The sequence below is a fragment of the Diadema setosum genome, chromosome 16 (genome assembly GCF_964275005.1).
Source record: "Diadema setosum chromosome 16, eeDiaSeto1, whole genome shotgun sequence".
Classification (NCBI taxonomy): Eukaryota; Metazoa; Echinodermata; class Echinoidea; order Diadematoida; family Diadematidae; genus Diadema; species Diadema setosum.
Window position 1 is genome coordinate 13,512,725 of NC_092700.1, and position 144,179 is coordinate 13,656,903.

General features: G+C 38.1%; 1 protein-coding gene across 1 annotated transcript; it reads right to left on the bottom strand.

Annotated features, from left to right (window-relative positions):
- Positions 1-22,207: 22,207 nt before the first annotated feature.
- Positions 22,208-111,088, bottom strand: LOC140239591 (germinal-center associated nuclear protein-like). The gene is made up of 30 exons (XM_072319421.1): positions 110,480-111,088; positions 108,977-109,182; positions 106,372-106,486; positions 103,806-103,892; positions 102,207-102,284; positions 98,059-98,198; positions 97,443-97,511; positions 96,147-96,376; positions 94,277-94,483; positions 93,609-93,722; positions 92,693-92,855; positions 91,884-92,033; positions 89,154-89,268; positions 88,695-88,849; positions 82,069-82,289; positions 80,581-80,718; positions 77,259-77,462; positions 76,404-76,598; positions 68,215-68,527; positions 61,586-61,741; positions 60,240-60,464; positions 56,600-56,761; positions 51,325-51,448; positions 50,646-50,753; positions 47,256-47,340; positions 42,403-42,566; positions 41,130-41,259; positions 32,612-32,833; positions 31,967-32,078; positions 22,208-24,973 (listed from the first exon to the last, which is right to left on the bottom strand). The coding sequence occupies exons 1-30, from the start codon at positions 110,955-110,957 to the stop codon at positions 24,827-24,829; spliced, it is 5,013 nt and encodes a 1,670-aa protein (XP_072175522.1). The 5' UTR covers positions 110,958-111,088; the 3' UTR covers positions 22,208-24,826.
- Between the last annotated feature and the right edge of the window lie 33,091 nt (positions 111,089-144,179).

Below are 144,179 nucleotides of genomic sequence, written 5' to 3' on the forward strand. Positions count from 1 at the left end.
ATAACGGTCTTCTTGATCTCTAATTGCATGTCCTGTGGCTTCTTGTCTTTGCGTCATTACTACTAATGACGCAATGTAGACCTATGGTAAATTATATGTCACAATGTTTTCACACACCGCGAATTTTGTGAATCTGGTACAAAGCTCCTCCTTCTTTGTTGTAAGGAAACTTTTACAGATTTAGATCAAAGTAGACATTATCGCAAAAGATGCCAATAAGCGCGCAACGGTGACGAAGTCTACTCAGACCGTAATAACACCAACTCTTACAATTTGCCTTTGGTGAATTTCTTCTCAATATGACAGGTTTAAACGCTTTTTCCTCAGAAACTTGGAGTTTGATATAACAATGATGAAATCGAATTAGCGTTTTATGAAAGTTTCCCTGGATTTTCTTGCGGATTTATATTTGACATTAATAACGCAAAGGACAGATACATCGAGCAAGCATTTTCAATGTGTTCCTTAAGGAGAGAAAAATTCCTTTGATTCGTTCTGTCAATTTCTCCTACTTTGTTACTCGCTAGAAATCCGGAGAATGTTCGACAATATAAAGAAATCCGTTATTTGGGAAATTGTACATTACATTGAAAACGGCTTTGAAACCGTTTCCAATTTGAAAAAGTCAAATTTTAGTGCAAGATAAACGAAATTATTGGTTATCAAGAAACAGAACGCTGTGAATTCGTGAATCATAAATGACCAATTTAAGATAGATAGTCTAATTACTTGCAGTTTGCCACAAGTACAAAAGTACTTGAGAGTAATAGAACGAATGAAATGCCTTTTCTCTTCTTGATCTTTAATTGCGTGTCCTATGGTTTGTTATCTTTGCGTCATTACTACTAATGTCGCAATGTATTGTAAATGATTTGGAACCCGCCAATTTCATTTCTCATAATATAGCGGAATTCACAAGTTTAAGATAAACTTTTACAAATTTAGATCAAAGTAGACAGTTTGGGTCAAGATAATGTTTCAAAACGAAATTAGTCCATGTAATGAGTCTCTCCATTCTTTATATACGAAATTGTGCTACTTTCTCGAAACTACTTTAAATTGCCGTAACAATTAGAAATCGAACTATCCTACTTCAAGATTAAATAAATTATGATTTTGTTAGACCATTTTCCATTTGTTACGTGTTAACTTCTTGTGTTATTTTTTCATACAAGTCATTCAAAGAAACTCCTCCACTCAAAACTGATGAAAATGTGAAAATTTACATTTTATCGCAAAAAATATGCCAATAAGGGCGCAACGGTGACGAAGTCTACTCAGACGGTAATAACACCAACTCGTACAATCTGCCTTTGGTGAATTTCTTCTCAATCTGACAGGTTTAAACGCTTATTTCTCAGGAACTTGTACATTCTATACTTGCGTAATGGAGTTTGATATAACAGTGATGAAATCAAATTAGCGTTTTATGAAAGTTTCCCTGAATTTCCGGCAGATTTCATATTTGACAGTAATAACGTAAAGGACAAAAACATCGAGCAAGCATTTTCGATGTGTTCCTTAGAGAAATTTCCTCTGATTCGTTCTGTCGATTTGTTCTACTTTGTTACTCTCTGGAAATCCGGGGAAGGTTCGACAAAATAAAGAAATTCGATATTGGGGAAATCGTACATTACATTGAAAACGGGTTTGAAACCGTTTCCAACGTAATATCGTCAAATTTTCGTACAAGGTAAACGAAATAATTGGTTTTCAAGAAAGAGTATGTTATGAATTCAAGTGAATGATAAATGACCAATCTAAGATAGATAGTCTAATTACTTGCAGTTCGCCACAAGTACCAAAGTATTTGCAAGTAATAGAACGAATGAAATGCCTTTTTTCTTCTTGATCTTTAATTGCGTGTCCTATGGTTTCTTATCTTTGCGTCAATGTATTGTAAATGATTGGTTACAATCCCTCCGATTTTGTTAGTCTGATTACAAACCTATTTTGTTAAAAAACCAACAAAACATTCAATTGTGAATTTTGATTTCTTTTCACACTATGGCGGAATTCACAAGTTTAAAAGAAACTTTTACAGATTTAGATCAAAGTAGGCAGTTTGGGCTACGATAATGTTTGAAAACCAAATTAGTCTCTACATTCTTAATATACGAAATTGTGCCACTTTCTCCTAACTACTTTAAATTGCCGCAACAATTAGAAATTGATCTATTCTACTACAAGATGAAATAATTTGTTTACTTGTTAAACCAGTTTCCATTTGTTACGTGTTAACTTCTCTAGTTTTTTTTACATACAGGTGATTCAAGCGAACTCCTCCACTTAAAATTGAAAAGAATGTGAAGATTGACGTCTTATGGCAAAAAGGCAGCGCAACGGTGACGAAGTCTACTCACACCATAGTAACACCAATTCATACAATTCGCCTTTGGTGAATTTCTTTCAATGTGACAGGTTTAAACGCTTTTTTCTCAGAAACTTGTACGTTCCATACTTGCGTATGGGAAATTGATATAACGGTGATGAAATGGAATTAGCGTTTCATGAAAGTTTCTCTGAATTTCCTGCAAATTTTGTATTTGAGAGGACAGAAACTTTGTTACTCGCTTAAATACTCGACAAAAAAAAAAAGAAGAAATCCGTTATTGGGTTATTTGTTCTGTCGATTTAGTTACTCGCTAGAAATTCGTGCAAAGTTCGACAAAATGAAAGAAATCCGTTATTGGGTGAATCGTACATTGCATTGAAAACGGGTTTGAAACCGTAGTCAATGTAAAACCGTCAAATTGTCGTGCAAGGTAAACGAAATATTTGAAGTGGTCGGTGCAATATAGTGCTAACCCACACTTTTGTCAAAATTGAGTTACATACATTTGCATTATCCTTATCCTTTACTCTAACCTCCTTGAAAATATATTTGAATTCGACCAATAAGATGGTTAAAAATGCATGCATTCATGTTTTATTAATGCACAATGTATGGACATTCCAAACATTCAACAGCGATTATCTCAAAATAACTATTTTGTGGGTTAGCACTATATTGTACCGACCCGTTCAATTGGTTTTCAAGAAAGAGAACGTTATGAATTCAAGTGAATGATAAATGACCAATTTAAGATGCTTGATAGTCTAATTATTTGCAGTTTGCCACAAGTATTAAAGTATTTGAAAGTAATAGAAAGAATCAAATGCCTTATGTCTTCTTGATTTTTAATTGCGTGTAGTACGGTTTCTTTATCTTTGCGTCATTATTACCAATGACGCAATGTAGACCTATAATAAATGAAATGTCACAAAGTTTTCACACACGGCAAATTTTGTGAATCTGGTACAAAGCTCCTCCTTTGTAGAAAGGAAACAAATCATTAAATTGTGAATTTTGTTTTCATTTCAACGAAATTAGTGTGTGTAATGAGTCTGCATTATAACGGTGATGAAACCGAATTCCCAGAATTTTGAAAGTTTCACCGAATTTCCAGTAAATTGGGTATTTGGAAGTAACGACGCAAAGTTAAGAAACATCGTGCAAGTATATGGGATATGTTCTACAAGGAGAGATAATTCCTTGTATTTGTTCTGTCTATTTAGTTACTCGCTAGAAATTCGTGCAAAGTTCGACAAAATGAAAGAAATCCGTTATTGGGTGAATCGTACATTACATTGAAAACGGGCTTGAACCATGTAAAACCGTTAAATTTTAGTGCAAGATAGTTTAATTACTTGCAATTTGCCACAAGTACCAAAGAATTTGAAAGGAATCGAACGAATCAAATGTCTTTCTCTCTTTGATCGTTGATTACTTGTCCTAATGGTTTCATATCATTGCGGCATTACTACTAATGACTAAAGGCATAGAAAATTATATGTAACAATGTTTTCACACCCCTCGAATTTTGTGAATCTGGTACAAAGCTCTTCCTTGTTTGTTCAAAGGAAACAAATCATCTAATGGTTGTAACGCAATTCACAAGTTTAATAGAAACTGCGTGAATTACAAGAAAATAGTGATTCCATATCCTGATTTTACAAATTAAAAAAAAAGTAGACAATTTGGTTCACGAAAAAAGTATTATAACGGCGATGAAATCGAATTAGGCCATTATGAAAGTTTCATTTAATTTCCAGTAAATTGGGTATTTGGCAGTAACGACGCAAAGTAAAGAAACATCGGGCAAGTACTTTCGATGTGTTCTAAAGAAGAGAGAATTCCTTTGATTTGTCCTGTAAATTTCGTCGATTTGGTTACTCACTAGAAATCCGTGGAAGGTTCGACAAAATAAAACAAATCCGTTATTGGGTAAATCGTGCATTACATTGAAAACGGGTTTGAACCCGTTTCCAATGTGAAACCGTCAAATTTTCGTGCAAGGTATACGAAATAATTGGTTATCAAGAAACATAACGCTATGAGTTCAAGTGAATCATAAATGACCAATTTAAGATAGTCTATTTACTTGCAGTTCGCCACAAGCACCAACGTATTTGAAGTAATAGAACAAATAAAATGCCTTTTTTTCTTCTTGATCTTTAATTGCGTGTCCTATGGTTTCTTATCTTTTCGTCATTAGTACCAATGACGCAAAGTAGGCCTTAAGTAGATTATATGTTACAATTTGTGAAAATACACCGCGAATTTTGTGAATGAGGTACAAAGATCTTTCTTCTTTGTTGAAAGGAAAAGAAATCATTAAATTGTGAATTTTGTTTTTCATTTCTTATTATGACGCAATTCACAAGTTTTAAAGAAACTGCGTGAGTACAAGAAAATAATGATTCTATAGCATGATTTAAGATTAAATTAAGATCAAAGATTCCAATTTGGTTCACCATTACGTTTTGAAACGAAATTAGTCTGTAATTAGTCTCGCCATTATGACGGTGATGAAATCAAAATAGCCCATAATGAAAGTTTCATTGAATTCCCAGTAAATTGGGTATTTGGCAGTAACGACGCAAAGTAAAGAAACATCGGGGAAGTATATTCGATGTGAACGAAAGATATTTTTCGGAGGGGTGAAGGCTCAGGTTTGAGTTACTTCAGTTTGTCTCCCTCTACAAATAAAAATTTGTTAAGATGACAACTGCTGATCTGTAAATTAACAAACATATCGGAAAAAAGGAACCAGTGGGACCCGAATGAGTCCAGTAGATGACATTCTCGAGTCCCACTGGTTCCTTTTTTTCCGATATGTTTGTTAATTTACAGATCAGCAGTTGCGATCTTAACACATTTTCATTTGTAGAGGGAGACAAACTGAAGAAACTCAAACCTGTATATTTGATGTGTTCTACGAGGAGAGATAATTCCTTGTAATTGTTCCGTCGATTTCGTCGATTTTGTTACTCGCTAGAAATCCGGGGAATGTTCGACAAGATAAAGAAATTCGTTATTGGGGAAATCGTACATTACATTGAAAACGGGTTTCTTCTTCTTCTTCTTCTGATTAAGTCTGCCTCCTTCAATAGACTGAAGATTCTTGCAGACTGGTGCTATTTACATTATAATACAATTTATTTACAGATATTTACAAGCACATAGAAAATTTGACGAAAAAAATAGCCACTGTGATCAACCGATAGACGGTTTCGAAATGATCCCACAGATGGCGCTGAAACAATTTCTAACGACAGGGAATTCCAGTTCCTTACAGTTCTTGGGAAGAACGAATGGCGATGCGATTCAGTTCTCGAATATGGTACCTGATAGGAGTGTGGTTGCGAGGCTCTCGTTAACTGAGTAGCCTGTTTGATAATATAGTCCTGTGCTGAAAGAGGAGTGAGATTATTGTGTATTTTGTACATCATAATTAGCCTGTCATTTTCTCTGCACTGTTCCAGAGTGGTCCAATTAAGTTCTTGTAGCATTTTGGTGACACTCGAGGTGTTATGGTAGCGATTTAAAGTGAATCGCGCAGCTCTTCTCTGGACCATTTCCACTTGGTAGGTTAAGTTCTTGGTAGATAGGTCCCAAACCGTTGAAGCATACTCAACAATTGGTCGAACCAACGTTTTGTAAGCTGTGGCTTTGACATCAGAAGATTTTATGCGAAGATTGCGTTTAAGAAATGCAAGCACGTTATTGGCTTTATTGACAGTATTGTTGATGTGTTGGGTCCACTTCAAATCAGAAGTGATGGTTACACCCAAGTACTTCACGGATTCAACAGATTCAAGAGGGGCGTTATTTAGATGATACACGTGTTGCACCTTACTTCTTTTCGTGGATATTGTCAAAACCTTACACTTATCTGTGTTCAAATCCATCATCCATTTTTTTCGCCCAGTCACCAATTTTGTTTAGGTCCTCTTGAAGATTTTGCGTATAATGTTGATTGTCGATGGTCATGTAAGAAATTGCATCATCGGCAAAAAGGCGAACCTTTGACGCGAGACCATCAGGCAAGTCATTGATGTAAAGTAGAAAGAGGCAAGGCCCAAGAACCGACCCCTGAGGCACTCCAGATCCTACCGCTACTGAAGAAGATTTAATACCATCCAAAACGACCCTCTGACTTCTTCCATTGAGAAAACTTTGAATCCATTTCAAATTTTTCCCCCTGATTCGACAAAATAAAAAATTCGTTATTGGGGAAATCGTACATTACATTGAAAACGGGTTTGAAACCGTTTCCAACGTAATATCGTCAAATTTTCGTGCAAGGTAAACGAAGTAATTGGTTTTCAAGAAAGAGTATGTCATGAATTGAGGAGTACCACAGGACTTTTTCGTAGAGAAACTTTTACATATTTTGATCAAAGTAGACAGTTTGGGCCACAATAATGTTTCAAAACGAAATTAGTCCGTGTAATGAGTCTCTTCATTCTTAATATACGAAATTGTGCTACTTCCTGCAAACTACTTTAAATTGCCGTAACCATTAGAAATCGAACTATCCTACTTCAAGATTAAATGATGTAAGTTTGTTCACATTTATGAAGATTGTTTGTGAAGATTGACTTTTTATAGCAAAAAGATGCCAATAAGTGCGCAACGGTGACGAAGTCTACTCAGACCATGATAACACCAACTCGTACAATCTGCCTTTGGTGAATTTCTTCTCAATATGACAGGTTTAAACGCTTTCTATTCAGAAACTTTGAGTTTGATATAACAGTGATGAAATCGAATCAGCGTTTTATGAAAGTTTCCCTAGATTTTCCTGCAGATTTTATATTTGACAGTAATAACGCAAAGGACAGAAACATCGAGCAAGCATTTTCGATGTCTTCTTTAAGGAGAGAAAATTCCTTTGATTCGTTCTGTCAATTTCTTCTTTGTTACTCGCTGGAAATCCCGGGAAGGTTCGACAATATAAAGAAATCCGTCATTGGGGAAATCGTACATTACATTGAAAACGGGTTTGAAACCGTTTGCAACGTAAAACCATGAAATTTTTCGTGCCAGGTAAACGAAACTTTTTTTTTTTAAGAAGGAATATGTTATGAATTCAAGTAAATGATAAACGACCAATTTAAGATGTTTGATAGTCTAATTACTTGCAGTTTGCCACAAGTACAAAGGTATTTGAAAGTAATAGAACGAATGAAATGCCTTTTTTTCTTCTTGATCTTTAATTGCGTGTCCTAAGGTTTCTTATCTTTTCGTCATTAGTACCAATGACGCAAAGTAGGCATATAGTAGATTATATGTAACAATGTGTGAAAACAGACTGCGAATTTTGTGAATCAGGTACAAAACACTTTCTTCTCTGTTGAAGGGAAATAAATCATAAATTGTGAATTTTGTTTTTCATTTCTTATGACGCAATTCACGTTTTAAAGAAACTGCCTGAATACAAGAAAATAGTGATTCTATAGTATAACTTTACAAATTAAAATCAAACTGGACAATTTTGTTGACGATCACGTTTTCAAACGAAATTAGTCTGTGTAATGAGTGTCGGCCATTAAAACGGTGACGAAATCATTAGCCCATAATGAAAGTTTCATTGAATTCCCAGTAAATTAGGTATTTGGCAGTAATGACGCAAAGTAATGAAACATCGGGCAATTATATTCGATGTGTTGTACAAGGAGAGAAAATTCATTTGATTCGTTCTGCCAATTACTCGCTAGAAATCCGAGGAAGGTTCGACAAGAAAAATAAATACGTTATTGGGGAAATCGTACATTACATTTAAAGACGGGTTTTAACCCGTTTCCAATGTGGAAAACCGTTAAATTTTCGAGCAAGGTGTACTAAATAATTGGTTATCAAGGAAGAGAACGTTATGAATTCAGGTGAATGACAAATAACCAATCGTAAAATACACTGAAAACGTTTTTGAACCCGTTCCCAATGAGTAACCTGTTACATTTTCGTGGAAGGTATACGAAATAATTGATTATTAAGAAACAGAACGCTATGAATTCAAGTGAATGACAAATGACCAATTTAAGATACTTGATATTCTATTTACTTGCAGTTTGACACGAGTAAAACAGTATTTGAAAGTAATAGAACGAATGAAACGCTTTTTTTCTTCTTGATCTTTAATTGTGCGTGTCCTATGGTTTCTTATCTTTGCGTCATTACTACCAATGACGCAATGTATTCTAAATGATTTGTAACAATCCTGTCAATTTTGTCAATCTGATTACAAAGCTATTTTGTTCAAAAGAAACAAAACATTCAATTGTGAATTTTCATTTCATTTCTGATTATGGCAGAATCCACAAGTTTAAAAGAAACTTTTACAGATTTAGATCAAAGTAGACAGTACGAAATTAGTCCGTCTAATGAGTCTCTTCATTCTTAATATACGAAATTGTGCTACTTTCTCCAAACTACTTTAAATTGCCGTAACAATTAGAAATTGAACTATCCTATTTCAAGATTAAATAATTTATGATTTTGTTAGACCAGTTTCCATTTGTTACGTGTTGACTTCTTGAGTTATTTTTACATATAGGTCATTCAAGCAAACTCCTCCACTCAAAATTTATGAAAAATGTGAAGATTGACATTATTTTTGTATCGCAAAAAGATGCCAATAAGCGCGCAACGGTGACGAAGTCTACTCAGACCATAACACGAACTCGTACAATTTGCGTTTGGTGAATTTCTTGTCAATCTGACAGCTTTAAACGCTTTTTCCTCAGAAACTTGGAGTTTGATATAACAGTGATAAAATAGAATTAGCGTTTTATGAAAGTTTCCCTGGATTTTCCTGCAGATTTTATATTTGACAGTAATAACGCAAAGGACAGAAACATCGTGTAAGCATTTTCAATGTGTTCATTAAAGGAGATAAAATTCCTTTGATCCGTTCTATCAATTTCTTGTTTGTTACTCGCTAGATATCCGGGGAAGGTTCGACAATGTAAAGAAATCCGTTATTTGGGAAATCGTACATTATATTGAAAACGAGTTTGAAACCGTTTCCAGCGTAAAACCATCAAATTTTCGTACAAGGTAAACGAAATAATTGGTTTTCACGAAAGAGTATGTTATGAATTCAAGTGAATGCTTAACGACCAATTTAAGATAGATATTCTAATTACTTGCAGTTCGCCACAAGTACCAAAGTATTTGAAGTAATAGAACAAATAAAATGCCTTTTTTTCTTCTTGATCTTTAATTGCGTGTCCTATGGTTTCATATCTTTGTGTCATTAGTACCAATGACGCAAAGTAGGCCTAAAGTAGATTATGTGTAACAATGTGTAAAAAGACACCGCGAATTTTGTCATATTTCGTCATATTTTCGTGCAAGATCAACGAAATTATTGGTTTTCAAGAAACAGTATGTTATGAATTCTTGTGAGTGATAAATGACCAATTTAAGATGCTTGATAATCTATATACTTGCAGTTTAACAAAAGTAAAACAGTATTTGAAAGGAATAGAACGAATGAAATGCCTTTTTTCTTCTTGCAAAGTGATACACAAATATTGGTTTTAAATCATTCAGCAGATTTTTTTTTTTGAAACATCTTTTTTCTTACCTGCGATGATTTGCATCCATGTTTCAGTCGATACTTATGGTAAAGACATGTTTATCACTGAACAACGTATGCCAGTGATAATTTGGTAAGGAAGTGGATTTTGTATATTTTTGCGCGGTTTCACCCAGTGACTTACTGAAAATGTACAACATTGTGATTCACAGCCAGATACAAAAAACAAAAGATAAAGAAAATGCCTTACCATTTCTATTACTAGTACTCTAAATTCATCAGTCGATCAATACAAACAGCATCATTCTTATCGGCTTCAAGCTAGAGCTCATACAACACGTATAAATTCTGATGTCTCACTTTTTTTTTTCCATTTTGGTGTTGTATCTGCATCTTTATTAAAAGAAATGTTTCTCATTGCATTGAGACTTCGCAACTAATAACATTTTCATCAACACACAATTCTTTATTCGGAAATGCGAGCGAGCAGCTTGAATGCTGAATTCAATTCTTGAAAGACATCGACACAGTTTACAACAGACGTGAGACTTACCACGCTTCTTTTCGTCAGTATGAAATGAAGCCGATATCCTGTTTAATTTAATCAAATATAATTTTACACTATCAAATGTAATTTTACACTAGTCCAGAATTTGTGGTAAACACATAAAACACTTTGATTGTACGCGAGTTTAGTTGTTTTACACTTTTACCATTGATCTTTATATTGAGAGATCACATTTCATACCTTAAGCATCTGTATTATCGGAAGTCAAAAAATGACAATGATTTACTGGAAACGGAAGAAAGTTTTCTTGAAATCAGGTGACTTTGATTCATTACATTTTAAAGTTGTTGGCCAAAGGTTCAAGACAGCAAAAAAGGTCCAAGGTAATATTTCAAATAGCCATCATTTATCTTCTGGCGTCCGTTGTCAGTCATGCATACGTGACGAAGTCTACTCAGACCATAATAACACCAACTCGTACAATATGCCTTTGGTTAATTCCTTCTCAATCTGACAGCTTTAAACGCTTTTTTCTCAGAAACTTGGAGTTTGATATAACAGTGATAAAATCGAATTAGCTATTTATGAAAGTTTCCCTGGATCTTCCTGCAGACTTTATATTTGACAGTAATAACGCAAAGGACAGAAACATCGAGCAAGCATTTTCAATGTGTTCCTTAAGGACAGAAAATTCCTTTGATTCGTTCTGTCAATTTCATTACTTTGTTACTCGCTAGAAATCCGGGGAAGGTTCGACAATGTAAAGAAATCCATTATTTGCTAAATCGTACATTACATTGAAAACGGGTTTGAAACCGTTTCCAACGTAAAACCATCAAATTTTCGTGCAAGGTAAACGAAATAATTGGTTTTCAAGAAAGAGTATGTTATGAATTCAAGTGATTGATAAATGACCAATTTAAGATAGTCTAATTACTTGCAGTTCGCCACAAGTACCAAAGTATTTGAAGTAATAGAACGAATAAAATACCTTTTTTCTTCTTGATCTTCAGTTGCCTGTCCTATGGTTTCTTATCTTTTCGTCATTAGTACCAATGACGCAAAGTAGGCATATAGTAGATTATATTTAACAATGTGTGAAAACAGACTGCGAATTTTGTGAATCATGTACAAAGCTCTTTCTTCTTTCTTGAAAGTAAAAAAAAGTCATTTAATTGTGAATTTTGTTTTTCATTTCTTTATGTATTTGATATTTGTATGTTTTTATCTCCTTCACTTTCTCTTCCTTCCGCGCCTAGAGCACTCTGCAGAGTGGATTTGGCGCTATATAAATCATATCATATTATTATTAATTATTACCCAGTGGACTCTTTGTTAAGGTTACGTAATCACGCCCCTGTGTCTTTATCACACAACGTTGGACCCCATTCGACAACTTGGAATCGACCGTCAATCTCAGAGGCAAAAACGCAACCACAGAGGTAAAAGAGGGGGCAGACGACTTCGACGGAAGATACCAACGGTAATCGGACATCGGATGGCATCGACCGACTCGTCACCCCTGCGAACGGGAAGCGAACTGCCACAAAGAAATAGAACCACTCTGGATTGTGTACCGCTTGTGTCAACTCAAATAGGAAAGGGCATGCAACGGCGCACTATCTCATCGACATCCTGAACACCATCTTTCGCAATGCTGACAAACCCAAAACTGTGTCAACACTGGTAGCCGTGGATTTCAGCAAAGCGTTTGATCGCATTAACCACAACATCGCCATAACCAAGATGCTCGAGATGAATGCCCCGCCCGCAGTTGTCTGTAGCTTCCTCTCCGGCCGCGAGCAGTGTGTTAGATACATGTCCGCGTACTCTGATTGGCTGGAAGTTTCCGCGGGCGCGCCTCAAGGGATTTTGCTCGGTCCGGTCATATTTTTGTGTATGATCAACGACGCGTGTCGTGATAGCGCCCACTCCAGTTGGAAATATGTCGACGATCTGTCATTACTGGAATGCAGGAAAGTGAACGAGACGTCAACTCTTCAGAACACTGTACATGAACTAGATATTTGGTCAGCAAGTAACAATATGAAATTAAACCCCAGGAAATGTGTTGTAATGAATGTCAGTTTAGTAAGTACAGAAATTTCGCCAAAAATAGCCATTGGAAACCAAGAGGTAAATGAACAATCAGTTATAAAACTACTTGGAGTTTTGATCCAGAATGACCTCAAATGGAATTGTCATATTAATGATATTGTCAAGCGGGCAAGCATGAGGCTGCACATGCTTCGAATTCTCAAGGGATTCAATCTTCCCCTGCGTGACCTGTTGTCAGTCTATTGCTCGTATATACGGCCCGTGGTAGAGTATTGTGCACCAGTTTGGCACTCGGGTATAACAGAAAGTCAGAAGGCTCAAATTGAGCGAATCCAACGAAGGGCTTGCCGCCTCATGCTTGGGCCGCTCTATGGCCACTACAGACATGCTCTGGACACTCTGTGTCTCCCAACTCTAGATAGCAGACGTGAAAAGTTGGCTCTCAAATTGGGTAAAGGCTTGACCAAAACACAGTCACCCTTCCACCATTGGTTCCCCCCTACACGAGCCGCCATAACTTCCCGATCCTTACGTAAAGGTCACGTTTACTCAGAAGTCCGCTGTAAAACGGAACGATACAGGTAAAGTGCTCTTCCGTACATCATAAGGCTGCTCAATACTAACGGTGTGTGAAGCTATAAATCAGGCAAGGTAAAGCAGGTTGAATTACATCTTTCCCAGTTTACATTTTTGTTTTTACTGTTTCCAAGAGTACCCATATCACATGATGTTGCTTTTTTTATATGAATATTTGTAACGGTGTAATATTATTTCACAGTGATTATTTGTTGTGACAATAATTACATTCTAAGTTGAATTTATTTTTACTTCACACAAAAGACTTTTTTTTATACAGTGTACTCAAGGCAGGTTTCAACAGTAACAAGTGATTTTGTATTATTTGCAAATCGATTGTTATCCCAGGGAATTCGTATACCTTTACTGGTATAATTTTATGGCGTAGATGTCAATCTTTTGTCTCGTTATTGAGCCTACTGTCTCAGCTCTTAGGCAGCAATTTCATTCATACATAAACACAACACACACACACACACACTCACACACACACACAACGCACTCATACACACACTCACATACACATCATTGGTTAGTGTGTAAAGTTCAAGTTTTGTACAGGTTAAAGTTTGATCAAAATCAGGAACATAACACTGAAAATACTTGGATCATCCAAATCATGGATTCAATGAAACTAATATAGGCTTTCATATTCAAATTACCTCCAACTAAATTGTACACTATTCAGCTATTTATAATATCAATGACAGTTTTATCTGATATATAGTTTTTGAACTATTAAGAATCAAAAGTGGGAAATGTGTGTTTTTTTTTTTGGTAACACCTAGTACTTATATATACACCTGTATCATGTGAGATAAGAGAAACCTGTGTGTGTGTATATATATATATATATATATATATATATATATATATATATGTGTATATGTATATATGTATGTAACACTGTTATGCTTCTTAAAACATGCGCTTCCCTGGTAAGAAAGCATTATAACCCCATTTTAGATTTCATCACACACACACACACACACACACGCATTTGACACAATTACAAATACATATAGTGGGCCCTTATGTGACATGTTGATTCATACATCTGTAGGTGGAAAATAATATGCAGAGACTTCAACCACATCATCGATGGCCATGCAATCTGTCTTTGTCTTCTGTTTTTATTAGAGCGAAAGCATCTGTTGATTTATGTAAGTTGTTTAATCATGACTTTATTCAAGTTCAAGTTCAAATTAGAATAACATGTATACAAAAGAACCAGGTCCACCGTTTCATTCAAAACGAATGGCAGGTTTAGACACGTACATATGGGTACCAACCCCCCCCAAAAAAAAAACAACAACAACAACAATATTAACATTTACATTACTACAACCCAAAATATGCCTATCACATCACACATAAAATATCAAATATTACCGGTAATCAATCAATCAAATATCAATACATATACTATTTCTGCGTTACAATAACAACAGTGGTGTAATTATCTTCCACAATATACAATAATCCGCGTAAAAAAAATATAATGAAATAATAGAAACATATAATACATAAACCTTATTATCATCATCTCATCAAATCTTCACCAACATAAATCTTTATTTGGCTCTGTGCCCCATACCCCCCCCCCCGCCACGTATTATAATAATCAAAACCCATCTTTACACCTATATTATGATTTTCAACACAAAACCAGAAGTTAAAAACAAAAATTTCTGCATTTTTTTTCTCATTGCCCATTCCCCCATAATATTACAATATATAACACTTATTTATCTCGACTTTCCAAACATATCGTTTAACCTCAGATTCCTTTCCCTTCCCAACAGAAACAAAACACAAAAACCTATACGAAATCCAACCCAGCCGCAGCGACAAAATAAACTTTCACCTACTATCCCCATTTCATGCCTGTGGCTACCCTCCTCCTCCCCCCTCCCCCGGAAAAAATTAAACAATACCACATAATTATAAACTATAAACATCTGCGCTCATATATTATACAAACAATAAATATCTATATCAATTATAATATACCTCAAACAATATTCTGAAATTATATCACATACATAACACATATACAATTGACAGATGAAATGATTACGAACAGACCAGCAAACATATTCACTGTACTTCCACTTCGACTTCAAGGTGAAGCATGGTGGGTGTGAATATTGCATAACTATACATGTATAGTCAAATCCTATGGATCTAGGTGCCATACCTCCCCCCAAGCTCTCTTTTCTGGCATAAAATATTGAAAAAGAGGAGAGTATGGCGAGTTTGGAGAGTGTCTGGAAAAATTAGTTCGGACGAATCTTTGAACTTGTTGTTCTCAGAATTCGTTTTAAACGGCATTTGTTACCCCGGTCTATTTGGCCCCGCGCCCCGAATGGAATGACACTGAGCAGCCCTTATCCTGAATATCCCGCACAAGTGAATTATAATTTTCTACTTTTCTTTGATGTGAATCCTCGAGGTTCATTTCAAAGGGAACAGTTAGTTCAACAATCGTGACATCCTGTTCTTCTTCCCTTAAGATAACTAAATCTGGGCGCAAACTTATAGTGAGAATATGGGGAGGTATGGTGCCCCCGACGATTGAGTGCTCTTCTAGATCAGTGTAAATCGTCCCGTTGGACAGATTTTCAAGAAATGTTTGATAACATATACCTCAGCAGATTGTTATGACGCCACTCGTATCTATCTAGAAAAACTGGGCAGTTTGAAAGTATATGATGCAAAGTGCCTGTGGTGCCCGGGCAGAAGACACATTTATCACTGAGGCGTTTACCCCAGGTGTGCAAATTTGTGGAGGGCAGAGAATCTATACACGCATTGATGATAACACTGAGAACATTTTTGGGGAGGTTTTACATGATCGATTTTCACGTTAGATTCTCATTTTCCAGTAACAGTAATGAAGCGAGAGATTGAGACAGTAAATGTCAGATAGGCTGGGGATGTTGAGATCATGGGGTAAGTGAACAATGGCGATGTAGCACCACGAGCGGGGATACCTAACCATTTTTTCAGATATTTATCATTCATACATCGAGTTTATCTAGGTGGGTCTTTTGCAGTGTATGAACTGTAAGCAAACAAGGAAAAGTAGAATTTACGCGGTGCGTAATATATGTCCCCGCCGGAAGTAGCATTTTGTAGCAAAATGTACAATATAGGTCACAAATCAAGGTCAAAGGTCAAAGAAGTCAAAGGTCAGAATTCTGTGAAGAAGTTTTGAAGCCCTCACCTGCTGCCATCACATAAAGCAAACGGAATCGAAATCGGGTTAGAAATGGCAAAGGAGTAGCATTTTGTAGCCATTGTACAATATAGGTCAAAAATCAAGGTCAAAGATCAAAAATCAAGGTCAAAGGTCAAATAAGTCAAAGGTCAAAATTCTGTGTAGAAGTTTTGAAGCCCTCACCTGCTGCCATCACATAAAGCAAGCAGAATCGAAATCGGGGGAGAAATGGCGGAGTAGCATTTTGTAGCCATTGTACAATATAGGTCAAAAATCAAGGTCAAAGGTCAAATAAGTCAGAGGTCAAAATTCTGTATTGAAGTTTTGAAGCCCTCACCTAGTGCCATCACATAAAGCAAACGGAATCGAAATCGGGTTAGAAATGGCGAAGGAGTAGCATTTTGTAGCAAAATGTACAATACAGGTCAAAAATCAAGGTCAAAGGTCAAAGAAGTCAAAGGTCAAAATTCTGTGAAGAAGTTTTGAAGCCCTTACCTATTGCCATCACATAAAGCAAACAGAATCAAAATCGGGTTAGAAATGGTGAAGGAGTAGCATTTTGTAGCCAATGTACAATATAGGTAAAAAATCAAGGTCAAAGGTCAAAGAAGTCAAGGGTCAAAATTCTGTGTAGAAGTTTTGAAGCCCTCACCTAGTGCCATCACATAAAGCAAACGGAATCAAAATCGGGTTAGAAATGGCGAAGGAGTAGCATTTTGTAGCAAAATGTACAATACAGGTCAAAAAATCAAGGTCAAAGGTCAAAGAAGTCAAAGGTCAAAATTCTGTGTAGAAGTTTTGAAGCCCTCAACTAGTGCCATCACATAAAGCAAACGGAATCGAAATCGGGTTAGAAATGGCGAAGGAGTAGCTTTTGTAGCAAAATGTACAATATAGGTCAAAGGTCAAGGTCAAAGGTCACAACTGAAATTCTGTGTAGAAGTTTCAAAGCTCCCACATAGTGCTATCATATAAAGCAAACAGAATCAAAATTGGCTCATAAATGACAGAGAAGTAGCAAATTGAAGATTTTGATCACACACGGACGGACACACACACGGACACACACACGTACGGAGCCGGTTTCATAGTCCCCTGCTCGAACTCGTTCACCGGGGACAAAAACGGATAGAATTTAGCAGGTAACGTGAATAGATGGCAACCTTAAACTCCGGACGGACAGACGTTTCTTCAATTCTTTGCAGTTTGACCATGGTTTCGTTGTGAAAGAACTCGTATACTTCGGCTGGTTTGCCGCTAAAACAAATATGCGAACCCAGAAATTTATGAGGCTTTTCTTTGATTGAACAAATGCGTTCAGTGCCGATTGAATACACAATCTCTTTCGGGACACCACCGCAGATAGAAAGACTGCAGCATTCGGAAGGCTTTAGTTTGAGTCCCATTGATGCTGTGTATGAGTGCAACTGGTCAATTATTTTTTGATGTACATTGTACTTTGTTGTTCGTGATCAAATTGAAAATCATCTGCGTACGGAGTCATGATTCTGGTGCCATTCAGATCATACCCCAGTCTATCCTTCATCTGTCCGAATTATTCAATGAGGGGGTTGAAACATAACATAAAAATGATAGGTGAGAGGGGGTCTCCTTGAAACACACCTTTTTTAAATGTGAAAGGTTGAGACCGCCATTTGTTACCTTTTACACTACCTTGCAATCTATCGTATAGATTGTCGATATACACCGAAAGATTGGTTGGTACATGAAAAGGATGCAAGGAATGGGATATCAACTCGTGGCTAACACTCCCGAAAGCATCAGCCAGATCGAAAAACGTTAAATGCACTGTGCGTTTCTTGGCTTTACTGTGCGCAATTATTTCATGTAAGACTTGATTATGCTCAACACAACCATTTACTCCATTGATGAAAGCCTTCTGCACATTCGGATCAATGAAACAATTTATAGTCAGATAGCTTGTTAGACGGTTTGCGAGTATTTGGTGAAAAATTGTGCTTACACAAGAAGTTTAACGAAATCATTCTGAAATTTTCCGGTGCATTAAATTGTATCCCCGGCCTTGCATATGAGCGTTACTTGGCAACAGGACCAGCTCTCAGGGGGGTCATTTGTTTCAAGAAGAAGTTGAGAAAATAGAGTGGCCAAAAAATGGAGAACACAAGGAGTATTTCTCAGCAAGCCGTACATCAAGCCATCTGGCCCGGGAGAGGAAGAAGCCTTCTTGGTTTGTAATACCAATTTTACTTGTTTAGGAGTAACCAGGGTTAAATCAAATTCATGATTTAATTCTTCTACGTTTATGTATGGGAACCATTGGAGCTGATTAAAATCAATGTGCTCAGCTCGGGAGTATCTTTGTGGATAGTACTGTACTCATCTGCCGTTTCTTTCGAGAAGGGAATATTAGGGGTAGCTTTATTAAAGTCTCCGTTACATACTTGTTTTGAGAAGTTCCAGAAGTCTTTTCTGTAGAGATTTTCCTGGTAGGCTGCCGTTTTTCCAGCTTTCCTTTTGTCAGATCGCTTTTTCAGAAAAGATACTGCTTTAACTGCTGACCGAAAGTTTTTCCTGTCCTCAGCGCTTTCCTTGCTAAATGCTTTTCGACGGAGAATGTTTTTTTTTTGCGCGTCAGCTAGAGTTTTCGGTTCATGTTCGACGTATGCTTGGGAGTTGTTTTCTTGGACGAAGTCGGGCTGTGAAGCGAAGTAGCCGAAGACGGTATGGCTGAAAGAGTTGGCGGCCTCCTTGGTTGGGGGTCAAGATGCGGTGATTTAGGTCACGATGAATAGGTGCTATGAGTTCCTTCAGCTCATTGTTCCTTTGTTGCCATTCATTCCTCGCATACTGTGGGATGGCTAAGCGAGTGAAAGCCTCAGTCTGAGCTATGTAGATGATTAGCAGCAGGACGACGGAATGCATTATACCTTTGCGGCCCATTGTGCACTTGTGAAGCTTGATCAAGTGGTCAGCTAAGTGGAACCACTAAAACCTTTGATATGGTAGCAGCTGGAAAGGTAGGGGGCTAACGGCGATCGGCTAATGGGGTGGGTCAGCGGGTCGTCACCTTGAGCACCCGTTATGGTCGTTGTAATTTCCGAGTAAGAAAATACGGAATGTTCTGCCGGTATTTTCTTAAATATCAACCGATAACATATCAAGTTCAACAACGGGTTAAAATGTTGAGACACTCGCCAAAGCAGTGATAACAATAACGATGTCGCCGGGTGCGGTCAAATCCGGAATTTTGGGCAAAGTTTTGCAGCGGTGAAAAACCTTTCCGAGATTGCTGTTGCGCCCTCTAAATAAATAACCGAGGACTTCCACATTTGAGATGAAGAATGTACACAAAGGCAATTTTTTGTTTACTTAAAAAAAGTTGACATACACAGTTTCATAAGGATCTAAAATTAGGGAATTTTTAATATTGCATCACCACAAACCAGGTTGACCGTATCATTTTTTTCACCTGCAAGAGTTTTACAAGCAATGAAATACAAGTATACGGATAGAGTTTTACAAGCAATGAAATACAAGTATACGGATAGAGATGATGACTGAAAATTACAATGTAACAGTTCTTAGTAATCCTTGCCTCAATGCACCACCATTTGGACGGCATGTACTTTGAAAACTCTGCATTTCGTACCTCTAATGGTTATTTCTGCCCAATCTAATGAGAATGCATTTGGAAAAAAATAGTGACATGATTACCCATTGAGGACTGACTGACTTTGCTACAATACACATTTCCCAGACACTTGCCTGAGTATACTCAGGACTCATCCTCAACAGGTTTATGGGGCCATGTTACAACTGCCATGAAAACTGTTTCTTTTAACTGCATAGATCTGTCAACGATAACACAAGCAAAGGGTATCTTGCTGTAGAGATGTTATTTACCATCAGTGCTGTGGATCTTTTTTTAGTTAAAGGCTTCAGGCCAAAATATGGAACTCACATACATTTCAAATTGGTTTGTCTATCCGTACATTGGAGGGTGATCGCTTCCAAACACTTATTAACATACAGGTGTTTTTTTCCCCCTGAAGATGAATACATATAGAAGCTGAACAATTTGTCCTCTCCTCACTTGGCTGCATGACTCCTGATTAAAAAAAAAGTTTGTAATGCACACACATCTTATACTACCGCCCTAAACCTGGGTACCCACTGTTGCCACATTTTGAAATTTGAACAACTTTATAAGGATTGCTGATCTTCAAAAAACAAACAAACAAACAACAACAACTAACAAACAAAAAACTATTCAAGTCAAGTTTGGTGAAATTCTGATCATAAATGAAGACAAGAAGATGAAATATTAATTTGAAAAGTGGGTTCAATTAAAACCTTTTACCCCCCCCCCCATACCAATCCAGCTACAACTGCCAGTGACATGAACAACTTTTATTCTTCACCTCTATGAGTATTAACATGCTATATGACTGGGTTGTTTTACTTTTGGAGCTAAAAGAGAACTTTAAAATTCAAACACTTATGAGCATTTTGGTCCCCCTTCCAGATCAACATGAAGACCACATCAACATTTGAATTTTGCATTCCTTACCCCTGAGAAAATTCCTGCTAAGTTCTGTGAATCTCGATCTCTTCTTTGATAATTTGATACTTTTGGGTCACTCAAAGCACTTTGCATTTCCATCTCCAAGAATGATTCCTGCCAAGTATGGATGAAATCTAACCATGACTTAATAAAAAAAGAGACCCAAGGGTTTAGCACTCACATGAGTATTGCAAGTTCACCTTCCACACATTCTTGGAGATCATTACCTTAGAAGAACATAGAAAGCTTTGGGGGCCCAGGAGGGCATGTTGTCAATTTGTATATCATATATCACTGGCAAGAATTCCTGGTAAATTTTTCTACAAACTTGGCAGATATTATTGCTAGTGTGATAGCATATAAAAACGGACATTTCATAAAAAACTTGGCAACAGATTATCAAATATTTTAAGATATAAATGTGAAAACAGGTCTCTTAGTTACCAATAGTGATAATGCCTGCCATGGTTAGTGACAAATTTGACAATGTGTTTTCAAAAAGATTGATATGTCCCCACTTTCATCCCATTCCCCCCCCCCCCCACCAAAATATGCACATAGGTGGATCCATCTATCATGAACAAACTTGAAAATGCACTGACAAATGAACATACATATTTGAACTCTACAATTTCTAGTTTTATACAAGAAGAATAAAAAAAGGACATTGTAATTTTGTGGTTCTGTGACTCCTAAAGACTCAAAAGTGGGGCATGGTGCCAATGTGTATACACATACATACCATCTGCCAAATTTGCATACATACCATCTGCCAAATTTGGTGACAAATTTAACTATGTGTTTTCAAGAAGACAATGAAAATGTGAAAATGAGGTCCAATTTGGTTCTCCTACTTATACTCCTACTATTTCTTGTACTTATATCAAAAATTATATTTTTGGTGGTCATTTAAGATATGTCAAATCCTCAGGAGTGCAAGAGTTGCATCACCAAAATTTGGATGCAGCACCTTTGAAATAGGTTAAAAATATCAAATCTTTTCAATTTTCCAACATTCATTAGGAAATATAGTGAAATTCAAATTTTTGGTGGACATCTTGAATACCTCAGAATGCTGGAGGATACAAGATTGTATCATGCAGATTCAGATTCAGCACCCTCAAATGTAGATAAAACCATAATTTTCTCTTCAATTTTCACCATTTATACAGAAATACATATTGTATATAGGAAGTTCGGATTTTTGGATTCAGCACTCTCGAAATAGGGTAAAAGCAGCAAAAATACATTGGGTGGACGATCGAACAAGGTTAGGCCGAAAATCTGGCACACATTTTGGCACCCTGACTGAACTACAGTCACCAATCTACTTACTCAGAGCACAAACATAGCTGATAACTTCTGGTTCCAGTGAAGAAAATTTGTGAAGATTTCTTAATTTGAAGGCTACCCCCCCCCCCCCCCAAATCACCCCTTGGGAACATTGTGTCCCTCAGAGACCAACAAGTGTGGAATGTTACCCATTTGGTCAACTTATTAGCCTGGCGATAATACCTGCCAAGTTTGGTAAAAATCTGACCAGGCATTTTCAAGAAAACATGAATGTAAAACTGGGCCCCAGTTTGTTGCCCCCTTGGGCTCCCATGGGGCATATCAGATCTGCCATGAAAAAAATTGAAACCACAGTCGTCACCAATCTACTTTACTTATAGTACTAACTGAACTCTATCATCCATATCTGTATCTATATCTATATCTCCTGGCATAATGCCCAAAGGGGACCTCCAAATGGGGCATGATGCTCATTTCCACACAATATATTTTACCACCACAGGATTAACACCTGCCCAATTTAGTGAAAATTTGAGCATGCATTTTCAAGAAAAATATGAAAGTGGAGAAGCAGGGACCACCAATTTGGCCCCGTCTCCCCTCCATCTGGATCCAACATGAATAGAATTGAAACTATAGTCACTAATCTGCTTTCTTGCAGTATGAACTCAGCTCTATAACTTTTGGTTCTAGAGAAGGTTTTGAAAGATTCCTTAATAATTTGGGGACTTGGCACCCCTCCATACGACACGGGGGAGAGGGGATGTCCATTCGTATGTGCCATTAAAGTCTAGTAAGCAATTTGACCATATGATTTCAAGAATATGAAAACGTTAAAATTTTGCTTAAATTTGGTCCTACTTCCCCTCCACAGCCCTGGGGTGGGGGATGGGTGGACCCAAAATCTGACAAAAACCAGCTTGAAACTGAAGTCCCCAATCTACTTACTCATAACATTAACTCAGCTCAATCACTTCTGTTTCTAGAGATGATTTTTGTAAAAATTCCTTAATTTCATAGCTTTGGGTCCCACTGGTGCCCATTTGAACAAATTGAGATCCCATCACCTTACAGATGCTTACTGCCAAGTTTTGTGAAAACTTTGCCATGTGTTTTCAAGAAGTTGAAAATGTAAAATTGGGTCATAATTTGGTCTCGGCCTCCATGGAGATACCCCCAAATCCATCATAAACTAAAAACTAGAAATGTCGCTATGGCCACTGGAAAGCCTCCGCCATAATGCGTGGTTCTCACAATAGGTCTATAGTACGTCTTGACAATGCGTGATGACAGTTTCACATAATTGGGAAAATATCAATATGACATGCTTGCCACAAATGTGTTCATTGTTCACTTTCCTTGAACCAGATTTATTTGGACGAATGGCTATATTGTCTAAGAGAGCAGATATTTGGGGATTTGAGAATGTTTACTTGACTTCTGACCCTTTTATAAGTTTATGAATTGAGTAATTTCTAAGGTATGGAGAAAAAAGTGTAATTTCAGTATTAAATAGTAAAATTTTAGCAGTTTAATGTGGCATTTGACCCTTTACTTTTGACCCTACAACCCTAAGATTTCCAAGAAAATCGCTGTCAGGTAGTACATGCATAAATATATACTAAACTTCATGATGATACCTTGAGCCACTTTCGAGCTCTGGAGGAAGAACTGAAATTTAGCATTTTCCAGGACCTTTGACATTTGACTTTTGGCCTTTTGACACAACCTTTCCAAGCAACTCTCTATTGGGTCATATGTGTATACACTAAGTTTCAAGAAAAATCCTGCAGGCATTGCATGGATATGAGGGAAATAGTAAATTTTGAGGAGTTGATCTTGACTCTTGACCCCTGAATTCTCAAGATAAGCCCATCAGTACATGTATATGTACCAAGTTCCATGAAGATACCTCAAACCATTTCAAAGATATGGAGAAAAAAGTGCAATTTTAACATACTCACTTGACCTCTGACTTCATAGCCCAGAACTCTCTAGAGAATCTTTATTGGGTAGTACATGTATACACTAAGTTTCAAGAGAATACCTTCAGGCATTGCATAGATATGGGGGAAATAGTGAGCATTGAGCATTTGACCTTGACCTTTTACCCTGAACATGTGCACTCAAAAGTTGATAAGCACAACCTCGCCCACTCATACATATACATGCCAAGTTTCATTAGGATACCTCAAACAGTTTTTAAGGTACCCTGTCCACTAAATTGATTATGGATGGAAGGACGGATGGAAGGATGGACAACCCGAAAACATAACGCCTCCGGTGACACTTCATGGCGGAGGCATAACTACAGTTACCAATCTACTTAACTCAAAACATAAACTTAGCTCTATCACTTCCAGAGACAAAGATTTGTAAAGATTCCCTAATTTGGAAGCTGTGGTTCACCATATTGCAACAACTCTCTTGAACTCAGATGAGCTATCAAAGCTTAATTTGATTTAGGCCTACATACAGTGGTACATTGTCATACATTCACAGTAGATACAAAGTAGTTTGGTGAGTAAGTGATGTTGATACTTTGAAATCGCTGTTTCCACATTTATGAATTACAAAGAAAACCAAAGGTGTCCTCGTTGATAATACATACACAATCACTCAAACAATCTGCTGCTATTTATTATTGAGTGAGTCAAATAATTGCTGCATTGCTTTCGTACAACATGATAATGTAATTGAAAACTTAAACACATCCAAGCAAAGAGTAGTCTTGCATATATTTGCTCCATCTTTCACTGTTCAAGGAGGGTGTTCAGTCTTATTTCAGTTAGCAAGGCTTCCTGCTTTTCCAATGCTATTCTCTCTTTCAGACTGTCAACCTGTTCTGAGAGAGACAGGCTTTCCTCTGCCACAGTGGAACTGGAGGTCTCTTCTGATGCCTGGACAATGAAAAAGTGGATGCAACTTTGATAAATTGGAAGAGAAATTGCCAGTAATGTGATAACAAAAAGAGATTCCATGTACACATAAAGTGACAGAGAACTATCAACTGATAAAAGTTACAATAATGTAAATGTTCCTTGAAATATGCTTTATCTAGTTCTTGCACATGTGGATGTACTTGTAAACCATATCAGTGTTGACAATCTCTTCCCAAATATCTGTTGCCCTATAATTTCTGCAGGAATCAAGGGCATACAGAGGGAGAGGTGATTGGGTTGTTTAAACATCGCCCTTTCAGTGAGTAACAGGTATTTAGGCATGTTCAAACACCCTCCTTTGGTTTGGGTAATATACAATATGTACAATAATGGGCCTTTTTCAAAATTATTGCTTCTGTGGTATTTTTTTTTTCTTACTTTTTATTACAATTAACCATCTCTTAAAACATTAACATCAAATAGGGCTGAGAACCCATATATTTCCCCATCCTCCGTGGCCATAGAGCATGCATGGCATCAAGGCTGCATTCGCCGCTGAAGTGCACACATGAATTGTACCATTACTGCAAATGCTTTATATTGCGATGATGCACATGCAGCAGCAGCAGCACGCCATATGGATATCACATGGTCTTCATAATTCAAGTCCTGGCAGCACTCTTCATTCGCGCGATGTAACAGGCGCTTGGGCACATGCATGCCATGTAAACTACAAAGCATACAGCATACATGAAGCTAGTCAAATCCATTCTAAATTGCTTACGTGGGCTATTATGAATCCTAACTTCCTGCCATAAATATTAAATCGGCCAAGAGTATTAGCTTTAACATGAATTTTTTTGGTAATGAGCTTCTTTTTTTTTTTTTTTTTTCCAGGATTGATCCAGGAACATGTCTAGAAGATAATATGGAAAGTCCTCATAAATCCTCAATGGGCATATCCACAATCCAAGATGGCATCAGGTTTGAGAGAAGAAGATGTGTAAAGATTCCTTAACCTGTCTGTTTCTCTCCCCCACCCTGGGGCATTGTGCTCTGGGGACCACCAGGTAATAGTACCCATTTGTACAAATATCTATTCTATCACCCTAGTGATAACATCTGCCAGGTTTAGTGAGAATTTTGACCTTGCATTTTCAAGAAGATGAAAAATGTACAATTTAGGACCCAATATTGACCCCCACAGGTAATTTGGGGGGGGGGGATGGGGGTGGGCACCACTGAAGCTGTCATGAACAAACTTGAAACTACAGTCATAAATTACTTACTCATAGCATTGGCTCTGCTCTATCCCTTCTGCTTCTAGAGAAGAAGACTTTTTAGGATTTGAGGGGTTTGGGGCTCGCCTGTGGGCAGGGAGTGGCATAGTACCCATTTGAACAAACTGAGATCCTATTCTGTTAGGATGCTACCTGCCAAGTTTGGTGAAAATCAGTCTTGCGGTTTTCAAGAAGAAGATGAAAACGTAAAATGTTTACGAACAACATATGACGCACAGAGTATGTCAGACGATGAGTGATTGCAATCGCTCACTTGATCCTTTGGCTCAGGCAACCATTTTGAATTTAAGGAAGGGCCCAAGTGTTATAGTGGTACTTTTTTGTTTCAAAATACCTTAATAAGTAGTTTGATCCTCTTCTCTCAAAACATACTTATAACTAGAAATGTTACTATGGCGACTGATATGCCTCCGCCAGAATGCATGGTTCTGCTAATAGGTCTTTTAGCACAATGTCTTGACAATGTGTGATAACAGTTGCACATAATTGGCAAAATATCAAAATGACAGATTTGTCACAAATGTCTTGAATGTTCACTTTCCTTGAGCTAGATTTAACTGGATGAATGGCTATATTGTCCAAAGGGTGCAGGTATTTGGGGATTTGAGGATTTTTACATGAATTCTGACCTTTTTATAAGTTTATGCATTGAAAAATTTTCAAGGTATGGACAAAAAGTGTTATTCAAAACATTGACGACGGTTTGATTTTGCTACAACACACATTTCCCATAGACACCTCCCAAGTATACTCGGGACTCGTCCTTAGTATTAAGTAGTAAAACTTTAGCATTTTAGCATGTGGCCTTTGACCATTGACCTTTAACCTTATGACCCTAAAATTCCCAAGAGAATCACTGTCAGGTAGAACATACATAAATATGCACTAAGTTTTATGAGGATACCTTGAGTCACTTTCAAGATATGGAGGAAGAAGTGAAATGTACTCTCTAAAAAAAATTGAGTGAAAATATTCACTCTTGAAGGAGTGAATACAAAAAAGTGAATTTAGAGTGAAATGAACATTTTCACTCAAAATTCACTCTTTTTTGTATTCACTCCGTCAATAGTGAATATTTTCACTTGATTTTTTTAAAGAGAGTACCACTTTCACCTGACCTTTGACCTTTTGGTATGAAACTTTCCTGAGAATCTCTATTGGGTAATACATGTATACATTAAGTTTCAAGAAAAATCGTGCAGGCATTGTGTAAATATGAGGGAAGTAGTGAAATTTTGAATTGACCTTGACATTTGACCCCTGACCTTTGGCCCCTGACCACCAAATTCCTGATAATCACTGCCTGTCAGTGCATGCATATTACCAATTTCCATGAGGATACCTTAAAACTTTTGCAAGATATGGAGAAACTAGAAATGTCGCTTTGGCGACTGGTATGCCTCCGCCATAATGCATGATTTTCACAAAATTGGCAAAATATTGGAATGACAAGTTTGTCACAAATGTGTTGAATGTTCACCTTCCTTGACGTAGGTTTAATTGGATGAATAGGAGAGCATGTATCTTAGGACTTTAACTTGACTTTGACCCATTCATACATTTAGGCATTGAGTAATTTTCAAGGTACAGGTGTGGAGAAAAAGTGCAATTTCTGAATTGAATAGTACATTGTTACCATTTTCATCTGGCCCTTGACCCTAAAATTCATAAGATAATTACTTTCAGGGAGAACATGCATAATATGTACTAAGTTTCAAGGTAACTTGAGCCACTTCCGAGATATGGAGGAAAAAGTTAGTTCAGCACTTTCACTTGATCTTTGACCTTTTGACCATTGAGGCAAAAAGAGAAAAAAAAAACTTTCCAGAGAATTTCTATTAGGTTACACACGCATACACCAAGTGTAAAAAAAATAACCCTGCTGGCATTGCATAAATATGAGGGTAATAGTAAAATTTTGAAGTCTTGCACTTGACCTTTGACCCCATGAACCCTACATTCTCTAGATAATCACTTCCAGTCAGTACATGTATATACTATGTTCCATGAAGATACCTTGAACAATTTTCCAAGGTACGGAGAAAAAAAAGAAGTTTTAATATTTTTACTTGACCCTTTGACCTTTGACCTCATGACCCGAACTTTCACCAGAGAATCTTAATTGGGTAATACATGTATACACTAAGTTTCAAGAAAATCTCTTCAGGCATTCAATAGATATGGTGGAAATAGTGAAATTTTATGTATTTGATCCTGACCTTTTGACCTTTGACCTCATAACCCAAACTTTCACCAGAGAATCTTAATTGGGTAATACATGTATACACTAAGTTTCAAGAAAATATCTTCAGGCATTCAATAGATATGGTGGAAATAGTGATATTTTATGTATTTGACCATGACCTTTTGACCTTTGACCTTGAGCATGTGCACCCAAAAGTTGATAGGCACAACTTCACCCCCTAATACACATACATGCCAAGTTTCATTAGGATACCTCAACAGGTTTCGATAGTTACCTTGTCCACAAAATTCATTACGGACGGACGGAAGGACGGATGGACGGACGGACAACCCGAAAACATAATGCCTCCAGCACCACTTCGTGGTGGAGGCATAAAAAATGAAATTGTAACATTATCACTTGACCTTTGACCTCATGACCCAAAACTCTCTCCGGAGAATCTTTATTTGGTAGTACATATATACACTAGGTTTCAGGAAAATACCTTCAGGCATTTCATAGATATGGGGGAAAGAGTGAATTGTTGAGCAGCTGACCTTGATCTTTTGACATTTGACCTTAAGCACATGCACTCAAAAGTTGATAGGCACAACTTTGCCCACTCATTTACATGCAAGGTTTCATTAGGATACCTTAAACATTGTTTAGCTACGCTGTCCACAAAATTGATTACGGATGAAAGGATGGATGGACGGATGACGAGGACAGAAGGACAAACTGATGGATAACCCCCAAAATAATGCCTATGGCGACACTTCGTGGTGGAGGCATAAAAATTAAAAGTGAGTATTGGTGATACCTACTGGTACCTACTTGTAAAAGCTATGTGAAAAAACAAGAAATGGTGGCCATTTTGGATGCTGTCTTTGGTTGCAAAAAAAAAAAAGATCAAGCAAGGAGGATATATGAGGACTTTCAGTACTGTATATGCCATATATTCAGCAAGTCTAATTTGTTGTTAATTGGGAATTCCTGACAATTTCATGAGTGGTTGAATTTGAGTCAAAAGGGGGGCCTGAGCTTTCGATCCTAGCAGAATCTTTGTCAGAGGCAAAATGACAAACAGGCAGGGAAATCACATATAAGGACTACACCCAACAACAACAGTCAGGGGAGGGCTAGGGACGCAGAAGAAAAGAGAAAGAGACCAGAGGGGCTAGCGCTCACCTGAATTTTGCAAGTTCACTTTCCATGCATTCTTGCATATTCTTACTCAAGAAAATAGAAAACTTGGGGCGAGAGGAAGCTTTGAGAGCTGAGGGCATGGTGTCCATTTGCATATTCCATTATAGAGAAGACTAGAAATGTCACTATGGCAACTGTTATGCCTATGCCATAATGCAAATTCTCCTAATAGGTCCATATTACAATGTCTTGACAATGTGTGATGACAAGTTTCACATAATTGGCAAAATACTAAAATGACAGGTTTGTCACAAATATGGTGAATGTTCACTTTTCTTTAACTAGACTAGCTATATATGTGACAGTGCATCACAAAAGCAACAAAAATTTCAGCTTAATCTGATAATCCCTTCATTGTTGTTGCACCGGTGGTTTACATCCTGTGTTTTGTCCCATTCATAGCACAGCTAGCGTGGTTTGGTAATAGATTAATTGCTTGTATAGACCCTATCACAGAGCCTCTTTTCTCAGTTTCACACTTTTTCAGAGTGTGTACTTTCTTTCAATTATTTAGATAGGTTAGGAGAGTCCATTTGAATGGAGTTATACATCATTTTAAAGCTTAGATTCTGCTCGTTCAGAATCTGCCCTCAATTAAAAATCCATATCTGGCGTCTTTTTCTTGGTTTTGTGATGCAGGGCCACATATTGTTTAAGAGTGCAGGTACTTGTGCATGTGCATCTGGGGATTTGAGGATTTTTACTTGACTTTGACCCTTTTTTAACTTTATGCATTGAGTAATATTCAAGGTGTGGAGAAAAAGTATAATTTCAGTATTTTAGTAAAATTTTTGCATTTTAGAATGGTCTTTGACCCTTGACCTTTGACTCTATGACCCTTGAGTCACTTTCGAGATATGGAGGAAAAGGTGAAATTTATTTCACTTGAGCTTTGACCTTTCTGACCTTATACCTTTTGGCAAAAAACTTCCCAGAGAATGTCTATTGGGTAATTCATGGCATATATTAAGTTTCAAGAAAAATCTTGCAGGCATTGCATATATGAGAATGATAAGCTCAAAATATGTTTACATTTTGCAAAAAGCATGGTACGAGAATCTATGACTAGACTTGCATTTTTTATTCCCCTAAGAGAGTCAAAAAGGCCGAAAGGAAATTATAGAAAATGGGAGAAAATGGTTTTAAAAGTGTGGGAATTCCCATAAACACAGAAATTTCACACGACTGTAAGAAAGATAAAAGAGTGGCCATTATAGACAGGTGGTGGCCAAAAACAGGTTCTCTGACATTTATGGCAATCACTGAACAGTACACCATGCATGACTGGCACAACTACAAAGCAGAACCAGAAATGTAACTGTGGTGACTGATATGCCTCTGCCATGTCGCATTATTCTCTCAATTTGTCTACACAACATTTTGCCAATGTGAGGAAATGGTTTCACATGATTGGCAAGTAATTACTATCTGGTAATACACCAATTTTACTAACAATACATGTACTTGAGCCATTTTCAAAATATGGACAAAAATTGTGGAAATTTTAGCATTTTCTCTTGACCCTTGACCTCATGGCCCAAACATTCTAAAGAGAATCATTGTCAGGCAGCACAACCACATGTACACACTAAGGCCTCCTACCAAATGATTCCTGTCAAGTTTTGTCAAAATTAAGCCATGTGTATTCAAGAAGAACATAAATTGTAAAAAATGATAATAAAATTGCTAATTTATATATTTGGGCCCTGGTCAGAGGCCTCTCAGGGGCGCACAACCAGCCTTTGTACAAACTATGATCCCCTTCCCCAACTGATGATTCCTGCAAAGTTTGGTGAAATCCTAGCCACTTGTTTTTACAAAGATGAAAGTTTTTACCACTATACATGCACTTTGTTGTATGTATAAACTACAGTCCCCTCCAGAACTGATGATTCCTGGCAATATTCGTCAAAATTCAACCATGGGTTTTCAAGATGTACATAAATTCTAAGAAATTACAAAAAATGATTTAATCTGGGGTATTTGGGTCTGCTACCTGGGCCTCTGGTGAGGGGCACCACTACCATTCATGCAAACTATGATCCCCTCCCCTCATTGATGATTCCTGCTTAGTTTGGTCAACTTCTAGAGCCCAATTTTCAAAACGATACAAATGTGAAAAGGTTTATGTGTGACATACACTGCATGACTGATGATGGACAACATAAGACTGATGGCAAATAACTGCAGTAGCTCAGATAAGCTAAAAAGCAAAGAACTTGGCTTACGAGCCTATCATTACTGAAGAACGAATGTGGAGAAACAATGTGTATACTTATTACAGAAAATTAGTATAAGTCTGCAAATGCAGCTGCTTACCTTTATCATAGCGGGTAGCTTGAGTTTCAGGGTTATCTCCTTGCTGTCTGGTGAAAGAGCCTGGCAATCCTGAGGAGGTTCATCAAGTAGTTTAGACAGAACAGCCTCAAACCTGACCAAAGAAAAAAACAAAACAAAACAACCCAAAACAAAAAACAAGTAATGACAAAGATATGACACTGGTTATATACATACAGTGTACATTGTTCATGTAAAATGAAACTACCGGTACAATATCACTCTACACACATATTAAAATCATACTGATAAGTAGGTACCTCAAGCAACATATAACAACCATATCACACATCACAACATTACACAATTTGCTCTTAGTTTACTATCAGATCTGAAATATACACTGGATGTTAAATGTGACTGACACCCCTCCTAAATGTCATGGGTAGAACAGATAACTATGAGGGCAGCAGACAAGTGATGTTGTTGCAGTTTGACCCTCCTTATGAAGGCATTAACATGTCGTTCTGATGTTCAGCACCAAATCTTTTGCAGATGATTGAGTGAGTGTTAATGGCATCATCTGTCTACAGCCTGAAGTTGGCAGCTACATAGTGCTATTAACAGTTTACAGACTCTACCTCACTGTCACACTCTCTCTTCTAGAAATGAAAAAGTCTTCCTTACCTATGTGACTCAGCCTTTTCTCTGACCAGCATCTCACGAAGATGAAGAGTCTTCTTTTTGGCATGACTGATCACCTGGTAATTGTCCTCTGGGAAGAGGAAGCTCTTATTATCCAAACAAAATGTTTCTTCCGTGATTCTCTTCATCTTCTTTCTTTCTTCTGCCTCAAAGGAAAGGATATGTTGCCGTTTGGAGGCTGCTTCCAAGAAAGATTGCCGCATTCTGTTCAAAAGGCATAAGAATTGTTTGGAAATCAAGCTATCCTTGTGAGTGTAACAACTAAAGGAAACAAGGCAAGTGCCAAATTGTGTCTCGCCCATTCGCGTACAAGGAATTAATATTCTTTATAACTCCCAGAAGTTAAGTGACCTGCTTATGACCTTTGACCTTGTGGTGACCTTCAACACCCCAAGGGACATTTACCATCCAAGCTTGGTCACAAACGGACAAAGGGATCAAAAGTAATGAGCCATAATCAAAACGTGCCATAAAAACATAACATTGGGCCCTAAAAATTTGTTGACCCCTTTCTGTGACCTTTGACCTTGTGATGACCTTTAACTCCCCAAGGGACATCTACCATCCAAGTTTGGTCACAAACGGACATAGGGATCAAAAGTTATGAGCCACAATCAAAACGCGCCCTAAAACCATAACATTGGACCCTAAAAGTTTGTTGACCCCTGTTTGTGACCTTTGACCTTGTGACGACCTTCACCTCCCCAAGGGACATCTTCCATCCAAGTTTGGTCACAAACGGACAAAGGGATCAAAAGTTATGAGCCATAAACGAAATGCGCCCTAAAAACTTAACATTGGGCCCTAAAAGTTCGTTGACCCGTCTGTGACCTTTGACCTTGTGGTTACCTTCAACTTCCCAAGAGACATCTACCATCACCCAAGTTTGATTGCCATTGTAGCAACATGTGCTGAGTTACGTGTGATAAGAGAGTCTTGCAAGTAAACTTTAACGTATGACCTCAAATGACCTTTGACCTTATCATGTGACCTCTTACGGCACCATAACATGAAGGTACCCCCAGTGCATCCATCACCCAAGTTTGATTGCCATTGTAGCAACATGTGTCGAGTTACGTGTGATAAGAGAGTCTTGCAAGTAAACTTTAATGTATGACCTCAAATGACCTTTGACCTTATCCTGTGACCTCCAACAGCACCATAACATGAAGGTACCCCCAGTGCATCTATGACCCAAGTTAGGTTGTAATCCCAGCAACTTATGTCAAGTTATTTGTCAAAAGAGAGTCTTGCAGGTAAACTTTAACACAGAAAAGAGAGTCTTGCACATACTCTTTAATATATGACCTCAAATGACCTTTGACATCATCACATGACCTCCGACAACACCATAACATGAAGATACCCCTAGTGCTTCTATCACCCAAGTTTGGCTGCCATTGCTGTAACAGTTGCCAAGTTATGCATCATAAGAGAGTCTTGCAGGTAAACTTTAACATTTGTGACGGACGACGGACGGACGACATTTGGATCCCTTAGTCTCGCCTTCACCTCCGGTGGGCGAGACAAAAATTAAATGGGCATGAAATGGAATGAAAGGGTATCTACACTTGGTTGATCTGTCACGATCATTAAATGGTGCATATAAAAATGGAAAATGTCGCTTTAACAGCAATCTCTTCATCCAAATTACTGTCCTAGTCACTGCAATAATTATCACCAATACCCACTCAACACTTGGTTGATCTGTCACGATGGTCGATCATTAAATGGTGCATATAAAAATGGAAAATGTCGCTTTAACAGCAATCTCTTCATCCAAATTACTGTCCTAGTCACTGCAATAATTATCACCAATACCCACTCAGGAAATTGGCATGACGATATAATTATCTTTGTAATTATTGTTGGCAACATCATCACAGTCATCATCATGATCATCATTATCCTCTTCCTGAAATCCCTTCTTGAACAAACTTAACTCACTGGTTAACTACTGACCACTAGGTGATTCTACAAGGAGAAATCCAGTCACTCATTATCAATGGTTAATTTCTCTGTCTTTTAGATCAAAATGTAAAGAGGCCTGATGAAAGTTACAAGCACGAAAACATGTCCAGCAGTTCAATAGCAGCAGCATGTACCTTGCCACAACAAGCCACAGGTGCAATCAAATTCATCAGACTTTCAGCTGTGATTTAAAATGAGAATTTTTGATGCTATTACATTCAATTAATCATTCAACAATCAAGAATTACCCTTGGATGACAATAATTTTGGTTAAAATGTTTACAGATATCTAATAAATGTTTTCAGTTGAATAAGAGACATTTTTTACCAAAAACTATAAATGTCGCTATGGCAACTGGTATGCCTCTGCCATAATGCATGGTTCTCCCAATAATCTATAGTACATCCTGACAATGTGTGACAACAGTTTCACATACAGTCAACCTCGGATACCTCAAATTTGTCGGGACTGAAGAAAATGGTTTGACATACGCGAAATTCGAGGTCCACGTACGTCAAATTTCTTTGTCCTATACGATGTTTATCAATGTTCAACATGGTATCTGTTATAGTGCCTTCCGAGTAAAGAAAAGAAGGTGCTGGGGCAGAGCGTAGTGCTATCGTAAGCACTCCATTGGCACAGGTGTTATGTGCATACCGTGTACATGTGTAGGTAGGTGTTGGGGATTTTCTTGCCAGCTGTGTATTGCTTTGCGCGCACGATCGTTCTGGTCTCAGAATATTTACAATCAAGTGTGAAAAGATTTGTGAAATGTCTTTCTGTCCACGCGAGCTTAATCGGAAATGCTGAGTGATGTTTGATTTTTGCTTCGAGCAACATGCTAGGAAAAACAATAAGTTAATTAAGATCGGGACATTAGATTTCCCTTCGAGGTAACTGAACTTCGAGTTAGTTTTTCGTGCTATGTGATTTTTAACATGGAAACTCCACAGGAACAATCGGGACTTTCTTTGCCTCCGAAGTAAGTGATATTCGGCTAATCCGACGTCGAGGTAGGCGAAGTTGACTGAATTTGGCAAAGAATCAAAATTACACATTTGTCACAAATGTGTTGATTGCTCACTTTATTTGAAGTAGGTCTAATTGGATCAATGGCTATATTGTTTAAGAGAGCAGGTATTTTGGGATTTGATGATTTTTACTTGACCTTTGACCGTTTCATAAGTTTATGTATTAAATAATCTCCAAGGAACGCGTAAGAAGAAAAAGTGTAATTTCAGCATCAAATAGTAAAATTTACGCATGTTAACCTGGCCTCTGTTCCTTGACCTTTGAGCCAATGACCCTAAAATTTCCCAGGGAATCACTGTAAGGCAGTACATGCATAGATATGTACTAAGTTTCATGATGATGCTTTGAGCCACTTATGAGATGTGGAGGAAGAAGTGAAATTTAGCATTTGAACTTGACCTTTGACAATTTAGCCAAAAACTTTTTCAGAGGATCTTTATTGGGTAATACATGTGTACACTAAGTTTCAAGAAAATACCTTCAGGCATTGCACAGATGAGGGAAATACATGTATGTGTTCATTGTAGTGACATTTTGAGGAGTTGACCTTTGACCCCAAGACCCCAAAATTCCCAAGAAAATCATTGTCAGGCAGTACATGCATATGTACTAAATTCCATGAAGATACCTTAGACCATTTCTGAGAGAAGGAGAAAAATAAGTGAAATTCTAGTACTTTCACTTGACCTTTGACCTCATGGCCCAAAACTTTCTCTAGAGAATCTTTGTCAGGTAATACATGTATACACTAAGTTTTAAGAAAATACCTTCAGGCATAGCATAGCTATGGGGAAATAGTGACATTTTTAAGCATTTGACCTTGAGCATGTGCACATAACAGTTGATAGGCACAACTTTGTCCACTCATGCATATACCTGCCAAGTTAACGCCGTCCATGAAATCGATTATCAGTATGGATGGACGGACGGACGAAAGGATGGAAGGATGGCCAACCCTAAAACATAATGTCTCTGGCAACACTCAGTGGTGGAGGCATAAAAATTGAATGTGTATATCCATTGACATTTGCTCAGTCTGAAAGGATATAGCTCCATTTTAACATAGCCTTTCAAACTAGAATTACTCTGGCAATGTCCAGGTAATGTCAGGGTAATCTTTATCACCTTGCCTGTTGAAACTGCCCCGCAGGACATTGTCACGGTGACTTTTGCCAAATTCTACCCTAACATTAACCTGACATTTCCATGACACTACTCTTACAACCCTTCTATGAGAATGCAACCGTGGTTACATTCCTTTGATACACTCAACCTGCATGTGCAGCATTGCAGATAGAGAATAACTGACAAGCCAGGTGCCGATCACGTGCATGGATTGTAACCACTGATCTCTATGTTGTTGTGATCAATTATTACATGTACATGAATATGGGTGAGAATTTTGAACGATGTACAATTGCAAATTTTCGCACCTTACGACACTCTTTCCCTTAAAACACACCAGGATGATCTCAGAAACCAGTTTCTTTCATGTCATCTCAAAGCCTGGTAAATTTCCTTTCAGGAAATGTATGGGTTGGTGTACTTTTGACTGATATTTTGCATTTGACATGGACTTAAAGCGTAAAAATACAGTAAAAATGCTATTTTCACAACAATTTTTGTTTTTCAAACCAATGATGTCACTTTTTAATGTACGTAGTATCTATGATCTGACCATGTTCTGAATCTGACATATCATTGGTATGTACCACAAAATGATAAGAACTCTATGAGCACGTATAAAATTACTGAGAACAATTGAAATATCAAAGTCCTAAACAGGCAAACCTCCGTGATGCTTTTGTCTCTATCGCTGCTGCAAATTCTACTTTGTTGTTGCAACTGTAATATTTACGAAAATTTGGTGTTCCACCTAATGTACATATCCTGCAAAAAATTGTACGTCTGCTGGCTGTACATGGAATGTAACATTCTTTTATGCAAAATTATACTCATATTTTGTCACGGACGTGCGTCCGCTACTTACTAATAAAGATCGTAGCCCATTGAACGTTATTGGCAATATTGTTCTGAGTCGTAATCAACTAAGATCTAGCTACATGGTAATATGTATGTTTTGAGTTTCTGTCCATCCCTTGTCAAATGCGAACCGAAATTACACTTTTAGACGAACCTCCGTGAAAAAAAGAACGTCTGTGATGATTAAAACGTTATCAAGTGGGGCACCATCTTGCTTTGGTGGCGCAGGTACATTTTACCTCTGGCTCTTTAGCCGAGGAGCTGCATCTCCAGCATGCCATGTTTGGAGCGGACTGGGGCTCGTCTGCAGTTTTTGGCCTATACGATTCACCGAAAACCAAGCAAAAAGTGTATATTTTCTCTGAAAATCCACCTCCTACTCCTTCTCTGAGCAATATATATGTTGAAAGGGTGTCAAAAATCTAATAATTTGCATTGAAAATACCTTTTCAAAATTTTGAAGGAGTTAGGAAGGCTACGTACACTCTGTCGATTAGCTATCCGTCCTGGAACATGACCCTAGTGGTAGAACGAACGTCCGTGACAATTTCAGCAAACGTCCGTGACGTAAACAATCTGACCAATGGGGATAACTTGTCTCAAAAGTGTCCTTTATTCTTTAAAACTTTCAGCTCAAATAACGAGAAGTAAATTTTTACAAAGTAAACAATGAGCTTACAACAGTAGTTTCAGAATTTTGAAGGCAGTACGTGATCATGATGAACAAACAGCTCAAAATTTACTTGCAATTTTATGCTTGTATTCCCTGTTATTATCTAAATACAGCTAAACACCGAAAACCAAGTCATAGGAAACTGGAATTTTGCGTAATCTGTAATTTCTATGCATTTAAATTTCTTTCTGATGAGGTTTTGGGGACAATTTGAACTGTTATAGGTTCTGAAAATTTCGCTCACGGACGTTTGGTCCGAGAGAGGAAATTTCTGATATTTACAATTATATCATTGTATGATAAGTTAATGTTACTTGAAAATATTATTAAATCACCGAGTCTCTCATACCCAAAAGTGAATAACGTTCAGCGTTCAATTTACCTGCAATAACAAAAGGAAAACGTTCTGTTCACCGATGTTCGTCGGTAGAATAAGTCGCTGGACTACATAGTATGAGATAGAGGAACAGTGCCACTTTTTAGTAACAGATGCTCCCCATGTATATCTTTTGAGTATAAAAAGGTAACTGCCATCTCAAACAGAACACACCCAGTTTTGGCCTCCATCACGGACGTTTGCTGTAATTGTCATAATATTCTATGCCTTATATACATTATTATTTTCCTCTTCTCAACGATTTTTCTCTCATTCCCTAAGTAGCCTGAACATGCTGCGACCAAAAAACAAAAACAAAACCAATTCGAAAAGTGCTACGCAGTCATATTCGGAATATGTTGAAACGAAAAGGATGAAATGACAGAAGAGGTCTGTAATGGGTATGTGTCAGGAAGAACCGTAAAGTTTCGAAAGAACATGGAAGCATTTTTATTTTACATTTAAGAGACAGAGAGATTGGCAAGTTCTTTGTGCCTTTGTGCTTACTCTGAAAACACATGTTGAAAAAAGTGATGATTTAGTAATAGGTTTGAGATCGCCCTTTGATATGTTCGCTCTTCCAAAGATTTGTTACTCCGAATGTCCGTTAGTACCTGGATTCATTATTCCAAAGGTTTGTTATTCCAAAAATGAAAAAAAAAAAATGCATCTAAGTTATATGGACTTACTGTGTTTTGTTATGACGAAACTTCGGAGTAACAAACCTTATATCATTTCTGACTAATATAATAAGACAAATTCTCCTCGGTAACAGTGTGTAACACCAGGAGCAAACGCAGAGTGATTTCTTCTTGCCATCCGCAGCTAAACTTCGTATTTAAATACAGTACATTCTTTTTGTTTTTCTTTGTCAATTCTTCGTCATATTCAGCTGTGACTGTGTTCGTCATTTAGATTTTGCATCGTAGACTTTAGATAACAAATTTAGGACCTGAATCTTTACTTCGTGATTACGAGATTTGATAAATATATTCGTTTTCAAGGACGTGCACTTTATCGTGATTGCATGGGAGCATTAAATTTTTGAAATCAGTCAACTCTTAAAGTGATCTTCTTCTATTTGTTTTTTTTTTTCATACGGACTTGGGTTAATAACCGATCTTCGGTTAAGACATCTACCGGTATATAGAGTTATAATAAAACATGTCAAAAACATCATCCAACTTATTTGGGTAGTGGTAATGAAAGCAATGTGGAAAATATCTTTTTTTTACTCCCAATTTTCAGAGGTTACTGATGGCCTGCTTACAACTGACATGATATAACATTTCATTTGATTCTTTTAACCTGAAGTGTAAATTTACAAATGGTAGTCGTTATAATTACCAAGTTCACTGATTTGCTTGATGGAACATACTAACAACAAGGCGTAATGTTTCATCAGATAGACTACGTCACTGAGATTACACGTACCTTTGTATGTTTATCTATGAGAGATTGAAAAAGTGTTTCCTTTGACTCCTCAGCATGAAAAGATAAACAAGCTTTTATAATTGAGAATTGGTAATAATTATCTAAGATTTTGCAGAGGAGTTTGTTCTCGACATGAAATCGCTGTTTGTTATGAGTAGAATGCATTTCCAACTCCAGAGAACTGCATTGTTCAATATCTTGTTTATTCCGAACATCCGTGAGCTATATGCGAACCTCCGTGATGAAAACTATGTTATATTTGTTGGGTTATAGAGACTGCCTACATAAGATACATCTTAAAAAAAAGCATCTGATTATTTGGGAGTAAGGATGAAAGTATGGGATAGTGAAATAAGGGGTTGAAATATTGAGTTTCTGGAAAATGCGCGTAAAGTGGAGAAAGTGTTTAGCGAAACAGTAATATTTCAACAAAAATAACGAATTTGGTTAAATATTCAGTTGTCTACCATTACGTACAGGTTAAGAGTACAATCTTAATATTCTGCGAACACATACACATATCCCATAAGATATTTTGTTATGATTATGAACAGAATCAGATCATTGCAAGCTATGTTTATTGGTATTCAAATGTATGTACAGTATTATTCCTCACGGACGTTCGCTGCTCTGGACATGGTAAACTTCCGCGGTGAATAAAAACTTGTTCTTCTGGGAAGATCCTGGTATAATTGGGTTCATATTAAAGCTTGAATTATACTTTTTCAGGTAAGATAAATGGTTTTGAGTAATTCCTACTTTGAAAATTTCGTGTTGTTTTGGCTCAATTGTACATCGTTCAAAATTCTGACCCATATGTGCACAATCTACAATAGGCAACGTTGGGGAAGCCTACCCAGGTATTAAAGGTTGTTCATGCGTATCTGTTAAAAGTGTGACCCTCATGATCACTCTCTCCTGCGGTTTTATTGGAATTTAAGAGGAATATTATTCTCCAGACATTGTTGTGGTAAGGTCTGTTCAAACAGGGCTTAAGTTTCATCATTAGGACAATCACCATCTTCATTACCTGTCTTGCTCCTGGATGGTCTCATCCAAGGTCAGACTCATCTCTTGGAGCCAGTCAGCAGGCAAATCCATAGCAGATAGCTCTTGCTGGAGGAAATAAACTAGCTGCTCATTTGGGACCTGCCCATATCCTGGGGTGAGGGAAAGGCAATGGGAGAGGGCATCATTATTTATAAACCACAAGCAGCATTTGGATATTTTGTTGTATAAAATGAGCCAATTTCAGTTGCTCAAAGACAAGGCTTTAATATAACACAAAAACCAGTTTTAGAGGGACTATTAAAGTTAGAGAATACTGTGACCATTTTGTTAAAGTTTAAGTGTTTCACAGTCTGTGTCAGCATTGCTTTCAGCAATGCCATATTCTCAGCACACTTGTGTACATTGTACCTTTCATGCTTGACTACCACATGCTGACACCCTGCAAAATTTGGTGGAAATCTGTTATGGGGTCTTCAAGATGAAAATGTAACAACTGAGCCCTAATTTGGTTCCCTAACAGGACCCCCAAGGGGCACCCCCAGATCTGCCATGAACAAACTTGAAACTACAATATGTACAGCCACTATTCTACTAAGTGTTAAAAAAAAAAACATTTCCCACTTTTGATCCTTAACAGTTCAAAAACTACATATCAGAAGAAAACAGTGACATTGATATGAGCAATACCTGAATAGTGTACACTTTTGTTGAAGATAATAATGTGTAAAGTTCAATTTTATTCAGAGGGTTCAAATTTGACCAAAACCTTGAACTTATGAAATTAATCACATATTTAATAAAATTGAATCATGCTGTGATATTAAAATCACCTCCAACTAAATTGTACACTATTCAGCAATTACTCATTATCAATGACAGTGTTATCTGATGTATAGTTTTCAAACCAATGAGGATCAAAAGTGGGAAATGGCTTTGTTAACACCTGGCACTTACTGGTACTCAAGGCATTAAATAAAGCTCCATCAACTTTAGCTCGAGTCTACTTTCTTTTGTTGTCATTATGGGGGTGGGGGGGGGGGGGCATGGTGCCCATTTTTACAAATTGAGATCCTACGACCCTAGGGATGCTACCTACTGAGTTTAGTGAAAATCCGTCATGGGGGTTTCAAGAGGTTAAAAATGTAAAAAGTTCTACACATGATATATGCCATATGACAGAAAATGCATAATGAATGATCAGAATAGCTCACTTGAGCCAACATAATAAAATCATGCCTCCAGCACCCTTGGAAAGCAGAGGCATCAAAAGGACAACAAAAACTGAAACTCACCTTTGACTGTCTGGGTAAGACATTCCATCTTGTAAGACACACACTCCTCCAAGATGTCTGCCCACGGCACATGATGGGGCATAGGCTCACATCCCTCGGTGTCAAAGGTCAGGAAGCAGGCTGCTTCAAAGGTCCGTCTACCCTTTGCAAGGAGCCATCTCACTCTGGGAGAAGGGGCAGAGTCATGAATATAAATATCTGCCCACAACCATATACAATCTGAGTGGCTAAAATGAAAACTACAGTGTATGCTCATGCCAGCATGGTACTGCCAGAACATTACATTTCAAGATACACAAAGCTAAGGAATATGATCCAACCTCAGTTATCTCTCTTGTTTATCTGGACGTTGGCTGGCACACAACTGTGTATGTATTTTCATGCATTTTCAGTGCAGAATCTAGCCTTTTGTCAAGGCCCTCTCACTGTAACGGGCAAGCGAAGCGAGCCCAGCCGAGCACGACAGCATGACAGTCTTTTGAAATCTGCTTCACACATTATCATTCATGACACATAAACTTTACTGAATAGCCATACATTTTGTATTAATGGGTTCCGGTCGACCATTGGAATGGTGCGTTTCCCACATCCTCCATCTTGGCATTGTCCGGCCTGTTTGCATGCATCACTGACCACCAGTGGAGGTCTGTGACATGCATTCGCCGTACGCAAATGCTGATTGGTCGACTTTTCAGGAGCAAAAATCGGTAATTCAAAGGGCTAACAAAAGGATGCGAAGCAGATCTCAAAAGGCCCTCCCGCAACCCCACTTGGCTGGGCTCCCTTCATCATATAGCAAGAAGGCCTTGACAAAAGGTTATGAAAATCTGACTGGAAGTGTTGTGGCTGAGTGGATAAGAGCACTCTGCTCTGAATTACGAGTGTGGTATGGGTTTGTGGGTTCAAGCCCAACAAAGCCTGACACGTTTGCACTTCAGCAAGGCATTATGTCCACATGGACAATACTCATGGACACATTGGACCTACATGTGTATGCCATAGGGCAGATTGAAACTTGGGTTTCCAGCAGGATGTAGCCCAGATGTTTGGTGTCAGTAAAAGTTCCATATTTAGTGATCCAATCTGAAAAGAAACTTTGGAGACACTGCCTAAGTCAAAAACTAATCCCAATTTGGAAATCCAATGTCAACCATGAATAGGGAGTTTTCGATTGGGTGAACGAGAGGGTTGTGACGCCGAGCGCAACCGTACGTCAAGGCGTCACGTCTGTACGTTGAGCCGCTGCTAAAACACATTTCGATTTCGGGCGTCAAGTCTCGTGGCGTGTGCAGGAGGCAACCTGTGCCTTGGGTGCATATACTCTATGCGTAATTTGTGACTTGTTTCTGTACTTGTAATATTCATTTCGTCTTTGACTAGATGCTGAATAAGTATCCTGGGATGAATTATGTGGATTTTGAAACATGATGCATGGTAAGACTACAAGGTAAATGCACTGCACTAGGCCAAGCACCGAGATGTGATTGCGTATAGCAATACGTGTAAATGCATGTGTGGGACTACATTATGCAGTTGCTACGTGCGAAACAGTGAAAGCGGGCAAATAAAGTAGGTACCAGAGGCTGTAGTTTGTATGTCAGCGCTGCTGCTGTGACGTATGAAGATCATAAGCTTTCATGTAATTAGAATATCAATATTCTCTTGAAAGAAAAAGGAAAACGGGTGAAGTAAGCACAGATTTCCCGAGAGTCATTGTGATCTTTCGCACGATTTTAGTCTATCGCGAGAGGAGTGTGACGTCATAGATAAGGTGGGTTGAACGCGGCGCAACCGATTTGGGTGGACGGTGATAACTGGGGTGAGCGCATTCGAAAATTGTGCGATGAGCCGGGGATCGACACTGACGCATGTGCAGTACGTAAAAACTACGTCATAACAGGGTGACGCCTGGCTCAACGTGCAAATCGAAAAGTCCTTAATGACAATGACAGACTCATTACGCTGAATTCACCAAGGGATCAATGACAATCAGCAAGGAAAGTACAGGTCATTTTTATGATGCACTTTAGAAAACATGCAAGGTGTTCAAACCATCTAAACCGGGCTGTATGCTGTAAATGTTTGTGCTTGAAGATCTATCAAGAAATATACATTGTACCTCCAATGTCACACCCAGTTGCGCTGGAGTCACTTTCAGCTATAGAATTCTTACCTGTCAATACATAGATGCAAAAAGTTTTATGAGAAATACCTTCAGGCATTGTAAAGATAAAAGGGGGAAATACGTAGTGATATTTTAGAATTTGATCTTGACCTATATGTGCTCAAGAGTTGATAGGCACAGCTTCCTCCACTCATACATACATCTGCCAAGTTTTATTTGATACCTCAAATGGCACATAAGTTACGCTGTCCACAAAATTGATTATGGACGGAAGGACGGAACAGCAGACGGACGGAGGGACAACCAGAAAGCATAATGCCTCTGGCGAGACTTGAATTCAATTCGGATCAAATTTTTATTTTCATGTCACATTTCTGTTTATGATATAATTAACAAAAATATTAAATATATAAACATATATGTTATTAAAAAAGAATTACAATATATAAAGATATATGTATGAATCTATTTGTTCAAAAATCATTGTATTATTGCAAAAGAGAGGCCAATGTAAAAGACAAGCTAGTAGAGAAGTTGGCCATTCAATCAACTGAACTTACTATAAAAAAGTAAAGAAACAGAAGCATACACACAGGCATGGTCTTTTTGGCTGAAATTGTCCTCCGCTATAATACAAAGTTTTCCTTCATGACACACAGTGTAAAAAGTTCAAAGATCAGTAAACTCCAGGAACTTGCCACATCAGTGGTCAAAGTCATATCATTCTAGAACTGCACATGTTCACTGACTACAAAGGTGACTGAAGGTGTTGCTAACTCAACAAGGAAAAGTAGAAATTACGCGGTGCGTAATATATGTCCCCGCCGGAAGTAGCATTTTGTAGCAAAATGTGCAATACAGGTCAAAAATCAAGGTCAAAGGTCAAAGATGTCAAAGGTCAAAATTCTGTGTAAAGTTTTGAAGCCCTCACCTAGTGCCATCACATAAAGCAAACGGAATCGAAATCGGGTTAGAAATGGCGAAGGAGTAGCATTTTGTAGCCAATGTACAATACAGGTCAAAAATCAAGGTCAAAGGTCAAAGAAGGCAAAGGTCAAAATTCTGTGTAGAAGTTTTGAAGCCCTCACCTAGTGCCATCACATAAAGCAAACGGAATCAAAATCGGGTTAGAAATGGCGAAGGAGTAGCATTTTGTAGCCAATGTACAATACAGGTCAAAAATCAAGGTCAAAGGTCAAAGAAGGCAAAGGTCAAAATTCTGTGTAGAAGTTTTGAAGCCCTCACCTAGTGCCATCACATAAAGCAAACGGAATCAAAATCGGGTTAGAAATGGCGAAGGAGTAGCATTTTGTAGCCAATGTACAATACAGGTCAAAAATCAAGGTCAAAGGTCAAAGAAGGCAAAGGTCAAAATTCTGTGTAGAAGTTTTGAAGCCCTCACCTAGTGCCATCACATAAAGCAAACGGAATCGAAATCGGGTTAGAAATGGCGAAGGAGTAGCATTTTGTAGCAAAATGTACAATATAGGTCAAAAATCAAGGTCAAAGGTCAAAGAAGGCAAAGGTCAAAATTCTGTGTAGAAGTTTTGAAGCCCTCACCTAGTGCCATCACATAAAGCAAACGGAATCGAAATCGGGTTAGAAATGGCGAAGGAGTAGCATTTTGTAGCAAAGTGTACAATATAGGTCAAAAATCAAGGTCAAAGGTCAAAGATGTCAAAGGTCAAAATTCTGTGTAGAAGTTTTGAAGCCCTCACCTAGTGCCATCATATAAAGCAAACGGAATCGAAATCGGGTTAGAAATGGCGAAGGAGTAGCATTTTGTAGCAAAATGTACAATATAGGTCAAAGGTCAAGGTCAAAGGTCACGACTGAAATTCTGTGTAGAAGTTTCAAAGCTCCCTTGTAGTGCTATCATATAAAGCAAACAGAATTAAAATTGGCTCATAAATGACAGAGAAGTAGCAAATTGAAGATTTTGATCACACACGGACACACGGACGGACGGACACACACACGTACGGAGCCCGTTTCATAGTCCCCTGCTCGAACTCGTTCGGCGGGGACAACAAGTTTTGTCTGGTCCCTAGGTATATCAACTTTTGTAAGGTTTATGGATTAAAAAGGTGTGAAAATGACTGACTCCGCATTAGTTGAAATACCCAATCACAGAATGAGTTATAATCATGGGTTAAAACATCAGAATTTCTTGAAGGGAGATCCTGGACCACTTAGAAGTTGTATTTTCACAAAGCACTTCTTAAACAGTCAATATGAATATGTAACTGAGTGAGTTAAAATGGCATCATCATAACTTGCTATGAATTTATAGTTTGTACATAAAATCCTGAAATTTTTTCATTCAAATGCAATTATGCCCAGCATCAAGACTTAAAATATCTGAGGAATCCCTATTTTGATGTTATTCAGCCCAGAATAACATTTTGTTTAAAACTTTTACAGCAGAAACATTAAAAAATTTCCTTAGTCTTTTGTACATAATCAATGGAAAATTATGAGGTGAGGACATCATCAGTTCACTCATTTGCATATTCCTATCAGCAATTGAAAAATAGTTTTGTAATAAATAGTGAAACTTTACAACTTCACATTTCTAGTAGTCTTTCACCTGATTTGGACAAAATTTTCACTGTTGTGCTCATAAAAATTGTACTTTTTTTTCGGACTAACTTTTAACTAGTCTGGAATTCCCCTTTAAGTCTTGGAAAGCATTCACAATAAATTTTTAGCATGTTACTACCAATACCTTGAAAGAAGTGGTGCCTTATCGCTGAAATGCCCTGGCAGGAGTGCAACATAATTGATGCAGTCTTGACAAACAGCTGACCAGTCTGTGAGGGAAAGATGCAGTTAGACCAGGTAAAACAATAAAGTAGTTTCTTGTCCATATTTTCTGAGAGAGGTGATGCAGGAGGTCTTTACTATTTGACACCTTTACTATTTTTGATCTGCAGCCACTGCAGGCATTGCACAGCACAAGGTGCTCATGTAGTCTTGCACTGCCTTATATAATGATTTCTTAACATGTACTAACTAACCTTAAACATTTCACAACCTAAACTACATGTACATGTACTTGCATCTGAGTCTCCAAATCAAGGTGAAAGTTTAATATTTACCATGAACTTTGATGCTTTCTCGCACATTTTGGAGTGACTTTACAGTGCTACTGTGTGCGTGTACGTACTGTACCAACGTGTTGGTGCTGCCGTTGCGGAGGGTGCACTACTGTGTAGGTGTAGGCCTAACTATACACAGCCCAGTCACTGTAAAAACGTGACAGGGCTGTACCAGGATGGTGCACAACAACAAAGCGAACGCAAAGCAAATATGCCGATTGCCTTGAGTTTTGATACTTGACATCATTTTTGTCAACTCAAACTCATTAAAGACAATCTTCTTTAATTAGACTTCATGTCTATGTTATCGATATTGACATACATAATTTACAACTTATCAAAAATGAAGATTATATGCAGCGTGTGCGAACGGTACATCGTCTTTCACTGATGGCCATTTTAAATAATCAGGAGTTAACGCTGCATATAATCTTCGTTTTCAGTAAGTTGTAAATTGTGTATGTCAATATTGATAACATAGACATGGAGTCTGATTAATGAAGATTGTCTTTAATGAGTTTGAGGTGAGATGTCAAGTATCAAAACTCAACGTGATCAGCATGTTCGCTTTGTGTTCGTTTTTTTGTGCACCATCCTGGCACAACCCCAGTGCATTTTTACAGCAACTGGGCAGTGTATACTGGAAAAGTGGTTTCTTTCGCGGTGGTTTTATTTTCGCGCTTTTCGCGCTTTGAGGTTGAACCGCGAATTTAACATCACGCGAAAATGTTTTGAAAAGTTGCGCGAAATTAACGCTATTGCGCACATGCCCACACGAAGATTCTGCACACTGATGGTCAACACACACACAGTGATACCGTGAAATGTAGGTCATCTAGGCAACAATAGTTTTACAAGCATGTTATAAAGCACTCGAGAGACAGGATTTCAGGTAAGCCTGCATTTAATTTTAATTTCTATTAAATAAATAAAAGTATAATTGGATTATAGTTTTGGTTTTCATGTGCAAAATAAAACAGTGTTTGTCGACTGTGAATTCACAGATTTTGCCGACCGCGAATTTAAACACATGCGAAAAAGTCGGCACCGACGGAAACCGCAAAAGTATTGGTATGCGAAAGAAACCACTTCTACAGTAGTTAGTGTAGGCCCTTAAGTATAAAGGTGTCTCACAGAAGTACGTAACAGAAATATGATGGGGCCTACAGAAAAGCTAGCTTGTAAAACTGTAGGTCCCAAAATTCATAGGTATGGAAATAATGGAGAATGGATATGAATGTCTTGACCAACTATAAGACTATTACAATATCAGATTTGATGTTAAAAAATGAAATGATGTAAATCACATGTTGCTTTAATTCTTAATGTTGATTCTTGAATAGCAGCACGACAGCAAAGTGAATACACACTATCGTGACATCATGATTGGTAGATGAATTTCCAATGCTTTTTTTGGCTGCCAAAAAGTAGTAAATATCAAAAAAGTTGATGAGGCAACTCAAAACAGATGTGAATGGGGACACCGATTTCAGCTATTTTCATTGCCATTTTGAAAAAAATAGTTAATATCAAAAAAATTAATGTGGTGCCTAAATCGGATGTGCGCGAGGACAAGAAACTATTTTCTTTTTTTTATTTAGAATTAAATGTGTGGTCACAATAGGATTATTTTGATGATGAAAGTGCAATCTCTTCGAATCATATTTAAATTCTTCTCATTCTCAATTCAATGTCTTTAAAGCTACAACAGATTTCTCAGAAGGACTCACAATTCATCTTTCACCCTCTGGAATTCAATATAAAGAAAAGGTCTACTACGAAACTTGTCTGGCAGATGCACTTTGCCAGGATAATGATTTGTTTTTGAGCATTTTGAAATCAAAAGTGTAAAATGTACCTTATGACATCCACTGTTATGATGACATTTTCCAAATAGTGCACTATTTGTGAAATAATGTCACAAAGCAATTCTGACATCGTGTACTGCTTCATACAGCCACATTGTGAAATGTAACAATTGTGATATCACAAAGTAACTCTGACACTGCATGCTACTTCATACGGTCACTCTGTGAAATGTAACATAGCAATTGTGACATCACAAAGGAATTATGACATCATGTGCTGCTTGGTACTGTCACTTGGTGAAATGGTACAAAGCAATTGAGGTATCACTCCCCGCTTCATATGGTCACTATAGGATCCCTCTACAACATCGCATCCAATACAAGGCTGCTCCCCATCCTCATATTTTCCCTTTCTCTTGTTTAAAATTTTGATCCCAAATATAAAACAAAAGTACTCTGCCTAATTTCAAGTTTTTGGTTAAAACTATGGGTGTCCCTGCCTCCAAAAGTATTATTCACTTTGGGGATGTGCCCCTCAGTGAATAGTATAATTTTGGAGTCACCTCTGGCCACAGTCTTAACCAGAAACTCTCAAGGCAAAGTAGATTTGTATATTACTATCAAATACTTTTGATCAAAACACAACTGTTACACCTGAAGCACCCTTCCCATGCAGCAGTGGGTTTGTAGAACGTTACAAGTACCAGGTACATTATGCTCACAGGTAGTACTAAATTGCAAGCAGCTAACAAGCTGCTGCATGCGATTCACTCTCGTGTCACAGCTACTGGTATGGTACTACTCCATATATTGTAATCAATGTAATCACATTTATAACATCACATAAATGTACATGTACATGTACAGTAGCAACCATGATCAGGTTTGCTATGAGACTGAAATACTTTTGCTGTACCTTTGAGTAATATTTCACATTCTCCTTGTTACCAAATTAAAATTGTGTTATCACGGCATTATTTCACACATTTCTTTTTGCATATGACTCCATTTTAGAGTAAAATTCAACAATTTCTGCAGGTGAATAAGAACTATGTTTTGGCAATTTTTGTTGTAAAGTTAACAGGGATTATGACAGAAATGATTGACACTTTCCCCTATCACTGCCACTGTTCCAGATAGAATGTCAGTAAAAGGGTAAAAGACTGAAAAGAAAGACATTATGATAGAAGAAATGTACGCTGGGCATACCGCACTCTCCTTGATATCTGACCAGCCATTGTGGGAGCTGCAAGCACTGGATCAAAGAACGGAGGTCAGTCAGTGTCTCTGGAGTATTCCACTCTGGACTTGGAAGATCTACAGGATGGAATAAGTTGTAGGACATGCCAGTATTTTTTCTACAAACAGTACTCTGCCTTTTTCTGTGATAAGTAAAATGATTGTGATCAAGATGGATCACTGTGGTGATATCAGTGAATACAAAATGGCAAAAAGATGAATTGAGCACCTAATCCACCCCAATTGAACATGATGCACTTTACCTGCAATACTCCTAAAGGAAATGTCATTGTATTAAGGACTGTCTCCTCAGGGGCCCTAAAAAGAATCATTCTCTCATATAAAGATATCTACACAGGGTAAATTTGTGTCTAACTTTCTGTTTATCATGCTCAAGAGAAGCTGATGCTTGATATTAATTCTTCAGTGTTTTTGGCCATGAGCTCTTTCCCCAGACGCAAGTGAGGACCATATGGGGCAGCCGTATATATGGGGCCCAAAAATGTGATCTTTCATTGTTTTTGTCTCTTGTTTATGTTTGTTGATTATATATTTCTATGGCACATTCTTTCAATCTAACAATTCTTGCCTATGGTGTTTAAAGGTTTATAAATTTGAACTATGTGAACAGCTATTCTGCTGCTTATACCTGGATGTTGGGTTCTAGCAAACTCAGGTGGGGGCCATGAGATCTTCATCAGAGAATCAGAACTGGCTACCATGGCAAGATGACTAATGACAGCGTTGAACAGGCCTACTATTGCACTGGGAGCCTGAAAAATATAAAATTAAAACATTAAGTCATACCTGACCAGTCACTCATGGATACAATAAAAACATGGAAAACAGAGATCACAAGAGACCCAGGGGTCTCGCACTCACCTGAGTATCGCAAGTTCACCTTCCAAGCAGTCACTTATCTAAATTACACATAGCATTACTGTAGCTTATCGCTTACAATTTGAGAAAAGAAGATTTTCAAAGATTTCTTACTTTGGCGGTTCGGGCATTGTGCTCCAGTACCCCCCCCCCCCCCATCCCCCTCCCCCAAGTGGGGAATCATGCCCATTTGTACAAATATATACTCAGTCTGGTAATTATTATTCTATCATGCAGGCAACAATACTGTACCTGCCAACTTTGGTGAAAATTTGACTACGCATTCTCAAGAAGAAGATGAAAATAAACAATTATGGCCCTGATTTGACTAGAGAAATAGATTTTTAAAGATCCCTTAATTTGGAGGGGGGGGGGGGGGATTGGGCCCCCTTGGGCCCCCAGGGGAGCATGGTGCCCATCTGAACAAATTGAGATCCTATCCTCCTAGGGATACTACCTATCAAGTTTGGTGAAAATCTGTCATGGCGTTTTCAAGAACATGAAAATATACAATTTAGGCTCCAATAAGGACCCCTCCACTGGGTCCCAAGGGGGGCATCCCTGATTCTGCCATGAACAAACTTGTATCTACAGTCATCAATGTACTTAATCGTGGTATTAACTTAGCTTATCACTTCTGGTTCAAGAGAAGAAGATTTTATCTTTTAAGATTCCTTAATTTTGGGGGTTTGGGTCCCTTGGGGCCCCAAGGTGGGGCATGGTGCTCATTTGAAGGGATTGAGATTATATTCCCCTAGGGATGCTACCTGTCAATTTTGGTGAAAATCGGTCATGGGGTTTCCAAGAAGAAGATGAAATTGTACAATTTCGGTCTCTCCCCTGGGGTCCCATGGGGGGCACCCCTGATTCTGCCATGAACAAACTTGTAACTACAGTCATCAATGTACTATCTGGTACTATCTAGTACTTCTGGTTCTAGAGAAGAGCTAAAAAGGTAGGATTCAAACACAGGACAGAATAATTTTACCCTACATCTAACCAGGGAGGTGTTACAGAGATGGAGTGGCAACTCTTCGTAATTCATGCAAACACATGTTTGGGTTCAAGGCTTTACAATGGGATGTCTAGCATTCCATTACGCTTTGAAGTCATGCTCGGCACCGCTCTAGTTGCAAGACGAAGTTCGGAGACGAAGAACGCATTTCACCTTTCGTTGAATTACAAGCTTTATTTCACCGCAAAATTTTAAATGAAATACTCGAATTGATTTAGAATAGTTCAGGAAAGAATTCAATAATATTAACATGTATTTCTAGTTTCTTCGTAATTCGCAAATTGAAAGGAAATGAAAATTAGGCCCTCTTAAAAACCTAATTTTTTCTATAATGCGCACATTTCCGCATGTTAATTTTCTATCTGTTAATAAGGGGATATTTTGATCTTTCAAATAAAGTACTCCGTTAAAGCGTGTTCCAGCGTGTTTTTAAACTATTTGCTGTTAAAATTGTGAGTTTTACACTGCATTTTGATTCGCTGCTCCAATTCAAGGTACACAAATTCATTGTTGCTATCACAATGAAAGAGAGAGCGAATTGCAGTAGGAGCAAATATTTCTAGATGTGAGAGCGCTAGTCCCGATTATTGATGCTCTCTTTTGTCAAAGCATATGGGTAACACCTGTAGTTGAACGCATAACTTCTCGGCGGTGCCGCGCATGACTTCAAAGGAGAGCAGTAGTTGCCTCTCCTTCTCTCGCACCTCCCTGATCTAACATTACAGTCATGTCTATTCTGACAGTGATATTTGAGCTAAAATCATTCATTTTGTCTAACATATAGTGCACTGGCGTAATAACAAAATTCTGATTGCAATGAAATAAAAATTCACAGGTCGCAACAATATTCTCTCTATATCTTTTATTGCTCATTTGTTCAGTTGTAACAAAATTTCGATATAACAAAAGAAAAATGCTGGTCCCAAGGACTTCATTAAAATTAGTGTTCACTGAACTGTAAGACCAGAAATATTTGCTTGTATTATAATTTTGCGAGAGCAAAGATTTGCAAAATGAAAATGCACATGAAAGTTCTTGTTTACACTGTATGCATAGAATGCCAGCGGCAATTCGCCAAAATTTCATGCCAAGTTAAAGGCCGTTGGCTCCAATTCGCAAAAATTTCATGCCCTGCAAACTTCATAGGGGTATCTGAATACCTAAGAGAGGCAAATGGCAGGTCGTGACAGGGTCACCATACAGTAAGTGTCATGAAAATTATGACAATGCTACTAGTACCATACAGTACTTTCAGGTCTCTGCTGCAAGACAATTTTTTTTTTCAAATACAAAAATAAGCATTACAATAATTATAGACTATTCTTTTCCATGACAAAGTCTTACATGACACGGTTTATACGCATATGCTGAAGAATGCTACACCTTGCATGCAGTTCCACATGATGTAGAGGTGACCACTATTTACATCTGGATCATCTATGGATTAAAGGCTTTTGCTATCATCCTCATTAACAATATCCCCTACACATGCCCTTGTCATGTTAGGGTGAATGTAAGAGCATTAAGCATGAAGTCGGCGTGGCTCAGCCTTACCATACATCTTATTGCTCCCCTCTCCCCCCCCCCCCAAAAAAAAAAAGATGGTGCACACAGCATACGTATGTACAGTTGCATATAGCGTCGCTGGGGTGACAAGACCTTGTATCTGCAATTTTGGTGGAAATGACTTTTTTGGATTATTGGTCAAATAATGGGTTAAGTGACGTCCTGTCCAAATCCCAACTGCCTTATTCCAAAAAATGAAGCCCCCAAGGCATGTCAAAGGAAAGGCTATCCCATTCGCCACAGTGCTTTGGCCGCCATGTTTTTTGGCTCTCCTGAACATTTGACATTTTGTAGATACGAGGTCTTGTCGCCCTAGCGACGATAGGCCTACATGCATCTTATAGTAATCATAGTAATATTACAAAGGATGAGGTAACAATATACATAGCAGACAAAAATATAGATTTTCATGGTCAATTTCATACTTTTGTCATTCCAATTCATTAATGGGCTTTCAAATTCACACAGTGCGCCCATGCGAAAATATTCGGGCATTCAAATTCAATCAATCAAATTCAATCAATTTCATTTATGGGAGTTCTATTTAATCGTTTTAGTCAAATCAAATTCACGCTTGGCCATTCAATTTCCAAATCCAAGCATTGCATTTCCTACTCAGGCATTCACATTCACGTGATAGTCATGTGATAGTTCGATGAGCTTGTTTGGAGTGCCAATTTCATTTTCAGGTGATCAAGTCCCTACTTCGTGCAATCAATTTAATGAAGAAAATGGAGTAGACTTTTTAAGAAAGGAGAAAGGGCATGTACAACCAATGAAGGCTTGCATATAGTGTAATTATGATTGTTTAAAGGTTCTACACTGTTCTCTGTTCATGTATTCTTTGTTTTTCATCTCAATAAATTTTAAATTGTAAGGTTCAATCAGCAGTGCATCCAAACAACACGACAATCTAATCATATTTCTTGACGATACTGCATGCCGACAACGCCCCAACAGTAACCACATAATGACATTGCATCAATTTAAAGACAAACTGACACACAATGATCTCACATAGTCCCGCAAACGAAAAACAATAAGATAGCAATGAACAACAAGACGTATACAATGTTCATGTTATCAGGTTTAATGTAGTCAAAATTGATGGGTTTTTCTTTCCCCGAAGGTGTCAACTAACCTTCTGTATTATGCTAGTCTGTAGGCCTGCAGTGCCTAATGTTTCTTTGTTTGTTTCATTTTGTATCCAAGAAGATGGCTGGATAGCCCATATTCAGCTGCAATAGCTGGTCTTCCATGGGGTCCAGTTGGATGTAAGGTTTGACCACTTCACTGGGTTAAATCCCCTAATCTTTGCGATGAATATTAAATGAAGCGAGATCTTTTACGTGCTCCTCTTTTAAATTTGAATGCTCTGATAGTGAATTTGAATGACCGGATTTTGAATTTGACTGCTGATTCAGTGTTGTGAGCATGGAATGTGTGAAATTGAATGCTCGGAATAGGAACGTGAATGACAAAAGCATAAAATTGACCAGGAAAACCTATACAGTGGATTCCCACTATAAAGAAGTGCTCAGGGACCGGCATTTACACTTGTAAACAGTGCAAGCATACTGAAGGAGGCGATGGTCTTGTTCTTCTCAATCTTAATGCCCGCTCATTCTCAATCAAGTCCCTCAAATTCGGGATGTGATGTTCTGATGAACAGACTAGAGGGCTCAAAATGGATGGTAATAATTTGCCAATGTTATACTTGACACTAGATACTGCTGACGATGGGGCTAAGAGGTGTATCTGTCTTACGGGTCTTTGGGAGTCCACAGACAGCTGAAATATCATCCCTCAGGTAAAGATTGTAAAGGGAATGATTGTAGAGATCTACATTGTATATAACCTCCCTTCTCTAGTTGTAGAATCTCAAGTACTCTACAAGTAAACATTTTCCCACATTTTGTGCAACCTGAAATTAGCACAATAATTAAAGTGCAAATATATTTTTGCTTTAATGCTTTAATTCCGCAGAATTAAAAACACAAAATTCAATTTACCCGATGGAGAGCAAAAAAATTAGATGATGGATCTTGTTTTAACTGGTCATGAGTGAGGCTGTTCCTCAACAAATTGTTTAAACTTTCTAGGTATAGTCAGGTCTTATTTAAAACCACAGTGCATCTGCCTTTGTCCCCCAGTAAAATAACAAGATACTACTCCTTTAAAAGTTGGTGCATGGCCTTCTTTTCTCTTTTAGAAGACACAACCTTTCACTACCATACAAATCGGCGATCCAGAAAATCCTTGATGTGACACAATACAAGCAATAACATCAACCATTCATCCATCACAGGTGAATGCTCTCCAGCCAGTCTGTGCTGAAGAAGTGATTCGCACAAGTCATGAAACTGTACTCATCACGATTTCCACAAGTCCAGTCAAACAGATTTAACCATGTGTTATCATATTACCTGGATTAATCAAAGTCTATACTGATATATTCTCTCACCAATGGAAACTGCCCACTCTCACGTCGCATTTTGGCTAGCTGCTGGACATTTGTACTGAAGAATTTGGAGAGCCCACTGTCCAGATACTCTTGCAGGGAATCACAGGCAATAGAGGGCACCCTAACTCTGTGGGACACTAACCAGGCTAAACCTTCTTTGAGCTGAAATCAAAGAAAACAATGATTTTTATCATAATCATCAACATACAAACAAAAGAAAATTAGAACATAGAATAATTATACTGCACTGAACTTCAAATAAAATGTTACAGGGGAATGAATTCCACATACAAATGTGAATTGAGTGAATGAAGTAATATTAGAAGAACAGTAAAAGTTTGTGCTCAATAAGACAATCTATTCAAAGTTATGAATTTTTAAATTTTTGGTGCAGTCATTACTGGATGAGAAGACTACTACATTTGTGATGTGATGTACAACAAACGATACAGAGAAAATATATGGAAAATTCAACATATTTTCACTTATCTAGCACAATGAAAGGGCACTCGAATCACCTCTTTCAGAGAGCAGGGAGAATGATATCACCCTTAAGGGGACTGTACAGTACTGGTTGAGGTGGGGATTCATGTTTTGAACATTCCAAGGTGAGATAATGACAAACCTCTTATGAAATATGAAAGAGCATGTAATTTTAAGAAGGATTCCACATTTATTTGATGAAAATTGGCTTTCAAATGGCCGAGATATCCAAAAAAGTGATAATAATAAAAAGGGACAGGCCACGTCTTTTATTAGGATCTCTTTGTTTCACCTTGTTTTTGGATATCTCAGCCATTTCCAAACCGATTTTCATCAAATAAACTTTTGATATCCCTTAGAATTGCATGCTCTTTGACATCTCAAAGAGCGGTTTCTGAATATCTCGCAGAACGTTAAAAGCTAAATCCTCACCTCGACCAGAACTGTACACACCCTTTAACAAATGCTAGATACAAGTTCCTACTATTAATACTGATTCTCTCTGAATCCATGCGCATAGTTGGGTTTCATTCCCCTTTAATTGATGGCATTTAATGTACGTTTTGAGTGTGCCTGGACCTGTTTTGACAGTTGTACTAAGTTGGGGCTCTCTGACACTCTGCCCTGTGACCCTGAAATGTCACACATATTATCTCAACAAATTTGCATCCCATGTCTCTAAGAATAGTACCTTCAAACTCTGGTTATCAATGGGTAAAATGCCAAAAATTTACTCCAAATGGACGTGTTAGACAAATGCTACGGTTCAATTAAGTCCATGGCTCAGGCAAGTCTATTAAAGCCAACTCAACACATGAATTGATGATGTGAAGATAACATCTCATAAAACACATTGTTGTGTCTTCTGCATTCACAGAAAATCATCACTGTAATTTATTGAAATCTCCATTTTTGATTGTTAACACCATTACTTTCAGCTGTACTGTCACACAGCCTATTCTTATACTAAATGCAATCTTCAGATAAAATACAAAGTAAACAGAGAATTTGCACAAAAAGTACAAGGCCAAAGTACCAAAAGATGCACTTTGAGTAACGAGTCTTACCTGTCTGGATACCACTTTGCATTAAAGAGGTTTGCATTAGAAAGCTGGCATCCACTAGGGCGTGGACAAGATGCGGAAAGCAAATTAAGTAATTATGCGCTCATTCTGCAAACTCTCCATACGTTCCTGAAAGAGTTCATTCACTGTCTTTATCATTCCTAAACATGTCCAAACATTTCTGCACCTTCGGGAGAGAGAAGAATTTCCATATCCAAATTTTGATCTAGTCCAAAATATGGATGCAGAAATGAACTTCCTGACACCTTCAGCAACTTGTTGTGGGGACATTGACGGGTCATCCTGCCATTCTGTTACACTTTTGCACCTTCCGCAAACGCTCCTGAAAGAATTCTGTGGTGTGGGCAGCTTTACAAATGAAAGTGAAAGACACCTGGAATGTTTTAGAACAGCGCGGTGCCTATGTGAATCTAAAAATGAAAGAGTGTGACGCCGCTGCTGACAACTGGTCAAGACACAAAAAAGTGGAAAGGTTCCCACGAGCAAAAGGATTTTGAAAGTAAAAAATGAATGCAGCATTATGCCTATGAAAATCAAAAAGATAACGCGGGGAGGGGGGGAGATACCAATCCTAGCCCTGCAGCCGAGCCTCTTCTCCTATGAACAGGTAAATGTCAGCATTTCCTAGGGCCCAATGAAGAAGGCAAAACAGAAGACAGCAGATACTTTGTCAACAGCAATTAGGAAGAAGCAGCCCCCTCAGCTACAAGTAAATTTTTGTTTTGAAATGTCTCTCTTTTCAGAAATCATTTTGTTTTGAGGGATTTTAATGGCGGCCATTACATACTACATAATTTTGTTTGATGCACATGTGACTGCCCACCTAAAAACCCATAAAAGTAGAACTAGGTCAAAATGAAATTTTCATTTTTATACCTAACTGGTTAGTTCAAAGTACTATAGTAAGCTCTATGCCTGAAAATCATTTTACAAGTCAGGATTGGACCATCCAAACCCATCCAAAAAATTGAATGAATGAATGAAAGTAATGTAGTTTCATCAATAAAAAAAGAGAGAAAAGGGAATTAAAGATTCTGATCACTTTAAAAAAGGTATGTTCTGCAATGTATTAAAAAATGTTGCATTTTACAGTGTGAAAGAAGTGCATGTTTGGAAAAAAACAGATGGTCCAGAAATTCTGTTACCTTTTTGAGAGACAAACCTGAGCTACATTCCTAATGAGGCTATCCAAAGAGGCCATCAGCCCAGTCAGCTATGCTTATGCCAACGGCCTTCTGCTTCCCTGTTGAATCTAATGTATTGCCTTTTTTGTATGTATATGCAACCATAAAATGTTTCAGAATGACTTAGTTTTGCATATAGTATAGACTACACATTTGCATTACTCCTTTGTCACTTGGTTATGTTTTGTTTAATTTTTTTCACAACCATGCAATTTACTTAGATTTGATTTGATATGAGAAGCAGAATAAATATGAATGAATGAAATATTTCAATTCAATCTCAATCTCCCAGATAAGACAAACTTCAAAAATTTGAGTCATCATCCAAACTAACAGTATTTTCTTCCATTGAGGGTCAAGACCAGTGGTAGCGGATCATCTCTCTCAGCTTGTATTTGAAGCAGTAAGGCAAGGTGAATTCTGGCTGGTGTGACCTCCATATGATGGCTAGCAGTCATATGAGAAAAATCAATTTCTTTTATATAGCCTCACATTTTTTTTTTCCATATATTGTCCGCATATCCGACTCATACTCTCGTAAAGTCATCCTGATTGCCCTTGTTCATGATTTTACCACTTCTGGTGTGATCCTGGATGTGTCTGCTGTGTCTGACTATGGTCAGCATATTTTGAGGCATTTTGAGCCCATCCTACAACTTGTAAATGATTCCTACGAAACTCCTATGAATGTCTGCAGTCAGTCTACACTCAGAGCAGAGATTTTTAGGAATGTCCCAGGACAAGCCGATTCACACACTTTTTTAAATGTTTGACGTGGAAGGAATGCCGAAATGACAAAATTTGCTTCCGCAACCCTTCCTAGTCTTGTCAGTGCTCTGGTGGACGTCAGCCCTAATCAAATGAATTAATGTTAAATGGTATTTTTACCCTCTCAGAGGCGATTGGGTCTGCAACATCCAGTGGTATTACCACCGTCTTCCATGCTGCTATTTTTTTCTCCTTGGTCAGAAGTTCCAAATTCAAATTGAACACCCATCTCTCAGCTACAGCAGCGTCAGTATCACTGACAACACAAAGAATGGGCATTGGTGAACCTTGTGCCCCATTCGCAAGGACCATGTTTAGTCTCTGGCAGGCTTCTTGGATGCAACTCTGCATTGATCAAAAAGAAAAGAAAACACAGAATTATGCTTTTCTTCTCTATTCATCTATTTTCAGATATTTTTAATCATCACATCTTTTCTTGCTTGCCATCCTGAGACAATAAATTACTACAATGATAAAATGTTCACTGGGATGACTGCAAGAAAATGCTTGGCATTGATTGCTTTGTATAAGTATTAGGATAATACAATGTCTCCTAAAGTGATTAACATTCTTTTTGATATACTTCTTTCAAAACTCATGTCAGGGTAGAGAAAACACACTTATATATGTTCCACTGACTTTGACCCTTCCATGAACATTTGCAAGGTACATTGACCATCATAACATATGCACACACTCTGAAGCACTGTACTCTCACTCTACAGGCAAAGATGGCACAGTCACTCCCTGTACAGTGGGCACCACTTAATTGGGAGGGGTCAGGAGACAAGTTCTTCTTCTCCCATTTGCAATCTGATAAAAGTGCATGAGTACACTCGATATGACTGCCTGCACTACATCCTACTGTGTAACAGCAAATGTTTATAGACTATGCAATTAGCATAATCTATCTGGATATGGGTAGAAAATAACCCTTTTGGTAAGGAAACGTAATCCCTGCAATTATTTCTAAGGATTTACTTATTATTTCTAGACATTGATGACTGACAATGGAAGTTTTTCACCCAGAATTTGTCCCGATAAAGTGGTTTATGGTTCTGATTAAGCAGTGGAAATATCATGTGAAAAATTTGATACATCAGGATTTGTTGCACTTATGCAGGGTTCCTGCTATTCAAGTGGTTCCCAATTAATGGGTGAACACTGTGTGCATCTTTTGTGACAGTAGTATCAATGCAGTAGTCATTAAGAAAGAGAGTATAGTTTACTTTGTTACAAAATCACAAAATTCCAAGGACAAAAGGGTAATGGTAACAATAAGTTGTTTATGAGGACGTCCCACAAGAAAGAATATTAACTCATGATGATGATGCTGAAAATATATAGATGCTCTAATAAGTGACCGATTGATTCAATATCAAATAAAAGTAATTTACAGCGCCTATATGACAGAAAATTTATCACTGATTTCTGATGTACTGTGTATTTCAATTCACTAGGTTCACCTCATTAGCTGGACTAGCAAGTGTCAGAATGAATCCGCTGCTTCCCATGAGCTGATACATGGCATTGTCCCCTAGGGAGCAGCCAATCACTGCTTTGGTACAGATGCCCACTGGTAATTGGCTGGCCACTTGTGTATACAGACTTAGGGTCTGGACCTGCAGGAAGGAGTAAAATTGTGAACATGGCATGATGATATTACCAAGATAATCTAAAAAAAACAAAAAACAAAAACAACCATGACTGAAAATTATCTAAATTGATAGGCCTATTACACAACATCATCTGCTACTAGTCTTTCAAAAGAGTCAGCCAAGGAATGCACCCTATGCTGATGAAATGGTGAAAATGGTGCAACTCAGGAAACACCTGCGTACATCGAAAAACACTCACTAACATACCTGCCAACATTTCAAGATGAAATATCTTACTCATGGATTGCAAAAATCTTATTTTCTATGCAAACTGGAGTTGAAAATCTTACTTTCGGTCAAATCTTCAGAAAATACACATGAAAGGTATATCTAAATATTTTTTAAAAATCTGATTTCTCTGACAGAAAATCTGATTTTGCTATTTTTAACGTAAAAAATCTTACTGAATCTGATAAAATCTTACTAGTTGGCAAGTATGCACTAAACAAATACATGAGCACCTGATCTCAGGCCAAAGACAGTCTTTGTTATGGTGGAAATGGATGGATATAACTATAGTCAGGTTCCTTATAAAATGTAATTTTGCAAGATTTCATTTTTTTTTTTTGGGGGGGGGGGGGAGAGAGAGAGAGTATCAAATTTACACATTTTTGGAAAGCTTATTGTAAAAGAAATCAGGAAAACAATGTTTCCATTTGTGTTTCCCTGTTACCTACACTGTATAATGCCGCCATCTTGGATTTTTTCCAAAATGGCTGCCATAAAACAGGTTCTCTTTGTGTATGCGGGGGTATAATGAAAGGTTTACAGAGAGCTGGGAATGAAAGGATTGTAGAAAATGTATTGGTAAATGAAATGGTCTACACTGAGCTGAGAATAAAAGGGTTATAGAAATTGTCCTTACAAATGAAGGGTTATACACTGAGCTGGGAATACAAGGGTTATAGAAACTGTCCTTATTGATGAAAGGTTCTACAATGAGCTGGAAATAAAAGGGTTATAGAAACTGTCCTACCAAATGAAAAGGTGTACAAAGTAGCTGGGAATACAAGGGTTATAGATACTGTCCTGCCAAATGAAAGGAGCTACACTGAGCTGGGAATGAAAGAGTTATAAAAACTGTCCTGCAAAAAGAAAGGGTCTACACTGAGCTGGGAATAAAAGGGTTATAGAAACTGTCCTGCAAAAAGAAAGGGTCTACACTGAGCTGGGAATAAAAGGGTTATAGAAACTGTCCTGCAAAAAGAAAGGGTCTACACTGAGCTGGGAATAAAAGGGTTATAGAAACTGTCCTGCAAAAAGAAAGGGTCTACACTGAGCTGGGAATAAAAGGGTTATAGAAACTGTCCTGCAAAAAGAAAGGGTCTACACTGAGCTGGGAATAAAAGGGTTATAGAAACTGTCCTGCAAAAAGAAAGGAGCTACACTGAGCTGGGGATAAAAGGGTTATAGAAATTGTCCTGCACAATGAAAGTGTCTACACCGAGCTGGGAATAAAAGGTTTATATAAACTGTCCTACCAAATGAAAGGGTGAAAAAAGTAGCTGGGAATAAAAGGGTTAAAGAAATTGTCCTTACTAATGAAAGGTTATACACTGTGCTGGGAATAGAATGGATACAGAAATTGTCCTGCAAAATGAAGAGTCTACACTGAGCTGGGAATAAAAGGGTTATAGAAACTGTCCTGCAAAAAGAAAGTGTCTACACTGAGCTGGGAATACAAGGGTTATAGATACTGTCCTGCCAAATGAAAGGAGCTACACTGAGCTGGGAATGAAAGAGTTATAAAAACTGTCCTCCATAATGAAAGGGTCTACACTGAGCTGGGAATAAAAGGGTTATAGATACTGTCCTGCAAAAAGAAAGGGTCTACACTGAGCTGGGAATAAAAGGGTTATAGAAACTGTCCTGCAAAAAAAAAAAGGGTCTACACTGAGCTGGGAATAAAAGGGTTATAGAAACTGTCCTGCAAAAAGAAAGGGTCTACACTGAGCTGGGAATAAAAGGGTTATAGAAACTGTCCTGCAAAAAGAAAGGGTCTACACTGAGCTGGGAATAAAAGGGTTATAGAAACTGTCCTGCAAAAAGAAAGGGTCTACACTGAGCTGGGAATAAAAGGGTTATAGAAACTGTCCTGCAAAAAGAAAGGGTCTACACTGAGCTGGGAATAAAAGGGTTATAGAAACTGTCCTGCAAAAAGAAAGGGTCTACACTGAGCTGGGAATAAAAGGGTTATAGAAACTGTCCTGCAAAAAGAAAGGGTCTACACTGAGCTGGGAATAAAAGGGTTATAGATACTGTCCTGCCAAATGAAAGGAGCTACACTGAGCTGGGAATGAAAGAGTTATAAAAACTGTCCTCCATAATGAAAGTGTCTACACTGAGCTGGGAATAAAAGGGTTATAGAAACTGTCCTGCAAAAAGAAAGGGTCTACACTGAGCTGGGAATAAAGGGGTTATAGAAACTGTCCTGCAAAAAGAAAGGGTCTACACTGAGCTGGGAATAAAAGGGTTATAGAAACTGTCCTGCAAAAAGAAAGTGTCTACACTGAGCTGGGAATACAAGGGTTATAGATACTGTCCTGCCAAATGAAAGGAGCTACACTGAGCTGGGAATGAAAGAGTTATAAAAACTGTCCTCCATAATGAAAGTGTCTACACTGAGCTGGGAATAAAAGGGTTATAGAAACTGTCCTGCAAAAAGAAAGGGTCTACACTGAGCTGGGAATAAAAGGGTTATAGAAACTGTCCTGCAAAAAGAAAGGGTCTACACTGAGCTGGGAATAAAAGGGTTATAGAAACTGTCCTGCAAAAAGAAAGTGTCTACACTGAGCTGGGAATACAAGGGTTATAGATACTGTCCTGCCAAATGAAAGGAGCTACACTGAGCTGGGAATGAAAGAGTTATAAAAACTGTCCTCCATAATGAAAGGGTCTACACTGAGCTGGGAATAAAAGGGTTATAGATACTGTCCTGCAAAAAGAAAGGGTCTACACTGAGCTGGGAATAAAAGGGTTATAGAAACTGTCCTGCAAAAAAAAAAAGGGTCTACACTGAGCTGGGAATAAAAGGGTTATAGAAACTGTCCTGCAAAAAGAAAGGGTCTACACTGAGCTGGGAATAAAAGGGTTATAGAAACTGTCCTGCAAAAAGAAAGTGTCTACACTGAGCTGGGAATACAAGGGTTATAGATACTGTCCTGCAAAAAGAAAGGGTCTACACTGAGCTGGGAATAAAAGGGTTATAGAAACTGTCCTGCAAAAAGAAAGGGTCTACACTGAGCTGGGAATAAAAGGGTTATAGAAACTGTCCTGCAAAAAGAAAGGGTCTACACTGAGCTGGGAATAAAAGGGTTATAGAAACTGTCCTGCAAAAAGAAAGGAGCTACACTGAGCTGGGGATAAAAGGGTTATAGAAATTGTCCTGCACAATGAAAGTGTCTACACCGAGCTGGGAATAAAAGGTTTATATAAACTGTCCTACCAAATGAAAGGGTGAAAAAAGTAGCTGGGAATAAAAGGGTTAAAGAAATTGTCCTTACTAATGAAAGGTTATACACTGTGCTGGGAATAGAATGGATACAGAAATTGTCCTGCAAAATGAAGAGTCTACACTGAGCTGGGAATAAAAGGGTTATAGAAACTGTCCTGCCCAATGAAAGGGTGTACAAAGTAGCGGGGAATAAAAGGGTTATAGAAACTGTCTTGCCAAATGAAAGTGTCTACACTGATCTGGGAATAAAAGGGTTATAGAAACTGTCCTGCCAAATAAAAGGGTCTACACTGAGCTGGGAATAAAAGGATATAGAAACTGTCCTGCCAAATGAAAGGGTCTACAAAGAAGCTGGGAATAAGAGGGTTATAGAAACTAGGACAGTTTCTATGAAAGGGTTTACATTTAGCTGGGAATAAAAGGGTTATAGAAATTGTCCTGCAAAATGAAAGGGTTTACAATGAGCTGAGAATAAAAGGGTCATACAGGCATGAAAACTGATGTTGAAAAACAAACAAACACTGAAAATGTTTTGAGCGCTAAAGCGAGGGAGCGGAGCTACAGAGTAGGGGGAGGCATGCATGTGATACTTACTCCCTCACTAACTACTGAAGACAATGGATATGGAACAGTATCCAGCAGGCTTACAGTGCACAAATGTACTGGTTTCTGAACAATAGTTAATAAAAACTAAAAATGTCGCTATGGTGACTGGTATACCTCAACCATGGTTCTCCTAATAGGTCTATAGTATAATGTCTTGACAATGTGTGATGACAGTTTCACATAATTTACAAAATATTAAAATGACAGGTTTGTCACAAATGTGTTGCATGTTCACTTGAACCTGATGAATCTGAACAACAGGTGTAAGTTGAATTGGATGTATGGCTATATTGTCTAAGAGTGCAGGTATTTGGGGATTTGAGGAATTTCACTTGACTTTTGAACCTTTTATGAGTTTAAGAAGAGAAATTTAGCACTTTTACTTGACCTCTGGACCTTTGATCTTTTGGCAAGAAACTTTCAATAGAATTTCTATTGGGTAATACATGCATACACTAAGTTTCAAGAAATATCCTGCAGGCACAGCACAGATAAGAGGGAACTAGTGAAATTTTGAGGAGTTGACCCTGAACTTTGACCCATGACCCCTAAATTCCCTAGATAATCACTGTCAGTTGGTACATGCATATGTACAATCATGTACTTTAATAGTTCCATAAAGATACTTTGAACCATATGTGAGATATAGAACTAGAAATGTCGCTACGGCGACTGATGCCTCCGCCATAATGCATGATTCTCCCAATAGGTGTATAGTACAATGTCTTCACAATGTGTGATGACAGTTTCACATAACTAGCAAAATATCGAAATAACAGGTTTATCAGAAATATCTTGAATGTTCACTTTCCACGAACTGGGTTTGCTATAATTGTCTATTAAAGAGTACAGGTACACATATTTGGGGAATTGAAAATGTTTACTTGACTTCTGACCGACCTTATTATAAGTTTATGCATTGAGTATAATTTTCAAGGTATGAAGGAAGAGTGTAATTAAAGTACAAAATATATCTTTTTTTCATTTAAACCTAACCTTTGACCCTTAACCTTTGACCTTCTGGCTGGAAACTTCCAAGAGAATCTCCATTCAGTAATACATGTACATATATTAAATTTTAAAACTAATAATGCAATTATTGCATATACTAGTATATGAGGGAAATAGTAACATTTTGAGGAGTTGACCTTGACCTTTGACCCCTGACTATTGACCCATGACCCCTAAATTCCCTAGATAATCCCTGCCAGTCAGTACATGCATATATACCAAGTTCCATGAAGATACATTGAACCATTTGTGAGAAATGTGATATTGCAACATTTTCACCTAACCTTTGACCTTTTGACCTTTGACCTTATGACATGAAACTCTCTCTGGAGAATCTTTATGCAGTAGTACATGTCTACACTAAGTTTCAAGAAAATAACTGCGGGCATTGCATAGATATGGGGGAAATAGCAACATTTTTAGCATTTGACCTTGACCTTTTGACCTTTGACCTCATGTCAATGTCACTAAAATCTACTCAACTAATTTTCCCATCATACATCATCCTTGGACCAAGTTTGGTGAAAGCTGCTTCATCCAGTTTTGAGTTATCACGTAAACAGATAAATTTTAGGATTTGACCTTGATCTTTGACCTTTGACCTCTGTCCGATTTCACTGAAAAACTAATCAAGTAATTGTCCCATCATACATCATCCTCCAACAAAGTTTGGTGAAATTTGCTCCACACAGTCTTGAGTTATCACGTAAACGGATAAATTTCATGATTTGACCTTGACCTTTGACCTTTGACCTTTTGCCGATTTCACCCAAAATCTAATCAAATCATTGCCCCATCATACTTCATACTTGGACCAAGTTTGGTAAAATTCCAGTAAATATTACTCAAGTTATCGCGTAAACGAAAGCGGACGGACGTACGTACGGACGTACGGACGGACGGACGGACAACCCGAAAACATAATGCCTCCGGCACCACTACGTGGCGGAGGCATAAAAAAGGTGAAATTTTAACATTTTCACTTGACCTTTGACTTCAAAACCCGAAACACTGTCTGGAGAATCTTTGGTAGTTCATGTATACACTATAAAGTTTCAAGAAAATATCTCCATGCATTGCATAGATTTTGCATGAATTTTGAGCATTTGACCTTTGACCTTGAGCATGTGTACCCAAAAGTTGATAGGCACAACTTTGCCCACTCATACATATAGCCAAGTTTCATTAGGATACCTCTAACGTTTTTTTTAGATAAGCTGTCCACAAAATTGATCACTGGGATGGAAGGACGGATGGACAACCTGAAAACATAATGCCTCCTGCGAAACTTCGTAGCGGAGGCCTAAAAAAGACTCTACATGCTCTACCAATTAGGATCAACATATCTGAAGTACAATACACTCACATTCTCATTATCCTTGAGTTTTTGTTTCCTGAGCTGTTGAGATATCTTGCCATGCATAAGCTTTGCCTGAAGCCAGTCACAGACAACATAGTTGGCACCTGGCTGAGATGGAAGAGAGACTATCAGCTTCCAGTATCCAGGAGCATTGCAGGCTGATTTCTGTGACTGAAGGACTGGCAGGGAGAGTGGATGGCAGACATCCTGGTAGATTGTGGCAAGGCTGAGAGGTTCCCAAGCCTTCTCTTGTCTCAGCCAATTCGTGTAGTGTTGGTGAAGAATTTTCATAGCAGTGGACTGGTTCTCTGCGATCACTCTGGGATGAAAACAACATAAAACAAAATCTGATGTATTTTTGAATTCTCGGCACAAAAACTGTACATCCAGCAAAACATATCAAATGTCTGAACATCACTAGAGTCTCCTTCAAAGACCTTATTCTAGCGTTCTATGCTGCTTAAAGGAAAATTCCTTCCATTATGTGGATTTTGAAGTGAATGCAGAAGTATTACAAGACCACATCAGTAACATTTAAAGAGAAGCTGACAATTCTTTCAACAATCTAAAAAGTTTAAAAATTTAGTAACATCGAAGGGCCCTGATGGCTTGATAAGAAGGCTACAAGAATTTGTGATGTAATGGCAGAGAAACTATGTGAGAAAATATACACAGAAAAAAACAGAATTATTTCCTTTTTTTCTAGCAATGCAAAAGAATACATGATTTTCCTTCAGTAGGCAGGGGAAATAAAAGTGCCCTTAATATGTCTCTAGCAGAGTAGAAGAAATGTGCACAGTTCATTTAAACAAGGCAAGTGCCATAATGTGTCTCGCCCATTCGCGTACAAGAAATTGTATGCAAATGGGATATAACAGATAAAAAAAAAGAGATATAACAGATAAAAAGAGATATAAAAGGGGTAAAAAGTTATGGCAAAAAAGAAACATGCCATAAAAACTTGCCATAAAAACTGAACATTGGGCCCTTCAAATTTGTTGACCCCTGCCTGTGACCTTTGACCTTGTGGTGACCATCCACTTCCCAAGGGACATCTACCATCCAAGTTTGGTCACAAACAGACCTATGGATCAAAAGTTATGACCCATAATAGAAATGCGCCAAAAAAACTTAACATTGGGCTCTAAAAGTTCGTTGACCCATGCTTGTGACCATTGACCTTGTGGTGACCATCCACTCCCCAAGGGACATCTACCATCCAAGTTTGGTCACAAATGGAGTTATGGATCTAAAGTTATGACCAATAATAGAAACACGCCATAAAAACTTAACATTGGGCCCTAAAGTTCATTGACCCCTGCCCGTGAGCTTTGACCTTGAGGTGACCTTCATATATGGTAAAATGTGAAACTTTGTATGACCCCTCTTCCCTCGACGTTTGATTGCAATCGAAGCCCAGAGTAAAGAGTTATTGAAGTTTTTGTAGCATTACGGACAAACGAAGGACGGACGGACGGACAGACGGACGGACGAACGGACGACGGACGGACAGACGCCGCAGGCGATCCCTTAGTCTCCCCTCACCTCCAGTGGGCTCTACAATGATATTCAGAGTTATGAAATTTTCTTGATAAATGAATATTAGTCAAGACAGCATTATTCAAATGACTATATAACTGATGTTTAGATTCACTTTAAAGCTTAACTTTTTAATCCTAATGTGACGGGGCAGTTTACAAATTGTAACTATTTAATACATACATGAACAACAAAAAGTTGCCAAACAAGAATTCTCACCTTACAGTTGCCTCCTTGTGATTAAAGGGCACTCATCACAATGTAAAATCAAACTGAATTTGAATAGTCTGCTCGCAGACACAATGATTATCTGGAAAACCCAAAGCAGTTTCCCTTTGAAATCTTCAGCATGGATTTGTCAATTTTACTATTGTGACTAGTGCCTTCTGAGATGTAATGATGGAGAGATTTTTAACTAATTGTAGAGGAGTGATTCTGAAATGTTTGAAATCAGATGTTTCAAGAAGTGATTCTCAATTTTTGGAGAGGTACAACTCATAAAAATATTAGTTTTTCTTTCTTTTTTAAAGGTAGGGAATCCCATTTGCATGCCTTAAATGAAGAGTTGTATAAATACAAAGGTATGTTGAAGAGAGTATCATTTTAGAAACTCCCATAAAGTATTGAAAGTGGAAGGTAACATTTAGTACATTTTTATTGACCGTTAGATTTTGAATTGAATTTTTTTCGGGGCTCACCATAAATTCCAGTACATTACTAGGCTACCTTTGCAGACCCATGCACTGCATGTGTGTCCATCATGTATATTTTGTGAAGAAAGTTTATCAAAACTTACAAACATTTCTATATACATTCTTGCCACACACTCTATATGTTATTAAATCAGCTCTTATACTTTTAGATTTGTGTTTATAGATAAAAAATACAGAAGACTGCAACAAAAAGGCTCAAGTGTGGCTGACACACAGAACTACTGAGTAGTTGAGTTTTGTGCATTATTCAAATTGTAGATAACTGTTGACTTCCAAATTTCTCAGCAGTGGACTAAACAAGTCCCCTGAGGTTCATATTTAATGTTTTGCTGCAATTGGGGAGGTCTGTAAAAGGTATCCCCTACCTTTAACACATGTACAACACATCAAGTTGCAGGATAATGAAACCTCTAGAAATACTATTTCTTACAAACAGGTCTTATGAAAGTTCAGACTGCATTGAAAAAAAAATCAGTATTGTATCTGCACAAAAAAATTTCACCACAACTACTATGAGGGATTATCATAGTATCTTTAAACTTTGCAAACCTCCCTGTGTACATTCTATTTATGACTATTTCAGAATATCAATGCTTTCACTAACTCTCCTCAAAAGATCTTGCACAGGTTTTCAGGTGTACTCTCATGTGCACCTCAAATGAAAAATGGAGAAATAAATGTCAGACATGAGAGCAACGGGTCTACAAAAACCCCAAAATATATGAATTTTCTTCTATTTGATGTATATCAAACCCTTAGATTTTGTATAGTTAATGGGAATACTCTTTTTTGATACACATACATACATACACATACACACAAATGAAAATCAACATTGCTGACCTCACTGCAACTGACTGACAAATTGCCCTTCATCAACATTAATAAGCACAAATTATTCATAATAGACTGATAGCCAAGATAAAAAAAAATCATGGGCACATACATTGTGTACCTCAGTGGGTTCTAACGCACAACTTCCTGATTGCCAGACTGGCACGATATCTACTAGAATATCTAGTTTCTGCCCAATAGCCAGTAATGGTTTTTATCCATTGCAGCATTGGGCATTACTTATTTACCTAAAGTAATGATTCTTGCATCTAGTTGCTTTGTTTTTACCATGACTACTACTCTAAACACTGTATAATCTGTGCTCATTTAACCCTACAGGGGCTGGGGCAGAATCTGCCCCCCCCCCTTGATGTTTCAATGATTCAGCAACGAAAGAAAGCCTCGTCATGAGGCTTCTTGACTTCTTTTTTTTTTTTTCAAGTTTCATGCAACTTTTGAAACCAAATTTGCAAAGTCTACCCGTACCGTTATTAAGCCATGCCCCTTTTTGTAACTGCATGTCACCCAAACATGGGCACAATTTTGTGATTTTGTGTACATTTCCTATGGAAAACAGTGCCCTGTCATAAAACTCATAAAAACCTATTTTTATCATGATTCATCGTTTTGAATAATTATTCTTAATATGCTCATTATGGTATAATAGTGGTCAGTGATAATTTCCAATGAAAAAAAAAAAACCAAAGAAAACAAGGAAAAGTAGAAATTACGCGGTGCGTAAAATATGTCCCCGCCGGAAGTAGCATTTAGTAGCAAAATGTACAATATCGGTAAAAAATCAAGGTCAAAGGTCAAAATTCTGTGTAGAAGTTTTGAAGCCCTCACCTAGTGCCATCACAAAAAGCAAACGGAATCAAAATCGGGTTAGAAATGGTGAAGGAGTAGCATTTTGTAGCCAATGTACAATATAGGTCAAAAATCAAGGTCAAAGGTCAAAGAAGTCAAAGGTCAAAATTCTGTGTAGAAGTTTTGAAGCCCTCACCTAGTGCCATCACATAAAGAAGACGGAATCGAAATCGGGTTAGAAATGGCAAAGGAGTAGCATTTTGTAGGCAATGTACAATATAGGTCAAAAATCAAGGTCAAAGAAGTCAAGGGTCAAAATTCTGTGTAGAAGTTTTGAAGCCCTCACGTAGTGCCATCACATAAAGCAAACGGAAGTGAAATTGGGTTAGAAATGGCAAAGGAGTAGCATTTTGTAGCAAAATGTACAATGCAGGTCAAAAATCAAGGTCAAAGGTCAAAGAAGTCAAAGGTCAAAATTCTGTGAAGAAGTTTTGAAGCCCTCACCTAGTGCCATCACATAAAGCCAACAGAATCGAAATCGGGTTAGAAATGGTGGAGGAGTAGCATTTTGTAGCAAAATGTACAATATAGGTCAAAAATCAAGGTCAAAGGTCAAAGAAGTCAAAGGTCAAAATTCTGTGTAGAAGTTTTGAAGCCCTCACCTAGTGCCATCACATAAAGCAAACGGAAGTGAAATTGGGTTAGAAATGGCAAAGGAGTAGCATTTTGTAGCAAAATGTACAATGCAGGTCAAAAATCAAGGTCAAAGGTCAAAGAAGTCAAAGGTCAAAATTCTGTGAAGAGGTTTTGAAGCCCTCACCTAGTGCCATCACATAAAGCCAACAGAATCGAAATCGGGTTAGAAATGGTGAAGGAGTAGCATTTTGAAGCAAAATGTACAATATAGGTCAAAGGTCAAGGTCAAAGGTCACAACTGAAATTCTGTGTAAAAGTTTCAAAGCTCCCATGTAGTGCTATCATATAAAGCAAACAGAATCAAAATTGGCTCATAAATGACAAAGAAGTAGCAAATTGAACATTTTGATCACACACGGACGCACAGACAGACGGACACACGGACACACACACGTACAGAGCCCGTTTCATAGTCCCCTGCTCGAACTTGTTCGGCGGGGACAAAAAAAGTTACAAAACAAATAAACATATAAGAACTGAAATGACTTTTGGAAGCTTTTTTGATGTACAACTGTTGGAATATAATAATTTGCATAATTAATTAATTATTAGACACTGATAACTTAAAAATATCTCAAGACAAAATCTTGTAGATTACAATGTGGGTGTCATGTGTGCCAAATCTCACTGTGATTGCACCACTAATGGCCGAGAATGCACTTCCCTCGGATTTTGCATAGCCCAAAAAGTCTGGCTTGATTAGGGTTAGGTCAATGGAGGGCAATTTGTCTATCAGTTGCAATAAACACAACTGATTGATCCAAGAATCATTCATTTGAACATTGTTGAACCTGAATGAAGCCAAGAAACCTTTAACACTTTGCATTTTCTGACAACTCAGCATATCTGTAAGTAATATCAGGCTTTAGTCATATAGGTTCTGTTACAATAATAATAATGATAATAATAATCATCATCATCATCATCATCATCAGCATCATCATGATGATAATGATAATAACAACAATATGAATTCATAAAGTGCAAAACCTATGTACATATGTATATTTTTCTGCACTGCAAAAGCCTCTGATGTTTGACAATAATGCAGTTAAATGCAAAATAAAAGTGTCTTGAGTCTTGATTAAAAAACTGTTACAGTTGGGGATTTCCTGACTACTAATGATATTTGTCTTTCACAGTTTGAGAGCTGTACAGGCAAATGCGCAGTTTCCCAATATCATTTCTGTTTTGCATGTTGGGATTGTCTTTAGACAAGAGCGTCTTCAGAACTGTGCAGCTTACGAGTGTGTTTATGAGATTTAAGCACTAGTAGTTCAGTAATGTAACTAGGGGTTTGACCAATGAGTGCCTTGTATTCAATCAGCAAATTCTTATGTCGGATGATCGTCATCCCTAATGGTGCGTTATTTCATAATCTCCCGAACGACCGAAGCTTGTGCATGCAGTTGCGCAATGCCAGACTCCGTGCTATATCCATAAACGTGTGGAACAATGCTGCCACTGAGACACGTGTGTGTGTGTGTGTGTGTGTGTGTGCGTGTGTGTGTACGCATCATACACAAGCATTGTGAATGCGAGCTGCGGTGATTGGAGGAGAGAAACAAGAAGATGCGTGGCTCTTTTGCCCTCTCTTCATGCGCATGCGCACTGAGAGCATGCATCCATTCGGAAGCTCTCGTGGCTCGGGCAGCCATTTTGGGTCACAAGATTTGTAGTCTAAAGTGTTGTTCGCTGACCCATTGAGCCAGCGCTATTCTCATTCGGTGTCACTACATTTGGTACAGAATGGGGGAGGCAGCGTGTTGCGTTCGTCTCTGTGCGGCACAAACCACTCGCCACGATTGTACGGCTTTAAAAGATATTTGTTGATGAATTGGAAGCCAGTGTAGCTCTCTCAGAAGAGAAGTGATCCTTGAGAATCAGGGTTTGTTACAGATCAGCCTAGCAAAGGCATTTTGGACTCGCTGCAGTCGCCGAACATGAGAATTGGGGAGTCCATATAAGAACCCATTACAATAGTCCAACTTACCAATGATACATGCATGGACAATAAATTTTTGTGCAACATACACAGATGCACCCTTGCAGCATCTTGCTAAGCCAGTGAGAGCAAAAGCAGCATTACTGTGGGTTTCTAACACTGTTTTGTATTTGTCATCTTTCACTCATCATGTGTCACAAATGTACACACAAGTAGTTATGTACATGTATCAAGGCTGTATGCATGGTTGTTTAATGTGTATGTACACAGGGTGACCAGATTAATGGAGAACATTCTATATGATATAGATATAGTACATGCAGGCTGACCAGATCAGTGGAGAATTTTCTACATGGTATACAATGTAGCTACAGTACATGTATGCATGTGACAGGAAATACATTATAGCTCACTCAATCTAGAATGATTTAACCCATTCCAGAAAATTCTAGGAAGTGCTGGCTGAGTGAGGCACTGCCCTTGTAACCCAATGTGATTGGTAGTTAATTTTGGCAATGATGTTATGCACATATTAGGCAGTGAGTCATCCAGGATTCCTGGAATTTGGACTTGCTAGTATGTTCAGGTATGTGGCCCCAGGTTGGAGAAAATTACAGAATGTACTAGAAAGGGGTGAATGGATAGTATATAAGCAGGAGAAATTCTGCAGTAGGCAGAGTACCCAACACCTCTGCTCTGAGAGTTACGTCACTTCTGGCTCTGAAGCGACTTGTTATAGTCAGTCCTGTGTTACCTGCTGACCTGCTATACAAACTGTGTTTGTGGAGATAAGGCCTGGGAGACATTTTGCCTGCAGAGAATTAATTTGCCTACATTGGAGAGAGACTCCATATTTTAGTGTCAACGGACATTGTTACGTCAAAGCTGTGACGGGCTGGATTCCTTGCTGGACATTATAAAGTGAATCATCATTCAACGCATCAACTGGACGTGGTTGTCACAACGTTTGGATTCTGCGCGTTTCGCCGTGAACATATATCGTGGATTTTACCCCGGATTTATACTGTGGATTACTGCAACCTGTGCCTTTGGAGTTACGTCGGAGGAATCATTCATCGGTGCGTCAAGGATCATTCATCGGTGCATCGAACATCGTATCTGAACATTTTCAAAGGACTACTTGATAACATAATATGTAAGTGATTCTATTACCGATTTGTAATTGTTTCTATTGATCATTATTGTACTGATGTGAAAACCGATTACGAGTCTGTACCCACAATATCACTGTTAATAAACCGCCTGAACAGTAGTTGGTTTCTTTTGTGCGATCATTCTCAGAGTGATTATGGTCGTAACACATGCTTCTCAGAACTCCCGACTCTTTTGTTGTTTCTCATGAGTAATATCATAAGACCCTCAAAATACATGATAAGTTTTGAATTCTTTTGATACAGAGAATGACTTGTCAATGTATTTCCCACACACATTGCTTGGCAACTCTTTCTGCACATTCACTATATCAGTCATGAACTGAAGATACTTTGCTCATTGTTTGATAAACTTATCTGCAGCATAATGTATGCAAGTTATGACCCCCTTATCCTGTTTCAAAAGCTTTCATATACTAAAAAAGTTTATAAAGTCAGAAATGTGTGCACTGCAAAATCATTATAATGTGATCCCTCTCCCCGACATACGTGTATGGAGTTTGCAGAGAGAGAGGTAGGGTTGGTCTTGTAGAACTACAGGAAGGAGCAGCAAGAGGTCTATGGTCTTGTACACTTGGCCACAGGATCTGCAGCTGCTGAGCCATGTCTGTATTCAGTGGGCCTGCTGGAAATGTTTCAAGGGCACAACGGATCTTGACTCTCTTCCCTTTCACCCTCTGCCACCTGTGGATGGAGAGTTTTTGTTAAAGTTTACGACATGATCTTTTAATAAATATAATGACAATGTCAACTATGTTGACACGACAACACATCACAGTAAATGCTAGATATGCAAAAGTCTTGATAAACAAACAGTATATTCTAGATTAACATTGTGATGCCTGGTTTAAAAAGTGTTGAGAGAACAGTATTAAAAAATAAATGTGAACATTTTGGTACATATATTTATTCTGCTAGTTCATTGATGTCTAGGATTGCATATCTATGATATAGCACAGCACCTGCAACCTGTGATGTGTTACTTGGCTGTCCATTTTCATGATAAATGTATGCATTTACAGATGACACCAGCTGTGTAGTTGGAATGCTGATGTCATGATGACAGCTGGTTCAAGAAGAAACTCTCTTTATGTTCATATTTAAGTTACCTTTAATGGACTAAATTTTACAACAAAACAATATACATTTTATTTTAATCAGACAAAAATAATTACATGTGAAACTTCAGAATTTTCAATGCTTTTTTAGACAGTGACAATCACATTTGTACATCAGATTGAGGTCACATGTCAATGCTTCATACTTTTAGAATTAACTTGAAAATGAATCACTATTCACTTTACTTATTCTTTCAGTGGCATATTTATCATTAAAAAATCTTACTTTTGAAAGAGGCAATTCAATTTGTTGCGGCGGATTGCAGTGCTTATTTCAGATAGCTTTGAATCACGCTCGGCAGTTGCCATAGCAATGACACTGTCAGACAAGCTCCTGGCCTCGGCACCAATTACGTCCTTGAAAATGTCTTCAGTCAGTACTACACTGCATGTTTCTATCCATTCCTTGGTCAGCTGCTTCTCGTAATCCCTGTATTAATGACAAGTGAGTCAGAAAAGTTTCTTGTGTCAGTATCAGGTTGACATTGTTTCACTCACTTATACCCAAATCAAAAGGTATCCTTTGTGTGGAAGGCATATTGCCATTCTACATGTATAATCAATAAAAACATGAGCTTTAGAACCCTATCTTGTGACTCTGAGTACATTTGTAGAATTTGAAATTTTATTGACTCTTTTGACTCCCTCTGCGGGTATGAGAGTACAAACAATCATGGAATATAAACAGTATTTGAGGCTGGTGAATACAATTCTTGTACGTAGATTATACATACTGTACTGACAGAGATATAAAAGATGACAGTTGCACAAACACGAGTAAAACGAAATGAGAAAAAACTTAAGATAGTGCATGCACAAGTAGTAACAAAACACCTAATTGTGAACAACTAGGGCCCACATATCGACAATCTACATGTACATAATAGTCTTTTACAAGCTAAACAAAGCAGGCTGTTTCACTTTCTTATCGCTACTAGTACATATAGGTCCAACTCTATTTTTTCTTTTTCTGAATTTTCTTTTTCCGAATTGTGAGAAAATTGCAAAATAATAAGGCATGGCCAAGTAATCTTAATAAATTCTGCAATTGAGAGCTGCTTCTAGAATCAAAAAGTTCTGTCATATGCAAAGCACTCGGAAACCTAAATTTGAACTCTTTAGGCAGATACAAATGTCTCTCCCTTTGAAAATATGGGTAAAAAAAATAATCTTATAGGTGAGGAAATGAAATCCCTCTGACTATTTATGAGAACTTAGTTATCATTTTCAGACATGAATGATGGACAATGGAAATGTTACAGCCAAGATATGTTTTAATAGACTTGTTTGTAATTCTGATTAGGCAGTGAAAATGAGTTCAAACTGGAAATGTTGTCAAGGTGACTTGTATGGCTCTGCCACAATGCATGGTTCTACCCAACAGGTCTACAGTATGTCTTGACAATGTGAGATGACAGTTCCACATAATTGGCAAAAGAAAAAAAAAATTAACCTGGCATGTCTGTCACATATGTGTAGAGTGCTTACTTTCCTTGAATGAGGTTTCATTTGGATGGAGGCGTAATTGTTTAAGTGAGCAGGCATTCGTATTTGAGCATTTTCACTTGACCTTCGATCCTTGCCCCTTTGGCCCCATGGACAAAAATTCCTCAAATAATCACTTACTTGTAGCATCCATTTTTATAACAATAATCTGAGCTTCTTCTTTCTTTTTTTTTTCAAAATATGGAAAAATTGTGACATTTGAACATTTTCTTTGACCTTTAATCCCATGGCCAAAATCTTTCCCTGAATTTTTTCATTCTGCAGTAATGCATGTACATGTATAGTCTGTGAATTGAGTAATCTCTTTGACGGTAACGAGAAAAAGATGTAATGTCAATATTAGATACAGTGTGATATAATTTTAGTATTTAATCTGATCTTTGACTTCAAAATTCACAAAGAATCACTGTCAGGTAGTACATGCACATGCACTCCATTTCATAATACCTTTAGCCATTTCCAAGATATTGAGAACAAGAAAGTCACATTTTTTTCATTGTCACTTTACCTTTGACCTTGACCCATGGTTAAACAAAAATTTCCCTAGAGAATATTTTTCTGGTACTTCATGTATATGGTAAATGTCAATACCTTCAGGCATTGCATGGATATGGGGTAAATAGTGAAATTTAGAGAATTTGACCCTGACTCCATGACCAAAAATGTCCCACAAATATCACTGACAGGCAGTACATCTACAGTTTGAATAGCCTTTTGTCAAGGCCCTCTCGCTGTAATGGGCGAGCGAAGCGAGCCCAGCCGAGCGCGCCAGCGCGAGGGCCTTTTGAGATCTGCTTCACACATTATTATTCATGACACGTGAACCCTTCTGAATACTCATTTTAATGGCTTCCGGTCAACCAATGGAATGGCGCACTCCCCGCATCCTCAGCCTTGGTGGTCATGCCTGTTCGCATGCATCACTGACCACCCGAGGAGGTCTGCCACGGAACTCTACACACTCTGTGTGTAGAGTTCTGTGAGGTCTGCGGCAGCGGCGTGCATTCGCTCTATTCAAATCGGGTTCGAGCAGACAGACACGCTGATTGGACCCCGACTTTTGCTCCCGAAATCGGGGAGCAAAAGTCGGTAATTCAAAGGGCTAACCAAAGGATGCGAAACAGATCTCAAAAGGCCCTCGCGCAACCCCACTCAGCTGGGTTCTCTTCACCATACAGCGAGAGGGCCTTGACAAAAGGCTACAGTTTGAAGAGAAGTAGAGACATTCTCAAGTTATGGAGAAAAAGTGAAATTTTAGCATTTCCACTTGACCTTGGACCTCTGACACCATGGTTCCCTCGAGAATCTTTATTGGGTAATACATGATTAAATTCAGTTTCAAAGAAATACCTTCAGGCATTGCATACATTGTAGATATGGGGAAAAATAGTGAAATTTTGAGACTATGACCTTCACCCTGACTTTGAGCATGTGCACCCAAAAGTTGATAGGCACAACTCGGTCCACTCATACATACATTGTACATATGCCTAGTTTCATTGGGATACCTCTTAAATGGTTTTTCAGTTACGATGTAAACAAAATTGATTGTGAACAGATGAACAGGCAGCCATAAAACATAATATCTCTGGCGGCACTTCATGGCAGAGGCATGAAAATTTTTACATTGAATTTTGTTGCATTATAGTATTCCTGCTAAAGGAGTTCCCAGTTTTGGGGTGAGAAGTGTATCATCTATGCTACAGTTGTACATGCCACTAGTGCTCACAATCAATATCAATATTCACGTGAAAACATTACAGATTTTAAATCCCCACACTTCTTTATTCTAATCCTGATTTTTTAATTTGCTCACCTGATTTCACTCAAGATGTAATGATAAACTTGCAATTGATGTAAAATTGCTCTTCAACTTTTATTGGGGTTGTGCCACAGTTATCACATTTTTTTTTAAATAATGAAGTGTGCGTATGAAAGACTGACTGCTTTTAATCACTCAATGCATTAAGAGTGATTGCATGAATGAGTGCACAAATATGTGAGTGAACATGAATGGTACCTACTACATCAAGTATCCTCACCTAATTTCTTTCACTGCTATGTCATGGAGACACCTGTCCATCACCTCTTCCATCAACTCCTCCCCGAGTCTCCGGGCCGACTCCTCCCTTAGAATGGCCATTTCTCTTTCATGCTGAAGAGCTTTCTCAGCTTCTTGTCTACAAAGGCACAATTCAAGTCAGATTCATTTGAAACAGATAGGGATGCAATATACTTAAAATATCTTCCATAACAGGACTCTTACATTTCTCTTACAAATTCCATGGTTAAATATATCATTAACATGAAAAACAACAACAAAAACAAGAAAAATAGAAATTAAAACTTATAGAATGATGTCACATAACAATACGCTTCAATACAATCATGATAAGCCTTGGAAAGAATATTCTCATTGTAAACAATCTCTAAATTTGATGGTGGGGAAAAAAATTGGGCAACTAATAAAAAAACAATGATGATACTTGGATATTATTTCTTTGTCATACAAGGAGATAAAAACAACAAAGCATGTCTTGAGAAACTTTCTTGATCAATGGTACCTTTGAAAAAAAAATGTGCCTACTCACAGTATTCAAACCATTGTTCACAAATCAGTACTAATTCAAGTTATGCTAGGAGCTATTTTGGGAAACACTTTTCTATGACATGCTACCCATATTATTCAAACAAAGTTTGATAGAATCAGGAAGGCTTATCAAAAGGTGATGTCACTCAACAGGGAAATTAATGTCTGTCTCATGCAAATGTCACGTGATGGTCAGAAATTAACAATGGCAGGATACTTCACACATATTTAAGTTCTGATCTTTTGTGTTCGACCATTTATAATGTGTGATGCCTTGCTTACAAACCTAGTTCACTAATACAGTACGTTCCTTGCCCCCATAAAAAAGTAAAATCAGATTTCTGCATTGATTGTGATTCAACCGTGTGAGCGCTATTTCAGGGTCTAAAAATATAACACCTTACCTATATTTTGCAGAAAATCGCATTCAATTTGGTCAAGTGGTCACAGAGAAAGTTGGATTGTTGTAAAGCATGTCATGGGGCTGTTTCTTCCAAGTTTAGTACTTGGATACTCTTGGAACTACATATTGTGTGAACACAATGGATAGAACTTGGAAGGGATTCCTGACATGCTCTGCACAGATCCTCAATACTGTTGGATCACTGACAAAAATCGGATGGGGTTTTCTGAAAGATGTGGGTAATAAGTTACAGTCTCATACTCTGAAAATGTATTTGGATTGATTCACCAATTGTAAACTATGGTTTATCAATGCACCATGGCACATAAAGACTTAGTGTAACAGAACAGGTCATTACTTTACTACAGCTTTCTTTCCCGGACCAGGATAATTACTTGCTTGCTGACATTTGAAACTGTCTTTTAAGCTCTCTGTTGCTCTGTGCACAAAGTTATATGATAATCAACATCTAAATCATTTTTTTTTCTACTCTACTTTTGCTCTGATAATACAGCAGCTAAACTCTCCACAACTTACTTCTCCTGTTCTTTCCGTTTTGAATCAGCACGCTGCTCTTCTTTCAGTGCTTCCATAGCAATGCTGTGGCTCATCTTCACTACCTTCTCTTCAATAATGCTGTTGCTGACATCTGCTGATACTTGCAGCTCATCAAGGGCTTCTCTAACTTTCTTTGCCAAACTTAGCACCATTTCATCGATAACCTCCAAGAACATCTCCTTTGTGATGTCTTTCACAACCTACATGAGAAGCACATATATTATCTTTGTAATCAACAATTTAATCATCATTATCAATATGACTGAAAATACCCATTGAAAAAAAGGCTTAATGCATGTAACAAAATCATGTTGTTCACAACTGTTCATTTTGTGATTCAACCATGCCACAAGTTTATAACACTGGATCACAAATTTAAAATCATTGCTTTTCAGGGAAAAGGCTTTCACAAGAAACTTACCTATATTTCTAGCATGGCTATGAAGAAGTGGACCTTTGCAAATCAGGTCATGAGAACTTATCTAACAAAATTTACACTCAACTATTGGTCTTCATGGGCATTCCATTCTTTAAACACTCTGATTTCCATTTGGAAAGTTTCTACAGCTATAAGTAGTAAGACTTGTCATTTAACCCTATAAAGAAGCCCAAGGGGGGCACATTGTGCCCCCTACCATATTTTTGTTTGCCGCTCCTACATCCTTAACTCGATTTCAACCAAATTTGGTGACTTTTCCTAAAATCTTATTGCGAACACTTTGATATATAATTTAGGTATGTCCGATATTCCTGGTTGCTATGGCAACTGTAAACTGACAACCATGTTAGTCAGATTTTGTATGATTTTCTGTTTCAATTTCAGTTAAAAATATAATTATGGATGAAATGGGGGTTTTCTTGGCTGTAATTTGCTGAAGGACCAAAATGTGAAGTAATTATGGTTGAGAATTACCCTGAAATGGTCTTCTTATTATTTTTTTAATTTTTTATATGACATAGGCATCAAATAATAGATATAATAGAAATAATCAAAAATACAGCATTTTTCAAAGATTACCTTTTTATTTTGTGTTATCTTCACACAAACTTTGCCTGTAATACATGTATCATTTGTTCATCATAATATCAATCTGCAAACTCAAAATTTCAATATTTTGGAAATATGAAATGTGATACCAATATATGTACCCATTCCAAGCAATACATTATAGGTTTCATATATTTCTTTACATTGTAATGAATTGTGCCCCTACATGTTGACCTTGAGAAATTTCAACCATAACAAATAGTGAAGGTTAACTTGCTCTTCCTTTGTAGTAAATATGAAAATGATTGATATAAAATAAAAACATACATACTGGGGATAAAAAAATAGAAAGAAAAAACATGATTTTAGCGTATTTCCTATGTATTTCTTTATATTTTGGGAAATAGTGCCCTCAGTGGGTGACTCTGAGAAATTTCAAATGTTGGGTCATGTAGAGCATGAGTTGCTCTACCCATGTGCCAAATATGATGGTCATACATTATATAATAAAGAAGTTATGTAGGAGGGGCACAATGTGCCCCCCTTCCCCTTGGGCCTGGAAGGGGTCAAAATAGCTTGGGCTTTATAGGGTTAAGGAATAAAAACACACAAACAAAAAAAGCTTATCTTTATCTACCAAGAAATTCTTTCACTATCATGTTTAAATCCTCTCACTGAGCCCTGAAAATTCTAGGAATGAAATTTTAAAAATATGGGTAAAACATGGCAAATGCTCCGACGCGAGTGGTGTTGTTTTCATCACAAAATAAACTTTAAACAAAAATTGATTTATTATTGATACACTACAGCATGATACAATTTTATCTTTGATGTCATTCTGTTCTATCATATACATATATCATAATTATGATGATATTATACAGTGGTATTTTAATACTTAACTGACAGAGAACTAGAGACAACCTTTGCTTCTCTGTGAAAACAGGCAATTACCTCAGTAAAGACCCACACTGATTCCTGCAAATTATTATTTACTAAAAAAGTGAAAGCGTGAGTGTAGAATAGGACCATACAATATTACTCTCTAAAGCCCCTGTTCCATCATCACGATGGACACCCATCTATCCCAATCTAGTAGATCAGGATAGATCGGCAAAAGCATACATGGATTGGAAGCATTGTAGCAGCAGCGTTTGGAGGACGGGGTTGGAGCTGGTATTTTTTCAGATCGGGAAGAAATTATGAACCTGTCCAAAACTTCTTCCCAATCTCCCTGATCAAAACTGATCTATTTCAAACCATAAGACAAGTAGTGACAGTGTAAGCACCAAGGGATGAGCGTAACAAGGTATTTCTGAGGGTGGTAACATCGACACATGAATGGGAAGTAAACTAGACATCGACGAGGTCCCGCTGCTGTGCTGCTCTTCCTTGATCAAAGCATGACCTTCCTGCTTTAACACCACTCTCATTATCTTCTCAACTCTCGTTAGAAATGTTAACATTGTACTGTGTAAAAATCGGCTCATATTTTACCTGATCCTTCCCGATCTGAGAAAATTGCAAAATCGTGGCGAGCGCAGCATAGTGGAGCAGGAGATTAACTCAACATCCATGGCAAGTGATAGACATGGACAACAAACAATATATACCAGGAGATAAACTGTTAATCAAATGATGCATGGTACTACTACTCATTGTGTGTGTGTGTGTGTGTGTGTGTGTGTGTGTGTGTGTGTGTGATTCAAGCAAAGGAATAACCTTGTTTTTGGTGTATAATCTAATTTAAGGCTTTGGGTACATCTCATACCAGGTTGCCTAAACCTCAGGCTACAGTATAAACTTGCATTTCACATGTCAATTCAAGCTATGTACATGAAATCGGAAGAAGCACATGACTGTTCTTCTTTCTTTTCTCCCCTAATGCACTTGCTTGTGCTGTGGTATGGTGACATTAGGATGCACACAACACAACATGAACTTGATGACACACACATACAGTGGTATATGCAAGTCACATGATTCACATACTGTATAAACACGAAGGCCCAAATTTCAAAACATTGCCTAGATTTAGTCTATGGATTCTTGAAACTATGGTACTGTGTAGTCCATCTCCCCCTCCCGATGTTTTGCGCAATAATTCTGCAATGCGAGAAGGCCTCGTCATGACGCTTCCTGACTTTAATTTGTTAAAATCTTGTGCAGCTTTCTTGACTTTAATTTGTTAAAGTCTTGTGCAGCTTTCTTGACTTTAATTTGTTAAAGTCTTGTGCAGCTTTTGAGACCAAATTTGCAGTCTGTGCATACTGTTACGAAGCCTTGAACATTTCTGTGACTGCATGTCACCACGTCACCAACAACAAAATTAACTGAAGATAGCCAAAAATTTTAATCATCAAAAGCTGCACAGAGCATGCTCAGTATACCCCTAACTGTTCCCCCCCCCCCCATCCTATATTGTCATACACACGTGCAAGCAGGTATGTATCCAGGTACAAACTAGAAATGTCGCTATGGCGACTGGTATGCCTCCGCCATAATGCATGATTTTCCTAATAGCTCTATAGCACGTCTTGACAATTTGTGATGAGAGTTTCACATTGTCAAAATATTAAAATGACATGTTTGTCAAAATGTGTTGAATTCTCACTTTCCTTGAACTAGGTTTAATTGGACGAATGGCTATATTTCCTAAGACAGCATGTATTTGGGGATTTGAGGATTTTTACATGACTTTTAACCCTTTTATAAGTTTATGCATCGAGTAATTTTCAAGATACTGTATGGAGAAAAAATGCAATTTTAGTATCATAAAAGTAAATTGTTAGCATTTCAACCTGGCCTTTGACCCTTGACCTTTGACTCATTGACCCTAAAAACCCAAGAGAATCACTATCAGGCAGAACATGCATATGTGATGATATTATCTGACTCACTTCTGAGATATGGAGGAAGAAATGAAATTTAGCACTTTTACTTGACCTTTGAATTTTTTTGGTTAAAAACTTCCCAGAGCATCTTTATCGGGTCATACATGTATGCACTAAGTTCCAAGAAAAATCTTGTAGGCATTGCATAAACATGAGGGCAAAAGTGAAATTTTGAGGAGTTGACCTTGACATTTGGGCCCCCTGACCATTGACCCCATGATCCCAAGATTCCATAGATCAGGCCAAGTGATGTGGCGCAATTAACTTACTGATTAAGAGGCCAAAGCTTTTGAATTCGTAACGGTCATTGAAGCACCGTGCGGAGCGAAGGACTAAAAAAATCTTGAAATTTCACCTCTTCGTATCTCCCTTTATTAACGACCAAATCCCTTGAAACTTCATACATATGTCTAATATGGATATATCATACTTCATATGATTTTGGGGCAAAAATGCTGATGCATCTTTCGAGATATGTGAATTTTCTGTTTGAGCCGACCGTGAGAAAGGGTTACGATTTTTTTTGGACATAAGTCTGTGCCTGCATGAATATGCATTTGATTAACAAATTGCTAGTCTGTATACACCAGACTCACTACCTGCGAAGTTTCGTGTTTGCGCAATAGACCAGTTTACTAATGATATGCATAATGACGTCAACCCCACGCGACCCTAGTGATTGTAACTAGGTCGGGCAAGCGAAATAAGCGCGGACGCGCACGCCACACTGTTTTTGCATTCGACGCGTGTATTGTCTACGATCATTACTCGCTGCGGATGATCGACAACTTTTGTTTGCTATAATCTTGCTTTGAGATGGCGTCAGCTTCAAGTTCTAGCCAAAGTTCGAGCAAGCTATGGAAGAATTGGACAGTTAAGGAATTAACTGAGTATTTGAGGGATATAGGTGTGAGCACAAGTGGCTACAACAAGGAGAAACTCATCAAACTAGTGCAACTGCCGTAGCCGATTTGGATTTGCCCATCGATCCCGACCTCTCTCGGGCGGACACCGGCCGGTCACTGCAGACACGAGCCCTTTTCATGTTTTCCTTAGTGAGGTTAGGCCGACCGGACATACCTCAACAAACCAACGTACCAGACCTGGGTTGTGATGAATAAGTCAACGGGGGAAATAAATGTTGCCTACTGCGAATGTCAGGGAGGTTAGGTCTATCATTGTTTTTGTTTTTAATTTTAGGTCTACGTCTAGATCTACTCCATATCTAGTCTACATAGGGCTAGGCCCCCTAACTGTTATTGTTAATAGTAAAATAGGTCAAAATCGTCATTCTATTTCATGAAGTCTAATCAGTGTGAGTCTAACTTTAAAAAAAAATCCTTGGAAACATATCGATTATGAGAGATTCGTTGTCTAGTTTAGATTTCACAATCAATCATAATGCTTAAAATCATTGAAGTTTGAAGTGATGCGGTCATACTGTTGTATGTTCCGTAGCAGCAGTGTTTTCCACCCATTTTCAGAACTACTGAAGACAAAATTGAAGCCAAAATTCATATAAAATCGAAACTATAGTCCAAATTGCGTTTGATCACAGCAGAATTTTCCCTCATCTAAGGTTGGGAATTGATTTAGAGCCACACGAAATGCCACGAGGTAAAGTCGAAGTTGATGCATCGTACACATGTACACAACATACACGTAAGTCTACATGTGGGGATGTATCGGGGACGGCTGCAGCAGCCGACGTTGCAGGCTCGCATACTTTGTTTGCCCGAGGTTGCGGCCGTGTGCAAAATTAAAGATCTGTGCATACATTAGTAAACCGGCCTATTGTGCAAATAAGAGCATAAAGACAACCAAATTTAAGAGAAAATACTGGACCCGCACAACTAGAGGGGAACACAAAATTATAGGCCATAGGTGTAGTTCAATGATGTTACACAGCGCAGTTAATCCAGGGACTAATTCTAGGTGACATTTGGGAATTTGGGCCAAATTCTTTGTATGTGGAGGGAGGCTTGCAGAAGAGAAGAAAAAACACAGGAAATTGACATCGTGCATACTGAATGTTCAATTATTGGGAAAAGTGACTGACCCAAGGCTTCCAACATTCACCTATCAAACAGTAGGGAGATTCCAAAGAGCAATCAGGGAGAAATTTGTGTGATACAATATCTAAATATACAATATCTCAATGGGCAAACTAGTTCCTGAATCAGGGAGACACTTACATTCTCTTATCCAGGTATAAAGAGATATTGAAGTCTTTAGGGGACCTCCTGCAGAATCAGGGCAACTTGGCAGTTCTGCTGCTGTCCACACTCATAACTGAGTTAGTATTCAAAATGGTGTGTGTAATGTCAACTGTTTGCATGTATGCCACTGTTGCAAAGTGATATGAATGGCAATAGATAGGAATGAAAATAGACCGTCTCTCTTTTATTTTTTTTTTTTGGGAAAGAATTCTAATTCCTTTATTCATGCATAAGCACACACACAAACACACACACACACACACACACACACACAAATCAGAGCAAATGACAGAGCAAACCTTTTTGAGTAATATTTCCAATTTTTCCCAACAGAAGTTGTGTTATCGCAGCATTATTTCCCACCCTTCTTTATATGCATAGGTCAGAGCAGAGCATTTCAGAGCAGAAATCAACAGTTTCTGCAGTCATATGGGAATTATGTTTTGCCTTTGAATATGAGGTTGATATGCACTAGAGTCTGTAGTATGGTGCCCAACTCCATACCTCATTGCTTGCAGCATGACCACTTCCCTGCTGTTGTAGATCCTGTTGCTCTTGTTGCAACATTGATGCAATGGATGGCTGCATTTCCTGGATCTGTGGGCCCTTCCTTGATGTCTCCAAAGATATGTGCTTTTTCGACACATCCTCCACATCTGCTGGAAAAGCGTGAAAACATTATCGTTTCAGATTGGCGTATGCAATTGCATACATGCATTGTGACATTTGGTGACATAAGTCTGTTACAGGGTGCCACATTCTTTTTTGTCTTAATTCAACTTGACCAGCTCTTACATGATTCATCAAGGCAGCTTATCTCTGTACTTAATACATTTCTTAAAAATGTTCCAGACATAAGCATTCTCTTTTGCTTGTGTATTCAATCACAAGCAATCACAGAAAATCTGCAGAATATAAAATAAGGCATTTATATGAGATTCTTTTAATCTAGAGCAGAACTACCTTTCTGTGGTTCAGCTTGCCTGGTCCTTCCCAGAAGAAGAAGATGCCCTTCATCATCAAAACTGCTTGCAGGCTGGTGGTTAGGGGCATGTGGCAATACCCCTCCATTCACAACCTGGAAAAAATTTCCTGAAAGTTAGCAAACATGCTTTCATCACAGGGAGTGAAGGATAGTATCACTTGATTACCACTGGTACTTATATCACCTTATATGGCATTGTACCCCTTGACAATGTATATATTAATTTTGATATACCAATGTTACTACATCATTGATCACAATTTCAATATTCCTATGCACGGACCATCCTGAATTGCTCTGCCAACAAGGCAGTCCACAGATGCTGCTGGATGTTTTTGACCTCCAAAAACTGCCGTGTTGGCCTCCTGGACATCCAAGGACCTACACAGACTTACATGAACCTAAAGGGATCTCCACGGATGCTACGTAAAGACGTCTACATGGATCTCTCCCCAGATCACCCTGGATCTGATCCGGAGTGATCCGGCATGTACATGTGACTGGGACTTAAGACAGTACAGTGATGGAAGAAATTGGTTTAATGCTACTGTGTGCGTTCAGTTCTATCATTGACATGTATCATGAGCATAGGAAATACCAGGTAAGTATTCGGTTTTCAGATCTGAATTGAACTCTAATAATAGCCTTGTATACCTGAACCTAGCAGACTGTCAGCTGAGACAAGAAAGTTGATATTGAGTTTTGCAAAAGGGCCACTCTAATGGAATCTTAACCCTAGAATAACTGGGGGGGGGGGGCATCATGGCCCCCTCTCCGGAAATTTGCAATAATTTTCAGAATTTATAAGATCTCACCCCAAGACTTCATAACTGTGTTACTTTTGTTTTTCTTGCAGTCTGCTTTTCAGCAGTGCGTTTTAAAATCTCTTGTACATGTTAAACAACTTCCTTTCACATATTTCACAATTAAGGGATCACAAGACAACCACATTGGCACAAAATAAACAAAATAATAATAAATCCATAAAACTAGCATATTTGCATAATCAATTAGCCTTAATTAGAAAACTATGGTAATTTTTGTTCAATTAACAATGCATTCTTTTAGGGTACGTCATAAACTAGGTGCATGACAAATTTAACGGCAATCGTACATTGCATGGCCGAGATCTTAAAGGGGGGGCATCATGCCCCCCCCCCCCCCCATCCTCAAAACCTCCAAAATAGCCCAGTCTTTTTAGGGTTAAGAGGGACTATACTGACGAATGAAATTTTAAACTGTTTCAGTTTTTCAAAAGATAAACTACCCTCTAGTATAAAACATTCAACTTCCACTATATATATACATAGTTATGATGAAATAACATGACAAACATGGCATTACTCTAAGTGATTGCTTGTGGGCAGCAATTGCCTGTGCTTGCTAGCAAAAGTTTTTGCATGGAAGTGCTCTCAAACTGCTGTTTGTCATGTTATGTCATAATAACTACTATGTACATGTATAGTGGGAGACAAATGTTTTATACTAGAGGGTTAGAGTTTATCTTTAAAAAAACTGAAAGTTTGGAATTTCATCGGTCTGTATAATCCCTCTTTATGAAAGCTAGCAATTAGCATTATGTCCTGCCTTGATCTAACACTTCTGTTAGATAAATGTCTTCATATCACTCCACAGCCTAAAATAATTTCCAAATTTTCAGGAAAGCTGTCTATACCGCATACTGCCTTGCTAGGCTTCAGGATAATTGCTTATGGGCACCTGGGTTTAATTTGTTTAATAGTGTCCCATTTTTTTTTCTCCCTCTTCTCTTCTTTAAATCAACAACAACCTCCATTTACATGTGACTGCCCCTTTGGCATTAATAACAATTTTGCTCTGCATCTGGGAGGTTTCGAAAGGATATTTAGCTGTTGCTCTTTTCGAGCTCACTGAGCAAGTGCCTCATATTATACAAATGATGCACAGGATGGAGTGCGTTAGTGTAGGCGTGGCGCACTCGAGGGTATTTACAATTGTGCATGTTGCACTACATTGTAAATACCCGAGAGTGAGCTGCATCTCCAGTAACGCCACGAAATAATCCTGTGCATCATTTGTTTTATAAAATGGGTCGAAAACTAACAGCATTTTCACGTACCTTTGTGGGTCAATAGTCCAGTCAGCTACATGTAGCACTCGCTCGAGAGAGTCGAGTCAAGCACGTCGCACTCGGAAATCCCGCACATGTAAGTACTGTACGTATAAGAGTACTGTATACGTACGCCACATAATATGTTATGCACACAAGAAAGGCCGGCCGGCATACACAGCCCGAACTAGAAGTTGTTTACAGGTATTGACAGCGCGTATAGTAGCGCGCGACGCATTTGTAACAACTGATTGAGTGTGCACTGCTAGTGTAAACATTGTGAGTCAGGCCGTGCATGTTAGTGAGAAATTAATGCACGCTCACGTGACTCATTTCAGCGCTTCCAATTGGCTACATTCTTGAACCCATTTTATAAAACTAGTGGTAGCCAATCAGACACCAATAGTGACATTCTACATAGCAGCCTTTAATTTAGCAATTTGATATTTTTGCTCAAATGGTTCAACAGCGACACCCTAGTATAAAGGTCAGTGGCTCAAAACGTTGAAACAGATGAATTAAAAGACAGACATTGCCTGCTGTATATTTTTGAAATGTCTCTCAAAACTGTTTTGAAGTGTTTTGAAATAACATCAAATGTAAAAGATAGCAAACTCACCTCCCCTGGCAGCTTCTGGTTTTTGGACTCAATGACAAGAGGACCCAGTTGGGCAATGGCGAGCTCTTCAGGGTACACAAACCCTGCTCTGCTAAACTTGATACAACCATCGCTCTCCTCTAGTCCATGGTATTCACAGAACACAGATGCCTAGAGATAGAGTGTATATGCTAATCAGACAGTAATAGCAATAAAGCTCTGTTAGTTGTGGAAAAAAAAGACGATCTTTAAAACTTTAACCTTGCTCCAGTGAAAATGTGTATCGGTTATTGCTATCAATGGGACTTTGCTGCCTTGTTTTATATTGCCATTTTCTTAATCAGTGGTGACATTATCTTTTGAAAAGAGGGGACAACACTATCTACTTAAGAAATAATTTTTTTTTTTCTAAAAAATCCACTTTCAAAAGGTTTCGAAACTCAAAATTAATTTACGCAGGTTGTATGATGAATATATGCTTGCATTGAGACCATAATATGACAGATTACTGTAAAAGTGGAAATTTTTCGCACATTTCATGCAAGAAGAAGGTATGGCAAAAATAAAAGCACACAGATATTTTTGCTTGCCATGTATTCTATACTAGTAGTTGATGTCTTGTTTCTGCAGAATTAAAAACACCCAAAACTCTTCTCATCTGGTCGAGCACGAAAAATTAGTCGCACAAATATCCCATTTTTACAGTACATGTTTCATCTTGATTCTTTAGAGGCATACAGTCAGAGCAGTTCATTACTTATGATGACAGTATTTATAAGTAGTATTGACAAAAGGCAGAGGATGAGAATATTGTTAGAAAGAAAATTCACCTGCTCTGGGCTTTCAAATGCCAGCAGCTGCACAAGCTCCTGTGTGGGGAAAAGGGTGCTTCCCTTTGCTGTAGTGAAGGCTTTATTCATTGTCTCAAGAGCCCTTGAGCGTACTTGCACAAAGTATCGATGAAGGATACAGGCATTCAGAAAGGAGGCAGCTCTGAACAAAATGAAGAGATTATTAGATACACACTATGAAAATTTGAGCTGTAAGAAATTTAACACTAATCACTTGTTGTCTTCATTCTGTTTTCTACAGATGGTACATCTTTGATATGATGTTCATGTTTCCAACCGTCACATTGAGTAATAATGGAACTTTCTGCACAATTAGCAGAATTTCTTAAAAGGGTAGAGAAATTATTTTGACTAGTTTCCTCCTCTTTGTGTCATATTTCCATGTCAATTTTTTAAAGAAATAAATGTTTTCTTACACTTCCCTTTGCTGGTAAGTTGACCCCTGTTGCTCCTGTCTACTCCTTGCTGCTAGCATATAAACAAAGCAAGAACATGGAACCCACTCCCTTGGCTCCCACTTGGAAAAAGAACAACAGCTAGTATATGATTTTCAGAAGCTTTTGCTTTGGGTAAATCTTATCAACTATGCAGTGATTACCAATTTAAAGCCTTTTCAAGTGGTTGCAATTGCAACGTGATTTACCAAAATATCTAAATGCAATGTCACTGCAGAACTAGTGTATCACATGCTTGTTACTTCCATGTTGATGTTTGTATTGTTGATATTGACAGTTGCTGTCATATGAAATAATGTGTTCTCTCAGCATGTAGATTGATAATTACATGCAACTTCATCAGATAACTCCACATTGTTTATATTCTCTCAAATAAAAGAAGCTGTCTTAAAATGGCATTTGAGAAGGCGATGTCTATTTGACATTATATCTTTCCTCACCGGATAAGCTTGAAAAAACGACAGTAGTTGTTGCTGCTGAAGGCACTGGACACTCTTAGGGCAAATATGACTGCTTCTGAATTCCTGACCTCTGGTCGGTACTGTTGCACCTCCCTGTATGAGAATAAGGTGTACAGTTCTGTGTTTCTCTGAAAGGTTACATGATAAAACTGCAAGAAGTGAAACATACACGTACACTTGTTAAATTGGGCCATAAACATAATGCAACATAATCACTCAATACATCTGTTTATTGGCTTGTACACATGTTTTATCATACTTGCTTATGTCAGCAGAGATAGGGACTTTCAGACAAATCATTTTGATTTCTCATAAATGACATCGAATACCACAGCTAATATTTAATATCTAAAAGGGTTATTAAGATTTAGCCCTCACATTTAACATGCCATTTTTTCTTATCTATATGTGTGATTAAAACCTGATATGCTGTGACATATTTGGTGCCACAACAATCACTTTTGATTATTTTTTTTTTTCACATGATTACATGATGAATTCCATTCAGCTCATGCCCTATGTTCAGGATAAAAGTTTCTTTACATACAAAAGGGTAACTCACTTAAAGTTGTGTATCATAGTCATTAGAAATTCAACAATTCTACAAGCAAATATTTCAAATATCACTTTGCTACACTTTATCATACCTCAGGATGTCCCCTCCTGTCAGATTGAGCAGCACCTCATATGCCCGGAATTCTGATTCATTTGGACAGAAGATGCCCTCACTGGCTAGGTCATGATAGAACTGCTTCAGACTCTGCAGACACTTAGTCAGGTTCTCATTGTTAATCTTGGGGTCAAAGGTCATCATATCTTCCTCACACAGGCGATAGGAACAGTAGATGTGAAATCTGATGAAACAGGAATACACAATTAGAAGTTGACAGCATCTGAAAACACATACAGTAACACAGCCTTTCAAAGCACAGTTACACAAACAATGTCTAGGCAATCTCTTTTTACCATGCCCGTTGAGACGGTCCATGCAAAATGTTGCTCAGACGCTGTTACAGTAACGTTTGCCAAATCTGTCCAAGCCAGCTATGGTAATTAGACCGACATTCCTCCAACGGTACGGTGACAACCTTCTGTTGAGATGCTCTCGCGGTAACATTCTGATGACATACTCAACATGCATGCACAATAGTCCCGACAGAATGACACAACCCACACTGATTACATGCATGGATCATAATCACATCCCCTTCCGGCATGAACAGGTAAGTTGTTATGGAAACCTACCCGGAGTAGATTTTGGGTGTGTCTGTTAAGACAGTATCCCTCGCTCTCTTCTGCAATTTCATAGCCCGAGGCCAGGAATTAAATTGCTCTCTGGATGTTGTCCTGACATTGTTGGGGAAAGGTCCGTTTATACAGGGTGTAAGAGTATAGTGGGGGCTTGATTCTAATCTGAAGATTACGAGACACTCTATCTTGATGTGCAACCTCCCTGTGGTGTTTTCAAGGACAGTCATCAACCTTTTCAGGGCCCAACAAACAATTTTTACTAGTTTTTGGCATCTTAAAGGAGACCTCCAGATGACTTATAGGCTTTTGCATTTGAACATCTATGAATTGGTTATACTGGGTACAGAGTTTCAGAATTTACATTGATTGGGATGGGGAGTAAATTTTTTGGAATAATCCAACAATGAATAAGGATGGTGACATTACTTACCAGCTTCCTCCCCATGGGCTGGGCACGGCCTGCTTGTTTCCACACAGAATTATGTTCTTTAAAGTACTCTTTATTTGGATACATGTAGGGGTGTGGAGGAATGTGGGTTGCACTTGGTTCAGGGCTGGGTGGGTTCTGGCATCTCTTGTTAGTCATTTTGGTGCTATGGGAGTGGTTGATGGGTGTTGTCGCTGGTGGAGTCTTGATTGGGAGTTTTATTTATTGATTGATTTTTTGTGGGCATGGGCATGGAGTCTCTCCCCCTTTAAGATGTGTCGATCATGGGCGACTGATATCTGATGATCCCCCAGCGTATCACCTAACTCCATTTAAAGTGACTAGTTTCATATCTCGTTTCTGCAAACTTAGATAAAAATTCAGGCACATGTTTTCAAGAAAATGATAATGTCACAAAGTATGACAATTAGACTGTTTTGGGCTTTAGGGCATCAGCACCATTTGCACAGGCTATAATGAGCCCATCCCCTTACTGGTGTTTGTTCCCATGTTTAGTCAAAATCCAGCACCAGTTTTCTAAGAAAAAGGTAAAATGTGACGAAACACAGTGGATGCCAGGTGGTGAATGATCGCAGTAGCTCACTTGAGCTATTCAGCTCAGGTGAACTAAAATGTCTCCTTCACAGCATTTGACTTGACAGACTAATATCTTGTGAGGTGTTTGAAGACTTCAACACTGTGTCTACATCAGTAAATAATGCTTCCCTCTGAGGATTTTATGCATATATTCAGAAGTCTTGAAAGCATTTTCAATAGAATTTTAATATCTCTGCTCTTGTAAAGAAAAATGAAATAAATGAAATATGTCTCCGTCTCACCTGGCACATTTTTCCATGAGACCAACTGCAACAGTCCCACAAAGTTGTTGTTGTGTTATCTCCTTCCGAATGCTTCTGGTGCGATTCCATAAGAAGTCAAACCAGTCTGCCCAGCTCCGCCCATCACCTCCCTGCCTCTCTGGTATCTGGTTCATCAGCTTGCTCATGAGGTAATTCATAGTCATGTCCAGGACATGTGGGGGTCGCAGTTCAGAGGGCAAAGGCTCTTCCTGCCAAGATATTCATCAAAATATAAATTGATAAAAGTTTAACCTTAACTTCTTGCACATCTCAGTTTAAATTACACTGTGCAAGTGAAAGCTTTCTTGAGCAGTCATGTGCTAGAGACTGTAGAGTGAATATTTCAAAACACAATATCCCCTTCTGGACACTTTTGTATGATAGCCTAGCTCTCCCGTGGTAACTTTAGGCTTGATCTCTTAAATGGCTAGAGTAAGATCTCTCTTATTTTGAAGATTGATAAGAATATACTCATTAATGAATCACAGTCCAATCTTCATGGCCTCAGGCAAATCTAAGCTTACATACATCAATATCAAATTCATACACTACACACAATTTCTGCACATATTTCCGTACAATTTCTGCATTTTATTTCCGCATATATGTTTAAGAGTTGTGTATAGCAGATGTGTGTTGGAACAAATCATAAATGCAACCCGCATTAACCCTAAAAGGGCTGGGGGTATTCACCCCCTCAACATTTCGCACAATAATTCTGCAACGTGAGGAAGTGTCATAAGGCTTCTTCACTTTTTTTAAAGTCTCACGCAACTTTTGAGACCAAATTTGCAACATCTGCGTGCACCGTTACAAAACCACACCCATTTTTGTAACTGGATGTAACCCAAAATGTGTAGTTTTGTAATTTTGTGTATATTTCCTGTAGAAACAGTTCTCTGTTATAAAACTCATACAGACTATTTTCACTTTAAATCACTTTGACTGATTAATTTTTAACCTAATAAAAGGTGGGTCCTAACTTTTAATAGATCGCTTTGCTTTATTTTGTCTTATTCCAAAACCGATTTTCATCAAATAAACTTTGAACTCCTCTTAGAATGGTATGCTCTGTATTATTTCATTAGTGGTTTCTTCGTATCTCGCAAAAAGTTAATAGCCCAATCCTCGTCTCCACCAATACTACTTGTATATCATCCCTTTAACAAAGTTAGAGCAATTCTGACACATATGCAATGTTTATCATTCATGTTCATGCTTATACAAAACTTAAAATCTTTGTGTTCAGAGAGGGGAAGTGATCAGGACACTTACCTGATCAGCTGATGATCTGCTGTATTCTTTGACAGCTCTAATGTGATCAACACGTGGGTTTTCTCCTTGCTGCAAAATAAGGTAAGAAAGTTACAAATAGAGAAAGAGGTGCACTCATTCAGCACACACATCTTGCTTCCCAGAGCTGGATGCTGTCTGCATACCAAAATGGGTACATTTTCCCTATACTGACAGCCTGACAAACATATCAATATAGAAATAAGTACAAACAATATGGTAAAAGAAACTTTTTCATATTTCTTTACAGTAATGACGTACACATTGTTTCATCTATTGCGAAACACAGAAACACTTTCCACATGTAATCAATTGATCATAAAACTGTCTCGTGTGTGCATATTATGATATATTTGGACAAGACAATTTTAATTCATTTATTTATTCACTTATTCATTTCTTTATTCATTTTTCCATTTTTTCAAGATTTTATGACTGTGTCCATAAACTGTAAATTATAGAAAATATGCACATGAAATGGTATTATGATTAAAATTAAGAATTTTGTAATTATTCAATAATTTGAATAAATTATGGGTATTGACCAAGTTCCTATAAAAATTATTGGAAAATAGGTTCAATAAGTCTACTTTCTTACCTTTTCCGTTCCTGGAACCATCTCATAGGGGCTGAGCCTACGCTGAACTTCCCGCATGTATCTCTCCTTCTCTGGACACATGTCTGGACATGTCCCTATCATTGTCTTAGCTGTGGCTAGGTCACTCTGCTTGGTCAGTCCTATGAAGCACAAAGCAAAAACTTTTGAATCCAGTTTGTTTACAGTCTTTCCAGTGCTATCCATCTGAAGCTTTGGTTTTCTTCTAATTTGTGTACAAATGTACTGGCATGTAGGTAACTACTGTGATATTTTTGTTGTTGTTTCTTTGTTGATGCAGCTGAGTATTAGCAGTGTATTACTATGCACGAGTTGGCTGTGCTGCTGACTGAGCATGTTGCTGGTTGCATGCATAGCTTTTGAGCTATATTTGTGTTGTAGGGGAGAAACTCTGCATCTAGAGTTCACGTCACAGAGACACATTTGCTTGGAGTGTTGTGTGAATTTATAACAGCATGTACATAAGGATTTGGCATATATTGCACTTTGTGGAGAATCAAAACATTCAAAATAGATTGCATCTTTTAATGTGAGTACATGTCAAATCTAGTTGCACAAGTGCTGTGTGCAAAAGGAGGTCCTACTGGCTGTACCTGTAGTCTACAGGACATGCACATGATTGAGTGGAACTTTGTTTCCACTTGGCTTTCAACCATAGGGTTTTATCATTACTTTTGAGGTGGTAGACTAGTTGGAGTATTTTGTTGCTGTACTGCTTTGACTGGTTGACTTATGGTCAAGATTTTATTTTTTCATCCAGACCCTGCCGTTGAAAAATCAAGAACTTCTTAGAGAAGAATACAGCAACCAGATGTAGATGGAGACAATCATGCTGTATCCTTCTCCAAGAAGTTCTTGAGAGATCACAAAAATCTTGTCACCATGAGAAGGATATTCCAACATTGATACTTGATCTTGAACATTTTGAGATAAATATGTTGGTGGATCCCAGTATCAAAATCAAGGTCTTCAGTAACCACAACCCTCTGACATTTTTCAAGGAAATGTGATACAAAAACTAGAGACTAACACATTGGACATATTCTTTGGTAAGAATATGACATGGGCTCCATTTCATATAGAGTTTATACAATAGAAACTCTTGCTGGAATGGCAATTGTCATAGTAATGACAAGAATCGAGCTTCCTGATTGGCTCTTGCTATTTGAAGTTGCCAATCACCATGACCTATTATCGATTTATTCAAAATAAAACACACAGGGCGAGGCAGGTTTCCGGTACTGTCTGTTTAAAAACAGTACAACACATAAAAAAACCCCCGAATGTTCATGGGAGGGTTGCTCGCCAACGTGACAGACAGAAGCGTAGTTATGCTGCAGCAGCGCTACAGCCGCCGCTAGCATGTATGCAACAGAAAACATCAAAGCCCATACAGCGTGTGCGTGTGTGTAGTGCGATCGCGAACGCTGCCATTTTATTTTGTGTTGTATTGACGAAAGCAGGTTGACAGATCTAGAACGACCTCAACCTCTGCAAAACTCTGCATGGTAATGATACATAATACTATCAATTGATATGGATGATCTGACACAGAGGATTTCTGCAGTGGGACTGAAGGTGAAGGTCGTGTATGCATTGTTTCAAGTCTTGTGTGTTAGGATTTTGGAAACTTGTGAGAGTGTGGTGGATTAACTTTTTTTTTTAAGCTATGGCGCAGATGGGCTTTGTAAAGAATAGATCACGAGTCCACATGTCGAAATTCTAGACCTAGTACTAACGTTAGTTTTAGATCTAGTCGTAGGGCCTACTCATTGTACTCGCCATTACATTACGTGCGCTATTACAGAACTAAACTCGTTACTTTTTGTATACTTAACAATTAGTATCTATTGACAAACTAACTCTACGTAGGCCTACACACATCAGAAATCACTGTGATGTTTTCCTTGCATATTCTTTGGCATAATATGCATTGCGATTTGCGATTGGATGCTGTTCACACGCTCAGTTGCTTGCCCTTGCTGGCTTGATGGGCGGGCGGGCTGAGGCGCTGGGGCGCACAAGGTGGGATTGAGACTGCTCTAGCTGTTTACGTGCAGCAGTTTAAATAAAATGGAAACATTATAGTTTATTGAAAAACATAGCCAATTACAAGTCGATAGGAGATATCAGTGATTTCACGATCAATGATAACTCTCGCTTGATATAAGGGGGCCCAGGTCCTTGGTATTGATGTATCAGCAGTACTCACATTAGTTTTGAGATTTCAAAGTGCTTTTATCTAAGCAGTGCACACATTTTTATGGCAGGAAGTGTTTTGTGTGACCCTCCATGGAACTATCAAATATATGTGTAAGATGTATAAAGTGTAAATAGGTGATCTTTACGGGGAACATGATGGGAACCTGTAACATCAAGGATATGAAATGCATTGACAGTTTTGTGCTTAAATATAACTTTGTCAAATACATCCATCCCAGTATAGCTTCATGTACAAGCTGCTTCAAGGGATTACTACATCAAGGTATCAAGGTATCCATGTACTTGTCCTTCCCATCTAGCACACACTTAGCCTCTCCTTCAGAGTTATTATACATTATACACCTCTTGTGCACTTGGTCAGTTAGTAATTTCAGTCATGTACTTCCTTTCCTAATTTGATATTCTTTACACCATTTGTGACCCGCTACAAGAAAAGGATCCGAAAGTCGGGGAAGGACAATTTCTGAAAATGGCATGATGTTATTCCCTTACTCTTCTACTTTAATTTCATACATAGCACAACTCATAAAAGTACTCGGTTGTGGAGATATCGATGATTTTATTAGCCCATGTCAAGTAGTTGAGGAAATCAGAGATTCGAGAAAAATGCCTTAAAAGTTTTCCTTCCGACGCTATCATGATCAAGGGGAGGCGAGACAGTTTTCACCACTTGACGATAGAAGGTATGCTCCTAGCGGCCTCCGCGATGTTCATTCAAGCTTAGCACCAGTGGTCAACGCATGGCCAATCAGTAATCAGGATGCCATGCACTGACCAATAAGATCACTCCCTCGTTGCTAAGGGCGGACACGTTTCTGTTACGTTGAAAGTCGGAAAATCATGGCCGAGAAAAATGCTGATTTCCTGCTTTTCCTTTGATCATTTAGCTTTGAAATTTTGGCAGATGATAGACAAAACATTAGACTACGAAATTCTGTCAAAAAGAGAAATACGATTGTTTTGACCAATTTTGACGATGTGACTTCAAACTTGATTTTCCTGGCTAAGCCGTCAGCGACTTTAGGATCCTTTTGTTGAAGAGGGTCACATTTGTTTAGAAGCGTCAGAAAACAAGCTTTGTTCATTGGGCATACTGTTTTGTATGCATAACTGTAATCAGCCCATTGCAAACTTTCATCTGACTTTTCAATGTTGCAATTGGGCAGGACATATTGTAATCACCTGGTTGTGTGATTTGAGTTTTGTTACCTCCGCCAAGGGAGGAGGTTATGGGTTATGTTTTCGTTACCGCTGGTTTGTGTGTGTGTTCGTTAGTTAGTTTGTCTGTGTGCAAAATAACTCAAAAAGTAGTTAACGGATTGGGACGAAACTTGCAGGAAAGGTTGAGAATGACACAAGTAACAAACAATTAAGTTTTGGTAGTGATCAAAGAATTTTTGAAGGATTTTTGATATTTTGGCAGGTAGGGTCAATGAACTTGGGAGTTCAGGCTGCGCATATTTGAGGTTTGCCTGCGTGCACTAAAGTGCGTGCTCTAGTTTCTGCTGGGGCGAGGCGCGCCGTGCAGCTGGGGTTTTTTAACGTAACAAAGGCTTCTATATTGGGAAATCAGGCAACTTTCAGCACACAATGCTATAAGTACGTATGGGTGGAAATCACTGATATCTCTATGGAAGAACAAGATCAGTGGTGAAAATGATTTGCATGCTTGGCGGAGGTCTGCGCTCTCAGAGTGCTTTTCTAGTTTTGTTTTGTTTTTCTTTAACAAAACAGACAGAACTGCTCGAGACTCAATGGATTTGCCTGTTGTATTCAATACTAATAGTATATCTAAATTTCTACAATGACAAGAATTTGATCAACTCATGAGGCATTTGAGTCTTGAGTGATCAGACATCCCAGAATCTGGGAAATTCAAGCCGGGGGTAGAAGGAGATAAAACATACCTTTCCGAAGCTGCTTGTCTCTTTCTTCAAGAGCCTCATATCTTTCTGCAGCAGAGTGAAATGTCTTTACGCTTCTGCCTGTGAAAGATACACAGATGAACTAAGACCCCTTTCTCTAACATACCTTTCATAATCACAAAATTGGAGGTCAATGTCATCAATTCCATGGGGAAAAAAAAAATCATCAATATGCCAATAAAGCCTGCAAATAACTTCAGAATGTGCAATCAAATCTTACATGTATTTGACTGGAATTCAATAGCATGAAACAGTCTTGATTTGACTTTCATGTTATCATGTATATCAAAATAAATGACAATTTCCTTACACTTATCTTGGTTTGATAGAATACTTACAGGAACTCTCTTTAGGCATTTCACACTTGCCCTGGGTTATATATAGAGTCTACAACATTGCTTCTGTTACTTTATGGCAATGACTTAAATGTGATGTGATAAACAAATTTTCATAGGTTTACCCTATCCCATTCTTTTTAATCCTGTGGAACACTGCAAAATAGTTTCTCATTTGGAAACTACAGCAAACTTTACTAGGATGCCTCTACCATCTCACACAACCACTATATTCTGCCAAATACTTCATATGGTTCCATATTACATGCCCAGGAAGTCCATTAGTCTTGACCTTTGATAAACTATATAATTCCCTTCTTTTTCTATCATTTTTATCAATAACATTCAGACCCAAGCCTCTGTTTTTGTGTATGTTATGCAGAGCTGCCAACTTTTGTAAAAGCCTTTCAGTATTCTGATGGCTGAAAATCAGTAATTTGCACCTTTTTTGAGTGAAAATCAGTAATCCTTAACAATTTAATAGAATATATCACAGACAATGATTCCTAAAATCAGTAATTTGCTTGCAACCTTCAGTATTCTCCTCCAATTTCAGTAGAAATTACTGAAAATCAGTACCAGTTGGCAGCGCTGGTTATGTTGTAGTTTTTGTTTTACTGAATTTATGGCTGGAAATTATGTTCACAGCCAAAGACCAACAACCTTTGACCCTGTAATCCCATCATTTCATGCAAACAGTTGCCTACTTATTCTTCCTACCAAGTTACATGTATATGACAACTGGATAGCCCTGACTGGAGAATGACAGTTGTAGAACCTAAAAGTTAGAACCTAATAGTCAGTGACCTTTGTCCCAAGGGATTTAACCCAAAATATGATGAGCACATTTTACTTTAATGTTGAATAACACCATTTATTATAACTTAACTTTGTAAAATTGCGAAGTCAAGATCTCGGGCAAACAGCTGGATGGCCAAACCCAAAGCAAAATACCTTTTGCAACCTTCACAGGGTGCTGAAGGCAAAGGTATTACTTTACACTATGAAATATTCAGTATCAAATTATATGATTCAGTAATCAGATTTAAGAATAACTAAGCAACTGTTTAAATTGCAGCTTATCTATGGAATGTCTTTGCAGCCTGTTGATTCATGTCAGGTGCTCCAATCTTTTAACTTGATAGTTGCAGGGATAAACTTGTAATCTGAAAGGCTCTCACAGATTTTATATTGAACAGATATGCCTACAATGTGAGTAAGAACATGTTATTTCTAATCTTCTTACCTGTAGAATTTGGAGCTGGAGAATGCTCCCTCTTCTGCTCTCCAGCAGGAACAACTTTTTGTTGAGCAGGATGTGGAACATTTTCATCTATGTTGAGAGAAAGCAAAACAACATTATTTTTCTTAATACCATCTAGAAGTATCACTGAAGATGACAAAATACTTGTGTCTGACATTTCTATACTGGTACACTGCCAAGAATATTATTGAGTACATTTACAACTTACATATATACTAAAAATAATGAGTTTAAAGGGGAAGGCTAGTAACTGATCAGTGGGAATCAGTGGAAATGCTGGGAGATGATTGTTCCAATCCTTATGGGATTCATTCAAGAGTTCATTGCATATCTATTGTTGTGTGAAAATGATTTGCTTCAGAACGGTCTCATATTCAAGTAATGTGCAGATTAATGCTCCGTCACTGACCAGGGACGCTAACCTGGAAGCATTAAACTGCACATTACTTGAATATGAGACCATTCTGAAGCAAATCATTTTCACACAACAATAGATATACAATGAACTCTTGAATGAATCCCATAAGGATTGGAACAATCATCTCCCAGCATTTCCACCGATTCCCACTGATCAGTTACTAGCCTTCCCCTTTAAGGTTGCTACACAGACATACCCTAGAGGAAAGGTAACTTTCCAATATTAGTTACATGTAAGTGAATGACCTTCATTAATCAGGATTCAGAAGGCATTGAAAGCATTACTTGCTTTTTATGTACCAATGATTTGAATAGTGTCTAATGTTTAACTTGGAAAAAATAACAAAAATCAAAACAGATATAATAATAAAAATGTGCCACATTTCAAATACAAGCAAAAGTAATTCGTGATGCAAGATTCAATGCCAATTTTAATCCTAAAAGGGTGGGTGGGGGGGGGGGGAGGGGATTGTTGCATTTCACGCAATAATTTGGCAACGCAAGAAGGTCTTGTCATGAGGCTTCCTCCCTTTTTATTTCCAGTCTTGTGCAACTTTTGAGACCAAATCTGCAACATCCGTGCATACTGTTACAAAGCTTGAAAAACAAAGAAACACATAACAAATTCCCAAATAATAAAATACATAAGAACTGAAATGACTTTTGGAAGTTTTTTTTTTTGGTGCACAATTGTTGAATATGCTAAAAAAGACATGCACACCAAAAATTGGACTCGCAATGCTTTTGTTTAGTGTTTATCAGGCTAAAATAAGATCTTGGGCTTAATTTGCATAAATAATTAATTAAAATGAGACATTGACAATTTCAAAAAATCTTAAGACACCATCTTGTAGATTATGATGAGGATGTCACGCATGTGTGTGTGTGTGTGTGTGGGGGGGGGGGGGGGCGGAATCCACCTCCCGCGGATTTAGTGTAGCCAAAAAAAAAAGCCAGCCTCATTAGGGTTATGGATGCAATGCACTCTTACAATGGCATCATATCGCTTCTCTTGGAGTACACATCTTTATATTACGATACACGTGTGCCAAATGTCTTTTTTATAGCTTCAAAACAGAATGGACAGTGCCTGCTTTTCTAGGGCATAATGTTGTGAAATACACTTTAACCCCAAAATGCTTGGTTAACATTTAGAGGGATTGTATAGTATTAGTTGAGGTGAGGATTCAGATTCTAACTTTTTGCGAGATACTCAGAAACCACTTTACGTAATGTTATAGAGCATACAACTCTTAGAGGAATTCAAAGTTTATTTGATGACAATTGGTTTTGAAATGGCTTAGAGTATTTCCAAAATCAAAATAAAACAGAGCGATCCTAATAAAAGGTGGGTCCCACCTTTTATTAGGATTGCTTTGTGTTGGAAAGCTAAGCCATTTCAAAACCATTTTTTTTTTTCCATATAAACTCTATTAAACTATTCCATGTTACATAACCTACCACATTTTGAAAGGTTTACAAATTTGCCAAGATTTTGTGATATGTCAATATCAATATACATTTACCAGGGTGCTACATAAGCACTTGCCCGATTGCCCGGGGCAAGTGAAAATCAAATTCGAGCAAGTATTTTTGAAGAATGATAACAAATGCTTGCCCGAATTGGGCAAGCAAAAAATTTTGAAGCCACCCTTTTTTTCACTTATTTCCCCCAACAAACCCACAAAGTCAACCATACAGAAGCCCAAAGATAATGGTTGTTTAATATCTAATTTCAGTAACTTTCCATCACTTACGTAAAGAAGCTCCAATGCAATGCAACGGCAACACTTGATCGGACCAAGTCTGTTAACCCATTGTGTTTAAACGTGGGAATCAATGTGTGTTGTTTAAATTCAAATAATTGGGTTTTATCAAGCCCTTGACTTACACATGATTTTCTATATCATTTCCCTTTATTTTGGACTTTCTTTTCGGGCAAGTAAAATTGATATTCGGGCAAGTGTTTCACGGCAAATTTGAAAATCTGCTTGCCCGACTGGGCAAGTGGTAAAATAAAGTTATGTAGCACCCTGCATTTACTAATATGAATTGCAATAATTGGTATTACTGTTACCAATAGTGACCATTGTGCATATAAACATCACAAAATCTTTAGAATATGGATGACCTTTAGCACTCGTTCTAGAGTCAGTCCTCTTCTCCTTTTGACCCCAAAATATAGTCACTGGAGATGTGCCTGGTTTCAGTTCCTTCACCTCCTTCTTTGCCCTGGCAGCAGAATCCTGAAAAAACAAAAATAATCCAAGTATGGAGACAGAGTTAAGTTTCAATTTCTGACAAAAAAAACCAAACTTCACTAATGTTTTCTACTAGCATTTCTGCTTTCACTGAATTGACATGGATGTTTGGGGTTCATTCCTCTCTAGGTTTCCTTGAAGAAATAAGCAACAACGATAATGTGCCTTGCTTACATGGACAACTTTATTCAACACCATCCTCACACGGAATACATTCCTTTATACAGGACCAAGCTCTTGGCATTGATTATGATGATCTACAAAAATACACCAATTACCATGCCCATGCCAGTGGATATGTCTGGCAATAGCTCTGCAAGTGCTGTGGATCTCTGCTTCCTCTCACATTATCCTTCCTTCCTTCTCTCCCTAACTGCCCCTTCCCATATTCTCTTGATATTTCTCCTGTCTACGTCTTTATTCCTTCAAGAGTCTGTCTGTCTGTCTGCATGTGAGCTTCTGTTTACTCACTTTGTTTTTTCTGATTTAATAACCTGTTGAGGACATAGTGAGGACATAGTCAGGCATGTGTTTATGGGAAATGTGTGTTGTAGCAAAATCAGTCCTTCCTCAATGGGTTAAAGTTCAATTTATTGAGGGCCCACATATCTACACACTTATCTTGTAAGTGGGCCTTTCTTTTTCAATAATACAATCATTTTGAAGAAATAGTCCAATATAATGCATGTTTTTATATTTTTGTATTACATTGTTGTTTTTTATGCCTCCACCATCAAGGCGTTGCCTGAGGCATAAAGTTTTCGGGCTGTCCGTCCATCCATCTGTCTGTCCGTCTGTAATCTATTTTGTGGACAGCATTAAAACTAAATCACTGTTTGAGGTACTGTATCAACATGAAACTTTGGGATATTCATGTATGCACAAAGCTGTGTCTATCAACATGTGAGCACTCATGCTCAAGATCAAAGGTCAAATTCTAAATAATCACTATTTTGCCTCATATCTCTGGAAAGCATGAAGTTATTTTCATGAAACATTGTGGACGTAGCTATTATACCAGGTAAAAATTCTCCAGAGAAAGTTTCAGGCCATAGGGTCAAAGGTAAGACATCAAATGAAAATGATGAATTTCACATTTTTTTTTTTCATATCTCATACATTTACATGTATTTCCTGGCAATGATTCTCTTGGGAACTTCTAGGTCATGAGGTCATGAGGTCAAAGGTCAGACTAAACAGCTGAAATTATACTCATTACTGGATAAATTATAGATTTTCTCTATATAGCTCAATGTACCTTAGAAATAACTCAATACCTTCAATCAAACATGGTATATATAGGCATTACTGCACAATGATTTTGTAGGGAAATATTTGGGTCATGGGGTCAAAGGTCAAGAGAAAATGCTTACATTTCACTACCAGTATTTGTCAATATTTTGAAATGGCTCAAAATATTGTCATGAAACTTAGTGTATTGCCAGAAAGTGATTATTCTGCCACTAATGTGAAAGCAAAACATTGTCTCACATTGGCAAAATCTTATGTACACCTATTGGAAGAATACTGCACTATAGTGGAGGCATGCCGGTCACTGTAGCAACATTTCTAGTTTTAATAACATGTAACCCAAACGTCTAAAAACTAGCTTGTTTCTGTAATGATTACATTGTAGAGCGCATTTGAATTATATTAAGGAAAATGCACTATATAAATGTATTGTATTATTATCATTATCATCGTTATTGTTAGTATTATTATCATCATTATTATTAGTAGTAGTAGTAGAAGTACTACTACTACTACATTTACAAAAATGTGATATTCGAAAAATAAAATTTGATCTTTAAAATTGAATTAAATTGAAAACTGCTGCTGCCAGGAACCACAGAGCACTGACGATCTGTGGTCTCATCTACTGATTCACAACAGCTATTATGATCTTCACCTTAACTATATCCACTGTGATATCCAGCATATTGACAATTTTTTTTTTCCCTACCTTGTCCGCAACCTTGTATCAATACTGGATATGTTTACAGTTGTAGCTTTGAACAGTAATGGTTGGAAATGAATTGTTTTTTTTTTTTTTGGGGGGGGGGGGCAAAAGTACTATTACTTTGACTTTTCACCATCATCTCATGTGAATAATTGTCTCCTTATTTCTACCCTTTCTGCAAAATCATATTCCTTCTTTACATTCACAGATGAAGTTACACATGAAAATGTCATTTTAGCCAAAGATAAATGTCCATCAACTTTTCAAAGGAACATGGAAAATAGAAAATAGAATACACTTTCATAAAAAAAAGGAATTAAGCTGAATGTTTTTTTCTGAAATTACAATCTGTATGACAGACATGGAACAGACACACAAGCAGACAACCCAAAATATTTCCTCTGGCAGCCCTCTTTGGGGACAGACTAATATCATGCTCTGTTAAGGTTAATTAAGCAACATGCTACCTACACACTGGTGTTCCTTACATGCACGTAACTCTACAATTTACTCACATGGTTCTGGAAATAAATAGTCGCCATGGTCTTTATGGGGCTGACTGTGACCTTCCTCACATCACCAAATTTCTTGAAGAACCTCGCTAAGAAGATCCTATTATTGAGTTCCTCTGGTACTCCTTTGCAGACAATGGTGTTCAGCGACTTGACTTCCTTTGAGCTGGCAAAGGTACTTTGAGCACTTTGGATTTTTGAACTTGTATCTGATGAGAACATCCACAAACAACATTTAACAAACTCTGTAAGTATCACAACATTCCTGATTACAATGCCAATGTAGTTCTGGTGCCATGCTGTATAATCTGCTAAAGCTGTTAATGAGCTCGGAAGTTGTTCTTGTATACAACATGTAAAGGTTAACTTTTCCATAAAAAACAAGGCAACAAAATAGTTCTGTCCATCAGCAAATGCATTATTTTGTATATGGGCAGGAAAATATCAGTAGTATCAGATAATCAATGTCATTTCTAAAATCCAACAGAAATCTTCCTGTCAATGTTTATCTGCAACAACAGAGTTATTATATTTAGTAATCTCCGATCTTCCCAAGTTGTTCCATAGAATTACTGTCAAGAATAAGAACTGCATCAAGTTTCAAAAGAATATTTACAAACTCATAGCATTCTCTCAAATGTAAAAATGTACATCTAACTCTTAATAACCCATATCCACTGGCTATGTAATGCAGTTTATAACGTATTGGTGCCAGAGGCTGTTTCACACATGTTCACTTGAACTGTGCTCCCTCAACTTCATATTGATGTCACCGACACAAGAAGAAAAGTATGGAAAACCACACTTGGCATTTTGAATGCTTAAATCCAAACAATACACACTTGTAGTGACAAGAAGCGAGGCAAAGGACTGTGGGATGTTAGGTCAGAGTTCAAGGGCTAAATACAATGATCTGTAAATGACATCAATGTCCAAGTCATTTCTGCTAAGGACTATCCAGTAGATAAGTGATTACAGCTCTAACTGCAGGATATCACATAAATCGGCAGATATAGGTTGAGATTTCAGACCTTAACTGTTCATGCTTTATCTTCACAAAATGTATCAAGACAGTATTTTTATGATGTGCCCTATTTAGAATTACCATTGCAGGACTAGGTTTGAGGGGATTTCTTCAAGCACCTCATAAAAGACTGTTGGAAATATGAAACTTGCCGTTTGATCTTGCTTGATGATCTGCAACTTACACCTTCACGATCATAATCATGTCACAACATTATTTCACTGATGAGGCTATAATCAAGCATGTATGAACTAAGTGATGAACAAGCAGACAGGCATTATATGCCTCCACATACCAGACAGCTGCTAATCTATTTAAATGCCTTTTGAAATTTAACCCGTTGAGGACGAGTTGATTTTGCTACAACATAGACACTTGCCGAGTATACTCAGGATTCGTCCTCAACGGGTTAAAGGGATGGTATAGCATTGGTGGAGATGAAAGTGATGAAAGTGTATCAATCGTTTGAATATGAATCTTACCACTAGTTTGCAACTCATCTGGACGTCTCCTCTTCATTTCAAGCCCAGTAGCCCCTTGTGCATCTTCTAAGGCTCGGCTGAATAGGCTGCCTCTCTTCACAACAGATCTCCCCTGTTTAGCCTCATGCTCGACTTGCGGGTCTTTCATCTTGACTGGAGCTTGACCAAATGTCTCAAGGTCTGAAATGTCAGAACTAAAAGGGTCATCAAATGGAATTAGCTGACGGGATATTTCAGAAGACTTTGAAGGTGAGAGGTCACGCTTTACACCCCTCTTTGAATGGCTCTGGAACTGCTTGTTAGGTGATTCCGTCATGAAAATGCGCCGTGATTGCTCAGGAACACCTTGTTCTTCTTCATCATAACCAGTACCAGCATCATCCAAAGTAATGGTGAAAGAGGATTTTCTAGTCCCAGCCTGGTCAGAAAAATGGTCAGGTTCTGGTTTGCGACCTGACCGCAACTGTCCAATTCTCATTCTGCCAGACCCAAAGGACCCACCTGTACGCCCTTCAGAAGAAAAGGGCGATGATTCCGAGACATCATGCTGGCTGTGACCTATTGATGCTGTTCTCCCTGAAGAGTCACCTTTGGATATTCCAAAGACCCCTCCTTCAGCGACAGGTTTTAGAATCTTCTTATCTAGATTTGAGTTCTTAAGTGGGCTAGTGTGATGTTCATTTGCACCTGTGAAGAGGAATTTGAATAAATCATCAGCTACATACAATACAATCAAAGAAAAGAATAAATAATGCACATTTTGTGCCTTATTGGCTGGTCATTTACGATTAAATGCAGATCAGGGAAATGATAACTCCTACAAAAATGCATATGAGTGACTGCTCGTCTGTAAGGCCCCAGTCACATATAAACACGGATCCTCAAGGATCTACACGGTGATCTGGGGAGATCCGGGATAGTTTCGATCTCGATGGGGTGTCAACGAGTGTTGATATGACTGTACACAGGGTATCAACACAGCAGCTACACAGATAAGGCCAGAAGAGCGCGGCATCTACACGAACAAACACGGCATCTACGCGGATCAACACGGCAGCTACACGGCAGCCACACGGACCATCCAAGATTGCTCTGCCAACATGGCAATCCCCGGATGACGCCGGATGTTTTTGACCTCCAAAAGTTGCCGTGTTGGGCTCCTGGATGTCCACGAATGTCCAAGGCGTTAATACGGGTCTCTCCCTGGATCACTCTGGATCAGATCCGGGGTGATCTGGGATGTCTATGTGAATGGGGCTTAAAGTGAAAAATAAAATTAGACTAATTTTGGATAGAGCATGCACGGCATATGAAAAATAATCTAGAACAACCCATCAGAATACCGAATTGTGCCAAGCAAATTACATGTTTTTTTTTTTGCTAATATTCAAGGACTGTAACAAACAGATACTTTCCTACTGCTTTTAACATTGTCATCATAGATATTTTTGTTTAAATCTAATGAAGATCGATTGAATCTTATATAATATATTATGTAATAATTCTCCTTCCTTTCTGCTTACACTGTAATAATGCTTTAAAGGACAAGTTCACTTTCATAGACATGTGGGTTTAGTGAATGCACCAAGATCAGTAGAACACATTAGTGAGAGTTTGAGCAAAATCGGACAATCCGTTCAAAAGTTATGAATTTTTGAAGTTTCTGCTCTGTCATGACTAGACGAGAAGACTACTATAGCTTGTGAAGTCACTGTGTACAACGATATAAAGAAAGAATAAAGAAAATTCAACATATTTCCATTTTTCTCGCATAACAAAAGAACACTTGACTTCTCTCTTTCAGAAGGCTGGAGGAATAGTATTACCCTTAAAATACGTCAGTAACAAGTCGAAGAAATGCGCACTTTATTCAAAAAGTAAAGTTTTGTGAAATTCTCTTTTTAATTTCCTTATATCGTTGTACGCATGTGACATCATACACTGCAGCAGTCTTCTCATCCAGCAGTGACTGCACAGATACTTAAAAAATTAATAACTTTTGAACAGATTGTCCGATTTTCCTCAAACTTTCACTGATGTGTTCTACTAATATTGCTGCATTCTCTCAGTCCTTGTGTATATGAAGGTGGACTTGTCCTTGAAATAGACTTACCCTTTCTTGCAGTTCTTCTGAGTGTGTCAGGCTCGTCCTCCCCTCCATGTCTCTGGTTGATGCTCTTTCGTCTCTTACTATGCTGAAGACCTGAAGCAACTCTTCCCCTGACTGCAAGTGGTGACCTGCCTTGCTGGCTCAGCCGACGTACTGCCTCACGCTTCTGTTAAGTTAAAGAAAAGCATACAATGTAAATTTGGCAGGAAAAAGTAAACAGAAACTTTAGGAATATCAACACGTATTACCATAGGTAGTATCTTATACTTGCTGTCAGTCAGCTGGAGCTGCATCTTTGTGCATAAAGAGACCTATGAGTGAGTACCACACAGCCTTTCCTAGATATGTCACATTTGTGCAACGCCTCTGGTCTCTTGCAATGAATGTGCTCTTTCTCCTTGGCACACTTGCCTGCTACTGCAATCATCAGTTCTATCTGGTCCAGTCAGCTGCATGGCCCTCCCACAACTCTGCACTGATGTCAAGGGCTTTAAGGTCTCTCTTCACAACTCTTTTGTGTTGCGGTCATGGTAGTAACATTAGATACACACATTTAACCAAAAATATTTTCAGTGATCTTATTCCTATTCTGTTTTCCAAAAGAATGAGCAGAGAAAAGAATGAGTGGAGACAAGCACATTAATGAAACTGGAGGACATGCCGGAGGACGGACGTGCTGGAGCAGAGCTCCATCTTATGCTCTGCTTTCAGCACCTCTTCACCTCATCATCAGAACTTTTTCATATGCCTAGATTGCATTCATCGAGCTGATTCCGCTGATGTCTGATATGTAGTACGTAACTTGAGTGTTTTCGAGTTTTTCCAGGTTTTTTATTTGTTTCTGGCCGTTTTTGTCGAAGAAGGTAATAAACGTAGCGTCCAACAATAACAAGTATAAACGAAAATACGCTAAATAGACGCGCAAATAATCCTACGCAAGGAATACAGCCTACTATGACATCACTATAGATATCAACATTTAGTACTAGTACCGCATACATGTAGCTAGACGCTGGTTAGCAGGCGCCTGTAGTACTGCTTGTGATTATGACGTCAAATGCACTTATGCTAATACACTTGTACTAGTAATCATTTCGATTTTGGTTAGCATGGTAACTCAGCATGCAAAACCGCCTCCACTAGAAACGGGCTTCCTGAAAGCTGCCTCGCTCCTTATACCAACATTCCTTACTTTTTCAATTCAACTTTAGGTTTAATGTTTTTTTCTTTATCTAACAAAGCATACATCTGTCTATTTATATCATAAAGCATGCATTGGATGAATATTTTGAAATAAATAATCATGGTTTTAAGTTACACAACATTATACAAAACAATACATTAAACAAAGATTAAATGATTGAGTAAACAATGTACGGTGTCTTATAAGGTTAACACTGGTCTTCCTAGTTCTATCTTCCTCTTTTCGAAGAGTTTCCTGTCTGCTAGACTAGTTATATGTGGGTAAGTAGGGTAAAGGCGCCCGCCCCCAGGAAAGGCCAAGACTTCACCGGTGTTAACGGGAGGGGTTTCACCCTCTTGTTGACGGGAAAGGCGTAACCCTGTACTGCGGTACAGGAGTAGGCAGGTTAACTCTTCATTCTTCTCTGCGCTATTCCTTTCACTCTCTTGTTCGATTTGTCTTTTCTTTTCTGTCCGGGTTCTAACTCTTTTCTGTTTAATTTTATTGGAAAAGTACTTTGAACGTTGTGTTCAACGATACTAAGTAGGAAATAAATTAAAATACGCTGAATAAATTTCTACGTAATGAATGCAATCTATTGTAACATCCTTATATAAATCTCCGCAACTACAAATAAACGCTGGTTAGCAGGCTTTCGCTTTTGCTCATGACGTCACACACATAATAAGTTGCTCCTCATCTGGTACGGTAATGTAGTACAAACTTTGTACTTAGCAATAATTTCAAGTCTGGCTATGTACATGATTAGTCGACACACGTAATATCAAAGCCTCTGCCTCTGCTGGTAACGGAATAGTTCTTCACTATAGAATGGAGACTTCAGTACCCTCTGTCTTATAGCTGTCTCGCTTCTCTTTTATTCCTCATTCTTTCTATTCAACAAAACTAAAATTTTAGGAAAGAAGTGTTAATAAGCAAGGCATACATCTGTCTACTTTATAATATATCATTAAACATTTTGTAAGAAATACAAGCTGTGTAATGTAATACAAAATCGAATGTATTATACAAGTATAAAATCATTGAGTTAAGATTATATGGTGCCAAATGGAAATTGTTATTCTTTTGACTTCTATCCTCCTCTCTATTATTTGTTATCTGTCTGCTTGGTTATATCTGCTTGGTTAATTATGGGCGGATGAGCTGCCAGGCAGCCAACAGCCATGGTGAAAGAGACCAAGTCGGACTCAACGACCAATAGTGTAAGACTCTTGTAGGCGCGCTACTTCATATTCTGTGGACAGCGGTCGAAGGTTACAGCTATAATTCATATATCAGGGGAGGCAGGCCTCTTCAGCCCGGTTAAGCAACCTGCATACGAGACGGACACTCCGATGTAAAACCTACGACCCAAGGACCTCGCTACTACGTCCTAGCTTGCTTGGCTACGGCACACGAACCTTGGGTGTAAAGAGTGGGGTCAGTACTGCGCACACTGCACTCCACTTAAAAGCTTCTGTGCGCAGGCCCGAGGACATGTCCACGTCGTCTTCCCCCTTAAAGTCCTGCAGCGATGGGAAAGGGGCAAAAACGGCAGGTGAAAGACATCACTGGCAGCCGCAGTTCCAATTCTACATGCAGGCGGTTCAGGATATTGGTCACTGACCTGGAGACGACAGCATTATTCGGCAGCACCTTGAACGACCGAGCAGCCCTTTTTAGGGAGAGCACTGCTTGCTCCGCATGGAGAGGGGCCTAGAAAAGGTGGCCTAACCAAAGCTCGTCTCCTCTGACCTAGTTAGCTAACTGTGGCCAACGAGCATCTTCCAAGCGGTCGAACAAAACAGCACAAAAGGATCACACCTCCTTCAAAAGGTGTACACAAACTGAAGTTAGCATGTTGGAACGTCAGAACAATGCTGGATACAGACGGCCACAGACCTGAACGGCGGTCCGCCCTCATTGCTCATGAGCTCTCCAGACTTGACATAGACATAGCTGCTCTCAGCGAAGTCCACCTTGCAGATGAAGGTAATCTCAAAGAACATGGTGTGGGCTACACACTCTACTGGTCTGGCAAGCCTCGGTGTGAACGACGTCTATCAGGAGTTGGTTTTATTTTGCAACAAATAGATGTAGACTACAAAGTTTAAGAGCTGCGCTAGCGCTAGCGAAAGTTTTACACGCATCCTTAGGCCTCACCCAACCATGTCGAGCCAGTGTTCGTTCGCATAGGGTAACGTAGCATGGAGATTGCACATTTTAATGCATGTTTATCATCGTACTGCACTTCCAGAAGCCACACAATCAGGCACGCCCATCAAACTGAAATGGGTATACACCTTAAATAGGCGTTGGTGACAACATTGTATAATTTACTGTTACGAGTCCCTCTGAAGATGAAGGGATTTCTTTCACTTGCTGAACAAAAAAGGAATTGACCGCGCTAGCGTGACACGTACAAAATGTATGTAGGGCGAGTCCATGATAAGACAGGGAAGCACGCTTCAATCACAGTGAGCGTATACCGTATTTCTAAAACTGGAGCCCTGTACTAGTACAGGTAGTTCTATTAGGCTTACTTTGATGTGAAGTGTTTATCTCTCGGAAGAGGCCAATTTCCTCACTGTGGCTTAATGGAATTGCCCAAAAGCACATACAGTACACAAATTACCAAGGCATGATTACTATGAAACAGTGCAGTACTTAGTGGATTAATTAGCGTACTAGTAATAGCATGTGTACATACTGGCTGGTGTAACAGCCGCGTTCTGGTCCGGCAAGCGTTGGATTCTTTTTGTCATTAATTTGTACATAAGGTATGATGGGGTATTATCTTCCTGTGTCTTTAATTTCGCGATCAGCCCAAAGCTCGTGAAATTCGCGAAATTAAAACCCTCACAAAAATAACAGCTTATAGTATTTAAGTGAAACTAAAGTGGACATTTCTCATAGAATTGCCCATTTTGGGAACCTTTGTGTGCATATGTACCAGGTTCCCATAAGAAATGAGTTAATAGCGTTGGATAGATCTATTTTTGATACATACTTGTGATATACGTTGTAGGCCCCACCCTCTGTGGATCTACTAAAATAGATATCTTTTTCCCCATCCACCTGTTCCCGGGCCTGGCAAGACTCTATTTCATACTTGTGAATTCAGCCCCATCGTGTGACGTCCAATTGTCCACAGGCACGGTGGTGAGGTTTTCTTGCACAGTACAATTGTATACTCATGAATGAGGAGGAGCCAACATACCACCAAATGGCATTTGGTGGTACAAGGTTGCCCATCGCAAGCTCATCTCCAAGCTGGACTTCTACGGTGCACATGGCCATACTCTGCTCTGGATCCAGAGTTTTCTGTCAGGAAGGTCCCAGACAGTTACTGTCAATGGTTCTTCATCCTCAGCTGTTCAAGTCCTATCTGGAGTGCCACAAGGGTCGGTCCTTGGGTCAACCCTTTTTCTGATGTAGGGTAACATCCCCAGTATTCGGTCACTTAAGTTTTTTTGGAATATTTTTCAAACTAAAATAATACATACATACATCATATCTACAGCAATGCATGTGAAATATATCAAATTTCTTTAATCTCAATTTTCAATTTATTAAATATCACACAGAATTTCACGCAAAATTTATCACCTTGAAAATTCCCCAGTATACGGTCACCGACACCAGTATTCAGTCACGCGATATGCACGTTCAAAGTCAATGCATGTTCAAGGCAGCTGAAAAATGCGCGCACGCGCTACCTCGGCGCAAAATTGCATCAGGGACGTTGCGCCGCCCGATGGTGACCGTATACTGGGGACTCGGCACTTGCATTCAACCCTCGTACATTGAGACACTGTATCGGCACATATGGAAATTTTATTTTTCTTTTGCGTTTTTGAGGATACGATCACACTCCAAGCTTGCGATAAGTAAAAAATCCTGCAAGAGAACGGCCTATTCCTCGATTTTTAGCGCTTTTTCGGCAACCTGTACTCTTAAAACTGGGCCTTATCCGCGCGCACTTTTGGAAAGTAGCACCAATTCTGCACTTTTGACGGTAAAATTCGGGTTTTGGATGGATTTTTGGAGGGGGCTACGGGAGTTTCCTGTTGTGAATGAGTGTGCAAGTATGTGAATTAATGTGATTTGCGTGTGTTGTGACAGTTGAACATACTGGCTGATGACTAGTGATAAGTGACCGAATACGGGTAGCTGACCGAATACTGGTGCTCTTACCCTGTATCAGTGACATCTGTGATGAGATCTCATCACCAATCCGGCTCTTTGCCGTTGATTGTGTAGTATACAGATGCATCAGATCGAAGGATGATCAGGATCTCTTCAAAAAAGACCTTTTAACCCTAACAAAATGGGCAGAGACATGGGACATGGCCTTCAACATCAAGAAGTGTGCACACATGACCATCACCCTCAAGCGTAAACCAATGACATGTTCCTACATCATGCATGGGCAAGAGGTACCGTGGTAGGGTACCACAGACAAAATCCTACAAGTACCTGTGTACATGTGTCATGATTACCAACGACTGGAGTTTGGGTGTACACATCCAGAAAACCCAGGCTAAGGCCTCCAGAACTTTTGGCATCATTCGGAGATAAAGGCAAATGTAACAAGGTGAAGGTAGCTGCATAAATAACCAACTTGTCAGACCTCAGCTTGAGTATGCAATTTGCACCTTGAATCCATACCCAGAAAGACAGCCTGATACTAGAAAATATCCAGCGCCAAGCAGCCAGGTGGGTGTGTTCCACAACTACTCAAGGGAATCCACTGTCAGCTCTATGCTACCTTCTCTTGGCTGGGATGTATACACTACCACATCATCCTTGTTGTACAAGATCCATTATGGTTTTGTCAACATAGCCATGCCAGAAGAAATCAGATAAGCACAAAACAACACAAGGAACCACAACCTGTCACATCACCAACCACACTCTACAGTCAACTGCCACCTTTAACGTTTTTACCCCAGAGTCAAAAGCAAAGACGCTTAACTAATAAGACACGAAAGTGCGCGCTAATCCTGTACAAAACAAATGGACAGCGCGCCGTCTTCAAGCGTATTACGCACGTCACCTGAGACACGCTGTCTTGACACTTGATAAACAACAGCAGCGGCTTCGGGGACAGCGCGTCTGAGGTGATGTGTGTCTTTGCCTGAGACGCGCTGTCTTTGAAGATATGTTGTTTATCAAGCGTCTTTGATTGTGAGATCATGTTGTTGCCAAATTTTTACCTCCACGAAATAATCCTTATTACTCTAAAATCTTGTTCTTCAAAATAATCCCCTTAATTGAAAAAAAGCTAAGACTATAATTTTTAAATCTTTTTAAGATAATAAAAACACCATTACCTTTGGAAATGAGTGATGTTCCTAGGTGTACTGAGTTTGTACTTAGCTCTCTTTTGTATCGTCATGTAGGGTAGCCATTTTGTGTCCATCTATATCGCGCGCCTTCGTATCTTATTATCTCTACTATCTTTGGTCAAAAGTATGGAACATTCTCCCTGCCAAAGTAGTAACATACCACGCTACTTTGATGACCTTTAGGGGTGCAGCCCTACCTGTCATTAGATAGCGCTGCCCCTACCCTCAAAATGCTGTAATCAATGAGAGGCACACCTGCACCAAACACCAGCACCTGTAGGCTGTACCCAGATGCACTGGAGCTCACATCACCACAGGCACATGCTACAGCACACTGCCACAGCAGAGCCCTCTCTTGCTTGTGGGAGAGTACTTGTTCAAGGTTCAAAGGAGATGCACATATGAGCATGTTTTTGGGAAAATGTAGATTTCTGTGGCTGTTCACAGCTGAAATCTCCAGTAGACTATACAAAGGCTGAAGACCACCTTTCATTCACGAAGTACTTTCATTTGGGGTCCAAATTCATGATTTACCCATGTGTGCGCACTCTCCATCGAATCAAACTATTCTGAACGCATGTTCAGTGCATGTCATAAAGAGATAAACTTCCTTTTGTGTGCGAGAAAAGCAAATGCAAAAGTAAATTCACTGAATCTGATTTTATGTCTATTTTTCTGCAAAGTGATACTGTTCTCCATGATTTTAACTGTATACTTTAAATGTGAATATTTTCCCATGACTAATTTTTCGTGCTCAGCCGGGTAAGAAGAGTTGGTGTGTTTTTCATTTCACAGAATCCAGACACCAACTACGGGCACTAGAATATATGGCATGCAAAAACATTCGCATGCTTTCATTTTCACGCTAGTTAGACATAGGGCCTACTACCAGGTTGCACGAAAATGTCAACACTCAACGCTGGGATAATTTTCGCTTATACAGTTATGGCTTTTGGTTATCTGATGAACAAGACCAATGTAATTTGTTAGCAACATTTGTCTAGCATTTTTTTTTTTTCGTTGACGTAGCTGGACACCTATTCTACTAGCCTAGAGCCCCTGGTCTATTAAACATCTACCGGTTAGTATACAATGTAACTACTTAAACTAGCATTTTCTGTCCTTCCTTTTCTTTTCTCTGTCTTTGAATTTGATATGTTTTCTTTTTATCAGCAAGACTACCATCGATGATCTAGAGACAGTTGTGCAATTTCCCTCATTTACTCTAGTGACTGGATTTCTACTACAGTTGAACCTCTCGTATCCGGACAAGTCGGGACCGGGGCTCATCCGGATAAGGGATTTGGCCGGATACGGGAGACTCAATGCTTTATACATGTACATATACATACACATGTACTGATGTAGCCCATTGTAGTACCACATGTAGTAATGTGTATACTGCAACCTTTTCATTGTTACACTCAGTAACAGACCCCAAAATAGAGGTTCGTGTTTGCAAGAATGAAATCATTTTCTTTTATAAATTCTTGGGATGATTTACCTAAATAATTATTAAGAAATGTATCAAGTATATGTAAATCATGTGTGTTTGTGTACGAGTTCTCAAGGAGTTGGGAATCCCCCTTTCCTCCCGTAATTATTAAAAAAAGATTAAAAAATCACGGCGAGATTGCGTCCGGATAATAGAGAGATCCGGATAAAGGGAGGCCGGATAATAGAGGTTCAACTGTAGTTGTAGGTCTAGTTAAACCCCAGGGCGCTCTTTTTTACACATAGAGTTGGGGCTGGTCGCAGTTAGACCGATCTAAATCTAGGTCTAGTAGTACCGTAGTAGGTCTAAAGTTAGCCCGACCAGACGCTGTTATTACGCTGTGTGAAAACAGCGTCTGACAGGTGAGGCATGCAGCTTCAAAGTGGGGAACCTCAACACAAATCTACAAAACTTATGAAAACCTTCTAAAAACAGAATACGTTACTCGCGTTAAATGCATGCTTGTGTTACAGAAGCATTGTTCGCCACACCGGGTCCATAGAGAGCCCTTGCGATAAGTCCGTGGAACAAAAAAATGACAATTTCTGGCGCAATTCTTGACCGTCGGGGGTTCATCGTTGCAGAATTCAAAATGGCGCGTTCAGCGAGTGCGGCGTGTGCGTTGAGAACGTATTACAGAACCTATATCGTATGGCGTAGATCTACTGCCCAACATCGTCTGCTGCGGAGAGATCTTATGCATGCGTAGCATGGCCATGATGCGTGTGCTGCTTAAGTGTAGCAGCACGGTCGACAGCGCGACCTTTTGAAAGGGCATTCACATCACGTGACCTTCCGATAATAAAATTGGCCTGGCGTGAAAGATGATGTACCGTTTGGACATGCTGGATGTAGAGTCTAATCATCAATTTCGGTAAGTTTCATAACGTAAATTTGAATACTGATAGCATAGATATATATTATAGAGTCTCATTATTGAAGATTGTATTAGAATTTTCTAGATGAGTTTGAGGTGACAAAAATGATCTTAAGTATCAAAATTCAAAGCGATCAGAATCCGATCGCTGAGCTCTCTTCGTGGTTGGTGGTCCCGCCTGTACAGCCCTGTCGCTACGTACATGCTTGTATCTACGTACAGCGACTGGGCTGTCCTATTAAAAGTTTAGTCTATGAACTTCATTCATTTTAACTACTTACACAGCACAGCCCGGCCCTGTCGCTATATGGATCTTCACTGGAGCTAAAAAATTTATGCACTTTTAGAGGTTCTACATCAAACTGCAAATTTATGTTCAACCACTCTTCAGTCTTAAGTTAAATTGTCTCTTGGGACCATATGCGATAGGCCCTGGATATTTGAGAACTCTACGCTATAACAGTCTTGGTCAATCAAACCCCGAAGCACTCCATTGCATTACCGATCTACAAGTATGGTTGAGGGGTCTAGATATCGTGCACGAAAATTTGTGATGCTCTTGTAATAGAAATTATTCCACAATCGTACCTGAATTTCTCAATATCACAAAAATGCAGAAAAATCACCTCCCAGAATCTCCTGATGATACGATGACGGAGTAGTGCGCTGTCGCCGTTTGTATGTCGGACTTAATTTTATGCGTTCAATTTCTCGGGGTATGTAAAGGTCGCGCAGCTGCCCTATGTAGTTTCATGCGTGAAAGTGTCTGCCCCTCTCTGTGGCTGTAAAGTGCTTCGGCTTTCGTAGAATATTATAAACGATCGATCGAACAAATTACGAATTCTATCGGCTACGATCATACGAATAAGACAAGCGAGACGACACGTCTAGGCTACAACATCCTTAAAAAAGATTTTAAGCTAAGGTAGGTACATTACAAGGTAAAAAATTGGAAATTTAGTGAAAAATTTGTACAAAAAAATTGGAAATTTAGTGAAAATTCATTCGAAATCAAAATTTCTTACCTGCTTCCTTCTCATGTTTAGCGGTTGTCAGGTATGTTTATTCCATGGACGGACTTATCGGCAAATTTTGCGCTTAGTCCTACGCGTAATATCGCTTGCTATGTATATACGCAGTTACGCTATGCGCGACCATTACGTCCCTGCGCGAGACCTAGTATGGTTGAGGGGTCTAGATATTGCGCACGAAAATTTGTGATGCTCTTATAATAAAAATTATTCCACAATCTTACCTGAATTTCTCAATAAATATCACGAAAATGCAGAAAACTCACCTCCCAGAATCTCCTGATGATACGATGACGGAGTAGTGCGCTGTCGCCGTTTGTATGTTGGACTTAATTTTATGCGTTCAATTTCTCGGGGTAGGCCTATGTAAAGGTCGCGCAGCTGCCCTAGTAGTTTCATGCGTGAAAGTGTCTGCCCCTCTCTGCGGCTGTAACGTGCTTCGGCTTTCGTAGAATATTATAAACGATCGATCGAACGAATTACGAATTCTATCGGCTACGATCATACATTAGAGTATACAAACGAGACAAGCGAGACGACACGTCAAGGCTACAACATCCTTAAAAAAGATTTTAAGCTAAGGTAGGCCTAGGTAAATTATGAGGTAAAAAATTGGAAATTTAGTGAAAAATTTGTTTGAAATCAAAATTTCTCATCTGCTTCCTTCTCATGTTTAACGTAATAGCGGTTGTCAGGTAGCCTAGGCCTATGTTTATTCCATGGGCGTATCGGCAAATTTTGCGCTTAGTCCTACGCGTAATATTGCTTGCTATAAATTCAGTTCGGGAAACCCACTCACAAGGGGGGCCCCTCCTTATAAGTAACCCGTCCCCCTTATAAGTAACCCCGTCCCCCTTATAAGTAACCCCCGGGGCACCCCTTATAAGGAGTCTCCACGCTTTTTTGCAATGCAACGCGAAAATGAAAGGACTGCGGCAATTCGCTTGATTATGTCCATAAAGCTTCACAAGTTTCCTAGTTACTCACGAAATTTGAGCAAAATCGGTTTGAGGCATCATATCTAAAATCATGGATTTAAATGCGATGTCAAACGACCCATGCGAATGCTGAAATGCGAGCGATTACTGGCGTGAGTGTCGCCAGGCGCGGCGTCGCGGCAATGTTTGAGTGCAGACGTGGCGACTGACCTCCGTACTCAGTCGCCACGTCTGCACTCAAGCATTGCCGCGCCGCCGCGCCTGGCGACACTCACGCCAGTAATCGCTCGCATTTCAGCATTCGCATGGGTCGTTTGACATCGCATTTAAATCCATGATTTTAGATATGATGCCTCAAACCGATTTTGCTCAAATTTCGTGAGTAACTAGGAAACTTGTGAAGCTTTATGTACATAATCAAGCGAATTGCCGCAGTCCTTTCATTTTCGTGTTGCATTGCAAAAAAGCGTGGAGACTCCTTATAAGGGGTGCCCCGGGGGTTACTTATAAGGGGGACGGGGTTACTTATAAGGGGGACGGGTTACTTATAAGGAGGGGGCCCCCCTTGTGAGTGGGTTTCCCGAAACGAACTGAATTTATGCAGTTACGCTATGCGCGAGACCTAGTGTAGGCCTAGTGTAGGCTACCCTTACTATCCCTTATAGACACAGTAAGTAGTCAGAAAAGACCGTCTAATTTAGATCTACTTTTAATACTCAGTAACATTAGACTTGCAGAGTGTGGGCTGCGCTTTGCGTGCAGGCTGGTCGGTCGCTCGCAGCGAGGCCGAGGTTCATGGACCTACGGTTGCTCATTAGTCATAGATCATCATGCACAGTGCACAGAGCTGAACGTCATAAAGATGCAACTCGGCTAAAAAGGCGCGGGACTATTGGCTAATTGCACATTGGGATGTCGCTTGGTGCGTCGAAACATCTAGTAATATATGGGAAATAACAAGATTATTCGATAAATCAACAAGCAACATGAGGCATCAGAATCATACCGTGCCTAATCCACAGTGGTATTACCTTCCTTTGCCCGTAATTTCCTTTACTACTCATGATGTAACTTGTAGATGGTCATCAGTACAGTACAGTTTCCAACCTTTCGTTCGAAAATCGCAACGTAGAACGTAGCCTCTTGACAAGGCATGGGATAATATTCTTCTTGAAGAGGCCTATAATTACGAGTATGATATCCATAGTCATGATTGTCTAACTTACATTATGTACCTCATCAGCTGACAAGCAAAAAAAAAAAAAAAAAAAAAAAAAAAAGGGCCCTCACACTCTTTTTTTTTTCTTTCTTTTTGCTACAAATTAGGCCAATGGTGCCCGATCGGCTGACAAGCAAAAAAAAAAAAAAAAAAAAACAGTCAAATTGAAATGTGGTGCCCAATCGGATTCATGGTTCCCAATCGCACTGTGGTGCCCGATAGGCTGACAAGCAAAAACAAAAACAAAAACAAACGAACAACGAAACTGGTCCTCAAATTCTATGCTCCCAACTCAATCGCAACAACAAAACAAAAACAAAACGCAAAAAAAAAAAACGTCTTCACGACTTTTTATTGTCAATTTCGTCCAAAAAGCAGCTAACAAACAAACAAACCAACCAAAAACAGGTACCACAGCAGGCCTAAGCTTAGGCCCTTCACAACTCCTTTCTGTAGCAATTAGGAAATGCTAGAATTATGCTGAAAACAGCCTATGCCTAGCACAATTATGCTAGATGCTGTAAACGTCTAAAATTATGCTAGATGCTGAAACGTCTAAAATTATGCCAGTAGGCGCCTATGCCAACTCTAGCAACATAGCCTCATGGCCATATGAGTATGGCTGAGGTTCTTCTCTGATATTTGATGTTTGAATATACATCCCCTAGGCCTAGGCCCTATATCTATCTTTTCATTTTTGAATCGCCATGAGCACTGAAAGGTGGACCTGTGCGGTAGGCCCTATCGAAGTAGCCACTATTATTAGCCTATTGTTATTATTATTATTATTATCGTTTTTATCATTATTATCATTCTTATTATTATTACCGTTATTATTATTATCATTATAATCATTCTTCTTCTTCTTTTTCTTCTTCTTATTATTATTGTATCTTTAGGCTATCATTAACATGACCAGCGGAACGGGGGGGGGGGGGGGGGCTTGCCCCTCTCCCACTTTTTTAACCCCGAGTACGTAAGTGGCACTATATAGAAATAGATAGAGATCCTGAAGTGTGAGCGCCCCGTGTTTGCTTGCCAGCTTAAGAAACCCGGAAATGGAAGGGGAGAAATGAGCTGTGGACTTTTTTTTTTTTGCTTGTTAGCTCATGAAACCCGGAAATGCCCCCCCCCCACTTTTGAAACGGTCCGCCATTGCCAGCTCGATGTGGCGAGTTTAATCTCGCCACATCGAGCATTGCGAGAAACGGGTGAATGCGTGACCGAGTGGGTATGCGGTGTTCCCATCTATCGTGACGATCTTATATTACGAAAGCCACGATTGGACATTCGTAACTGATAGTGGAAGTTTCGTTGAACTCATCTGAAATTTCACGTTTGGATACGAGGTTATGCGAGTCGATCGATATAGGTGTTGGTTCGCTTTGATGCGATATGGTCACGATTGGTCTATTTCAAGCAATACCACGATCTGTCACGATCTGGTCTCCCGTTCAAATACGATTCGATAGGATTGTCCCGATTGAGTCCATGATTGGTTCCAATCTACTACGATTATTACTATTGGGATCCCCGATTTGGTGCGTGCAGCTACGTTCTGATACGTTCCAATACGAATACTGCGAACCAACGCGGGCTGTTGAGATAAGATACGATATCTTTCACGATCGGGATCAAAAGTGACCCCCATTTAAGGTGCGATTGGACCCAAATGGGAAATTATAGTCCGGCTGACAATGGATTTCATCATTTCCTTAACTTCTGCAGAGTGATTAGGCCTACTATCCACAACCATTGATGATGGCAAAGGTTGACAGGTTGAGAATGATGACAACGTGACCTTTGCAATATTGCGAATGACGATTAAGTTATCATCAGAGAGAAAGCATCACCTAGGTCAGCCACAACCTCAGATAGTCCCTCCTCTAATTTAACCTGAAGAAATGAATTATTGAATCGACCTGCTCACCCTTCCCCTCCCCTCCCCCCCCCCAAAAAAAAAGAAAAGAAAAAAAAAAAGATCAAGAAAAATGTTTTCACCTTCCTTTGAAACACATGAAGAAAATACTATATATTAACATATGTGTTTTATACGCTATATAAATATAAGAAAGTTGGCCGAACTGATAGTATTACTTGTGTGTTTGATTTCGTATTCGCATAGTATGTATCATATGCATTTTTTTTTTGAATTACAAAATGTCGTTATCTCATGGGGTTTTGAAAGTTTGGTTGGTTTGGCTTGATTTATTGTTTTATTTAACAGTGTTTAACAAAACCGATATACACACACAACAGAAAGGTACACTCCCCTAAAATAATGTCACTTTTTCACAAAAAAAAAAATCAAGCAAAATTATTTCACAAGGGTATTGCTACACTTATTGACTTACTTCTATGTGGGAAATAATGACAGTGATCTTTATAGTCATGAACGAGTGACCTAACATCCACGACAATGGTCAATTTTCAAAAGTCACAAAAGTTACTTTGTGGGGTATTTGAGACATTCTACTTCTGGTGGATGTTTCAGTGATGTCGTTATTTTATATTTCATAGTGCCACCCGTCCCTTATTCAACCTCTCGGAATACAAAATATATACGATTTGCATGTAAAATAAGGGTAAAATAAATGTGCAAAAAAAAAAAAATAAGCAGAAGGAAAGTGAAAAAAATCGATCCCGATTAACACGATTAAGAAGCACGATAAGCCAAGATTTGCTGCGTTTTGATACGATCCAAGACAATCCGATGCGATGATTACGATCAAAAATGTTAATCATAGAAAATTTTTTAACCGTCTAAAAAAATTCTACGATTAACGCGATTGCTACGATTGACCTCAAGATTTGATACAAACTAATACGATCTAATAAGATCACCACGATTGCTTCACGATTAAGACACGATTTCAATCGTGGCGCCAATCGTGATAGTGGGAACCCCGCTTTAACTTCTGCAGAGTGATCAGGCCTATCATATCCACTTCTATTGATGATGGCAAGGATTGACAGGTTGAGGATGATGACAACGTGACCTTTGCAGTATTGCGAATGACGATTACGTTGATCAGAGAGAAAGCATCATCTAGGCCAGCCGCAACCTCAGATAGTTCCTCCTCTAATTCAACCTAAAGAAATTACTAGATTATTGAATCGACGTGCTCACACTTCCCCAGAAAAAAGATTTAAAAATTGTTTACGCCTTCCTCTGAAATACATGAAGAAAATATGAAATTGAAGCTAAAAAAGAGGATGGGATCTTTTTTTTTTAATGCTAACATATTAATGTGTTATACACTCTCAATATAAGAAAGTTGGTCGAACTGATAGTATTGCTTGTATGTTTGATTTCATATTCGCACAGTATCATATGCATTTTTATTTCGAAATGTCGTTATCTCATGGGGTGTTGACAGTTTGGTTGGTTTGGCTTGATTTATGGTTTTATTCAACAGTGTTTCACAAACCGATATACACACAACAGAAGGGTAACTCCCCTAAAATAATGTCACTTCTTAACAAAAAAAAAAAAGTTTTAAGCAAAATCATTTCACAGGAGTATTGCTACACTTATTGACTAACTTCAAAGTATGTGAAAAATAATGACAGTGATCTTTATAGTTATGCACGAGTGACCATACATCCACGACAATGCTGGTCACTTTTCAAAAGTCACAAAAGTTTCAAAGATTCAAAGATTCAAATTTATTTTCACTTCCACCAAATAAACAAAGAAATTATATACATTGCATATGTACATGATATTTGTAACAATTGCAAAATGTGATTTGACAAAGTACATATGAAAATGAGAAGCAGATGAAAAAAAAAAAAGATGCAATTATGTCTTTGCTAATATATACATACAGCGTATAATACAAGTCAACTAAGGATGAGGATGGAAGTGGGGGGTCCCACTAAGAAGCAGAGCTTGTACGATATGGGACCCTCAGCAAATACACAAGACAGCAATATAAAACAAAATAAAACGATTAAAACGAACCGATGACAACTGACATCAAAATAATTGGGAAGGAAAAAAGAAAAAGAAAGAGAAAAAAAAAAAGCAAAAAAAACCCCCCCAAAAAACAAAAAACTACAGTAAGTGCCATCGTGGACGCAAGCAATCTGGCTTCCATGATGTAAAATAAGTGATGGAATACAACCTGGATTGTATATAATGCAAAAATTTTTATACATAATTATATTGGTAAGAATGCAGGAGAAAGAGAGAATAGACACATAGATATATGCGGAACCACTGACAGGAACATAATCATAAGGAGGACTTGTGTAAAAAGATATAAGTTCATAATAATTGTTTAATATTCAAAGAAATGATGACTTGACTGAGATGGTAAAACAAAACTAACTCGGTTGGATGTTGTAAGATTTCAATAAAAATTATTTTAACTTATTCTTGAAGGAGTTCAGAGATTGAGCTGTTGTAATATTGTTGTGAAGTGAATTCCAATACTTTAGCCCATCGTAAATGAATGTGTTTTAAGCCAACAAAGTTCTCAGAAATGGCAAATGGAAGTCATTTGATCGCCTTGTTGGATAATTGTGAACGGATTGATTTCTTTGAAACATTGTTTGGAATATATTTGGAAGATTGTTTTTGTTACGATTATACACAAACTGTCCTAAATTAAACAAATACAAATCATTAATTTTCAATATTTCATGCTCATGTAATAGTGGGTCATTATGGGACAAAAATGCAGTATGACATAATACGGAGTGATTTCTTTTGCAATAAAAGTAATTTATCTGAAAGTGTTTTGTACGCATTTCCCCACGCGAGAATACCGTAATTTAAATATGGCAATATTAAGGATGAATATAATGTGAGCAGGGACGACAAAGGAAAACAAAATTTAAGCTTATTAATTATACCAATATTACGTGAAATAATTTTACATATACTGTCAATATGAAATTTCCATGAAAGCTTATTGTCAACTGTTATTCCAAGAAATTTTATATGGGAAACATTTTCGAGTGGAGTACCATCTAAAACAATGTCAACAGGTAATGCCTCCGTAGAATTGCTAAAAAGCATATATTTTGTTTTTTGAAGATTAAGAGATAACTTATTTGCTTTTATCCACTGGGCAACATTTTGTAATTCTGAATTTATTGTATTAACAAGGGTAAGAAGATTATTGTGCGAAAAAAATAAATTTGAGTCATCTGTAAAGAGAATGAAAAAAAGAACATCTGATGATCTACAAAAATCATTTATGTAAATATTAAACAATAGTGAACCTAATAAACTTCCCTATTGAACCCCACATTTAATATTTAACATTTGTGAATTACAACCATTTAGAGAGATATATTGATTCCTGTTCATGATGTAATTTGTTAAGTAAAATATCATGATTAATGGTGTCGAAGGCCTTGGAGAAGTCCAGGAACAAACCTATCACATGAGAAGATTTGTCGATAGCATGTGCCACTTTTTCTATTAAACTCAATAATGCATGTGTAGTGCTATGTTTCTCCATAAATCCAAACTGAGAATTCGAAAATATATTATTGGATTTAAAGAAATTAATAGTTCTTTTATAAATGATTTTTTTTTCAAGAATTTTTTTGCCAATGCACTTAACAAAGAAATTGGTCGGTAATTATTTTCGTCTAATTTGTCACCTTTTTTAAACAAAGGGATGACTTTTGCTGTTTTCATACTTTCGGGGACGGTGCCGTTAAAAAGGGATAAATTAAATATGTTAGCTAAAGGATCCGCAATAGACAATATTACCCCCTTTAAAAGAAAATTGCTGATGTCATCGTGTCCAGCACTCTTTTTTTTGGAACTATCTCCTGAGTGTATGTTGGATTAAAAAATATTGAACTAGAATTTGGTAGACCCAAAAATTCGGAAAAAAATGTTTTGTGGAGGGAGGAATATTACTTGACAGGCTTTCCCCAATTGAAGAAAAATGATTATTCAAAATATTACAAATTTGATGAGGATCTTCAAAAATTTCGCCATCGAATCTAATTTTTGTAACATTTGACTTGACATTTGATATATTCATGGCTGGCTTTAAAACCTTCCATGTATTTTGCATATCATGCCTGTAAAATTGTAGCTGGTTAGTATACTATTTTTTTTCTATACGTATAATTTTGTCAAAGTATTCTTATAATTAATATATTTCAACTTTAATTGCTCAGTACGCTTCATTTTAAATCTGTAATGCAAAAGCGATTTTGAAGTCCATGGGAGCCTACAATTTTTTTTTTTATAATTAGCTGATTTTTCTCTACGTTTTGGAATACAAATGTCCAAATGTTGGATAAAAATCTTTATAAAATATTCAAAAGACAAATTAACATCATTTGTAAAAAAAAAAATACAGGATCAGTCTGCAGTGTATAAACTAGCACCTAGCCTGGCTATATTTTTTCATGTGTGATTCTTCGTTTAGATAAACGGTTGCATTTATTATTAACTGTCTCGTTTAAAGAAAAACCAGTCGAGATGGGGAAATGATCGGTGATATCTGAGAGTACAACAAAAGAATCGGGAGGAGGAAGAATGTTACAAAAAATATTGTCAATAAGAGAAACAGATTCATTAACTATACGTGTGGGTTTAGATATTAAGGGTAAGAAAGAGGCAGATAAAATATTTCTAAAAAATCTTGCGACATATTATTCTGTTTTAATAAATCTATATTAAAATCACCCATTATAAAACAATTTTTATTAATAAAAAGTGGGTTTTTAACCAAATCTGATAGATAATCTAAAAAATAATTTAATATTCGCGCTTGGTGGTCTACATACTACACCTATGATTATACTTTTACAGCCAGGAACTGTGATTTCAATAAATAAAGACTCAAAGAAATCAGTCATACTGTTAAACTCGTCACGAACTACATAATCATAATTTTGTGAAACATCAACACCTCCACCTACCTGTAGTATATTATGTAATCAGGCTAGACTCGGACCAGACATGGTGTCTGAGCTCTGTCGGCCAGAGGGCTTGATATCACATCACCCGTATATCGGAGGGATTAAAGAGACAGGTGTCCGTCCCCACATGGTGGACCACCATAATTAATAGTAGCAATGTACCGATGCATTTAAGACCAGGCAGTCTCAATGTTTTGGGCAGTCTGTCTCAAGCTCTGGCTGAACGCAGTCGTCTAATAAAGTCAATCTCTCTCTTAACTCCGAGTGTGTCCATCGTTCTCTATTTGACTGTGCTCATAGCAGGTCACTTCACTACTCTATTTTGTCTGTTATTAACCACTAAATTATACCCGTCAAGAGCGAATAGAAGGCTTGAGTCATGAGAAAGCCAGGTTTCGGTTAAACCTACCGCCGAGATATTGTGCATAATGGACTATTTAAAAATAACCTCAATTCTTCAAAATGTTTATTGATACTCCTAATATTAAAATGTAGGAGAAAAAAAAATAGTATTATCATACTCCTTGACAACATTATTGAATTGGGTTTGAGTAAGATATTCAGAAGACGGACTTTGCAATTGGTTCTCTGTGTCAAAATCATAATCTAATTCTTGCGGCGATGAATTAAAACTGTCGGAAACATAATTATCGAAAAAAAAAAACCATTTTAATTGATATTTGATTCGTTTTGTGCAAAAGAAGGTCCTGCCAAATCAAAAAAAAAAAAAAAAATCATCATCATTAATTGAATTGAATGCTGTGTCTATTGAATTGCGTATTAAAGGGTGAGCGTAATGTCCGTTGCTTGAGTCCACGAAGGCACCTGTAGAGGGCAGTAGAGAACAGTTTGAATGTGGAGATTGTTGCAATATTCCAGTTACACGTTATATCGTTGTCTCTTGACATGACGTTATCTACAAAAGAAAGTAGGATCGTCCTATACATAACATTAATACGATCTTGATTAGCACAAACATAAAGAAAACAGTTTGTCATAAGCATACTAATATAAACAAAGAAAGTTATAATAAAACTCCGGAAATTATTCTTTATCCATTCAGTAGAAGGAACATATAAAATAGAATAAAATAACATTATATATATATATATATATATATATATATATATATTATGATATTATTATGACAGAAGAGAAGATATCTCAAGCAGGGACCGCCAACCGCCAGTATATAGGGCAAGTACGCGGTTGCCAAGGGCAACTCTAGTGAAAGACACACATCAAATTCGAACAAAGTTACTTTTGTTACTGTGAGGTATGTGAAAAATTCTATTTCTGGTGGATGTTTCAGTGGTGTTGTTATTTTATATTTCATTGTGCCACCCCTCCCTTATTCAACCTCGCGGAATATATACGATTTGCGAGTAAAAGAAGGGCAAATGTGCAAAAAAACAACAACAAACAAACCCAAAATAATAAGCAGAAGGAAAGTGAAAAAGTCGATGCCGATCAACACGATTACGAAGCACGATTAGATAAGATAATATGCTGCGTTTTGATACGATCCAAGACAATCTGATGCGATGATCACGATCAAAAATTAATCGTATTAATCGTTGAAAATTTTTCAACCGTCCAAAAAAATTTATACGATTAGAGCGATTGCCACGATTGACCTCAAGATCTGATACGATCTACTAAGACCACCACGATTGCTTCACGATTAAGACAACAACTTCAATCGTGGCGCCAATTGTGATAGTGGGAACCGCTTTAGTTTGCAGCAGATACCATGCCAGCGAAATTGGACGGTAGTTTACAGGAGTAGATCGATTACCTTTCTTGTAGGCTGGTACAATATTTGCTTCGCGCCAGTCATTTGGTATTTCACTCAATTCATATGACAACCGGAATATATTGCAAAAATTGGAGCCAGAATTTTTGCCAACTGCTTCAAGACTCGTGGAGTTATCCGGTCCAGGAGCTTTGTATCTTTTTAAACCACAAAGCAACTTTTCTACACCCTTATCCTCCATTTCTTTAAAGTCTGCGGTTGCGGGTAGTAAGTCATTCGGTATGGGTGTTTCCTTGGTGAAAACACTTTTGACCTGTCGATTCAGTGCTTCAGCTTTTGTCATCAGATTCAGATCTGCCTGCAGTAAGGCTGCCTTTATCGATGTATAGCTTGGAGCCGGTGGCAGTTCATCACGATAGAGCGACATCTTGCAGAAGTCAGTTGTTTGTTTGTTTGGTTTTATTTCTGTATTTTTCATCATTTCGATTCTAAATAACATCATGAATAATATTTTTTTTGTTTTCATTTTCAATACAAAATAACATAATCAATAATATTTTTCAACATTGCGGACGAAAGAAAATAAACTGCAAACATAGCTTACAAATCTATTATCAACGATGATAAACGACGCCAGATAAAAGGGAATGTTTATGAGGTGAAAAATGCATTAGACCACATAATAATCGTAAGCGTGAGCTTGAAATGATAGTGTCCTGAGGTAGTGATAGTGGAAAAAACAAAAGAATCGAAAAAGAGTGGGAGTGTTGAGTCTGAAATGGTGCAAGGTGCATCGTGCTAAGTGCGGAAGTGCATGGACCTCAAAATAATGGATAATATACCCGAATAAAAAAGGATTCAAAAATAATTGCACTAAAACCATAATGCAAAGGAGACATTTGAAACCAAGTTCCTGTGTCAGACACAGTATCAATTCAATTGGTATATCTAGAAATATATATTTTTTTTATGATGGTAAGGAATTTAATGCTGTTCGTGATTTAAGTGTGACAGGTAATGAGTTCCATACGTCAGGACCATGATGTCTAGTCGATGTGCTAATAGAGATCTAGGATTATTGAGATGAAAGTCGGATGATTGTCGCGTGGGGTAAGAATGGATATGAGTATTGTAGGCAAAGAATGATTCAAATGAAGATGGAAGTAAGTGTGTGATATACTTAAACATAAAAATGGCTGTTTGAAATGAATGGATATCCTTAACTTTAAGAGCTTTCTTGTTTTTGAAAAAGGGAGTGGTATGATCAAAATGATTGGATTGGGAGCATATTCTGATTGCTTTCTTTTTTTAATAACGAGAGTGCTTCGATCTTTGTTTTGAAGCAGTTCCCCAAACAATAATGCAATAGTTCAGATGCGGGGGAATAAAGCATTAAATAACACAGAAAGAGACTTTACAGATAAAAGATCTTTTCATTTATATAATATACCTATATTCAATTCTAGATATCAAATTTGATACATTATCAACATGATCATGCTAGGTTAATAATTACGCCTAAAAATTTGACTGAAAATTTCCTAGTAAGAGATTATCATTAATCATAATATTGAGATTTACAGATGGAGCATTAAAATTTTGAAAATACATAAAATTAGTTTGGGTTATATTCAGTGATAACTTACTACATTCACACCATAACTGAACTTTCGCTAACTCAGAATTCTTTGTTACGGTAAGTACATCAATATCTTTATGTGAGTGTAATATGTTAGCATCATCCGCAAAGAGAATGAAAGTCAATTTTGGAGAAGAACGAACAATGTCGTTGATGTACAAAATAAACAAAAGAGGGCCTAATATTGAGCCCTGTGGGACTCCAAATTTCATATTCAATTTTTGTGAATCTTTAGATTGAAAAGAAACATACTGTTTTCTATTTGTTAGGTAATCTTTGAACCATGCCAAAGATATTCCACGCACTCCATAATTCTGTAATTTATAAATCAAAATGGAATGGTCGATTGTATATCAAATGCCTAACTAAGGTCTTGAAAAACTCCAACACAATGTTCCTTATTCGATAACGCTTTAATGATTTTGTCATGTAGTTGTATAATAGCAGAATCTGTTGAATGAAACTTCCGAAACCCATATTGATTCGGATTCAATATGTTGTATTGTTTAACGTGAATTATCTTTTCTAGAATTTTTGACATAGCAGACAAAATTGATATGGGACGATAATTCGATGGTAACAAAGGGTCATCTTCTTTATATATTGGTATAACTCTGGCAGTCTTTAGAGAATCTGGGCAGGCACTGGACGTAATAGACAAATTGAAAATATGTAATAAAGGGTCAATTATTTCATAAATAATCTTTTTCATCAAATTAATACTTATTCCGTCATATCCTACAGATGTGTACGGTTTTAATAAATTAACTAATTAATTTCTTGGTGATAGTAGGTCGTAAAAACAATGATTTCTGAATAGGTTCATCCGGATAATCTTATATATAAATATTTCAAATTTGTTCAGGATCACTTATATACTTACCTTCATAATGAAATAATTTCTGAACATTAGTAACTTTACAACCAACAAGATTTTTTTTCACAATATGCCACACAGAATTAATATTATTCTTTTTAACTATGTTTTGAGAAAAATACATATTTCGAGATATAAGTGTATCAATGTTGTCAACTTAATTCTATACTTTTTATATTTTACATGATTGTCATTGGATGGCACGCAGTTTTTTTTTTTTATACAGTTGATTTCTTATAGCAATAGAAGTCATAATCCCCTTAGTAATCTAGGGATTTTGTTACTTTTTTTTTCGAGGTTTCTGACGGACCAGAGGAACATTTATTTTCGTAATGGGTGAAAAGTATACGTATAAATTGATCATATGCCTCATTTGCTTGATAAACGTCAAGCCATTGTTCTTGAGTTAAGTCAACTTCCAAACTTTCAATATTATTATTAGTTTCTTTCCTAAACATATTACATATCTTATTTGGTAGTTTACGCATACGATCACATCGATTTTCATGATAAAAATAAGAAGATGATCAGATATGTCATAGTATAACATACCATTGATGAACGATCGATCTGTAATATCTGAAAAAGAAATCTATTACAGTTGCAGACGTTAGAGTAATTCTAGTATATCTATTAACATGTGGATAAAATGAAAACAAGGACAAAGAGTTCAATAATCTAAAACTTATATGTTGATTTACAGGCGATGAAAGATCAATATTGTACTCCCATTAAATAAACATGTTTATTTTCTTGTGAAATATTATATAAAGATTCATCCAATTTGTCTAAAAATGTGTCAGTGTGATGATTCGGTGGCCTATAAATTACACCGATTATAATGTTATTATCATTTTTACTGATTATTTCGATAAAAATATCCTCGTTCCCTTCGATGTGAATATCAGTTCTTCTGCGGTATTTCTGCCCATCACGTATATAAATTACTACCCCGCCACCCCTACCAGTGGTGCGGTCAGCACGGAGTAAATCATAGCTGTCGATATCAAACATTGGGGGCGAACTTGACTTGAACCAAGTTTCGGCTATTCCAACTGCACAAAATGTAAAGTCGATTAATGTAAAAAGCAATGTATGTAATTCGTCATAGTTTCTATTTAAACTTCCTGAATTTACATGAAATATGTTAACTGAAATTATCATAATGAATGTTTCCATTGATTGCACTAATGCCAGATCCGAATAAATTCTGAATTTTATTGACGAAATCGTGTGTTGTGTAATATTTACTATTATGTCTGACAACAGTGTCATTGTCAAACAAATCATTTTCATTCATTACGTTAAAAAATGGACATGTAATTTTACTTTTGGAGAGTCCAATACTGTGTGATGCAGACGTGCATCAATGAAAGTGCAAGTGAGAAACAAAAGTAAATTAGTATTGAAGAGTAATAGGCCGTAACTATCTGCCTTATGTAAATCAACTTAGAATTAAAGCGGCTAAAAACCAGCTCTGAATATGTTAGTTCTTACATTAAGAAAATAAACGTAAACTTTATAACTGAACTGAGTACGATATCATGATTTCGGTAATCAGAGTGACATGAACAGCAGAGTTTCTCGTAAATTTTACCACTGAAAATCGAGGATGGTTAAAAAAACCGAGAAAATCTTTAAATATTTTGAGAATAAAACTTGAAACCTATTTCAAAAGTGCAACGAAAAACCAATGCAAGTACACTCTGGTCTACCAACAACGTCAGATCAATGGACACATGGATCCCTAACACCCCTCCCCACCCCCTCCTCCCGCAACAAGTCAGTTGCAGCAAGGCCAGTACATTCGTTAAACATCAGCTTCATGTCCTGTTCATATTCTGTGGATGTGCTGCAGATATTCTGTAGATATGCTGTATCCATCACTAATGGCCATCCTGTCCGTTTGTCATCGGTAACTACATGCGTTTTGCCCGTTAGTCCAACGGCGTAAATCCATACTGAGGAGTGGGGGGGGGGGGGATGGTCACCATCACCATGATTACAAGCCCATAATCGGACCGGCGCAGCCTTTTTTTTTGGGGGGGGGGGGAGAGAAGCTTTGTGCCCCCCTCTCCCCCCCCCACACACACACTTTACAGGGATCGGATGCCCCACTCTTTTGCATGAAATATAAAGTGGGAGAAAAGTGGCAGCAACAACATAAAGACTTTTTGTTCTTCTTGCTTTTTTTTTTTTTTTTACTTGTCAGACGACTTTCGGCGGAAAATTAGACCTTAAAAGTATGAAAACATTTTTTTTTTTTTTTTTTTTTTGGGGGGGGGGGGGAAATATCTGTGAGAGGGAGCGGAACGACCGAACGGGGGAAGGGTGTGTATGGGGGGGGGGGGGTACCCCTCTCCCACACGAGGAAGATTTTGCATTTTCAGACCTGAAATTCAGCGATCTGGTGCTCACTTGTGGTGAAAATTTTGTTTTCTTTTCTTAAAAAAAAAACAATAAGAAAATGAAATATTCACAATATATTATTGAATGACAAAATCGTGGTATTTCAGCTCTTGCTGTGCGACATCACTGTGAAGGCCTACTAAATAATGGGGCCTATCATCGGCGTAGACAGGATTTGATCTTAGGAGGAGCGGTTATGTGAGGGAACGAATCAAGCGAGGGGGGAGGGTATGGTAGGGGGGTTTCCCCTAATACCATGACTACGGTGAAATCTCTTTGCGTTTAAAATTTTGACATTTTTCAGTCCAAAAACTGCCGTTTGTAGCTATATTCTTCGCTTTGGAAATTAAGGAAGCGAGCGAGCTTCAAAAAAATGACATTTTACAGTCCCCAAACTGCCGTTTGTAGCTATATTTTTCGCTTTGGAAATTAAGGGGGGCGCACCTGCTCACAATCACTGGCAGCAACATCAGGAGAATGGCATAGCGATTAAATACGAGCGAGCGGAGCGAGCGAGCATGAAAATTTTAACATTTTTTAGTCTAAAAACTGTCGTTTGTAGCTATACTTTTTCGCTTTTTCACTTTTTCCAGTCCCAAAAACTGTCGTTTGTGGCTGTATTTTTTCGCTTTGGAAATTAAGGGGTCGCACCGGGCAAAAACTGTTGGCAATTACTGGCAACAACATCAGGAGAATGGCATAATGATTAAATGCGAGCGAGCGAAGCGAGCGAGCTTCAAATTTTAAAAAATTTGACAGTCCAAAAACTGCCGTTTGTAGCTATATTTTTCGCTTTAGAAATTAAGGGGGCGCACCGGGCGAAAACTGCTGGCAATTACTGGCAGCAACATCAGGAGAATGGAATAATGATTAAATGCGAGCGAGCGAAGCGAGCGAGCTTCAAAAAAATGACATTTTACAGTCCCCAAACTGTAAAAATTTTGATATTTTACAGTCACACAATGTCCTTTGTGGCTGTACTAGTATTTTTTCGCAGCAACATTAGGAGAATGGCATAATGATTAAATGCGAGCGAGCGAAGCGAATGAGCTTGAAAATTTTGACATTTGACAGTCCAAAAACTGCCGTTTGTAGCTATATTTTTCGCTTTGGAAATTAAGGGGGGCGCACCTGCTCACAATCACTGGCAGCAACATCAGGAGAATGGCATAGCGATTAAATGCGAGCGAGTGGAGCGAGCGAGCTTGAAAATTTTGACATTTTACAGTCTAAAAACTGCCGTTTGTAGCTACACTTTTTTGCTTTGGAAATTTAGGGGTCGCACCGAGTGCAACTGCCGGCAATTACTGGCAGCAACATCAGGGGAATGGCATAGCGGTTAAATGCGAGCGAGCGGAGCGAGCGAGCTTGAAAATTTTGACATTTTACAGTCCAAAGACTGCCGTTTGTGGCTGTATTTTTTCGCTTTGGAAATTAAGGGGGCACACCGGGTGCAACTGCCGGCAATTACTGGCAGCAACATCAGGAGAATGGCATACTGATTAAATGCTAGCGAGCGAAGCGAGTGAGCTTGAAAATTTTGACATTTTCCAGTCCTAAAAACTGTCGTTTGTAGCTATATTTTCGCTTTGGAAATTAAGGGGGGCGCACCGGGTGCACCTGCTGTCAATCACTGGCAGCAACATCAGGAGAATGGCATAGCGGTTAAATGCAAGCGAGCGGAGCGAGCGAGCTTTAAAATTTTATCATTTTACACTCCAAAAACTGCCGTTTGTAGCTATATTTTTCGCTTTTGTTTGTCCCACTTTTATTTGAGAACCATCCCCCCCCCCATCGACGCCTCTATACATATTAGGTTGCTTTTGTTAAGTGAAAGATCTGCTGCACACTCTTTGATGAATTAGGGAATATACGTCTATGTCAAAAGTGTACAAAGTTTATCCCTTATCCTGTATAGCGGACCTTTTGCATGTTCATGATTGCAATACAACGATCTGGAGCATAGTTCTGGCGATATTTGGACAATTTTCCATTAAGAAAGTTCGAGATTTGTCCTCATCTCGGGAATTGCTTGGGGGATAAATGATTTGTCTGTCTAAACACTTCCTTTGGGGCGGGGCAAATGCCCCTTTGCCCCCCCCCCCATAGATTCGACGTCCTTGATCTTCCCTTGGTATGCCCATAGATGTATCCTGACTGAGTCATCAGTCACTGTCGTTTCTCAGGAATGATTCAGGAAATGGAGGGGATTCAATTATGGCGATAAAGTTGTTGTTATTGTTTGTTTGTATGATTTCGTACATATTTTGCAGATGGTCCCCAGTTACTCTCGTCATAGCATGTTTACATGTAGACCTATACTATTTGACGTTGTCAACGCCTGAGCAATACCTTACAGTGTATGTCGATGTTACTTTCTTCGCGAGCGAGCGAAGCGAGCGAGCGGTTGAGAAAATTATACATTTTCCTACAAGATAGAATACTGTTCAGCTCTGTTACCTGTCTGAAGGCCGGCGTACAAACGTCATGCAATATGCCAAAATTGATACAATCACATTTCTGCTTCCTCCATTTTTTTCCCCTCAAAATTCAGGGGGGGGGGGATGATTGTACAGGCCATCCCCCCTCCTCCATTTCAGGGGGGATATATCCCCCCCCCCATCCCCCCCGGGATTTACGCCCATGCCATGCGTTAGTCGTCCTGTGTCTTTGCCGTGAGTATGCGTTTGATGTGCTGTACATAGCGTTCCATCCGTTCCATCTCTTGCAGCAACGGACTTTAAAGGAGGCCTAGCAGATGGAAACGAATGGAAAACGGTAAAGTACAGTTTTATTGTACAGATACAGGAAAAAATGTGCAACTATCGGACAAGGGTCGGATCGCGCTATCCGTTTTTTGGTGAGAAAAAAACTCTGTGCATGCACAAAGTTTTCTGGCCGCTCTGAAGGAAATCACCGGAAGATAAACATCCATCCATAGGATAAAAAAAAGGACATGAAACGCATTTCAACGGATATCGACGGATGCCAAAAGTCGACATTCGTTTCTCATACGCTTGCCTTTAATATCCGGCAAGTGTATGTGACAAGGGCATTATATACTCACAAAACAAGTGTATGTAAGGCTCGGTCACAAATACCATTAAGAACTGCTACGAACGCCGTACGAACGATTTGTAGACAATTTCGCGAATATCTTCTTAAAAAGGCCGTACGAAACCAGCGTTCGTAGACCGTTCGTAAGTTCGTAGCCTGGTCGAAGGTCTTGTCCAAGATTTTTTTTTTTTTTTAAATTCATACGAAACCCTCTCTTCGTAAGGCGTCGTACAAACATCGTAACAATTATATACGCAAGATTTTGCATGGTCGAGAGACAATCCTTGAAGCTTTAAATTGTTACGATGATTGTAAGAACGCCTTAAGTTGTTCACAGAGGACTCTAACGTCTTTCGTAAGAATGCCTTCCGAAAAGAGATTCATGCGGCGTTCTTACGAACAACTCTTCGAGTTTGTAAGGCGTTCGTAAGGGACTCGTAAGGCGTAGGTACAAAACATTCTGGACAAATCCCTACACTAAGTCGTTGTCATTGAGAAAGAGAAGAGAGAGAGAGAGAGAGAGGGGGGGGGGGGAAGGGAGGAGGTGTAGAGAGACTTATTACGTGGTGTGAAGATAAAAGAAAAAAAGATAGAAGACTATAACAAGACAAGAGTTAATGGATGGCTGAAGCCGCTCAGCAGTGATTGCTTGATCATAAGAAAAAAATAAAGTTGGATTTTCCAGTTCTTTCTAACTATTAAAGGATCAGCACAATTTTACGATTTCATGATGTTGATATATAAAACATTAATTTTGGGGATGAGACTAAAATATTAAAATTCTTGTAAATAATCAGAAATGTTTTCTTCAAATTATTTTTGTTTATTCCAATATTTAGGTCCAGCAAATATAGAAATAGATCCTGTTCATTTGCTATAAAAAAATGACCACATAATCATGCAAAAACTCATATCAAACTCTCAAGGACTTAATGAAAGAGCCAAATGCACTAAAATATGCATGATTTTCATTAAAAAGGAACCTGTCGATATATAGGGCCCTATACATGTTCCACATCGGAAAAAAGATGAAATCAGTATATATATACAATTAACAGTCACAATTGCCAGACTTCAAGGCGAATATTGAATAAGTGAGGGAGCGATCTCAATGAATATATATATATATATATATATATATATATATATATATATATATATATATATATATAAGTATATATATATATATATATATATATATATATATATATATATTTGCATATACAATACTTTTCATTGGCAAAATGTGGTTACTATATGGCAATGCACCGACAAATGATTATCTGATTATCCGCACGCCCCAAATTACAGTGGTCACTTGCGTAATCCACAACATTTTGTGAGAAGTTTATCTAATCCATAATATTGTTACCCACGGTACGACTATAACAAAAAAATGAAGAGTGCACAACTTCATAACAAAACAATTACACCTGCAATTAAAAAAAAAAAATAAAATGTTCTAAATCTGATAAGTTTAACTAAATTAACCATACTTTTTATATTATTTTCATACATGATATACTATCACCTACTGTCACAAACTGGCAACAAACTATCAAGCAATGACAAAAATAAAATCTGCACATCTTCCTACCACATCGGTCACGTGTGTAAAATTTCAAATCAAATACCATGACATACCATGCAGTACCTCCAGGTAAATGCTCAGAAACAAAGAAATCAATCAAATCCACCGGCAATTTGAATGACCTTCAAAAAAAAAGGGAAAAGAAAAAGAAAACTTGTCACAACGGCAACACACAGTCCGACTAGCTTCTCATCTCTTCTTTTTGCTTCTTTTTGTCTCTCTTTCTATCAATCTATTTTTCAGCTAGTCTGCTCCTTCTGTCAGTCTGACTGGAGTGAGTTAAGCCAGATAAAATTTTGTTATTGAGGCTCTAATGTACGATATGAGAGTTTTATACGTGTACATGATTGTCTCTCTTCTCTCTCCCTCTCTCTCTACCAACGCATTTCTTTTATACTGGAATACTTTCTCTCTACAATCTTTTTGTCACATTCCCCTGGAATCCTATTGAGAGTTGTTACTTCATGTATTCAATTGCAGATCTTGTTTATAGTACTTATCATGGGATGATTGATGTAACTGAACGATTTATTACTCTTTGTTTCGTTGACAATTATGATGAATCAAATTTGATATTATTAACATCTTTATTATGTGATATGGAGTGACACATGAGGACTCACTTGCCCTGGGTGATAGTAAAGAATTTTACTTTTGTGAGCCATGGCCCATGTGTCACTCCCTTACATTTTATACATGTACCCCTGTATGTATGTTGTATTATAATTTTATGGCCGAATAAATAACAATAATAAAAAGATGGGTCTGCACTATCACATACCGCAGCAGTCACTCGTGCAAAACATCAACTCAAGTGCTCAAAAACTGAGGGAGATAAAAAACATCTTCAACATTTTTGCATGATCTTCATCAAAATGCTGTTACCATAACAATACAGACAATTATGAGGAAGAGAAAACAAATATACAAAAATACAAAAAAGTATCATAAGCACCGATACAGCATCTTAATATTATCCACTTTTTAGAATTTGAGCACAAAATGTTTGCTTCGTTTGAGCATTTCTCACTTCACTAGGAAAACTGTTCCAAACTATTGCATCATTATAAGAAAGCGCCTTTCATATATACCATTTTCAATTTTCACTTTGGGCACAAATAGATCTCTGCTTTGAGTATTTCTTGTACTACACGTATATCGATGTACATTCATGGCAGATGTAAACATAATCTGCACATAATACAAAGCAGAATCATTCAAAATATCATATAAAAGTTTACCGTTCTGAATTTGCATCTTTTCT

Excerpts from the sequence above, each read along its gene's own strand:
- LOC140239591 (XM_072319421.1), bottom strand. The coding sequence starts at position 110,957 with ATGAGAATTGGACAGTTGCGGTCAGGTCGCAAACCAGAACCTGACCAT. Across the intron at positions 98,199-102,206 it reads AGACAAGCAGCTTCGGAAAG|GACTGACCAAGCAGAGTGAC; the intron begins GTATGTTTTATC and ends TGTGCTTCATAG. Across the intron at positions 82,290-88,694 it reads GTCATGCTGCAAGCAATGAG|GTTGTGAAAGACATCACAAA; the intron begins GTATGGAGTTGG and ends CTTCTCATGTAG.